At 39.3% G+C, this 104,455-nt stretch overlaps 5 protein-coding genes across 11 annotated transcripts; 3 read left to right on the forward strand and 2 right to left on the reverse strand.

The window, feature by feature from the left end:
* Positions 1-13,059: 13,059 nt before the first annotated feature.
* On the forward strand, positions 13,060-34,749 carry ubtd2 (ubiquitin domain containing 2). The gene is given in 4 exon segments (XM_079487088.1): positions 13,060-13,121; positions 13,123-13,226; positions 25,278-25,514; positions 33,011-34,749. Coding segments are annotated over 4 exon segments (810 nt in total). The 5' UTR covers positions 13,060-13,068; the 3' UTR covers positions 33,427-34,749.
* A 3,829-nt stretch (positions 34,750-38,578) lies between these two features.
* On the forward strand, positions 38,579-42,246 carry il12bb (interleukin 12B, b). 2 transcript variants are annotated; one of them, XM_079486074.1, is made up of 9 exons: positions 38,579-38,603; positions 39,245-39,326; positions 39,580-39,846; positions 39,993-40,098; positions 40,487-40,659; positions 41,339-41,499; positions 41,629-41,747; positions 41,822-41,855; positions 41,960-42,246. In XM_079486074.1, exons 2-8 carry the CDS (start codon positions 39,245-39,247, stop codon positions 41,850-41,852), a joined length of 939 nt encoding a protein of 312 aa, XP_079342200.1. In that variant the 5' UTR covers positions 38,579-38,603; the 3' UTR covers positions 41,853-41,855; positions 41,960-42,246. The 2 variants fall into 2 exon arrangements, with proteins under 2 accessions (XP_079342200.1, XP_079342201.1); XM_079486075.1 differs by having other exon boundaries at positions 41,931-42,106.
* Positions 42,247-42,572: 326 nt separating this feature from the next.
* Positions 42,573-47,542, reverse strand: ublcp1 (ubiquitin-like domain containing CTD phosphatase 1). 4 transcript variants are annotated; one of them, XM_079486543.1, is made up of 12 exons: positions 47,229-47,498; positions 46,719-46,765; positions 46,347-46,501; positions 46,094-46,185; positions 45,810-45,895; positions 45,562-45,677; positions 45,344-45,442; positions 45,219-45,256; positions 45,013-45,111; positions 44,817-44,933; positions 43,822-43,949; positions 42,573-43,579 (listed from the first exon to the last, which is right to left on the reverse strand). In XM_079486543.1, the coding sequence occupies exons 3-12, from the start codon at positions 46,498-46,500 to the stop codon at positions 43,552-43,554; spliced, it is 957 nt and encodes a 318-aa protein (XP_079342669.1). In that variant the 5' UTR covers position 46,501; positions 46,719-46,765; positions 47,229-47,498; the 3' UTR covers positions 42,573-43,551. The 4 variants fall into 4 exon arrangements, with proteins under 4 accessions (XP_079342669.1, XP_079342668.1, XP_079342671.1 ...); XM_079486542.1 differs by having other exon boundaries at positions 42,586-43,579; positions 46,719-46,797; positions 47,229-47,542; XM_079486545.1 differs by having other exon boundaries at positions 42,586-43,579; positions 45,810-45,891; positions 46,099-46,185; positions 46,719-46,797; positions 47,229-47,343.
* rars1 (arginyl-tRNA synthetase 1) lies at positions 47,520-60,745 on the forward strand. 2 transcript variants are annotated; one of them, XM_079486541.1, is made up of 15 exons: positions 47,520-47,641; positions 48,105-48,242; positions 49,423-49,611; positions 50,037-50,145; positions 50,231-50,331; positions 50,421-50,542; positions 50,850-50,970; positions 51,440-51,569; positions 53,829-53,933; positions 54,285-54,463; positions 55,099-55,208; positions 55,295-55,400; positions 56,520-56,692; positions 59,224-59,471; positions 60,246-60,745. In XM_079486541.1, the coding sequence occupies exons 1-15, from the start codon at positions 47,597-47,599 to the stop codon at positions 60,353-60,355; spliced, it is 1,986 nt and encodes a 661-aa protein (XP_079342667.1). In that variant the 5' UTR covers positions 47,520-47,596; the 3' UTR covers positions 60,356-60,745. The 2 variants fall into 2 exon arrangements, with proteins under 2 accessions (XP_079342667.1, XP_079342666.1); XM_079486540.1 differs by having other exon boundaries at positions 47,528-47,771; positions 60,246-60,744.
* Positions 60,746-62,050: 1,305 nt separating this feature from the next.
* LOC306911196 (rho GTPase-activating protein 7) lies at positions 62,051-104,072 on the reverse strand. Of its 2 annotated transcripts, none has more exons than XM_079486338.1 (14): positions 103,617-104,072; positions 73,361-73,432; positions 73,153-73,234; positions 72,945-73,008; positions 71,025-72,283; positions 70,773-70,940; positions 68,609-68,768; positions 68,045-68,243; positions 67,652-67,865; positions 66,565-66,679; positions 65,557-65,766; positions 65,055-65,272; positions 64,101-64,274; positions 62,051-62,984 (listed from the first exon to the last, which is right to left on the reverse strand). In XM_079486338.1, the coding sequence occupies exons 1-14, from the start codon at positions 103,729-103,731 to the stop codon at positions 62,873-62,875; spliced, it is 3,162 nt and encodes a 1,053-aa protein (XP_079342464.1). In that variant the 5' UTR covers positions 103,732-104,072; the 3' UTR covers positions 62,051-62,872. The 2 variants fall into 2 exon arrangements, with proteins under 2 accessions (XP_079342464.1, XP_079342465.1); XM_079486339.1 differs by lacking the exon at positions 103,617-104,072 and adding an exon at positions 76,173-76,368.
* Positions 104,073-104,455: the final 383 nt, after the last annotated feature.

A 104,455-nucleotide genomic window follows, 5' to 3' on the forward strand; every position in this document is an offset into this window, starting at 1 on the left:
CGATTTATCAGGAAGTTATATTAAACTTTTCTGAATCTCTTTTGGACTTGATGGTGGGTTGTTTTCTGGTCTAAATATAATTTTCCTTTTTATTGCTATCTTTCAGGCAGCTTGCGCCCCTCTTTTTGCCTTCTCTCTGACTCCATCTGACAAGTTTCAGTAGCTTGTCCTTATTTTCAGTACAGGAAAGGTTCATTATTTAAAGTGAATAGTTCAACCAGGAAAAATAAAATATGCATGCATTCACTTTCTCATTGGGTTCAAAACCCAGCAGCACACCTCATCTTCCAACAGCCCAAAAGGGCTCATGTGACACCCCTTTTCATCTCCCTCCACCGGCTACCGTTTGTGACTTGAATCAGATTCTCCTTCACAACTCATTCCTGGTGGAACATTGTTCCCAATGCGGTCCGGTCAACCACATCTCTCACAACCTTCAAAAAACGACTTAAAAATCCATCTCTTCTGTGAATACTTGACAAAAAAATGAAAAAAATAAAAACTAACTAAACTAACCCTCTCTCTTCTATCAACAGTTAGTGGTCTAGCTTTCATTGAAACTAGTAACTTTGTATTAGCACCGATCGTACTATTGCTCTTGTATGACATATCGCTTATTGGTCCCTGAACTCTTTGTAAGTCGCTTTGGATAAAAGCATCTGCTAAATGACGAAATGGAAATGTAAAGAAAGACCGACGGACGGAGAGATATATGGCACAGTTGCACTGTTTGCTCCAGAATTATACAGCGTTTGACCCGTTCGAACAAAGTTCATTTAAAAGATTTACGTAGAAAACTTGTACATAATTTATTAATTTTATTTCTTAAAAGAATGAGAAGATCACGTATAACGATAAATGTATAACCATCAATCCTACATGATGTCAGTCCTAAGGGATTGCTGCAAGATCCCTGCACATTGAACCAAAATCCTGCAGGTTCCTGTAAGAGTTTTTTGTAAGGGATATGTTTCTGAAAATCTATGTGCGTAAAAATCTTGTTTTTAACCATTTAGGTTTCAACGCCCCATTGTAAATACATATAACCCTAAGTGAGCCATACGATTTCAAGTCGGAAGTACGTCACAAGGTTACCTGAAAGTAGTCCTTAGTTATTTTGTGACAAACACATTTTATTCAAATATAAATAGACAGCCTGATTAGAATACATTATATTTTGCACATAATTAAATTCTAACACTAGCTGCTCAGGGAGCTTTGTAAGCTATTATTCCTGCACAGGGCATCAGTCTATCGGCTATTAGGTCATTGATAAGGATGGAAGCCAAAGGCCTTTTGCGACAACACCAGATCGATCATTTGATTACAACGACAGTGTTGTCTGAACCAATAGTGTCTGCTAGCATATGGTGTCTCCTGGCAGGACTTCACCGGTATGATCTACAGAAATTAGAAATGGGCTATTTAGAAATAAGAGGCAATATTGCACTTTTGTAAAGTTTGTAATGTTTTTTTTGTAAAGCATGTTTGTAAAAATACTTAAAAGGCCTAGCCCTGGCTTAATGCGACAGCCCCCATCCACTTGCATGGTTTTGTGTCCATATAATAGAAAAGTTGTCGGTGTTCAGCATGTCGGTCAGTAAATGATGACAGAATTTTCAATTTAATTTTATCCTTGGAAACTTCCCCTAGAAACATACTAAATAACTCATCCCTAAACTGTAGAAACACGGGCATCGACTTAGAGGTGTAATAAAGTATTCACCAGCTTTTGGGCCCATTTAATTTAAAGCATTTCAATATAGGAAAATTTTTTTGGATTAAATTGTAATCAAATTCAAGATTCATGATATTATTTGATAGTTATACACGTATAGATATATTATTCTGAATTTATTTAGCAAATAAATATAATTACTGTATATAAAAATACAGGTAAAAATAAAGAATTAAATAATTATTTCAAATTGAAATAATAGACTGAATACTAATATTGAAAAACTTTTGAATAGAGAAAACCGATACCGATAGAAAACTGATACCGATAGGAAACCGATAGTTTAATGTGTGTGGGTCCAGTAAAAGCACATTGCAAAGGAATGTTCAACCATCTGGTTCACCAAGATATGGCCATTTACCATCCGTTACTGCACATCTTAAACCAGATGTAAAACAATTTCCTTCAATCAGCTTTTTGTCCTGTAAACACTTTTATTCACACACAGTCTTACTGCCCTCTCAAGGCTGGTGGGCATTTTCAAATCCCACTGCTGAAAACATTGAGCAGACGTTGGTCATTTTGCCATAATACTTCTATAAAATAAGCTTTATCCCTTTTTAAACATTACTGCAACTCATCGAATAACTCACTGCAGATTGTAGTTGATAATATTAGCTTCATTCACAATAGTACTTCATCACACCAGTGCTTAATTTATAGTTTGTTAAACTTTTTCTCATGGACGCCTGAGGATATGCAATGGCAGAAACTATTCCCAGAACTCTTTTCAAACATCTGGACCTTCTGGGACTACTGTTTCAAATCTGACTCAACTGGTCAGAAATTCAAATCAATGACTTGATATTTGACCTGAACACAACCACTTGAAAGCACATTTGAAACGTTACCCAACAGACCATTACAGTAGATTTGGGGTAACAAAGATTGTCGCGAATCAGACCTCATTGGAGTGTCTCTTTAAAGACACATCTTCTCTATAGACAACCCCTTAGGTGACTATGCACCTTTCACAAGATATTGACTTTTCTCTGTAGCCTCCCAGTGAACTGTCTAAATCAACTTACCTGGAGGTTATACATGGCTGATTCGTTCATGAATGTCAACGATCAGTCTAGATGTTAATGCAGCTAGTTTTTGCTCGATCAGAGATTCAACATGTCTCAGTGGAATCTAGTGACTTTTGTCAATGTGACATTACTTTTAATTGACTTATGTTGGAAATAACGTACGTATGACTTGGTCGAAGGTAAAAGCAAGGATCTGAACAATATACAAAACTTACATACTTCACCGGTGTAGTAATTGATGTTGTGCCAAATGGGACAGTTCACCCAAAATAACAATTCTGTAAATTACTTACCAGTGTTTCTCAAAATATCCACATTTAAGTAAAGATTGCAGGAGCATGCTAAACATATCTGATGTGAAGAATGATCAGAAATCCTCATTAGACGCTAGACCCTTGTAGTCACGTACACCCATCAAACCTTTCAGATTAAATTATTGCTGATTCTAAGGATATTTTAGGGCACACATGTGATTGTTCTAAAGACTGATGGAGAACAAGGGAAGGACCTAAAACTCACATCATCTTACTTTAAAAAACCATTAAATTGTACTTTTTACAAAATGAGGAAAAGTGGCTTTATTTTAGTTTTCATGCAGATTGTGTTCACATAATTGTTTAAATGAGTCCCATCAGACAGTCATTATAAAAGCCTGAATTAAAGGTTGAAAACGGTCTCCAAATTCAGGACAAATATGTTTTATTCTATTCTCTTTCAATATATCAATCAGTCCGTCATTCATCTTTCTCTGCGATTTTAATGGATGTATAAAAACAGCCATTGCATTTTGAAATGAAACTGGCAGCAGACAGACAGTTGAAGGAGAGAAGTAAACGGATGCTCCGCCCAAGCGTTTAACATACGTTTACAACATTACATAGTTACGCGTAGCCAGACCTTCATACTCAAGATCTGGAACTTATCACCGTTTTCTTTGGTCAAGGCTGCCCAAGAGGCCACATAACTGACAGGTAAAGCAACCAATCATGTTTCGTGCCGCGTCATGTTTAGAGGTGTGGAAATTCATGAAATTTGTGTTGTTTCCAGGCGGCCGTTAAAGAACGCGACACGCACGTCTCCCGGAAATCCTGTAAAATTCAACCAATCAGATAAAGACTTCTGTGTATTTCCAGAAAAGGGTTCCTTATGCATCAGATGTTTAACCAATGGTCCGTGGGCTGTCGCTCCAAAGCGACTGAGAAAAACTTTCAGATTTTACCGTAAATAATGAATTTACAGCTTTACTTTAGTTCTGTTAACAAATTACAATGAGATTGTGATACAGGAAAAATAGCTAAATTACTTATTAAGTTTATGTAAACATACAATGTAAAAAAACTTCTAAGCTCTCCAACTCTTCTATTTGCCCTAAACTGTCCTACATTTTTCAATTGCCACAACTATTAAGTACTACAGTTAATTGTGGCAACAGTATGTTTGACTTGGAGCGGTTATAAAAGGTTTTTACAGTAGCAAACAAACCGTTGTACTCTATGTGCAATGCTGAATGAGGAACTTAAGTGCAATATTTTTAAATGTGTGTCAGGCCACAGATTCTCATCTACATCACAGCGGATATCTTCCCTTGCTATTCAATGTGGAAAGAATCGTTTGGCATGTCTAATCCATCCTCTGCAGTGGTCTGCTGTGATGTCATAACAACCAGCAGTGTCATTTGAGTATGATGATGGCGATCGTAGACCTTCCACCTCCGTGCCGAGAAGAACTCATCAATTGGTTTAAGGAATGGGGAGCATGGTGGGAGGATTTCCATCTGCATCCTGTTGTGGGCCGCAAACCATTGCCTGATTACGTTTGAGCCACATAAACGCACATTATCCCAATTTACACATACTTTGGTAGATGACCATGAAGCTGACCTATCTTATCATCAGGGATGAGAACTCTACAGAGGGTCTCTAAGAAGGTGAGGAGATGCTGTTTGTTACATGGCCCTACAAGGGCAATACGAGTTAGCACACCATGCTCTGAAATGGTAGCACACATGCTGATGTTCCTTCCTCGTTGGCATGGCACATCAATAGTAACCCTGTGGCCAATGATATTTCGACCACGCCTTCTGCTTCTTGGTAGGTTGAACCAGCCTCATCCAGGTTTATGAAGTTGTGTGGTCGTTCACTTGATTCTAGTTCCATCATACGCCACGCCATGCACCAAAAGATACAAAGTTAGTTTTAGAAATTATTTAGAGTAGTTGCATTGATACAAATTGAAGTAGACAAATTCTAACACTTCACACATTCCCCTTCATTAGTGAAAATCAAGATTCACTTGAGAGCAAATTATCAATTCCTTACAGGAATTAGTTTTCCTGTAGCTTAGTGGTAAGAGCATTGCGTTAACAAGGCAAGGTTGTGGGTTGGATCCCAGGGGATTGCACATACCTATGTATAAATGTATAGGATCACTTTTTATAAAAGCGTCTGCCAAATGCATAAATGTCAAATGTATTGTAAATCAATTCAGTTCACAATTAGAACAGTCTAAAATAAATCTATAGAAAACATGCTTATGAGATTATGACAAAAATGTCAACCATTTTGCATTTAATGGTTTGGCAATGAACTAATTCCTAAATATTTTGAGATGTAAGACTCTTCAACTGTAAACCAGTATAATGTATTTTGATGAAAATAACATAAGCAACTAAAATTGTAGGAAACATCGGACTATTGTACATAATCATCTGCATGATTGTCCAAAACAATGAGAATTTTCTTTTAATGTTGTGCACAACTGACTTGAAGATGTGGAGGTTGAACAATGTGTTCCTTACTCGAGCCAGCAGACGTACAAGCTCTCAGGCAGTGTGTGATCCTGATCAGTCGTGGCCTAATGGTTAGAGAGTCGGACTCGTGACCAGAAAGTTGCCAGTTCGATCCTCAGGGCTGGCAGGTAACCAGTGAGGTGCCCTTGAACAAGGCACCTTACCCCTACTTGCTCCCGAGCGCTTTAGTGATGGCTTCCCACTGCTCCGGGTGTGCGTGTGTTCACTACTCTCTAGATGTGTTAAATGCAGAGGTCTCATTTCACGTATGGTTCACCATAACAAATAGGTCACTTTCATATACACAAAATTACAGTATTTGAAATCACCTGTTTCTACAAGATTTTATGTAGACATTATCTGTTATGTCAATCAAGTTTGTCTGTGTCTTTCGGAGCAATGTGAACATGAATTCTAAACCCAACTGCAACTTGGTGTTTGTTGGTATTTACCTTTGCAGTGTGATTTGGCCTTAAATCTGTCTGTCTGTCTCTCTCTCTCTCTCTCTCTCTCTCTCTCTCTCTCTGTCTGTCTGTCTGTCTGTCTGTCTATCTCTTTTTCTCTCTGTCTGTCTTTCTCTCGGTCTGTCTGTATATCTATCTCTCACTCCGTCCGTCCATCCGTCTGTCATCTATCTATCTGTCTGTCTGTCTGTCTATTACTCGGTCTATCAGTATATCTCTCTGTATGTCTCTTTCTATCTATCTCTCTCTCTGTCTCAGTCTGTATCTGTCTGTCTGTCTGTCTGTCTGTCTCATTCTGTCTCTGCCTCTGCCTCTATCTGTCTAGCTATCTGTTCATTCGTCTCTATCTTGTTAATGCATTTTCATTCTTTCAACACCTGCAATGATTTCATTCATGACGTAATACGCTGTGAAAAACAGACCAGCTGATAGTTTTAAGAGCAGGAAACAGCTTAAGAAATACTGAGTGAAAGAGAGAATTCGTCAGGCAACCGAATGACTAAAAAATGGTAATACAGAATGGGTAAGAAACAGAAAGAAGCACACGGTTTAAGAGACCCTTTACTTTGCCCTAAAGATAAATTTGACTCATTTCCGGCAAAGAGTGTTTAAGATCGGTCTGAATGGCTCTAGAAGAAGACTGGTAAATGCCTTGCAGTTCAGCCTACACAACAAGAACAGAAGCAGGTTACAGAAGATGTGGGCACAGTGTCATTAAAGAAAATCTTAAGGGAACACGAATGCTTACCATTTGAATGCTTGAAGTCTTATTTTGTCTGTTTAACCCTGTATGGAGCACATTATGCAATTGTTTACCGGTTACTACACCCCCCAAAATCAATATTTTATTTATATGACTTTTGACCTACAGTATAACAGTCTTAACTGATAATATTTGGACTAAGGGGAAATATGGTAAACGCTCATCATGTTGACCTCCACAATGGGCTTTGAAGGCTTATTTGTTGCCTTGGTGATCAAACAGAAGTCTAGCATTGAATAAACCAGAGCAGGGGCGCAACTACTCAGTGTTAGGGGGGTATGCAGAAACAGTTTTTGCGCCCCCCCTAAATAAAAAAGTGTGCCGGACATCATCATGTATGGGCTTGAAATAATAAAGGTTTATTTTAAAAGTATATCAGACAGCTACTGTAAGCCCACCATAATTATATGGTATATGGACACAAATATATAAAAATGTATTCATAGAAATTTCTCTGCCATTTCTTTCTTTTTGCCGTATCTAACACGTACCGATTCGTACCGAAACGTGACACAAGTGTAACGTATCGAACCGAACCCTGAATTTTGTGAACCATTACACCCCTACCTTTTCCATATTAATAATATTAAGAAATTAATCTGTTGGTATCAAGTATGAAGTTGGTATCAAGCTCCCTCTACACTTCCACCTAATGTTAGACCTTCCTAACTTTGCTGTTAAATATAGCAGCCTAAATTCGATTTTTCAATCAGCCTAGGGATGGCATCAGATAAGACAACTATTATGCAGTAAGGTTGTGCTGCTGTTGAAATTACATGAACATTTGGGATTTTAAAAAGTACAAATATGACACACACACATACATATAGAAAAATAATTACAGGGTCACATCTCTCTCTGTTTAAAGATCTGTGCTGATATATATACATACATACATACACATAGCACAGATCTTTAAAGAAGGAGAAATGTGGCCCTTGCAGCTTCCATGTCACCCAGCAGATGTAAAGTAGCCTGTATGTCTGACAGCACAGCTGAGCTAACATGAAGCTAATGGTAAAATAAAATCCATGATAAACCAGGCTAATTGCATAAGGAATGTTTTCCAGCTTCTAGTAATTTATTGTGCATGCTACCTTATATTTACCAAATTGAGATATGTCATGCATGGCATTGGTACAATAGGGTTTAACCAACATATAAATGTAGATATCAGCAGCAACATTATTTTGCATTAAGTTAGCAAACACTTGCCAGTCAATATTTATATGTTCAAGCCTCCAAGTTTGGTAGCAAATCTATTCATGAATCCGACGGTCGGTTGCTCAGCAAGCTCGCTAGCTAACGTTAGTCTGTTAACATGAATTTTGTATTTGCAAGAATAGACGTCACATTTTGAATCCTACCTGTTGCCTTTCACCATCCACGTAGTTAGCTGCTGTCGCATCCCTTGACAGGCCGTCTCCTTTTTCCATCTTTCTTTTTCTATTTTTAGCCCCCGACAGCTTTTTTGGTTTATCCATCTTTTTCAAATTCAAATTTCAACGACAACTCACCAACGTTACTGCGTACTTAACGTAACTCACGGCGCCCCGCCCACTCGCGATATTACCCTTCTATGTCTAAATAAATTATATGATGGAATCTTATGAGGGCACCGGTGCCGCCTAGCCTGTTAGTCCTCTTAAATGTATATAACTTTTTATACATACAATAACTTAAATAAATTTTAGAAAAATGTATATAACTTTTATTATTTCACATTTATTAAACCATCGCGTTGGCGCCCCCCGTGGTGCGGCGCCCCTATGCGCCGCATATAGCGCATACCCACTTTTTGCGCCACTGAACCAGAGGCCACGTGACTTCATAAAATAAATAAAAAAATGTCTATGGTGCTTTAAAGAATAAAACCGCCTTTTTATGTCATTGATGACTGGCCCATAACACATGAGAAAACATTACAACCACAGACTTGGGTGATCTGAAGAAACACTTGTTTATGATTTATTGCATAAAAGTGTGTTTTTCATTTATTTTACATATGTCAAACTCCAGCACATTAGTAAATTGTTATATGATTATGATATAATGCAGTAAAGTATACTTTATTGTAATATGTTAACAGAAATTACAGCAAGTCAATTCTACAGATCTGCAAAATACAGTCACATTTAAAAATGAATATTCATGGTAGGCTAGCAGTACATTTACTGAGCTTTTCACCAAATCCCTGTGCATTTCCTGGAAAAATTGGCTTCTACAGCCGACAGATGCCTTTTTAGTAATACTGGGTTGAAGCTGATGTTAAGAGACAGATTATAACTTGGGGATTTCACGGCAAGCATTTCTGTGACACTTCAGTGCTTGTTTGAGTCAGTCTGTGAGACAGCTAAAGAATATAAGACATTTAAAAAAAGAGATACATCACACATTTTATTTTATGCTGGCAGATTTCTATCTTCAGAGTATGAAGAAAATCTGAATAGCTATAAAAACCTTAATAGCGATTCAAAAACACAGACAGTACAGACCTTTAACAGGGATATATAAAGTCTAATAAACATTTTATTTGCCACCTGAAATTATTCAGATAAGCGATTAATATCAGTGCATTATTCCTGTTAAAACTAGAGTAACCTGTATACATCCAGAAAGGGAGCCACAGCCCCGAAAGGTATTTGGACAAACATGCCATACTTAAAAATTTATGAATGTCATCGTATTAGACGTAAAACCAAGTGGCATTTATTTAACAGAAGGTTTGCCTACCAAGCAACAAATGCAGTTGTTAGAAATGTTGGAAATAAATAAAAAACGTTCTATTAATATTTTACTGGTTTCCTTTGATATTGTGATTTAACAGAATAACAACCAGACATTTTTAAAAGTGGAGAGGCTTGAAAATCTTTTTCAACGTAGTGCTGCCATCTAGTGTTAAATCTGTCTGTCTGTCTATCAGTCTGTCTATCAGTATGTCTATCAGTCTGTATATCTGTCTGTTTCTTTCTGTATATATATCTGTCTGTCTGTCTCAGTCTGTATCTGTGAAAATCTTCTTCAAAATAGTGCTGCCGTCTAGTGTTAAATCTGTCTGTCTGTCTATCAGTCTGTATATCTCTCTGTATTTCTGTCTGTTTCTTTCTGTCTGTCTGTCTCAGTCTGTATCTGTCTCTGTCTGTCTCTGTGTCTGGAAAATATTTTTCAACGTAGTGCTGCCGTCTAGTGTTAAATCTGTCTGTCTGTCTATCAATATGTCTGTCTCGGTCTGTATATGACTCAGTCTGTCTCTGTCTGTCTGTCTGTCTCTGTGTCTGGAAAACCTTTTTCAACGTAGTGCTGCCGTCTAGTGTTAAATCTGTCTGTCTGTCTATCAATATGTCTGTCTCAGTCTGTATATGACTCAGTCTGTCTCTGTCTGTCTGTCTGTCTCTGTGTCTGGAAAACCTTTTTCAACGTAGTGCTGCCGTCTAGTGTTAAATCTGTCTGTCTGTCTATCAATATGTCTGTCTCAGTCTGTATATGACTCAGTCTGTATCTGTCTGTCTGTCTCTGTGTCTGGAAAATCCTTTTCAACGTAGTGCTGCCGTCTAGTGTTAAGTCAGTCTGTCAGTCAGTCTATCAGTATGTCTGTCTCAGTCTGTACATCTCTCTGTATTTCTGTCTGTCTCAGTCTGTATCTGTCTCAGTCTGTACATCTCTCTGTATTTCTGTCTGTCTCAGTCTGTATATCTCTCTGTATTTCTGTCTGTCTCAGTCTGTATCTGTCTCAGTCTGTACATCTCTCTGTATTTCTGTCTGTCTCAGTCTGTATCTGTCTCAGTCTGTATATCTCTCTGTATTTCTGTCTGTCTCAGTCTGTATATCTCTCTGTATTTCTGTCTGTCTCAGTCTGTACATCTCTCTGTATTTCTGTCTGTCTCAGTCTGTATATCTCTCTGTATTTCTGTCTGTCTCAGTCTGTATCTGTCTCAGTCTGTACATCTCTCTGTATTTCTGTCTGTCTCAGTCTGTATCTGTCTCAGTCTGTATATCTCTCTGTATTTCTGTCTGTCTCAGTCTGTATATCTCTCTGTATTTCTGTCTGTCTCAGTCTGTATCTGTCTCAGTCTGTACATCTCTCTGTATTTCTGTCTGTCTCAGTCTGTATCTGTCTCAGTCTGTATATCTCTCTGTATTTCTGTCTGTCTCATTCTTTATCTGTCTCAGTCTGTACATCTCTCTGTATTTCTGTCAGTCTCAGTCTGTATTTCTGTCTGTCTCAGTCTGTATCTGTCTCAGTCTGTATTTCTGTCTGTCTCAGTCTGTATCTGTCTCAGTCTGTACATCTCTCTGTATTTCTGTCTGTCTCAGTCTGTATATCTCTCTGTATTTCTGTCTGTCTCAGTCTGTATCTGTCTCAGTCTGTATATCTCTCTGTATTTCTGTCTGTCTCAGTCTGTATCTGTCTCAGTCTGTATATCTCTCTGTATTTCTGTCTGTCTCAGTCTGTATCTGTCTCAGTCTGTATATCTCTCTGTATTTCTGTCAGTCTCAGTCTGTATCTATCTCAGTCTGTATTTCTGTCTGTCTCAGTCTGCATCTGTCTCAGTCTGTACATCTCTCTGTATTTCTGTCTGTCTCAGTCTGTATATCTCTCTGTATTTCTGTCTGTCTCATTCTTTATCTGTCTCAGTCTGTACATCTCTCTGTATTTCTGTCAGTCTCAGTCTGTATCTGTCTCAGTCTGTACATCTATCTGTATTTCTGTCTGTCTCCGTCTGTATCTGTCTCAGTCTGTACATCTCTCTGTATTTCTGTCTGTCTCAGTCTGTATCTGTCTCAGTCTGTACATCTCTCTGTATTTCTGTCTGTCTCAGTCTGTATATCTCTCTGTATTTCTGTCTGTCTGTCTCAGTCTGTATATCTTTCTGTATTTCTGTCTGTCTCAGTCTGTACATCTCTCTGTATTTCTGTCTGTCTCAGTCTGTATCTGTCTCAGTCTGTACATCTCTCTGTATTTCTGTCTGTCTCAGTCTGTACATCTCTCTGTATTTCTGTCTGTCTCAGTCTGTATCTGTCTCAGTCTGTACATCTCTCTGTATTTCTGTCTGTCTCAGTCTGTATATCTCTCTGTATTTCTGTCTGTCTCAGTCTGTATCTGTCTCAGTCTGTACATCTCTCTGTATTTCTGTCTGTCTCAGTCTGTACATCTCTCTGTATTTCTGTCTGTCTCAGTCTGTATCTGTCTCAGTCTGTACATCCCTCTGTATTTCTGTCTGTCTCAGTCTGTACATCTCTCTGTATTTCTGTCTGTCTCAGTCTGTATCTGTCTCAGTCTGTACATCTCTCTGTATTTCTGTCTGTCTCAGTTTGTACATCTCTCTGTATTTCTGTCTGTCTCAGTCTGTATCTGTCTCAGTCTGTACATCTCTCTGTATTTCTGTCTGTCTCAGTCTGTACATCTCTCTGTATTTCTGTCTGTCTCAGTCTGTATCTGTCTCAGTCTGTACATCTCTCTGTATTTCTGTCTGTCTCAGTCCGTATCTGTCTCAGTCTGTCTGTCTCTGTGAAAATCTTTTTCAACGTAGTGCTGCCGTCTAGTGTTAAAGTCCCCTCTGCTGAAATAAAGAAAAACTTGAATGAAAGCAATAATGTTTGTTTAGTGATGAAATCGGTTCGCGTTTATATAAAGTTTTAATAATTTATTCATACGTGATTCTGTGTTCTCTATCATATGGGACGAAAATAGTCCATACAACACATATGAATAAATAAATAGATTATAGATGCCTCTATGGCAACCTGCTGACATGCCAAAGCGCAACAAGATTAGTGTATCGCAACATGTTCACCATCAGACGAATGCGCCTCCCCAGTTTCTACAACAGACAAATTCATAAGCACTTTATTATGATTGATTTATTACATTTATTTGCTTGTTATAATGCGACGTCCGTTGGCGTGGTACCTTCACACAGTTTTCCTCACAAGGGGGCGTCGCGGGCCATATTTTGTCGAGGCTTCATCTTGTTGTCTGCTTCGTGTTTCTATTTAAAATTCACTTTGTATCGTGTTACCCTTGTTGACATGAACTATACGTAGCCTACAGGACACGTAACACAACACGTAGGCTAAGGTATTTATTCCACACTTTATATAGTGTGTACTTTTGTAAATGTGATGACAGAAACCCGTGACAGTTCCCTAACTAAACAGCTTCTGGGCCCCCGCGCGAGCGCGTTCGCGTCGTCAGGGCAGCAAACCACGACTAGGTAGGCAGCACGTTACGCTTTGAGCCCGGCCGTGGATGTGCATGTACCCACCCCGCCTCTCTCCAGCTGATGCCCGCGCCCCGTCAATCTCTATCCCAGCAGAGAGAACAGACTGGGGTAAACCGAACCAGAGCGGGTCCGCTCCGTGAAAACATCCATGGGTGGCTGTGTGGGCAGTCATCATGATTCTTCAGGCAGTCTAAACGAGAACTCGGACGGAACCGGAGGTAAGGACCCGATGCGTTTCCAGGAAACGCGCGTTGAGTGTATTTGTGCTGTTTCGGGTCTGCGTCCACACACACACACACACGCCGCTTTTCCTTGTCTGCTGTTCGGCTGCTTGGTGTGGAACATCGCGGTGGGCTTTGCGTCGCTTTCGGGGTGCACGATCGCTGCCCTCGGACCCCCGTGGAAACGATTTAATTGTGATTCTGCTAATTGTTTCACAATACCCCCTGTCAGCCTTTGTCTTTGGCTAGTGACTCGTTTTGCACGCAACACCTCCTACAAGCTGGTTAGCTTTAGCGGTGTGTGTTTAATATAAGTGTGTTAGCTGCGTGGCTAGTGTGCGTTTGTGTTTGTGCTGCCTTTAATACAATGTGGGTCATGGTTTTGGCCCTTGGATCGCAGAGACACGTCGGGTTATCTTCGTGCAGTTTATTTGACACGACAAGGCTTCGAATGGCTTCCTCTGGTTTTCTGGGTTATTGTTTTTATTTGATATGACATTCTGGATGTGGCTTGTAAACACTGTAAATAAAGATGGTTTAGTAAATAATATCTTTTTTAAGGTAAACCAAAACGGTGGCTACTCGGAGTCTGTGTAAAGGCTAAAGTTGAACCTCCAGCATCCTTATTTAAAGTTGATTCCATGTTTTCTCTTGTTTATAATCGTTGTTAAAGACCCCGTGGACTCTCAAGCACCATTTACTGTATTGAAGTATTAAGTATTTCCTATTGAAAGTTAAGGTGGGACATATGGAAAGGCTTGTCTGTCCCCTCCCTATATATATATATATATATATATATATATATATATATATATATATGCTGGGTTTATTTACATATATATATATATATATATATATATATATATAATTAAGAGATGTGAACAATGGAAGCATCTGAAAAAATGCAGACTTTTGCATTTCAAGGATGGAAGGGATCAAGGATTGTCTGAATCAAATGTTTGGGTCGCTTTTGTCTCCGGAGATACTTTCATCTTATTGATTCTTAAAGGCAGCATGATTCTATCATTCGCTGCCTTTGATATCCCACAATCCTGTACGTATCTACAGAAAAAGGGCATCCACTTATTAAGCTTGCTGTCACTCACTGTCAAACAGCAGTTTATGGGTCCAAACACAACAGCAAATAATAGTTATTTTTTCTTTATTATGTTTAAAAGTTGCAACTTAAACAACCTTCAGACAACTTTTCAGGTGATCGTAATGTCATGGCGACTGGCTAACTTGAAAGTTTACTTTTATATTCACTTTGTACTCAGAAATTAGTCTTAAAATAGTCACTTGGTCATCGCCAATGCAGCCCCTAATTTGCATAGCTAATAATTAGGGAGGGGCGTGTATTTCATTTTTCAAATAATTTAATTGGACGAAAATCGAGAGTGCAAGTTGACTCATATGTTGGGTCTTTTTTCTGTTGACCGATATCTACAAAAAGTTTGTTTCGGAAACCTTTTCGCAAACTTTAGCATGTACAGTACATGGCCTGCAAGACAGACCTTAGAGTCACAAAATTGTGATTCTGATTTCTTGTCATCTGAAAAAAGTCTCTTTGTTTAGCTCTTGTGAGACTTCCTGTTGTCTGGTTTTGTCCGTGCTCATGTCATATCAAAACCTGTGTTTTTGGCAAAGTAGACACTGGTGACCTTTGATGAGGATTTTCTACTACTTGTGCCCGACACAATACAGATCATATGTAACATGTCTGCGACTGCTGGTCCTCTGTCAAGGTCTCGCATGCCAAACGAAAATAGCTAGATAGATGCTAGACAAAGCCTATGGGACTGAATTACACCTAGTGTGTCATTATTGTAATGACGGCAGTACCCTTAGATGAAACTCAGAACAGTCTCTGCCATTGACAGTTACCTGCAGACTTAATGCCTGCTAATTTTTCACAGCCTACAAGGCTCCATTTGGATGTCAACAATGTAACTTCTCCTTAGGGAATGGTGGTAGTTATTCCAAAAGGGACTGCGTTTGTTTTGAAGTGCGAGGCAGGAAAATGGTGCTGTACTGTCTTGAAGTACCGGGTGACGTCGTTGTGATATGAATTACAGAGCTAAAGGACTTAAAGTGACAGCTCACCCAAAAAAGAAACTTCTGTTATTATTTACTCACCCTCTTGTCATTTCAAACCCGTATGACTTTCTTTCTTCTGCAGAACACAAAATAAGATTTTTTTAGAATGTTGTTCATTCGCTTGCATTGGTGAATTGAAGTAAATGGGTGCCGCTGATGTTCATTTACCAAATTTCTTTGATATGTCTTCTTTTGTGTTCTGAGGAAGAAACAAGGTCATACTCAAGGGTATAGGGAGTAAATGATGATACGATTTTCATTTTTGGGTGTACTGTCACTTGTTAAATTTGTTAAATGTTAAATTTGGCTCTGAGACAGCGTTAGGGTGAATTTACCTGTGCAAAACCAGGTTGAGATGATCTGGTGTCGCTGGGATCACTTGTTCAGCTGATGAACGACATTAACAGCCAATCAAAATCCACATTAACATAGTGCTCATTCATTTAAAATGTGAAACTTTAGCGTACATGCTGGCTGGATGCTAATTGTATATATAATTGTATATTGTTTCTTAGTTTCAACGGGTCTAAATGCTTTGATTTCTTTTAAATGGATGTTTTTTTTGTCAAAATTGAATCCTTCTATCCTTCTATGCCTCTCAGCTATTTTTGCCGTCTGAACACCGTCAGCAGTCTTCTTGCTGTACTAAGTCCTCATCTCGGTTGTTGTCTGAGCCTCTTTTGTCTCCTGCGAGGTGAAACCCGAGCACCCGGTCTGTCTTGCATTATGCAGCGTTCGAGTTCTTCAAGCCTCCAGGCAGGCGAGCACCGGTCCTCATGCCGAACTCCCTTCACTTGGATCTTTGGGTCACCATGGCGACAAACACGGAACCGATAGAGCTGATATATCTTGACCTGTTTTCTTTTGACGATAATGGGCAGGTCTCTCCTTTAGTGTGATGGAAAGCGATTAATCTTAACATTTATATCTCGAAATCGTTTTCTTTTTTATTCATTAACTGCGAAGCTATTGGCTGACAAAAGTTCGCAATGAAGTCACCCATACCTGTTTCAATAAACTGAACACTGCTTAAAATTCATTTCTCAAAATGCCTTTGATCTCAGAAGATGCGTTGTTGGCATGCTGAGGATTCAAAACAGCTGGAAGATACGTTTTCAAGGGCAGGCAACGGGCTGTTGTTCATGTAAAATGTGTGAAAGACGTTGTTAAAAGTTTTTCAATGCTCTGAGACGAACGAGGGAGAGACGGTGACTTGCAATACAGAAAGCAGAATCGGCATGCTTTGATGTCATCCATCCATTAAATGCATGTCATTCAGTGCAGGGTGATACACGACAGCACCAACAAGCAAAGAGGTTACAAATACAGCTGGTTTCCCTAAAAGTTTAAACGCCGGCGCTATCAAAACGATCTTTTAAACGTGTTGTTCGTGCACGCATGTGGATTTGATTAAAACGTCTAGATTGAGCCGTCTGATACAACTGCATGTGTTTATTAAAACGGGTACATGTATGCCATTGTCAGCAATGCGATGAAACAGACATTATATATTGTTGTAAAGCCAACAATATCATTTGTATGTTTTATGTACATGTGCCTAAGCATGTGCACATATAGGAATGAAGTATAATTCCTAAAGGTGTAGTAAAATGTTTCATCCGGATGTCCCTTCAAACCCGTATGACTTTTTTCTGTAGAAGATATTTTGAAAAATGTTGGTATCCAAACAACACCATACTCCATTGACTTGCATTGTATGGACACAAAAACACTTCTCAAAATACCTTCTTTTGTGGTTCACAGATAAGAGTCATATGCAGGTGGGTAAATAAATGATGACAGAATGTTTATTTGTGGGTGAACTATCTCTTTAAAATTTGAAGCCTGACACTTGATACATTGTCAGAGTGGCCAAAATGTCGAAAAAGAAGCGATAAGATGCTGAAGGTTCTCTGACTGTTACATTATTTCAAATTTCATTATGTCTTCAGACGTACTACTACACAAATGCAAGTTGTTAATGTGCTTAAATGAACTTAACGCATAATTTAATTCCATCAGTAATGATGTTATCTGATGGCATAAAAGCAGTCTTTGAAAGCCAGTGTTCTTCTGTGGAACACAATAAAAATGTTAAATTTAACTAGCGTGTAATGATACAGAAGACTGTGCTTATTGAGTTGTCGCCATCTTCTCATATTGTTAAGCAGCCTGCATAGAAACCAAAGACACAGCAGACTGTCTGCATTTTAATGCCCATGCTTGAAAGAATTGTACAGATTTCTCGGTACAAATTTAAAGTGGTGCTTCTTTGAAACATTTATGTTTTTATCATTGCTTTTAGTATACGTTTCTCAAAGATAATCGCATATTAAGTTAAACAAAAATCCTAGATAGTCTTGCTTCCAACAAATTACTTTTATTTATGCATAACACCCTAGGTTGCCAGGTCTGCTGTTTTCCCACAGAAGCTACTTTTAAACTGTTGCAACTGTGACTTTAATTCCGTGGGTTAAATATGGATCGATTTTGTCCATCAGCTGTCATTACTTAAATAAGATGAAGTTATTCATTAGAACATGATGTGTTTAGGTTTACTACCTCACAGTGATTTTCAATAAAAAATGTGCTTTATACAAAATGACAATAGCTGTAAAATATGCGATTTTGAGATATGCAAGTGACATTTTAAGTTTTGCATTTGGTCTGGGGTCATTGGGTTTAAGCTTGTTTTCATTGGACTGATTTTGTTATGCTGATCTGGCAACCTTGATAATGACAGAAGGCAACATTTGTTCGACCAATGACGTGGGTTTGCTTTGCCAAGGGGTGGGGGAGTAGGTGTCTCCTTGAATAAGCCCTTAAGAGGACACTTGGAACCCGAGATGAAGATGGGTATATTTGTCTCCGGAGACTCCCAGAGATCTGAGAAGGCTCTGCCCGACTGACCAGAGGTTGTGCGACCTGACCCTTCTGACATATGAGAGGCTTCTTGAACTTGGCCTTTGAAAGGAGAACCGTGCCTTCACGTTTTCTTTCCATTGCCATCTTCATATCGTCCATGGCGTATGACACAATCTCGAGAGAACCCAAATGATAGACAATTGCCTCTATGAGGCAAAAATTCTTGCCAGTCGCTATTGAATTATTGACACTATGTATGAAGTCCCGGCTGGGTCTCGACAGCCTGAGCTCCTCGGCCGGTCGATGTTGTCGTCTTAATTGCGCAGTCCAGGGCTTGTCTTTCACCTCACCTTTTTCCCTTTCGTTTTCTCTCTCTCGTTGGGTTTGTGTATGAGAGACTGGTGCGGAGGCCGGGCATGGTCGATAGTTCCCAGATGTCAGCATGTTCTCACAAAAGCTTCTCTTAGAGCCTCGCGGCCTGATGGGAAGTGCATACAGTATTAAATACCCCACGAATAAAGTGGGTTTCTGTTTTTTTTATGGGGGTGTGGTGGTGAGGTTCCCTAATGGGCTTTTGATGCTGGCTTTGAGAAAATAAGGAAATGATAAAAGGACGAAATGTCATATCGAATGTGTGAATAGCAGAGCAAAATCATGCGGCACTTGCAAAGAAAGTGATTTTAACCTCGCCTGCCATCACAAAACCTTCTCCTTTAGGAGCTTAATCCAGATGGTCCTCGTTTGGGATTCTCGTGAAAATGAATTTCCAATAACCTAATCCGAAAACGCGGTTGAATTTGAATCTGTGGACTCTGGTGTTTTGCTCTGCTGTCAGTTTCCACAACGATGTTTTCAAATGCCTTTCACATGTTTTAATTCTCGTAAATGCCTTGTTTGGTTGTGTTAACTATTCTTTTTTCTTTTAGGCCTATTTTAAGGCAGAATCACATGGACTGATGTAGAAACTTTAAGCAATCTTACTGCCGATGAGAGTGGACAAAAACGTGCAATATCTCATTCAAGGCAGTCGAAAATTAGCGCAGGGTTTAAGACATGCTTTGTTGGGGTGTTAAATAAAGCCGCAAATAACAGTACAATGAACAAGAAGCGCAAACCTTAGTAAATCATGTTGCGTCATTCATTTAAATACTCTCCTCTCATAAGTTTGCGTATGAAGGGTCAGTCACAAATACAGCTGTGTCCAGTGTTGACTCTATTGCGGTGCATAATACTATTATAAAAATGCCTTGTTTTGTCTTAAAAGTGATAGTTCACCGAAATATGGAAATTCTGTAATAATTTACTCACCCTCTTGTCATTCTAAACCTTATTGACTTTCTTCCACAGAGCTCAATAGAGATATTGGTGGTCATTTCGGTAAATGATGACCGAATTTTTTGGTAAACCATCACTTTAGGTGAAGTATAAAAGTGTAATATAACGTTAAATAAAGCCAAGGCAAAACACGTTTTTAAGTTTGTTTGGTTCAACTGATTTTACTTTTTTTACTGATGTTGAGAGACCTGGCATTCCTCAGTAAGAGTTAGAGGTACTTCTTGCCCAAAAGTTGAGTACTTTTTTTATTGTCTGCAGTGTATAGTCCAAGAAAGTTTAGGCAAAGAATCCGTCATAAGCTTTGTTATTGGAATTCGACTTCTCATGTCTGCAGTATTTGCAGTTTTACCATGAACTACATGAGCCAACAGCATATTTCTGTACGTTACTTGAGATTTACTTCAGTTTGTGATGTTTACATATTACACAGTCCTACATGTTCATATACATGGACACAAAACTGCCAGAAAGCCAGTTAAAGTGTTTGTTTGCAACACAATTGTAGGGGAATTTGGCTTTCTTTTGAATACTTTCTCTTCTTAGTCATGCTTTGGCTTCATTTTCTTGACATGTGGCACATGAATGTTTTATAAAATAGCAGATCAATTACAGTACTTTGTATCCCAGTGTCAATATCCATGTCTTGGATTTCTGACGTCCCATCTTAGCTTGGTACGATCACCAAACCCTCACTTCCAGGGAAATGTAACATCAGTCCTCTTAAATGCCACGGGGCCTCTTTAACAAATGAGATTAATGTGGTCACCCGTCCATTTTACAGTGTCGCCAGTGCATATTTACTAAACAGGAAATGGAACTGTGATGTTAATCAGGCTATAGATTTTCTGTCCATGGCATGGAGATGCGTGCGCCATGGGGGAAGTTTACACACTCGACGGCCTTATAACACACAATGGCCGTTTTCTCTTCCTTTAAAGGATCGTTGTTGTGACCCTTTGTGTATTTACACTGCAATATGTTTGTATTAAGTCAAAGCGTATTGTTGTTTCTAAGATGTTTTGTGTGAGTGTACGGCTCTGGAGAAGGGTCAATGAAGATTCTTGTTTTGTGGACAATCTCATTTTGCTAGCTGTCCCAACTCCTCGCGTAGTCTTTTGACATGATTAGCCATTCAATTACGAGAATACAACATAATGAATATGCCGTGAAAGGATTTTCTGAAGACCAGGAACTATAAGTGATGGAAATGAATTCCCATCAACCTCAAGCTGAGAAAAAACTGTACAGGAATCTAATTTTAGCAGCCGCCGTTCGGCGCTTAGCCGAGCAATGTGCTGTAAATCATCATTTAAGTGGATTTATGTCATTTTGATGCCGTTGAACCGAATCGTAACGCGGGGAATTAATTCAGGAAAACCTACACAAGAGCTAATGGAAATAATGATCCGCTCAGGGCTAGAAAACAGCACCTCAGACATGACAAAACCTTTCAACCTTTTGACTGAGAAATCGCTTCCATTGTATCAAATTCCAGCATCATCACGCTGTGGTGCCGATCTGTGATCTGTGTATACAACAGCGTACGTCTGTCTGACAGAGAAGCTTAAAAATGCTGCTTACTTGGGTTTGGAACAAGGCAGAGGCTCCTCTTTGAAATGAATGAGAAATGACCTACCATTGGCAAACCCACCTGCAAATATGCCCATTGCCCTGTTTAAGTGATTTTGTAACTCTTTGTGTCTGTTGTTGGTTCTTTAACAACAGGAAGAGGTCATCAGTGAGTTACTGTTTCACTGAGGAACAGCTGTGGGTTCAAATGCAGACAAACAGGAAGTGGGCGCTCTGAACTGCAGTCAGGACTATACGATGACAAAGGTTGATTTGTGGAAATGTTGTTTTTAGGGTGTTTCTTTGTAGCTGGTGTTTCTGGGTCATAAAAATGCTCAATCTTGATACATTGCATGGGACTTAATCAGATTTGTTTACTATTTGTCAGTTGTCTTGTTTGAACAGTTTGTTTTTGGTTCTCCCCCGATCTAAATCCAGATGATGTCCTGTGAACCTTGGTGATTCTAAACTGAATTTGAAAGAAAATGGCCATCATTCATTTAACCTCACGTCGTTCAAAACCTGTATGTGACTCTTTCTTCTGTGGAAAACAAAAGGAGATATTTTGAGAAATGTGCACGTGGTTTTGTGTCCAAACAATGGAAGTCAATGAGGGTTCAGTGTTGTTTGGCTACCAATACCAACATTCTTCAAAATGTTTTACTGGCTTTGAATGACATAAAAATCGTAAATCGTTTTTTAGTAACACTCTTTTCATGCGCAATGCGCGAAATGACCCATTATGCCTTGCGTATGCGCTTAGGGCTAATGCTTAAGACTTCCTGTTCGCCGCTTGATCCCATTACAAAGTTGGCTTCAAAGCTTTTAAACGGATGTTATAATACTTTTATTTAAAAAAACATTTAAAACGGCATATTGTCAAAGAGCAGTGTCTAAATAATTTTGCAGGGGCCGCACGGGCATACGTTTTTAACCTAGACCGTAAAAAAACACTTTGTTTCTCACCAAAAGATGTTTGACAGTGACATCTACTGGGATGATGACATTGAACTTCAGCCATCAGGCACATTTGAAATATCGTCTTATGTATGTAGACGGCCAAGAGCTTTACATTTATAAAAACACTGTATGCAATGTTAACACTGGACGAATGATTTGCCAAAACCATCAACGGTTCACATTTCTAAAGCGGAAGTTGCTGAGTCCAGTGTTCTTAACAGGGGAGTCATAATCTAACGGAAAGATTTAGATACCCACACCACATACAAAAAAACGGATCACATCGCGTTGGATCTTTTATAAAATAACGCAGTATTGGAGACATCTGGATGCTTCAGTTTGACTGGTTCTGGTCATGTAGCGATACAGCTGCTGTGTTGTTAAACGTGCCTTTATTTATAGAACTACAATGCTGACTACAATGCTGACAAACATACGCTTAAATACATACATTACATACAAAATACTTCATCCAATGTGAATACATTTGTTTAAATAATGCTCAACTGTATTGTTAAACTAAATAATGAATAAATTATTATAATGTCACTTAGCCCAGGATGTATGCTTCAACAGTGATGTACTATGCAATAACAATAGAGTAAATAAAGAAATAAACAACATGTTGTGATGTTTTTGAGAGGTGCAGAATGCAGTAGTCAGAGCTAAGACCGAGTTGTCTTTAAATGTCATTTATTTGTTGTGTCACGTGGTAACACTCGTTCATAAGGTTTTCTGAGCTTTCTGTGGCTGTAATTGGAGAAACTTCACTTTGAACCATTAACAGAAATGTCCTCTAACATGGGAACAAATACAAAATGGTAGTGCGGAGCATCAAAGAAGAAGTTACTCGCGGTAATGGCGCCATCCATGGAGACGTCAAGAAAAAGGTGGATACCATTACCTTTTTTTTACATTGATCGTTTAAAGGTCCAGTGTATAAAATGTAGCTCCATCTAGTGGTGAGGTTGCGAATTGCTACCACTGGCTCACTCCACCCCGCTCCCTTTCAAAGACCTACGTGGCTGACACGGAACTAAGATGTCATCACTTTTTCGCTTCTTTGCCGAAGGAGATAACGTATTTGCGAAAAACGCGTCTTGTAGAGCAGTTTGTCCTTTTAGGGCTACTGTAGAAACAACATAGTTAAAATACGACTTGAAACCCATCTCTTCTGGGAATACTTGACCGACAAACTCTTTCTCTCAACAGGTAGTGGTCTAGCTTTTGTTGAAACTTGTAACTTTGTATTAGCACCTATTGTATTATTGTTCCTGTATGACATATGGCTTATTGCTCCCTGAACTCTCTGTAAGTCGCTTTGGATAAAAGCCTTTGCTAGATGACTAAATGTAAATGTAATTCCATGTAAGGGGACCCACGGTGTATGTCGATAGAAATAGCTCATTCTAAAGGTCATAAAACTTAACACTTCATTATATAAGGTCTTTATACACCTCTGAAGACGTAGTTATATTGCATTTCTGTCAAAAGATCCTCCCTAAAATGACACATTGGACCTTCAGATAGCACATGCTCCACGCAGCGCTGGGTAGTATTATCTCGGGCTTGGGTTCTTGAGTTCGGCATCCTGCGTTCCAGACTGAAAGGTTGTGTATAATAGCAGCCAGATGTTTTACCCAATAAATCTTTCTTTCTCAGGCCTTCTGATGTAACTGCTTGGATTTCAGCCTTTGGTCATTCTGCCGGTGGTATTCAATGAGAGCCTGTGTGTCTACTAGCTATGTGCTGGTTTATTGAGAGCTCAATACATCTCAGACACTTCGGTTTTGTTTTCGACAAATGCCAATAATGTGGTATATGTGTATTCTCGAGGGGGACGGATTGAAGCAGACAGGAGACAGCTCAGCATTGAGCGGAATGGTAAAGTGCAGGGTTCGGCACATGCCGTGACTTCCTTTTCGTAAGGAGTCTTTCATGTCTAACGGTAACACCTATTTCCATTGACAGCAGGTTTATCACTGGAGGTCATGGATCACTGGGTTTTATTCGCTTACAGGCGTTCTTGACTTCATTGTTAGGCTGGGCAACGGAGAATAGGTTTGAAAATCAGCTTTTTGCTGGTTGAACAAGGAGTATGGTTTTTTTGTGGTGTTTGAAATGACAGGAGAGAGAGCCATAGAACATAAAATATGCAAAAAATATGTACAAATATTTCAGATTTTTTACAATGCTTTGTATTGTGGTGGGGTCAGCAGAAATATATGTCAGGCCAAGTAAAATGTAAAGCACATGCCCAACAAGACGAATAGGAAAAAAAATCTACCTACCATTTATCTACAAATTCTAAATTCACTCGATGGCACGGTTCCTGCAGCGGTCCAGGAGGTGGCATGAAGCGAGCCCTTTGAATCTCTTGAGCCGTTAACCGCACCCAGTGCTTCTAGACGTCATTATATGAACCCACCATGACAGACCAAAGCAGGCCGTCTCAAAACTGGCTCGCATCCCAGAAACTTGGCCGGTTGTGCTGTTTAAGACTTCTGACCTAAGTGTGATATTGCTTAGATTTTTAAGTTGCATTTCTAAACCGTGTTACATCGTATGTTATTCACAGCACCACTTGAGAACCTTTTATTCCCTCCACTGTCTTTCTAGATTCTCAATACATCTCCTGTGTGAGGCCTTCATCTCATATTAAAGCTATGTGTTTATTAATGTGGTACAATGTGATATGCCGTACCAGTGTATTTTTTTAACAAGGCTTTTTGACTAATCAGATTAGACAGATGAATCGCTGAACGAATCTTTTGAGAGTCAGTCAAGAAGTAAGGTAATAATAACTGCCTATTATTAGAAAATGAAAGTGTTTTTACACCGTGTATGTAAGTAAACTTGATTTTGGACACTCCATAAACCAAAGTACGACCTTATCTGCAATTTATTTACTCTTAGAAATTATTTAAACTTTCAATATTAAATATTTTTTACTCATCCTTTATTAAAGCTACAGAATGCAATGTAATACTGTGACTTTTTTACGACGGTAAAGGGGGATTGTTGAATTCCACGGGCACGCCATGGTTTATAAACCTTATATAACAAGATAAGCTTGAAGAAGTCAAAAATGCGTTTTATCTGGGAGTGTCACTGTCGGACAGTGTTACTTGAGAAAAAGAAGTGCCGTTCACCATAAGTGACCCTGTATGATCTCATATCTTATATCATCTTGGCTCACATTGATTTGTCTTTGTGTTTCAGTTGCACTGGGCCGTAACCAGCCCCTGAAGAGAGAGAAACCCAAATGGAAAAGCGACTACCCCATGACCGACGGGCAGCTACGCAGCAAGCGCGATGAATTCTGGGATACGGCACCGGCTTTTGAAGGTCGGAAGGAAATCTGGGATGCACTTAAGGCGGCTGCGCAGGCTTTTGAGAGCAACGACCACGAGCTTGCTCAAGCCATCATCGACGGCGCCAGCATCACTTTACCGCATGGTAAGAGGCCACCGACACAGATTCTGATCAGCCTGTGTGCTTTGATTCAAACCAGACGTTTGAACTGATCATATCTGTTTTCTCCTGGTTGAGTGTTCTAGACATGTTGACAAGATTTACATTACATTTCATTTATGAATTTGATCTAAGACGACTTTAAGTACAGTATACATTTATTAGTGTTTTGTGGAAATTGAATCCACAACGCAATGATCTAATAACTGAGCATTTATATTTCAATTTGGCTGGTCGTTTGCTCATCTGTTTTTGTGGTTTTTTTTAGTCCAAACAGGATCATATATTTTCAGATTTTCTAAAGTAAGACTTAATGTGAATCAGGACAGGATTTCTAGCAGAGCTCTCTTAACGTCTGGACGTCTTGATGCATCATTGCCTTGTAAAAGATCCACACGCTCGCTGCTGGTTGTTTTGTTGCCTTCATAATTAATATATGAACACAATACTGTTATGATGAGTCTTATCCTTCAGAGTATTAGATAAGCATGGCAGATCAACGCTTTTTTAATGCGAATCTGTGAGTCACTACTCCGACTACAGGCCAGGAGTGATTCATAGCGAGAGACATTATATGACATATATTATATGATCGCTGTTCTTTATGTATGTAAAATACAAATGTGTTTCCCCCCAATAAACTAAATATAAATATATATGAAACCCTGGACCACAAAACCAGTCATAAGTCGCATGGGTATGTTTGTAGCAAGAGCCAAATTACATTGTTTGGGGTAAGCATTTCTTTTATTATTTCATTATTATGGATTTTGATATCATTGAAATATATTTTTCTTTCATGGCAAAAAAATCAATACGATATTAGGTAAGATCATGTTCCATGGTTATATTTTGTACATTTCCTACCATAAATGTATCAAAACATGCCGTAAAAAGAAATGTCCGGAAACACGCCTACAAACTTTCGAAAAATGACCCTTATAACTGGTTTTGTTGTCCAGGGTCACATATATGTACTGTATGTATATAAGAGATGCGCCAATAATCGGCATTGTTCAAAAGCATCCGATGATCAGGGCCAATATATCCTGTCAATCAAAAGAGGACAAGAAAATGCAATGAATTTGTGCTCTGTGTATAGAAAATGTTAAGAAACATCAATTTTACGTTCAATATTAAAAGTTATTATATGGATTCATAACATATCGACATCGTTTGATCTTCGGAATCGGTATGGCCAGATATAACTCTGAATAATCGTCTATGGGTGGAGAAATTGAGTATTGGTGCATATTGTGTATAGATTTGATGAAAGCTTAAATTCTCAAGGTCATTTATACTTTTGGAAAATTGTAATTACATGATGTCACGAGCAGGTCTGTCACCTTTCGTAATCGATCGGCCAGGGCTCAGCCGTGTCGCCATTTGGATGTCCGTGAGAGTGTCAGCGCCTCACCCTCTGGTTCTCATTGCCTACATCTGCCTGGATGCAGCTGGAGATTCTTGAAGGCAGTTGTCAGGGTCTCCTGAGAGCCGGGCTGCCTGGCGACGCTGTGGAAATATTCTCGCTGTTACTAGGTTGTGGTCTTGCTCCACGATCGGATGCATGGAGATTGAATCAGACTGCGAATCATAACATACTTTTCTCCTCTAGTCATACCCGCTTTTATTCTTGTCATACCCGCTTATTGTTTCTTTTCTTTCCCTCATAGCTGTCGTGTTCTTAGAGGGGGTTTCATTTTTTAATCTGGAATTGTTTTTATCTGTATTTTCATAAACTTGTGTGTTTGCATGCATGGCAGACGCTTTCATCCAAGGTGACTTTTGGTGAATAATGCATTAACCGTTTAAATGCCGTTCAAACTGTTTATGGTGTTTCATACATGGCCGGTTGAGCTTCAGGGACACTTTCAACGTGTTAAATGCTGTTTAAATCATTAATGCGCTTGCAGACACCGTTTGTTTTTTCTTCCCAGTAAACGTTTTCATGATCATTACTAAAAGGTTTGCTCTTTTTTTGCGATCATATATAAGTGCTTTGCTGATTTACAGTAAACGCTACTCAGTACGGTTACGATCATAGATGCTGCAAAAGTAAATCTCCTCGCCAAACATTTCACCTCACGCTGGCCTTTCCAAACCTTAAACCCCCCAGCACGCCGGACAACTTGATGATGCTCAATAGTACATTGTAATGAGAGTTTTTCTAGAAATCTAGTCATAAAGAGAACCAGCAATTGTCCGCGACCTGAGAAAATCCCTCTTCGATGGCACCGAGAGGTTTTTAAGGGGTTCTTTGTGTCCCCGAAGGCCATGCGGTCGATGACATGAGGTAAACTCTGGAGGGTATTTATAGCTCTGAGACTCATTGAGTGAAAAGGTCAGAGGACAGCGAGTAGCCATCCTCCACTTTCTCTTAACCTGCCTAGTTTTGCTCGCTTTGAGTCTTTGTGGTCAGGTTTATGTGAAGAGCAGCATCGAGATGGAACCCTGAGGCTTCATCTCAGCGGTTGTTTTGTGTATCTTTACACAATAATGTAAAGTGGGAAGGTACATAAAAGAGGGAGATTTTTCAAAACTTGAAAGCGATAGTGTACGCAAAAATGACAGTTCTGTCATCATTCATCCTCATGTCATTCAAAACATGCATGTGACTGACTTCCGTAGAACACAATTGAAGATATTTTGAGAAATGTTTGTTTCCATACAGTGAAATGGGGTCCAATGTTGTCTGGTTATCTTCTGTTGTCTGCAGAAGAAAGTAAATCCTTAAGGTTTGAACACACACACACGCACTCTCATAAGGGCTTTTTTGAGAGATCTGCAGTTCACAAGTTAACATATTTCAGAAATTTGCAACAGAAATGTTCTGCAGGTGTTATACCATACAAAGAGACTAGACTAGAAAGAATTGTGTCTTTTAACCTATAATGTATTCATCAAACATCCGATCGCTAAATACACTGTACAGATTTCTAATATCTACAGCAGTTTTGGGGTTCGGTTGGTCTGCTAAAGAGAACTCCAAATTCCAGTAAAATCTAAAGAGTCTTCCTGTAACTGTAATGTATCTGTGGTCATTTTGCCAGCTTCTGATGCACCAACAGGAAGTTGATCAAGTACTACTTTATTATTTAACATTTCCATCAGCATAGTTGTAAGGTATAGCGGGGAACTAACATCGAGTCTATTAAACACGCATGGGGACGTTATCAATCTAGAGCCAACGTGCCACCATATTTTGTGTGCAAAAGACATGTGACTGTTTGCATTGAAACACAGCGTCATGATTGCTAAATGAGCTTTAAATATTGAACACTTCCACTCGCAAACGCATTGTTTCACATCGGAAGATATTTATTAACCGCCTGGATTGTGTTTTTAATGGATTGATGTGTTTGGAAATGCTGGCACTGATCAATGGCGTAACAACGCTAGGATGAGTCAAAAGACAAAAAGACATAGCAACATAGAGTAGTACAAAACAGACTAAAACCAAGAACCAGAAGAAAACACTAATAAACTAAATAGAAGGAAATTAATAAAATTCTTGAAGGCCAATGCGAACAGATGGGTTTTTTAAAGAGACTTAAAAATGGTCACAGTAGGGGCCCTTTGGATTTCCAAAGGACCAATTACCGAGAAGGCACGGTCACTTCTACTCTTAAGTCTGGAATGTGGAATTAAAAGAAGGTTCTGGTCACCAGAACTGGTCACTTAGACTTCTTGAGGGGATATGCCGGTGTAACAATTCAGATGATTGATTGTGCAAAGATTTGATAACAAACAATACAATTTAAAAATGTATTCTAAATTGAACAGGCAACCAATGAAGGGCCCTTAAGAGTGGAGTTGCGTGATCCCTTTTTTTAAAGAAATCCAGAAGCAGAATTTTGAACCAATTGAAGACGGGCAATTTGGGCTTTTGAGATGCCACAGTATAACGAGTTACAATACGTGACGTAATAAAAGCATGCGCCGCCATCTCCAAAGTTTTATTAGTAAGGAAATGTTTCACTTTTGCAAGTATACAGAGCTGATGGAAAATTGATCCAATTACACTAGAAATTAGTTTGTTCCATTTTAATGAGTCATCTTAAATAACACCCAAATTCCGTACCTGCGAGGACTTAAAAGCCGATAGGTATCTCAGGTCACAATGAACTACTTTTATGTTTTCCGAAGGGCCAATAACAATTGCTTCAGTCTTCCCCTCATTTAAGGATAACAACTTTTGAGATAACCATGATTTAACCTCAACTTAACAGGAAGAATCAGTCATGGGAAGCGGATCATTTTTCCTAAAAGGTAAATAGATTTGGGTGTCATTGGAGTCAGGATGATATTATATATAGCTTTGTTTTGCGCGAGTAAATTACATACAAAGTGACTGCAAAGACGCGAACTCGCAGCAGGCCATGCGAATGACGCGAATGAGGCGCCGCGTTTGACGTCAAATCAACTCGAGTGAGAAATTTGTGCGGAAAGCTCATTGACACCGAATGTTTGACGGGTGCGGATGCGTGAAGACACTCCCCGTCGCGTGATGTTTTTCGCATCACTCACTCGAAAATAACGAACTTTTCCCGCAAGTTATAAAGAGCGTGGAACGAGATTGTTCGCGTTTGGTGTGAACCCATCATAAGAATCTTTCATTATCTTTTCACCAACAGCAGCTGTTGACCATTAAAACGCATCATATGTGGAATGAGGTTTACGCATTTGGGAGTCACTTTTTTCCACGATATTTTCGAGTTATAGTTTTGTGTCTATTGCAATAGAGTATCCTCAATTAAAATGTGTGGTTTTCTGCACCTCAGGTTGTAGTTCAAAGTAAATCCCTGCAATATTTTCTTTCGAGAGATGAGGAACAGAACTGTATTTTCAGACTGAAATACGGAACAACCAGATGAACGACAACAGATGATGTTGCCTTGCTATCTCAATTCTCCAAGCCCATTTGTCCTATCTAAACAGATTTCCTATTGTCATCAGAATGACATTACAGCTGTTATCAAGTACAAACTGTTTCGGTCTCAGTGCTGCGTCTCTCTTCAGACTCTTGACGCGGGAACAATTCTTTGACTCTATTCCAAGAAATCGTTGCCAAAGCAGCTCTCCAGCATTGTATTGACTCTCACTAGCTCTACACCTGCCTCGTATACACATTTACATGATGAGAGGGGTGCTTAAGACTGTACTTGAGAAACAGAAGAGGTGCGAAGAGAGCCAGTCGTGTGTCGTCTTATCCGTTCTCATTTAGTTTTCGCTTTGAGTGACACAACTAGGACACGGAGAATTGCGTTTTTTCTTCCGTCTGCAAGGAAACAGTTCTATGTCCAAGTATATATGTCAAAACATCGACAGTTTGTATCCACTGTTACTTTGTTGCATCATGGTTATTAGCTTTGTTAGTTGTTTTGGATCTTTATAGTCCATCCTTGTTGACAGGCCTCTGATTTCTACCCATAATGTGTCACGCTCCCAAAAGTTTCGCTTGAAAGTATCAGAAGTAATTAAGCCTTATATTACTGATACAACACATAACTGAAACAATCCCTTACTGAGCGTGGACATTACACTTTCACTTTTGACTGACTTCCAGAGAGATATGGCTCACGACGATAGAATGACAAACTTCCTCTTTGGAAGAAGCCAGTGATGTAATGTCATTGTTCCTGTCCCATTGGTTTTTATCCATTGTGCTTAGTTCCTCTGTTGTTGAAAGGGTAACAGATTCCACAATGAGGCTCTGTGTCATAGGAATGCTCATCATGTGATGTGTGATGTGTGTGTGTCTATACTCTGTTCACCTATTCACACTAGTGGGAGTTCCAAAAATAATATTGTGTAACATTGTTAAAGCTGAAAGTGCAGCCTTAAATGCCAAGTCCGTATTCGGAAATGAAGGAAACGAATCAAGTGTGTGGCACTTAACAAGAACATGCATTTATAATAAAATGCATTTCTGCTTGACTTTTCACATGCTGTGTATGAGAATTCTCGTCAATTTAAAAATAAAACGTGTTAATCTTACATGAGAACAACGATTAACTTTACAGTATAACGTACAGTATGAATATACCTTATAGTTTATAATATATTAAATTAGCAGATGTCACCATACATCGGGATTGTCAAAAATGTCGATATTAATAATTAAGATTATTGATATTGTATTAAAGCTGAAAATAATAATATTGTGAATAATTCAGGTTGAACTAAGAAGTCTGTCTCTGTACAGTTTAAGTGTGACTAAATGACCTAAATGAACAATGAGAGAACACAAAAAAAATCAAATACAATGCTTGATTAAATATAAATGTATTCATTTCAGTAGGCTGGATATTGCTCTAAAAACGTAATTTTTTTTGGCAACAATACTGGTGAAGTGAATATCTGATGTTGTGACAGCCTTATATCAAATATAATAAATGTAATTATTAATTAAATGTAGTGATCATCATTATCAGCATCGTAATATCCATAATAATTATGATAATAATATGTACATAAATATAATCATAAATAATAACCAGAGTTATTCAAGTTTAGATTTTTGTTTTACTAATATGCAAAATTGCCTTTTTTATTTTTAGATTTGTTGAATTTATAGTTTTAGAAATGTTGGTAAATGCTTTTGTCTTTTTATAATTTATTAGTTTACTTTTTATGTTGTTATATAATATTATTACATTTTATTTTAGTTTGTGTTTATTATTATAATTTTAGTGCTTAAACTAAACTAAAAATAAATAAAGAAGTTTTTTATTTTAAATAAAGTTAAAGGAAATAAAGTTTTTTTCTTTAGATGAGTTTTTCACAATAGATTTTAGGTCAATATGATATTTGATTTCAATGAACCGAAACATTTCCAAAGTTTTAATTTTAGTAAACTAAAATAACCTTGATAATAACATGTAATATAACAAAACACTAAATATACAAGATTTAGTATAGTAATAAAGAAAAAATAACATAAAAGAAAAAGTGTCAAAGGGGACTTTGACCTATGTTGGGTTGTTGCAACCATACATTTTTGTTTTGAACCTACTATTGTGTCAAATATAAACAGTTTCGGGGGTTTATTTCACAAAGCAGTTGGGTTTCTCTATTTTTGACCCAACCACGGGTTGAGAAATAATCCAGAATTTTTTTATAGTGTAGTTTGTATTACATTCACGGGCCTTCCATTTGGAGCATGCACTGTGTGACCACAGTCCACTGTTTTAAAGTTTTACACAAGCCAGCAAAAATTTTATATATTGTATCTCCATATTTTGTGATTTTTATACGATAATTATTGGTCATCCTTTATGTTTCTCACTGGGCTTTGCAAATATCTAACTAATAAACATCATTTTAAAAACATCACATTTGGATATCAGTTTTGGAAAGACAGTTGCGATATACAGTATATGAATATGTGATACTCAAAACCTCATATGAGTGTAAATTCTCCATCTTTTGAGTATCAAAAACAGTGAAGTAACTCCCTTTCTCGTGTGTGTTCTCCTCAGGTTCACTGACCGAATGCTACGATGAGCTCGGGAATCGCTACCAGCTGCCCGTCTACTGCCTTTCCCCTCCAGTCAACATGATCGAGGAGAAGAGCGAGTCTGAGACCATCGAGGTCCCTGAAGCTCCAGCCAGTGAGGGCCAGGAGTGCCAGCTGCGTCTGCGTCTCTCCACCGGCCGTGATCTACGCCTCCCGGTCCGCACCAGCGACAGCGTCCAGCAGATGAAGCGCCGGCTGCAGGGCCTGGAGGGAGTGGCGACCGTCAGCCAGCGCTGGTTCTTCTCAGGCCGCCCGCTCACAGACAAGATGAAGCTGGAAGACCTGAAGATCTCCAGAGACTATGTGGTCCAGGTGATCGTTAGCCAGCCTCCGGCGACCCCACCTCTGTCGCAAAACCCCACGCCTGTGGAAAACTGATGCCTTGCCGGGAACTTTGAAGTGTGGAGGTCAAACTAAAGGGCGTGGGCAATTCGGGAATGGGCGTTTCCGAGCCTAGAGGGGTTATCTCTAGAAGGCTTTCCCTTCAAACACTCACTGCCTTTGACTTGACTAGCTTCAGCTCAGCTCTTCTTGAGACTCTGCTCAAAAGCCTCAGGGTAGAAAACTGGAGCCGATACTTGGCCACGAGAGGTCCGATATGGCAAATGAAACTATTAGCGATGGTTCTGCCTAAAAGTTGTTATTTTGACGTTTATGGAGCTGTACACTTCATATGCGTTTCTTATTTCTTAAGATGAGAGCATATGTCTGCAAGGCAGACCAAAGGTATGGGTCTACCCGTGTCTTAAATCGGAAACACTAGGGGCCAACAGGACTTTTGAAAGGGGGTTGGCTTTCAAAAGAAAGGATAGTTTTCTTAAAGTTCGTTTTTATTAGAAACTTTGTAACCAAATATAAATGAAGAATATTAAGAAACTGGGGCCTGTTGCAAAATCTTTTTTCCTCAGTTTTTCCCCGTTTTGATTCCAGCTCTTGTTGGCGTACCTTTTAATTACTTATATTCTGTAAACAACATTTCTTTAGTTTTTTCCAGTTCAAAAAAAGAGGAAGTTTCTGTCATAAAGGCTGGCAGATCAGCTGTTTGACCTTTTGCCTCATTTTGGAAAGTATGCTTTTAGTAGAGATGGCGGTCGGCATATTTTGCAGTTCGCGTTTAGTGATATTCTAAACAAAATATCCTCCACCGAAGTCCATTTTTTCTTTTCTAACGTCAAAATCTTCACGCAGATCTCTTCAGCTACGAGTGCATTCTGACTCCATATAACAGGAATACAGTCACGATGTAATAAATGTGCAAAACAAACGTAACGGACAAACCTTGAGCGAGTAAATGAATTGAAAGAGAAAACATTTCTACAGGTTGGAACAAATTTGGACATGTCAGAGGACGCAATTCTTGAATTGATGTTTCTCTGATGCCCCCCCCCCCCCCCATATGAAATGTGTTTCATCTATGAATGTAGCCGTTTATATGAAATGAGCATTCTCACAGTTTACTCCATATGTTGTTTTTTTAATAATTTTTAAGTTTGGCCTTTATAGTGAGCTGAAAGTGATGAGGAGCTGTGAATGGGATCGGGATTGATGCGAGCAAGACCTTGCATTGCCTAGCCCACAACTTCAACTTTGTGTTTTCGAATGGTTTAAAGACTTGGTCCTGTTGAAAGACAGTTTAAAAACACGTATTGCATATTTTAATGATACAGAATGCATTTTTAATTAAATTGATGAACATTTGTACGCTTAAGTATTGCAGTGTCTGATTTTGTGCTACTTTATTTATGAGTTTAGTATTACAGTAGGGTCTTTATTTTTTGTTAATGAGTGGTTCACAATACAAAATGTCCAAACCATATTCACGCACCAGTTCACTATATGTCATATTCCACGGGAAGTGGTATTGTGGCCTGTGTATGACGACGTGCTTTTTAGGTTTGAAGCCTTAGCCACGATAAGGAAAATCCCACGTACTTACACGTTTTTATTAAATGTCGATAATATTTCGCATTAAATTGTAAAGAAATTATGATGCTCACACCCATTTCTTTTAAAGGGACAGTGAACCCCAAATATAAAATTAGCCTATATTTGACATCCTCCAGCCGCCCCCAGGTGTATATTAATAGTCTTCTTTGAGCGAATTGTTGAGTTATATTGAATTATTATCTCTTCCCGGCTTGGTAATTGCAATGGATTGAGACCCAGTTTCATATTCTCTATATTCTCTAACTTTTCTGGTAGTTTTTATTTAATTGACAAATCATAGATGTTCTTCCCGAGCAACCCAGAAAAGTCTCAAGACAGAAAGCCTTCAGACAGCAGTCTGATTCAAACAATATGCTTTTGTTTTACACATTCATAAATATTTACATACTGTACCTACATCAACAATGTTTTTGTAATTAGCATTAAGTGAATGATCACGACTGAAAGACAGCACTTTACTGTATTTTAACTGGGAGCAGCGTGCAGCTAAAGTTACAATTTATCGGCTATAATGCCTGATTTAGTTATCGGACCGATAACATTAAAAATGACCATTTATTGGCCGATAATTTATAGTGCATCCCTAACAACGATACATTTGTGAACAAAAACTATTATTTGAGCCAATTTAGTCACATTTGGATGTAAACAAGATTATCGCTCAAAAGGACCGCATTCAGGTTCAATGAGTCTCATCTTTTGAATCTAATTGGTTCTAGTGGTTACAAAACCAATGAGATTCCAACTGTGATATTCGTAGCGCTGTGAAACACCGATGCACTCACAGTTTCCATCTCATTGGTCATTGGTTGATATATGCAGTTTTTTTTGGAGTGGGTCACTGGGTCTCTATTCACTTGGATTACAAAGCACGGACCAGCCAGGATTTAGGTTATTATTACTTCAAATATGTTCTCGGGAAGACAGGACAGCATGTGATGGAGTTAATAATGGCAAAAATATCACTCTTGAGTGAACTGTTCCATTAAGTTAAGCTTCATAGGTTTACATAAATGTGTGACTTGCAATTCCCAAATATGTTGAATAATTACTCCATCTTTAAAGACGGGGTAACGATCTATTTCATGCTTTCTAACTTCTTTACACTGTTGAATGTGCTGGCGTCTCAAGCTTAAATGGATACTTTACTAGCAAATCAACATTTCCCCATGTTTTACTCACCCCCTCAAAGCATCCTAACTGAATATGGTTTTCTTCTTGAAAAATAACGCAGTCGGAGTTATATTACCACGTATAAATTTACTTCCAAGCGGTAGTGAATGGGTGTTGATTTTTTGAAGCTCCAACAAGTGCATCCATTGATCAAAACAGTGCTAAGCACGGCTCCGTGGTCCTAACAAAGGTCTTCTGAAGCGAATCGATGCTTTTAAGATAATTTTATCAAGCAGTCCTTGGTCGATGGATGCACTTTTTGGAGCTTCAAATCGGCAATCGGTGCATCATGTAAACCACACGAAGGGATAACGCAATGATGTATTGTGTGCTCTTGCTGTAGTTCTGCACGCCTCCAGCAGCTCGTCTTTTTCCGGAAATAATCGCACAGCTGCATCTCTCTTTTATACATTTGATCTCTTCGAAGATACGAAGTGTGTAATACTACTCTATAGGTACTCAAGATTAATATGAGATTGGCAGAAACTGCGTGTGTTACCTCATCTTTAAATCACATAAAAGAGGAACTTTAAACCATACACGGTTGAGGATGCTGGTAATGTGCAAAATATATTACCTGATGGTTTGTTGTAAGGAAGACAATGTTTATTGTGGACAGATTTATGATGGGGAAACAGCAGATCCATTTCCTCTTCAACTTCATGAGCGTTATTGATTCACAGACAGGGTTATGATTGAAGCCTGGAGCACTGGGACTTATCTAAAGTTGAAATCTCTCCATTGGGAATTATCCGTGTTATTAAGAAGAAGAAATGATGTAAGCACTTGACTGTAACACAATATTACAACATCATATACAATAAAAGTCTAATCTCAAGTAATATTTACAAAACATTTGTGGCCAAATGGCTGGATTTGGTCTTGTATTTCCACCCCAATAATACTTCATCATCCTGATCGTATTTGATCTGTTGGTGGATTTGTAAAACCTGTGTTTACCTTCACGACTGACATTGCATTGAACTATGTATTTGTTTCTTGTATTGTCAAGTTATCAAGTCACTCAAAAATTCCTTTGATTCTGTCATTAAGTGAGAAGTTAAAGTCGAGTATGCGTTGACAAAGGTGAACACTTTCTCCTGTGGTCACATAGGAAACATCACTATGGATGGTCAACCTCAGCAAAAGTACACTGTGGTGTAGGACCTTAAAATGTTTTATATGTATTTGATATGCTCTGTGTTTGGAGTTGGCGTTGAAAACCTTCGTGGTTTTGCTCTCTGCATTCCCGATTACGTTGAGGATTTCCTTTGAAAACAAATCTTAATTCTACACAATACAATGACTTAGTAGAGCATTGTGTTGTAGATTTTGGCCACGATTCTATAATCCTTGGCCAATACCTGTAGCCTTTGATCAATAGCCGATCTTTACGGTAACCATTGCAATAAAACATTTCCTCCGATAAAATTCTTCCAGTATCCAAAACTTTTGAGACTCTTTTCGCACAAGCCATGTCGTACAACTCTGGACAGGTCGTCTTTCGGGTATCTGTCTTTACTTTCATACAGTTTGACATAAATGACAACCGAGATACTACAGAGTATGACTTTTAGAATAAAATGTAGAGAAACGTATGGAAAACAACAAGATTATTTTTGCTAACAATGGCTGATAAATCATATATCCACTTTCTGATTAAGAATATATGGTTTGGTTTCTAAGCTTTTTGATACTTACTCATCAGTTTACAGGGAATGTTCACTGAAAATTTCTGTCATGAATGACTCAACCTCAAGTTGTTCCAAGCCTTTAAACTTTATACGTTGTTCTGTTTATCACAAAGGACAATAGTTGGAAGAATGTTAGCAACTGTGATTTCTGGGGCACCATTGACTACCATTAAAATGGTTGTCAAAGTCACCCCAGAACTGTTTGTTTTCTAACATGCTTTAATATTTTTATACTTAATATTCTTAAAATATTTTACTTTGTGATGTTCAACAGAACAAAACGATCACACAATTATTATTTGTGTGAAATTTCATTTTTTGATTGAACCATCCCTTTAAGTTTTACTTAACATGCCCTTTGTATTTGATAACTTATCACACATAGAGGGAATTTACATTACATAAAACAAAAGCGAAAACATACAACCATCACATAACTACAGCAGTAAAAACACGAATCATAAAATATTCTACCACAGTACTTTTTGTGAGATCACCTGCATGAGGTATTTTAATATTTGTATATGTTTTCTGCTCCAATTAAAGCCCCCAACACAAGCCCCTATCCGCGCATTAAATTCCCATATTAAACTGGTTGTATCACTTCGATCTCCATGTGCTTTTTTTTAAGCTTGAACTTCTGCTTGTTTGGAAATTCACACTTCTGTATTGCATACACATATAAATGCAGGTCGGGTCCAAACATCTTCAGTGAAAGGGAAGAAAGTCACAGCTCAGAAGGTAAGTCTAGTAATAGGTGCCATTCACATCTGGACAAATTATATGTTTATTATCTTTATACTGAGTGAATTATTTGTACTTATATTTTAATGGAATTCAATTAATATCATATATATATATATATATATATATATATATATATATATATTGAAAAATGTTTATGTTTTATTTTAATATTTCCTGTTTTGAGTAGCTAACATAAAAAAATTTAAAATACACAAATGTTGAAATAAATTGGGCTGTCGAACAATTAATCGCATCCAGAATAAGTTTGTTTTAACATAATATATGCCTGTGTACTGTGCATATTAATTTAGTATTTATAAAAACGTACACGTACATGAATAAATGTTCAGGAAATATTTACATGTATTAATAAATATTTGCCCATAATTTAAATGATGTGTAAATGTTTATGCATTTGTATATTTTCTTACATGTATGCATGCATGTGTATGTTTACAAAATGAATATGCACACGTTTATATATAACGTGAACACAAACTTTTATTCTGTATCCGATTAATCATTTGACAGCCCTAATAAAAAAAACATATTTTATGTTTTATGAACCAACACAATGTATACTCACTATGTACATATTAAAAATCATCGTAACCTCATTTGATGTATTTCTTCAGATGAACAAGATTGTCTTTCTTATTCTTCAAACTGTCCTTCAATTGGCAAGCGGCACTTCCCTGAGGGTCATAAAGCCAAATGGTGAGTACTGTTTAAATAACTTGTAACCATTGAAAGCTGGTCTCCTCCGTAGCTTTAATCTCAAAAACAAGGAGTACAAAACTAAACACAGCTCTAGTCAAAGCCTGCACATGGTGAAGCTTGACAGGACAGCCAAAGAAAAGAATCTTGGGCATACCTGGCTTTTCATTGCAATACAATATAACTGGTTATTAATGAGAGACATATGACATGTGTCCCTGTTGAGTGACAGCTCTGTCCTCTGATACTGTAGTTCTGGCTCTGGAGGTGACGGATCCGTCCAGCTCGGAGGTTTCGCTGCATTGTGGAGAGCAGATCGAGCTGGAGGACATTCACTGGAAGAGGAATGGGGAAAGCATTCCCGAGAGAGGAAACCTGGTGTCTGTTACCATAGACGGGCTACGCGGAGGAAACTTCACGTGCCACAAACCAAACGGGGAGCTCCTGAATTACACGCTGCTGCTGGTCCATCCAGTCCAGTTTCCCAGAGGTGGAATTCTTACACAGTCAGATGATAGAGGTACACTTGAAGAAGTTTCCCAAAGTACAATGAATTTTAACATGTAAAGAAAAGAGAAAAATAAGGACAATACGTGTAAAAAATGCTTTTTATTTCTCTAATTTTGATGCTGGGATTAAATAACTCGACATTGCATTTCCGACTAGAATTTGTAACTTGCACTGCAAAGAACTACAGCGGACGTTTTCGTTGCTCTTGGAAATGGCATCAGGAACGCAACCAAAGAGCCGTTGAATATTTCTCTGCAATCCGGTAAAGATTATTATTGATTATTCTGGTCATTCTGGATTTAACAGTTAAAGGGATCATTCACCAAAAAACTTAAATTCTGTCATCATTCACTCGACGTCTTGTCATTTCCAACCGTTATTTCTTCCTCGGAACACAAAATATGATATTTTGAAGAAAGTTGGTAATGGAATGGCAATATCTTCTTTTGTGTCCTGCGGAAGAAAGACATTTAAACAGGTTTGACAAGAGGGTGAGTTTGTATTTTTAGGTGAAAGATAACTTTAATAAGTAGTTCACTTCTATTGACTTTCAATTGTCATTTTTATTCCTACTATGGAAAGTCAATGGGGTTTTATTTAAAAGTGAATTTTAATAGGCTCATGTTAGATAAACCTTTGGCTTTATGCAGAAACTCCAGTGTACTGAACTGCACTCTGGATGCTGATATCTCTGGGGCGACTTGTATTGACATGAATTACTGTCCATACTCGGAGGAGTCCAGGAGCATCAATCTCACCCTGCTGGTCAGAAATCTGTACAGATTAGAGGAGCATCACAGGAGATTTCTCATCAGAGACATTGGTAAGGGCTCGTGGCGCCGCCTGCTGGCCAACACACCAACTATAACAGCAAATGTACTAGTTTGTAAAGTTGTGTATTGTCATAAGTATTTGTGCACTTACTCCAAGCATAAAAATCTTAATATTAATCGTGGTAGATAGTTTACTCAGCGATCATGAATAAAAAATGATACGTTATTTTATTACACTTTACTAAAAACTTCTAAAGCATTTCTATTAATTGAAGTCACATAAAACCTCATGCCAAATATTATTTAAAAACAAAATAAACATTTGGCATAGAAATAATTTACAAAAAACTAATAAATGGCAAAAGTGCATGTTAAAATGTCATGAAAACGTCATTTAAAATATGAAACAAAACAAAACTACAATATCTCAACCCACGTGGCCTTCTTTCTTATTAAGGATCAAAAGAGAAGGAATCTTGAAGTATTTTAATGTTTTTCTTCATACCAAACATTATATTAAACTACATTATATAAGCTTTATTATAGTTACACGTTTTATCCAAAGCGACTTACAAGTAGGAGAGCATATAAACATTTTGTCAACTCGCTAAACATTACCGTTATCTTACAAGGCCATGCTACTCGGAGGATTAAAGCAATGGAGAGGATGAACAACAGGATTTGTATGATATGAACATCGATAACTCAATTCTAATCTCATATTTACAGTTAAACCAGATAAAGTGACCATCAGCAAGATTAAAGATGATGCCTTTGAGTGGCGTGCCCCCGAGACATGGAGTTTCCCCTGCAGTTTCTTCCCTCTCTCCTATGAGGTGAAAGTGATCCCTAACAACCACAACTGTAACTTTACTGGAAACCGTGTTGACGTAAGCCACTTTGCACACGTTACTTCACACATGTACCACACTTTTCAATGCACTCTTGTTATTTCGATTGCAAAATGATATATATACAGTAAAACAGACCAAAAATTGTTGATTCCTGACAATTCATAGCAAAGTGAAACCAATCAGACGCATCACACGGTGTACACGAGGAAGGCATATACATTTTGCGTCCGGGCTCAGGATCCGTTTACTAAAAGGGCCTGGAGTGACTGGAGTCATCACCATCAGTGAGTATGAATAAATCAATAAACTGTATAGAAATATGGAGCATTGCATTCATGTTGGTTCCTTTGTGTAACAGGAAAAAACACCGGCACAGCTCAAATCAATAAAGAGTGAGTTATTAACGCCGTTTTAATGATGACAATATTGACCGAATTCTTAGATTTTCATTCAAGTGTTTTTCATAGTTGTCTTTTTGTTTGTGTGATGAATGCAGGTTTGCTCAGGGCAACACACGTCTGCTCGATGCCGCTGGCATCTGCTTTCAATTTCAAACAATTATGTTATTTATATTTTTGAAATATTATTATTCACTATTGTATGTGTGCAATCATTTTGTGGATCAATAAACATGTTTAGTTTGGCTTTGGTCTGGAAAGCTTCTTTGTGCCATACAGTACATTTATATAATGAATGTGAAAGGTTTGTCGAATGCTTTTTGGGTCACTTTAGGCATCTGCAATGGTTGGGTAATATATAGAGTACATATCAAATGATTGTACCAAATAAAACAATATAAAATACAATTTAAAAGATGAAATGTGTGAACTTTAGCCAGTCTTTTCTGTCTCAGCGTGTTGCATCTACTGCACACAGGCTTAAAAAAAACTTATTAACAATGATAATAAATATATCATTATTTATTATGTCCTTGATATGACTTGTGTATGCATACTCGCCTTCATAGATGCCACACAGACGCAAATTAAAACAGATTTCTATTATTAAACAGAGACAACTTAAAAAAGACGTTTATAAAAGTTCTATTAACCTTTTTATGTGTACATTTTAAATGCTACACACACGGTGTAATGTGGAATTTTATCAAACGGACACGAAACTATTGTAAAACCAACTTAGTTTAATTTACATTTAGATTACATACATAAATTCAGTTTGCACATTTGAATACTGGATGAAATGTAGTTATACAAAATGCAATACCGGTCACATGACTGAGTACCTAGTTTGATAATGCAATTAAACACATCCCTCTAAATCAATGTTCTATAAGGTAAGTTAGGTGGTATATCAATGAGAACTTGTTATATACCGTTTGACAAAATCATATCGACTCATTAAATGTCAGGACAGCTTTAGCGAATGCAAGCAGTACACACTACATCCGGTACATCCTCGTATAAAAAAAACAAAACATGCATGTAAATACAACAACTGTCCATCGTTATTCACTTGGGCTATAGTTTGCTCTGATGACAAACCTGTGATTTCTAAACCTCTCTTGCTGTTTGCATGAACCGAATCTTTTGGAACTTCCATTCAGATTTATGCAGTCAGTCCTGAAATATCGCTTCTTACACGGGGACCAGCCACACAGATTCAACTTTCCCTTTGGAGTACCATTCAAACCTGTAAGGGGTATCTAAACATAAACCTATGAAAGAGTGCAACTTAGATATTTTACACTATACACTTTTCTAGATTTATATGTGCATCGTATTCTTTTTCGATCAGATATTAACAAGGTGAGGCATTTCATATTAACGTCTAAGTATGACATAAATCAGAAGACGAAATGTGCGTTTCAGGCAGGAATTGAGGTATCGAGGACCATCATGCTTGCACTCGATGCTGTTGTTGGTTGAATGCCTTTGACTGTAGATGTAAACCTTTTTGTTATTTTGAGTAGAAGTGCTAGAATCTCCAGTAGATAGCGACTATAAAGAGCGATATGATGGGCAATGCAAGATACAGAGAACAATAAGCAGATCTGTCTGTTTGGTGGGGCTTCTGGCACCAAGCCGTTTCTCAATGAATGATCATGGCTTCTCCTCAGTGTTGACGGTGTCATTGATTCTGTTTCTTTGACAGGTACCTGTTTATAAAAGACAAAAATTATCTATGTTAATACGACAACTAACGCTGTTTGAACAGATGCCACTTTCCTCCAATTTGTCAAAAGCTATTTTACGCAAATTTGGACGCTCTATGGCCGTATGCGAGTTGTATAAAGATCATCATCAGATCAATCTCTCTGCATCCTTCATTTCTTACATTCCATGTATAACTGAAAGATAATAACTCGCATAGTAAGTACAGTTGTCTTTTTAACCTCACCTTTCCCAGTGCTTGTGGTTGAGACCTGAGAAGTCGTCCATTTTAGAGATTTCCTTCAGGTAGAGTGACAGCTTATAGAGCTCTTTGTCCTTCTCACGGTTCATGTGAGCCTTCATGAAAGGTCTAATCTAAGAACAAGACGTGGGGAAGAAAAAACTCTTCAACCGTTCATGATGAGGTTTGTTACATCATGCGTCGCACATGTATTAGTCAGTCAAATGAAATGAATTCTGTTTAAAGTCAAAATGTGTTATTTTTGCACCAACAGCGTAACCGAACAGACCGTAATATTTTATTTTGTACGATCAGGTTTGTCGAAACACTTCCCGGTCTAGAGATAGTCCCACCCCAGACATGCACTAGTGGTTAACCCAATGTTAGTTTCTTGAGCTGGCTGGTATGCTTATAACTGAATCAGCATATTAAAGGTACTATATTAAATTTACTCATCCTCATGTCACCCCAGATGTATAATAAATTTCTTCTGAAGGAAATAATAGGTGTGTACGAAAATGATTAATACTTCTGATATTTGGAAGAATGCTTGAGTTCTTGGCCACCATTGACCACCATAGTGGCAAAAAAGGTCTTTGTTCTGTTGAACACAAAAGAAGATATTTTGAAGAATGTAGGGCAGCAAACAGATCTGGGGCACTTTTTCCTACTATGGATGTCAACGGTGGTCAAGAATTGTTTGGTTACAAGCATTCTTTTAAATATCAACAAAGATATGCATACCGATTTGGACTCTAAATGATAACAGATTTTTTGTTTTTGGGTTAACAATTCCTTTAAATAAAACATGAATCAATAAAGTAACAGCAATTTTATATACAAATATAATAAGTCATATACACTCGGGATAGCATATGAGTAATTCCTTTTCAATGTTGGGGTGAAATATTTCTTTAATCTACTATAGGATAAAGTCTTAAAATGTAGTTTCAGCTAAACTAAATGACACACTATTTCTACATCTGACGCCTTCGGCATACCTTCAGTCCGTTCTGTGGATTCATGAGGAAGTTTCTGCCGATATCATCAAACATGATTGTATTCTTCCTGTTGTAGAACTCGCCATATTTACCCCATATAACTCCCAAAGGCTTGACCTGAAATATAATGCGCACATTACACACTGAAGCTGAACAGAGAGAAATGTTTAATTTTGTGATTTGAACGCGTGGTCACCTCTACGACTCCTCGCTTGGGCGTGTGCACAGTGATCATGGCTGAACTGTCCAGCATGAAGGTGACCTTGTAATTTGGATTGTCCGTCACTCCAAGCTCCTATAACACCATAGATACAATATAGATATAACGTCGTGACATAACACTTATGGGAAATCAAAACAAAGTACGACTGTGAAAGGACACAAACATTATCAAGGACCTACTTTCATTTTAGCATCAATCCACTTCATACTTGTTGCAGCTAAAAAGAAAAGAACGGAAAGATGAAGGTCGCTTTGATCATGCTTAAATGAGTCTAAAATGCTTGAATGCCGAGAGGGATACTTACACCAGATAACAATATCATAGTCTTCATATGCCGACGTAAGAAACTCGTGTAAGTACGGTCTCATCAACTCTTGGCCTGTCTCTGCACATGACTTATGATCTACATGAGAAAGTTTGCAGTGAAATTGTTTAAATACTAAGCAGAACATAACACACTGAGGTTTCTTTCAGCATTAAAGGAACGCACCACCCAAAATAATGTGTTTACGGATGTCTTACCAAAAAGCGTATAGTCAACATCTAGCACAAGTAATCTTTTTTCTGGTCTTGGAGGATTCAACTCCTCAACTTTGTAATCTTTTACTCGCCGAGCTATCTTGGCCAAATTCTCCTCTCTGTATAAAAGACAAACTTAATTTTATATAGAGGTTTAAATAACTCTTTGTTTTAACATGCAAGCTGATGGAACGATAGAATATTACATCATATTGTGACAATAAATGTGATGATAATTGGTTTTCACTGGCCTGTTTTCAACCTCGGTTACTTCCTCTTCTATGTCAAAGTCATTGACCACATCATCATTTTCTGGAGGAGGGGCCAAGACATCTTCCTACAGAAAGGTGTTTCATTGAACAAACAATCAAATCTATTCAGAATTTAGGCGATCTTTACTATGTTCGCTTGTGTTGGGAATGTAGCCAAATAGTAGCGTAATTAAAGCCCAATCTACGCGATATCAGCAAAAACATAACATGATATGCATTAAATATAACAATTTGAATTCATTATAGAGTCCTCAAAAACCCACCAGACTTTCCTCTCTAGTGCCCATCATCATAATCTTGGTATTGGGCTTTAACTTCAAGTCACCCAGCTTGACATCATCATCTGCTGGTTTACCTAATGAGTGACAAAATGAGAGTCAACTAGGGGACACCTGAAAATATATAACAAATTACACTTGATCCACAAAGCAAAATCCGTATCAGAAATGTTTTAACTGGTTAAAACTTTATTTTCACTTTAAGGCGTATCGTTTGTCATCCCGCGTCTGTTCCCACCTTTCACTTTCAGCCCCAAGAGCTTCTGTCGTTCCGGGAGAACCCCTGTGAGAGATTTAATGGACTGTTTCAGATCTAACACCGTGTCCTCTTCAGACAGAGTGTTAATGGAGTACTCCTGTCCGCCCCACTTGATGATCACTGACACAGACATACTGAAGGACAGAGTGTGAAAGACGGATCTCAGTTAATCTCTGTCATCTGATTTACACCGTGAAAGCAGATTTTGAACAATAAATCCACTTTATTTGACTGTAGTGTCATAGTACAACTGCCCCTCCTAAAGTGCTGTTTTATGGTTTCCTTTATAAGTGAAAAGCACATTTTGGTGCACAACAAATTTTGGAACATGATCCTGACATCCCATATTACCTTGGCAACGCTACACCAGCAGCAGACGTATGATTTAAACGAGTCCACTGTCAATAAACAAAAGAATGAATCACGTGGCCTGCAAAAGAGAGACAAATAACATCCACAGTCTCAACCGACGTACATAGTATATATAAAAAGCACGTTCTCTTTGTAACTAGCGACTTGTCGAACGAGGTAACAGACACAAGGACGCCCCTTTGTCAATCGAACACCATTTAAATGATGTATGGTTCATTTGACTCTCTTCTAATTCTTGATGTCAAACATCTTTAACGGGAAATACATATTTTAACTGGCGTACTGCATCGGGAAAAGGCTTGAACTAGCTACTAGCTCGTGCTGTGTGTTAAACTCATTTGGTTGCATCCAATGCACTTTTGAGGTGTGATCTGATTATAACAGCAAGCGTGACATTAACGCAAACATAAACGGATTGTTCTTATTCCTACAGGCTATAAAACCCCAACGAAATAAAAAGACGCGTGTGCGTGTGTGTTTCTCACTTACATAAGATCCAGTTCATTCAAAGCTCAAGCAGGTACCACTATTTGCTGCTATTCTTCTCTCGGTTCATAACGGACTGGACGATGCACTCACCGCCACCTGCTGGTCGGGCGAAGAGACGCCAACGCACCAATTTTTCTTTCTTTCTTCGCGTTTTTTACTCGATCGCAAATGTATCACAAATGTCGCGCGTATTTACACCGTTAGATTTACATCTATTGTACGTGAGATCAAAAACGATTTCGGTCCGGACGTTTTCCGCCGAGGCTGCGAGCGGAAGTGACGTCCCGGAGCTTTTTTTCCCACGCAGAGCAAGTGAGAGATTTCAGACCGTCTCCGTGTCTGTTTTTATCTCCTTTGTCGAGGAAACTATGGAGGGTCCCGCGTCCGAGTACACGTCTCGACTCCAGCGACAGGTCAGCTAGGCGTTTACACGTTACAAAACGACGAAGCTTAAAAGTTGTGTTCACGCGTAACTGACATGTGCTGCGTCTGGTGTTCTGACGTAAGCGACCGGACGCGTCTCCTCCTGCAGGGCTGACAGTGGTCAGTTTAGTTTATATAAATCAAATTCGCTATCTGACGGGTGCGTATGTGGTGTTATCTTTAGATAGTTATGAAAGGGATACTGGGGTGGTTTCTGATAAAGTGCATCTGTCAACATGAATCACATGGCTCCTTTCAATCGTCTTAAAAGAAAGAAAATAAATCTCCTTCTCGGACAAAGTGAAACTAAAACTTTCCCTGTCAGAATGAAAGTAGTGTCACACTTGACTTTGGAGAACTTGCCGAATCAATATCTGATAACAGAGATCATGTGACACACGCAAGGTGGATATTTTATGACTCTTTGATCTTTGTCCTCTTATTGCTACGCAGGAAAAAGACATAAAGTTGCTTCAAGATGAAATAGAGAGACTGAAAAACCCGCAGGAGCTAAACTTCTCATCTTCACACCTGGAGGAGTTGACGGAGGAGAATATCCGTCTGAAGTACCGCCTCAACATCCTTAAAAAAGCAAGTGAACTTGTCATTCTGCATACTTGAGCTTTTATGAAATGCTTGCTATAATAACTTTGTGGTGTATGAAGAATTTTGACGTTTTGTGTAAAGGGTTCTGTCATAAGTCTTTATCAAAGGCATTTACCTGACGTCCACCTTTGTTAGAAATGTGTTTTTGTTCTACAAAGACTCATTTGACTATTTCTTATAGCTGTTTATCTTCCTTAATGGTTGAGAAGCATTAGAAATGAACACCTTTGAGCTTTGTGAATGCCGAACGGTCCGTCTGTGTGTTTTCAGGACATCAACCTGTAAGCATATGTATATATAAATAATAATATTGTAACTCTTCATTAAGTTACATTGGCTCGCTATAGTCGTCATCATCATCTTCGTCATCATCTTCTTCCGCTTATCCGGCGCCGGGTCGCGGGGGCAGCAGTCTAAGCAGAGATGCCCAGACATCAATCACCCTAGACACTTCCTCTAGCTCTTCCGGGGGGACACCGAGGCGTTCCCAGGCCAGCTTGTCCTTTCGGTCATGACCCAAAGCTCATGTCCATAGATGAGAGTAGGAACGTAGATTGACCGGTAAATCGAGAGCTTCTCCTTGCGGCTCAGCTCTTTCTTCACCACGACAGACCGGTGTCTCCCTATAGTCGCTCGCATTAAATAACCTACAAGACCACCACTGGTTCGGCACCCCCATATCTTCACTCGCTAATACAGACTTGTGTACCCGACAGATCCCTGCTATCCGCAACGAGCGACGTCTTGTAGTGCCATCCCAAAAATGGAAGAAATCACTCTCACACACCTTCTCTGAATCCGTTTCCCTTTTGCCAACTGCTACAAGATCAGCAGATTTAGCCGTCTTTAAGAACTGTCTGAAAACACATCTCTTCCGTCAGCACCTGATCTCTTTTCTACTCGTTCTATCCTAAAACAAATCCTTAGCTTTGCATACTATGGTAGGCTATATGAGACCAGTTTTATTGCACTTATGCTTTTTGTTGTCTTTACGTTATGCCAATTGCTTCAATGGTTTACCTCATTTGTAAGTCGCTTTGGATTAATGTAAAATTTAATTCCTCTTTTTATGGCCTCTTTAAATGCGTCTATGAAATTCTTCGCCGAATATTTTATTAAACTAAGTATTAAAGCTGTTGTTAAAGTGGTTTCCTCTGCCTCTCAGAGTTTACAGGAAGAGATGAGCCAAAACGGCAAGACTATGTTGAACATCAACCAGCGCTTGCAGCAGATCTTTGGGGAAGCCATCATCACCGCCTATCCTGACCTGGAGAACCCTCCGCTGGCGGTCACCCCCAACCAGCAGGCAAAGTTTGGGGATTACCAGTGTAACAGTGCCATGGCAATGGCTCAGGTCAGCATCAATTGATAAAAAAAAATCCTTTACTGAAATTTACACCATTTCAAACCAATGTTTTCCATTAAGTATGTAATTACATTTTGGAGAACTTTTACAATGAACATTGACCAGGATCTGTTTAACTCCATAAAGTTGACTGAAAAACAATACAAGCGCAACAAATGAGTTATATTCAATATATGATGCTCATATCCCATGAATAGCTTTGTGTAAAAAATCACATCATTGATGCTGAAGGATCTTGTGTGTCTTCAAAAAGTGACATGCCTGCTTGACATAAAAGTGTTTTTGTTATTTTTAAGGCTAAACAGACATGGTCACTATGAACTGTTGTAAGGAAAAAGCAAATGAGTTAGATATTAATATTATTTATTTACTGTCGATATAAACCGTGACCATGGTGCATTTTATACTTGAAGATGATGAAAGGGAAGGGTCAGAAGATCAGCCCCAGAGAGATAGCAGAGAAGATTGTGCATAACATTCCTCACAATGAGTTGATTGAGAAAACAGAAATATCAGGACCAGGTTTGTTTATACATTTATCTTTTGATGTATTCATTTGTCCCAATTAAACAATATCTTCATTAAACAAGCACACTTTGGATTGCAGGGTTCATTAACGTTCACATCAAGAGGATGTTCGTCTCTAAACTTCTCTCAAATCTGCTCGTGAATGGCGCCCAGCCACCTCCTCTTGCGAAGAAAAAGAAGGTCGAATTTAGTTTATTCTGACATAAGATACCAACATAGTGCTTGAAACGTTCATTCAAGGCTCAATCACTTTCCCTGGCGTTTCTCAGGTCGTTGTGGATTTCTCCTCGCCTAACATCGCCAAAGAGATGCATGTCGGCCATCTGCGGTCCACCATTATAGGAGAAAGCATGTGTCGACTCTTTGAGTTCCTGGGTTATGAAGTGCTAAGGTTGGTTTGTGGAAGCTATAGAGAGTAAAAATACATTTAATGCATAAAGCTTAAAAAAAACTATTATCAACATTTATTACCAAAACATTTTACTTCATAGTTCCTGCACAACCTTGACACCACCAACAATCCACCATTTAGAAAAGTCACTTAGTGCTTAACTAGTACTTAACTGAAAGTGCAGTGTTTATATTTCTGATAAGTAAACACAATAAAACACACAGATACCTAGACTTATTTCATCATCTACCCTCAAAACACATTAGGACGCTCTCTTGTTTTTCACTTTTGACCTTGTGTCTGTCAGGTTGAACCATGTTGGAGATTGGGGGACACAGTTCGGGATGCTCATTGCTCATTTGCAAGACAAATTCCCAAATTATCTCACTGTTTCCCCACCCATCGGCGACCTACAGGCCTTTTACAAAGTGAGTATCTGTAGCCTCTTGTTTATTTTAGGTGAATGCTCATTTTATCACGACGCAGGTTGTATTCAAGCTCGCATTGCTCCATTCCTCCTCTCTCTCCCCACTAACTTCCCATCTCTTCTTTACGGTCTTTGTCATCATAAAGCCAAACAAACTGCAAGAATCAGCTTTTTTCTTGCAGATCCGCTCAAAAACTTTGTGAACTATTTATTTGATGTGATGCATTTGACGTTTTCTTTATTGCTTGTAAAGCCGTTTTGCTTACACAACAGAATAGTTTGCCAAGCTGCTGTTTCACAATGAAATAAATGCGGTTTGAAAACTTGAACCATCACTTTTTGCATAGTTTCTTATATTGTGATGTTAACATGATAAGCAGCTGGGGAAGGCCTTCCCCTAAGGTCTCTTGTTCTGGTTTTATAAGTGCTAAGAGCCCCCTTTAATGCCTTTATTCTGTCTTTTACATCAGGAGTCCAAGAAGAGGTTCGATGAGGACGAGGAGTTCAAGAAGAGAGCGTATCAGTGTGTGGTAAAACTCCAGAGCAAAGAGCCAGATTTCCTCAAAGGCTGGAACCTCATCTGTGACGTTTCCCGTAAAGGTACATGTGTGCCATACCGAGAATGCCATTTTTACTGTCATACAGCTGTCTCTGGTAGAACAAAGCCTTGTTTGCGTTTGACACATTTACTCTAGCGCGATCTCCCGCAGATGGTGCATATGCCCTGTGGCGCTCCGCTGGCATTTATGTGTGTTAATAGTAGTGCACAGAAAATCAGCAAATGAAACCTCACGGTAGTATCTTACTGAACTTGACTCTTAACCAAGTATAATATTCATCCGTTATTTACTAGCACTTATTTATGTGGGACATGGACAAAGCAACAGAAATATCTTGCATCTGGATCTAGATGTTGTCTTATTTCTTGGACCTTTTATTAATAGTATCAAATGAAATTATGTTTATGCAATCATGAAAACAATTCAGGTTTGACACATGCGTTGCGAGTATTCAATGCAGCACACCAAACCATAAAAAATAGTTCTTGATGATCTATTACAATGTTATGAAATAAATCAATAATGCTATCAGTCAAGTTCTATTATTTATTTTCTCATTTGTTGCCTGATGAGTCCCACTTAAAATAAAAGCATATGGAGGCAATGTTTAACTAGTGTTAAATTATGTTGTATTGTCAACCCGATACTGGTGCTGAATTTTTATATGCTAGTTTTAACATGATATCAATAATTATAGTGAAATGGTTATTAATATCACGGTTATTATCAATGCCGGCATATTGTGACACCCTAAGTTATGACAAAATTATAATCATAATTATTTTGCCCATTGTTGAGATCAGGATTGTTAAAGTGGCTGTAACTCGGACATGTTAATCTCGAGTACTTACAGAACAGTATCGCACCCTTCCTTACATTTATAAAAGACAGATACAGCTGTACGTTTATTGCAAAAACAAACAACGTCCTGCATGCCTGGGGTTGGGGGTGGAACTGAAGCATGAAGCATCCATTACTAACAAATCAGACATATGACTCCGTTTGTCCAGCATCTCTTAGCGCCGGGACCGCTCCATCTATCAGTTTCAAACGATCTCCAAATCCAGCGTTATATCCACTGTTTACATAACAGTCATCACCCAAATACAGTGAACGAACAAAGCCAACTGAACTTCGCAAACACGGGGCTCTCTCTCTTGCTCCAGCTGGTTGACGTGTGCATGTGTTCCTTCTCCCGCTCTCCCTGGTTGAGGCGTGGGTTTGCTCCTTCTTCTCGCTCTAGCGGGTTGATGCGTGGACATTCTTTTCCAGGAGAAATGTCCAATAAGGGATTAAAAAAAGTTCTTTCCGAAACCCATACGAATGCTGGGGGAGTGTATCGAGCACAGGAATACTACATCATACGTCCAACTCGCTTTTTGACAAGTTGACCAGGTCAAGCATGAGAAGCCAGCACACGTTTTAACGTAAGTCAGAATGTACGAAACACGGTTGCACATCCCCTTTAAACATGATGAATTGACAAATTACTCTTGTCAATTTATCACCGAATTCAACATATTACAAATTAAAAATAAATGTAAAAATAGCTAAAACACAGTATACATACATTCAAATTAATAATAAATGCGTATAAAACGAAAGGAAACGATAATTGTTTTACCTCGATTCTGTTGTTTTCACAATTATTGAAAGCCAAAACTCAAATTGAAAATCGATTATGATTCATTTATGTAGCATCCCTACAATATCTGACTGCCACTGTAGTGTAATGTCTGTAGGGGTCAGTATATCACAGCACATTAGCAGTGAACCAACGTACCGCAACAATGGACATAACTTGAAAGCTGTTAGACACAGATAAACCAAACACGAACGAAAAAGCTGACACATTTCTCACTCATCTCTCCTCATCCATGCATTTCAGGGTCATTAAACTGCAGTCCTGTGGGATAAAGTTGGAAGAAACTCCACAGTACAGTAGTCCTCCAGGACTTTAAACTTTCAATTAGTTTTAGCATTTCAGCTCTGAAGGGCACATACGCCCCCCGGCGTCTCTCATTGATGCGTCTGTTTACCCCGACACCCCGTGTGCGCTTTGCACCAGGCCCTAATGTTATAGCATCTACCTTACAGCCCTTCATCAGAGTCGTCTTTCTCTAGCGTTGATCATCTAATGAAGGTCAATTAGCGTGTTTAGTCGGTCTTTTCTGCTGATGTCGACCAATCAGAGTCTGCTAAATCAGGAAAGCGCCTGTTTGGTTTGATTTCCCTGCGGTGCGGCTCTCGTAATTAAACAGTTTTGTCCCTTCCGCTTCTGTCCGCCTTGCTGACGCAGAGTTTCAGAAGGTCTACGACTGCCTGGGTATCCGCATCGAGGAGCGAGGAGAGTCTTATTACCAGGACTTGATGACAGCCGTGGTGAAGGAGTTTGAAGGAAAAGGTGAGTTGTTTGAGAAAAACTCTTTTGCTTTAATCAAGAACACAGGGTCAGCTGTTGCCTAATGGTTAGAGCGTTGGGCTTGTGATCAGAAGGTTGCCGGTTCTAATCTCAGTGCCAGCAGGTCAAAACTACTTGTAAGTCGCTTTGGATAAAAGCGTCTGCCAAATGAATAAATGTAAAGTAGTCATCTGAAAATCTCATCAAACATACATTTAACATACAATTCTTTATTCTGTACATACAGTATCTAAATGCACTTATCCAGCAGGGGGCAGTGTTGATTTGGGATGGATCCTATGCTTCTACTGTTCTTCTCTCACCTGCCCTATCAATCCTTCTGTCCCTCCACAGGCCTGGTGGAGATGGACGAGGGCAGGAAGATAGTGTTTGCTCCGGGCCAGTCCGTTCCGCTGACAATTGTCAAATCGGATGGAGGTTACACTTACGATACGTCTGATCTGGCAGCCATTCGGCAGCGGCTGTTTGACGAGAAAGCTGACATTATTATCTACGTGACTGACAGTGGCCAGGTGTGTATATAGAGGTCTGATGTAGTCACCAGTGTCCGCACCAAAGGGGTGACGGACGCAGGGCAAGACTTCAGACATACCCCAGAATTCAAACGTCTCAATGTATACATTTGTATAAGAGACTTCTAGTGTCTTTAAATATGAATGCGGTCGAGGTCAGGAACTCAGTATGCTCGTGGCTTTATAAACACCTGTTTAATAATATAAAGATAAATATTTCCAGGGCTAATATTGAAGAGTTATTTAGACACCATCAAGATTCCTCAATTGGGCAAAATGTAAATACTAATGGACTTGCTGTGTCGGATCAGTTTTTTATAATTTTATAATAACAAGTAAAAATTAATTTACTTTTACATTGACTACTTTGATGCTTTAGATTTTTATTCTAAGTCATAAATTGGTAATGTGTGTTTATTGCTGTAAATTATGATTTCAAGATTATTAGAGAGTTTTCTATTTAGAATATGATAATAACTTAAATCAATTATTTTCTTGGCTCTATTTTTATTATTGTCTGGTTTATTGTCGCCGTGAGGACAGTCTATAGGCTGTACATATAATGTTAACATATATATATATATTAATTTATTATATATTCATTGTAAATCTACGTATATGTTCTGTTCCGGCAGTCATCACACTTTCAGATAATCTTCGCTGCCGCTCAGATGATCGGCTGGTACCACCCTGAGGTCACACGGGTGGAACACGCAGGCTTCGGTGTTGTGCTCGGGGAGGACAAGTAAGAGCACCCTGTTGCGTACTGCATTGACTACACCTATTGTAGTAACCAGTGAGTTAAGAGTGTTTGTTTCATTTTCATCTCAGGAAAAAGTTTAAGACTCGTTCAGGAGACACGGTTCGACTAATGGATCTTCTAGAGGAGGGTCTGAAAAGGTCCATGGACAAGCTAAAAGACAAGGAGAGAGATAAGGTGAGCCCCTTTAAAACGGCACTTTTAACCCTAAAGGAATAGTACTGTCATCATTTACTCACCCTTATTGTCATTTGAAACCTTTGACTTTCTCTTCTGCTGAACACAAAAGAAGATATTTTGAAGAATGTCGGTACCCATTGACTTGCTATCTACACAATAGAAGTAATGCTTTAACCATCCAATTTCCCTCAGATCTTTCACTCAGGAATCTCGGATGATTTCTCTCACAAACAGCACAGAGCATTCTGACTAGGGCTGGCTATCGATTCTCATGTTCCGATCGATTCCGATTCACAAGCTCTCAATTCGATTCTCGATTCAAGTCGCTGATTATAGATTTAATACAAAACCTGTAGACGCCATATGACCCCTTCATGCAATGAATGAACGACATGCTCCCTGTTGTAACATCCACCCTTTGTAAAACGAACGGTGACATCTAGAGGAGAGAAGTTGCAATAACATTCACATTAATGTATGTTTAGTGCTTGCGGAAATATGAAAGAAAACAAATCCATTCACAGCTTTTGAGAATCGATGTATAATCGGCAGCATTTTAAAACTCGATTAATCGATTTTCCGATTGTTTTTGCCACCCCCGGATCTGACATTGATAAAAGTTTGAGGAAGACAGATACCATGTTTGTAGATTCAAGCAGGCGGAGTTAATGTGTTGTGATGTTCAGATGTCCACGAATGTCACTCTCTTGAAGTTAAGGAGCATTTCAGAGATATTATTATTTGATGGAGTTAGCAAATATAAAATGGGTCCATTTCCCTTAAGTGATGCTGACTTGGATGTTTTGCTAAGCGCCTTGTTTGTCAGGCACGGCGATGGTTACATATGCTGCTTCAAATTAGGCAGAAAAGTTGGCAGGCGCTTTAATCGCGTAATGCTTCTTCGGGCGTGAGCAGTTCTGCAAGAGATGTAGGACAAATCCAACACTGAGATGTTCGTTTCAAAGTACACTGCGTTTTGGTTATCTCTCAATTCTTCTTTAAATGGAGGCAAACCGAGGACTTCATGTAACCGAATTGAACCACAAAAAATCATCTTTTAATTGTAGAGTAATGGTTGCCATGGAAACCTAAAGGCTTATTGTATGTGTGTTGCAGGTGTTGACCACGGAAGAGCTGGTGAAGGCTCAGCGTGCCGTAGCGTTTGGTTGCATCAAGTACGCGGACCTTTCGCACAACCGCATCAACGATTACGTCTTTTCATTTGACAAGATGCTGGACGACAGGGGAAACACTGCGGCCTATCTCCTCTACGCCTTCACACGCATCAGGTGAGTCCTCGGAGGATCGAGAGCGGCATTCATGTCAGTTAAGCCCTGCTAGATGTTCACCCGGATCAAGTAAGTCCAATAAGGGTAGATATCTGAAACCGCTTCGGATGAAACCTTCAGGGGATTGAGATCTTCAGCCTCATCAAATGAGCTGTGTAGGGTTTGATATCCGGGCAATGATTCGGGCAAAACTTTCTGAGGTTTGATATTTTCACTCGTTTCAGGTGAAGCATACACAGCAAACATGGAACGTTCCTAAAAGTGATCAAAATCAGCAGTGCCATTTCTTTAAATAACTTTTTCAGTTAAACAGTTTAAAAGCCAAGTTTTTTTTATTTTCTATGTTGTTTTAAAGGTTAATGAGTAATCGTGTTATCTCAAAATTGGTCAAAATAATCGCGATTATGATTTGTGTCATAATCGAGCAGCCCCAGTTTGACATCCTCACCCATTCTAGTCTTCCTAGCCAACATGTAACGTTCTCTTAAAGATAAATCATTTGCTTAAGTCATTCCTGCAACAATGTACTAAAATCATAATAAACACATTGTTAATAAACATTCTAACAACATTAGTTAAACGTTTAAAACTTTCAGAAATAACATTTTCTTGTCATGAGAATGTTAGAACATTTTTCTTAGAAGAACATAAAAGAGCATTTTATATATGTTATGTCATTGCTAAATGTTCTAAAAACATTAAATGTTACTTAATCGTTTAAAACTTTCAGGTATAACATTTTCAAAGCGTTATGGGAATGTTTTTTGGGTACTGAGGTTGTTCAAACCTCAACAGACTTCACCTGAACCAGATGATGTCTTTAACTGTTTCCGGTGAAGTCTGTTGAGGTTTGATGTCTTTACCCGTTTCAAATGAAGCACACTGAGGGTTTGATATGGGGTTTCCTCTTCTGGGTAATAATATCTTCGAATGGATGCTGTGCTGGAAATGGAGGCGCAATTGATTTCCACTTGGGTGGGAAACGGCTCACCAACACTGCTGAATGGCCTCGGTCCAGTTGATCGCTCTCACGGGCTGTTGATCTTTTGTTCCTTCGGCAGTATGCGTGTGCGCTGCTGTGTGGATTTTGAATGTGCGCTTGGACTTTGCGCGTTTGAGTGCACATGAATGAATGCGCGCATCGGCTGTGCAGACAGTCTGTGTCTTTCTGTCTGAAATGCATGTGTTGTGCTTGTGTGTTTGAGAGATATCGCTCAATCCTAGCCGGAGTGGATGCTCGGCACGAGTGGTCCGCTTTACTGACTCTTTATCACCTTGTGTTCTGTCAGTGTTTGGTCTTTTACTTCAGTAGAGCTGTTGACCCGATGTCAGGAGCTCTGGGTATCGACGTCCTCTCCAGTTTCACGGCTCTCGTGCTTATGGAGAGCCTGTTCCTGTCTTTTAATGGGCTGTTCAAAACAATTGGTAACAGAATATCCTATTTAGAGGGAAGCAAATGTGGAGCCAGTAAGAGGAGCAGTAGCCAAAAATGTTAATTGTCCATGGCAACAGTTGGTGGGGATTTCAGCTTTTAATTTCTCAGAATGCATCCAATCCAATCTGATCCTCACATTTCCAGAAAGGATTTCATCTATTTTTGTTACATGTTGTTCTTGAGTGTTTTGACCGCTTGCGTAAATGCAACTTCTCTGTTTCTTCTGTCTTCGGTTCAAATGGTTAGTGCGCTGCATTTTGAAGTCTTCAAATACTAAACAATGTTCGGCTGCACGATTAAAAGTAATACTTACCGAGAACAGTTGTGAATCAAAAGTCTTCAAACTAATTCTTTCCTTCCGCTTGGCACATCAAGCAAGCATCGTGGTTTTCATATCACGGTAGTCTCTGTACCTTATATCACGATTCCTTTTATCACGATGTTGGATTTAGTTACAAAACAGTTTAAAAAACTTCAGTTCGTCCTCTTAATAATATGCTTTTTTTCTAAAAACTGCTTATTCAAAAAGCCAAAACACCTTCAATATTTAAAGAAAATAATCTATATTTATTATTTTATATGTATATAATTATGAATAAAGAACAATGTGCAAAGTTACTAACTATTTCAAACAGACTTCAATGCAACCGGACACTGTAAAGAACAAAATTAAAGAATCATTACATTTTCAACTAATTATTTCTGGGTTGGCATGTTTCAGGCTGGATAAAAATGTGAAATATTTGACCTCAGTTTTCCTCAAACATGAAAGTAAAGCAAAATAAAAGCATTGATTTTCTTTGCTTCTGGCTGTAAGTATAAATGAAACTTTTTCAGCACATTCATCCTACACTCAATATGAACCAGTTGATGGAAAAGAAAGCAAATGTGCATTCTTGAGATCATAACAATTCTGATAATAAACTACTTCTACTTATTTACGGTATTCTGAACCAAGCACGATAACAATATTATTTGTGTTCATTATCAAAATATACCGTTCGTTGTTGAGTGCCGGCACATGCATACCCTGTTGTTTTTCACATGTCTCGTTGACGGGCAATATCTCTCGTAAAGCATCTCTATGCACCTCCAGGTCTATAGCCAGACTGGCAAACATCCAGGAGGACGCCCTGCGTAGAGCAGCCGAGACCACAGAGGTCTTGTTGGATCACGAGAAGGAATGGAAGCTTGGTAAATGCATCCTGCGCTTCCCCGAGATCCTGCAAAAGATCACAGACGACCTTCTGCTTCACACACTGTGCGACTACCTCTACGAGCTGGCCACCACCTTCACAGAGTTCTACGACAACTGCTACTGTGTGGAGAAAGACCGGCAGACAGGTGAGTTCCACATCACATAACTGACCAGAGATGAACCGTTCCAGCACAGTGAAAAGCCGACTGAGGAATTTCACCTTAATACCAGAGAAGGAAAACATGGCAGAGTGCCTGAAACCTTAAATAGTCATGAGGTTCTTGTGGTTTTATTCAGAGAATGTGGTTTTTGCTTCATACCAGATGGAGCAGAATGAGTCCAAAACGGTATTTAGTTTGTTCCCGCAAGATGCTCAAAATGACTGAAAAGTTGCTAAATTCAAGTGTTATCATTTAGATGCATGTCGGCTTTGTTTGGGGTTGTTTTTACGACGTGTATTAGCCAATAACAGTGGTTTATTTGAACAGGGAGAGCTAATCTAGGACGATATTAGATGGAAAATCCCTCAGCTGTTTTTCCTCATTTGATTCCCTTTATTAGGAACTGGTTAGGGTGAAGCGACTGTCCCTTGAATTATGCAGCTTCTTTAGACTATTTAATGTAGGCTAATGAAATTGAGTTTTACTGAAGAAATCGAAAACACTCGTCTTTGGGGGTTTGGTTTTCATGTTGGCACATAAATAAACAGTGATTTTGTGAAATTATGTGTGGAATACTTTTCAAACAATACTAGTCTACCATTGTTCGAGCAAACACGTAGCCCTGACCCACGCTCAGTTTTTGGGGAAGTTAAATCTGACACACAGCAACTTTTTTTGAATGATGTTAAAGACATTTTAAGAAAAGTCATTGGATTACACGAAAGAGCCGCTTTCACCCCTCTGCATCTTTCTTCTCAGGGGAAGTTGTCAAAGTCAACATGTGGCGGATGCTCCTCTGTGAAGCCACAGCAGCTGTGATGGCCAAAGGCTTTGACATTCTGGGTATCAATCCAGTTGAGAGGATGTAAACTGGTCAGCCTTTTCCTCCCCTGAACAGAAGACCTTTTTCCAAAACATCATGTCCCAATGGATTTTTATGGTATATCAAATAAAACTCATGTGACTGACCATAAACATTTTGGTTTTGTGTTCATTTTCCCCCTCACATACATGTCTGTTCATCCATCTGGACCTTGAAGAATCACCAGAAAGTCAAAACTACTGTACTGTAGTTTCCATCGGGCCCTTTTTCTTTCTAAAATTAGCCTGAATATAGGTTTACTTCTTCTCAGACGATAAGCTTTAGGTCACCTGAAGCTTTTACAATGCTAACCTATTTGACGTTTGGTTGTTTGATTTTCCAATATGCATAATATATTGTTCTCTCTTGAATTGAAGTGCAATAAATCAATTTCCTAATATGTTTTCTATTCACTGGGTATTTTGGAATCTGGTTCTCATTTAGCTAGAGGCTTTCAGTGAATTATTCAGAGATAGTAACTTGTTTCATTTAGGGGTTTTAATAGAGTTCAGTGTTTGTCTTGCTCTTGCCAACAGGATTAAATGAATTGGGGTTGATAAATGCAGCATCCACGCCTGATAATCTGTATGAAGATTAAGTTAAATTATCTAGTTCACTCACTGGGTCACTGCTTATTTACTCATTGCATGCTGGGTAACTGGGTATTCTGCTATAATTTTAGGTCTGGGATATATATGGCCACTTAATTACTTGCCTGAGTCCAGGTACATCCATTAGCACATTCTAACCTGTTCAAGGCGAAGCATTCTTACTTAATGTACTTTTTTCATTAAGACTTTATGGACCAAACCGAGATCCTAAAACATTGTTCGTTCTTATATCTGCAATTCATAACGTTTGCCTCTCTATCGCCACCTCTGTTGGAATTCTAAAATTGCAGGGTTGAAGTGAAATGACGCCATGATGTTTATGTTAAGACATAAACTGCATCCAGCATTGTCTTTTCCAGTTGTTCTCAAGCGTTTTAATTGCGAGGCCCTCCCTCTGTGGGGTGCATCCCTTTGTGTCCCCCCCATATAAGGATAATCTTAAACGTAGAATTTAGATTTCGTAAGCATTTGTTCAAAAACATACAATTATACAGTGCTTGAACATCCGTTCTTTTGGTCGGTGGCCTTACTTTTCTGATGTTTGATGACGAATAATAAATTCAAATTTTAATAAAATGCCACAAAACTGTTTCACCCCGGTGCCATCTTAGGGGCCCCCTAGTTTGAGAACGGATGCTATGGATGTGACTTTTTCAATCAAAACTTGAAATAAAAAATTCTCAGAGAATATATTTATTACCAATATACTGAACCATCTGATCAGATTCGACTATCCCCTAAAGATAGAGTCCAGACATCAGAAAACTATCAGTCAATGCTTGAGTTTTCTTTTTCAAGAGGAAAAACCTTGTGTTATGGATGTGACAAAATATAACGCATGTTTTTGAGAGACAACATACTTTGTAGGATTTCTCCGAATTAAAATCTGCAAACCAGAAGCAGTAAAACTGAACAAATAGAGAAGGGATGGCTCTTTATAGAACATAGAAGTTCATTTAAATGTTCATGTGGCCATTCCAGGAATATGGACTGTGATGGATTTAACAATTCACTTACCCGACTATCAAAAACTTATTAAACTTATGACACTTATTGAAGCATTGAGGAAAAAATCACGTCAAGCCAAATGGTGTTGTTGCCTTGAACATATATTTAAATAAAATCTGTTATGTATCAACAAACCATCACAACAATTTAAGTTATATTAAAGCTTTCCATAATTCAGTTGGCCTTTATAATATTTTATATAAGCTGTCTTGTTAAATGAAATAAAATGTCGCTTTTCGATCACGAAGACCAAAACTCTGTTCTGGCACAATGCAAAATAATTAGAAATTACAGTGGTAGCATTTGAGTCTGACAGGCTAATGCGCCAGATCACACAGCACCTCGGATGGAGTAGTTCGGCTCCATCTGACAGTATTTCTAGCGCTCCTGAATAAATAAACGAACGTGGCAGCTTCCAGCCGAAAAACACGCCTCAATCAATGTCACAGCCGTTACTGTACGGCAGAATTTCAAACTGTGTCTTTGAGTGAGTCAAAGGAGTACATTTGAAATAAAACAATCTCTGAAGACCTTTCCAAATCGCATCAGCCAGTCCTTCCTTTAATGCTTAAAAACAGCGCGAGTCGAGAGTGTCGACGCCGACCAGTAGCCCGTGGAATAGTCCTTTAAATCGGATGAGACATTTCATTACTCTGACACTCTCTCTTGTCAGTCTTGATAATGGCTACCGCAGCGGCTCTCGTGGTGCACCTCATCACACTGTTGTTGTTCCTTCTCTGCAGGCCGAATGGTCCGCATTAAAACGCATTTGCAACTCTCTGCCGTTCTCCGGGATTCAGGACAGATGTAGATTTCACTTCATCTTCTCTGAGCTCAGTTTTGGTGTTTTCGAGCTGACGGATTGTAAAGCTGTCCAGGGCTTAACAAATGACCCTTCAGAGGCCTTATTGTGCTTTTGAGTCTTTTGTTTTGGGTCTGAAGGAATCCCTCACGGCCATCAACGCTGATGAAACCAGGTGTCCTCCTACTTTATGGTCCCATTCTGGAGATCGGCCTCTGATAAGAGAGAAGAAGAGCGATGAGTTACTGTTCATGATGGTGTGTCATAAATACACATACAGGTGTCAAGGGTTCCAAGTAAAACTGATTTAGTCTTAGTTTCTGAAGGGATATCAGGAAACAGGAGGGATAGTTCAACTAAAAATAGAATTATTTCGACATTTATTCACTCTCTGCAGAACACAAAAGATGATATTTTGAAGAATGCTAGTAACCGAACGACACCAAACCACAGAGACCTCTCTCAAAATATCATCTCTTGTGTTCCACAGTCACTATGAATTTTTGTCTTCAGCAAAACACAAAGAAGATATTTTGAAGAATGTTGGTAACCGAACGACATTGACCCCCATAGATTTCCACTGTATGGGCACAAATCAATGGAATTTAATGGGTACTGCCGGTTACCCCCATTCTTCAAAATATATTATTTTATGTCTGCAGATGATTTTTGGGTGAACTGTCCCTTTAAGCAAATCGCCACTGGCTTCCATTTAATGTCGCAGTTATGAAATCTAACCAGAAACCTAAAGTCTAAAGTAGGCGATTCTCTGTGTAATACGTTGCTAAAAAAACCCCAAAAAAACAAGTAGGTTCATAATTTAAAGTTAATATATACTCTCTTTGGTTGTGATCTGAAAAGTTATAAAATGGTCAATACATGTTAAGTCTAGAAAATGAAACCTTCTCTCAAAATGAAATCTCTGATTAAAAAGCCAGATTCATGCCCACACCAATCGATATTTAACAAACAGTCTGTTTACTTTATTTAGACACAGCAAATACACAATGCAGTCAGAAAAATACATAACGTTTCTCCGCCTCCACTTTCAAATGTGCCAGCTAGACAAGTTCTAGCCGGTTGAGGTAATATAACAGCACGTCTCAGTGATTGTGTCGCATGTACGCACCGTCACAACACATCCCCAGGAATGCATCTCAATTTCCAGTGACAACTTTTTTTTGTATTACAGCCCTGTGTTTTATTGATTCGGCACTATAAGAATCTACAGGGGCTCTAGCGGCACAACAGAGACTTGCATGGGAACAAATTGATTATTACAAAAACTACAAATCTTTGATCCCCATGCTATTTCTCCAATGTATACACACCTCGTGTCTGTCCTGCATAGGTGCGTGACTCGTGACTTTTTTGACCCCAGCGGCTCAATTAGGAACAAGCAGCAGAGAACTTTAGCCCGCACTCCTCGGACGGCCACAGCGGCGTGTTCGACAGACGTAGAGGACACGAACAGGGAACCTGCCGTAGAATCCGACTGCCAAGTCCTACAGGAAGAGAAGATTGAGTTCAGGCTTTAATTGAAAGATCACCAGGCAACAGAACGACAGCTTAAGCTGGTTCATTTGTAAGGTAGCTCGATTACGGCGTTAAACTGGATTATGCCCTCAATGCCACGCATGTAATGCGATGTCATTGTTAAGGGATTTACACTTCACTTTGCTAATTTGTCGCAAAATGCGCGATGAAATCCTGTACAGAACCGATTTCTGCTGAAAGGTTCCCCTGTTTTCTTTCGAGAAAGCTAATTAAAGGAATAGTTCACACGAAAAAGACTATCATTTATTTTTCCTCATGTGGTTCAAAAAAGATATTTTGAGAAATGTGCAAACGATGGAAGTCGATGTGCTCCAATGTTGTCTTTTTACTGACATTCTTCAAAATATCTTCTTTCGTTTTTCGCCGAAGACAGAATCATACAGGTTTAGAATAACATGAACGTATTTTTAATTGGGTGAGCTACACCTTTAAGACCTCATTGATGCAGTTGTCCCAGATGCTAATGCGGGAATTATGCAAAGACGCAGCACCTTTGAATTGGATGCATAAAAGCTCTCGCTCCCGATGCGTTATGCAAGCGTCATCTCATTTCATGGCCTCGATGTACTTTGTTGCTGTGTAATGATCCTTAGAGACCACAAGCTTTCAAGCCTCAGGAAATGAATACCTGACGCAACCTGACCTTGATTTCTCCAATCGTTGCTTGCTCTTCAACTTTTAAACAAAGTTACGGAAACGTCAGTTACTTGAGACCTGTAGATCATTACCGTAGAAGAACGTGTTGCAGGGGTGGCCTGGCTCCGGCGGCTTGCAGGATGTAATGACACACCTCGGCATCCTTATCTAGATTCTCCACCACCTCGCTGTGTTGAAGATCTTTCTGCCAATGATCTTGTTCTCTTAACACACGCTGGAGAACGTCCTGCTGAGGAGCATCGACTTCCGTTGTCGCTCGCCACAGCCGCAGAGGGTAACCGTCTTCCACCTTTAACAGAGCAATGACATTTTTAAAACATCATCACTTGGCCAAAGATAGAATAAACTACATTGATGCTCACGACGCCAAGGTTGCGGGTCAATTCTGAGGGAACGTGCACACTTCTACAATATATACATTGAATGCACTTTGGTTTTGCAAGCAAGGGATTCTTATTGAAATTCTGTCTCATACCATGCATAATATATACCTCTTGTCCCAAGAGGTGGGAGTCTATTGGCAAATTCTTTGGATCTTTGAATCTTTGATGTGTTGGAAGATTGAGTACAAACCTTTTTAGCTGTTACGTCCACATGATCAGAGCTCGAGAAGGATACCCAGCCTTTAGATTTCTCTCTCGCCTCCCGCAGGAGTTTTTGCGTAAGCAGGGAAAGCCTGGCACGCTCAGTAATTCCGTCTTCTCCACGGTGAGGAAAACAGCTTATGCCTGCATCTTCTTCAGTAAAGCTGCCAGCTCTCTGGGCTTCCCAGTATTTTGGGATCTATGTTGAAGACACACAAATATTTGTCTAGGTGTATAATTTATCTGTCATATCAGACTCGACTAACGACACTAGACTGACTAGACTAGACTCTGATGCAAATTTCACAAGAGGTTCGTATATGACTCAAAGTCATACAAAGTGATACAATCCAATACAAACAGGCACAAGACAGCAAACTGGAGGAGATAAATAGGGGGCAATATCAGCCGGGGAACAGGTGAAGGGCATAAAACCATTACATTATCAATAATGAAGAAAAGAAAGGTCGGTGAAAAGAACAAGACCGGAGAGAGCGCATGGCATGCCAAAACAAACAATCCCATGTCTCTCTCCACACTTGAGAAGTGGGTTCTGTCATGATCCTGACACAAGACTGTAACAAGAGTGCAGGAATGTGACATTATCAAGGTGGTGAAAGTAAGTAGTAATCTTAAGTTTGAAGGAAAGTTACTTTAAAGAAAATGTAAACTTGCATAATAAAAAGACTAAACTAGTAGTTTACTGAGTAGTTTACTGAGAGTGTACTTCAAAGTGTACTTTCATAATCTAAAAATGTTAAACATGTAGAAATTAAACTATTACTAATATGAAAAGATGCAAAATGACACACAGCCTTATATAATAACGCTTGTCATTACAGATAACTTCTAGGGACTTGGCACGCTTTGGTACCGTTTTTTGTGCAACACAACACGTGGGATGAAAAAGCTTTTGTGCATCAGAGCTGCGAGCGAGGAAGTTCAGATTGAACGCAGATGGGATGCTGACAGTCATTACGCTAACTAACTACTGTACCTGGAAAAGGCGAGAACATTCGGTAACCATATGTGACAGTCCCTGTGTCGCTGCCAGGTTCTCGCTCAGATCCCTCTGGTCCGGTCTTCCCAAGCTGTATTTCCGGTGTCTGGACCTATTTCCAAATGTAGAAAATAGCACAAATTTGTACACAAATTGGTCACACGGAGATGAATAAAGTAGCTTTGCAGACATCAAAACATGTAGAACTCTTCTGTAGGTGTTATTGGGGACCCCGAGGAAGATATAAGAAACAGAAGTTCTTAAGGTAAGTGGATTTGAGAAATGCAATTCCGACACAGAGCCTGCATGTCATTTCATAACCCCTTTACTCGATTTGTTTGTTTTCTAGTGTTTCTACTTATAGCGTCCCGCTGAGCTACAGTAAGCATGGAGAAGATATCTGCCAACGCACAGCACTTCATCCAGAGCTCAGCGGGAGGGTGAAAAGAGCTGGTTGGCTTGCAAAAGGGGAGTTTCTTAAACTTCGCTGGATGCATGAACCTAGTCGGCCTTGTGAAATCACCGCGTCTTTTTAAAACCGGTACGACTTAAATCGCTCTGATAAAAAAAAACAGGATTCCTTAACTGTGTCTATAGCATCTCTACATTTTACAGCCAACAGTTTGAGATTGCAGGTTCTGTGACATGAGGATGCCAAACATTTGAACATATAAAAAAAGTTTGAATATAACACCCTCACACTCCATTCCCCTGCCGTTCTGCCCGGGTTTCATTAACCAGCTGAACCGCATTACAGATACAATATGGCCCTTATCTGTTTAAAATTAAAGCCAGATGTGGAGCCATGCTGCGTTACATAAGATGCTCTCCCACAGCACTGATCCAACAATCACGCAATACAAAACAAAAGAGAATGAGCTTCTCTGCCTTTCAGCCAAAATGGATGTAATCTTTATTGTGACTACCCGAAACACTGCCTGAACTGTTCAGAAAGCGTGAAACTGGTTTAAATGAGCTCGAGTTTGCTCATTGGACGCACATCACAGAGGTATGAAGACCAATGCGATGTTAACTTTATAAACTGTTACAATACAAGGGATTTTATTTGGCTGTTTAGACTAACCTCATGCTGGTTCTGTCTCTTTTGAAGGAGTTGAGGTGGAAGAGGGAGGGCGCCAGGCACACGGCAATGTTAGTTGGGGTCATCTGGTTCTCCTCCACGCAGGCGACCACCTCTTGGAGGAAGAGGAGGAGGCTCTGGAGGGCTTCCCTGTTCTCGTCAGGCAGGAGGAAGATGGCCGCTTGAACCCCGGCGAACTGTTGATCTTTGGGAAAGTCTGGAGGGAAATCAAAGATGGTAAATACATCAATAGCGGGTGTTTAAACAAACTCAACACATTTTCGTACGCACGTGATCTATTTCTCATGTCATTTCTCAACTCTCTGTGTTACTGTGAGTGTAGGTTTGCATGAAAAATATTTTATCGATCTTCGTTTTGACACGGGTTTGGCTTACATTGGTAGATGTGCAGGAAGCTTTCACACAGTTTGCTGGAGAAGATGGGCTCGGGCAGGTCTCTGAAGTATTGCTTCACCATGTCGGCCACATCAAAGGCTGATTGATTTTCAAAGGACACGCCATCAGGATCAGCCTCAACCATTTCCCTTAAATTCTGGATTCGGGATTTGACCCCAGACTTTCGGAAAAGCCCAACCTGTGAGGTAAGATTAAGAATGTGTTGGGAAAAGTATGTTTATTATGACATTATCATATGCATGGATAGATTCTTTTTCAAAATGACCAAATGTGTTTAATCGGAGTGGGAAATGAAATATATTGCCACAGGTACAAAACGCGAGGTAATGGGTTCGATCCCAGGGATTGCACATACTCAGAAACAAATGTATACGTTGTAAAACCTGCTGTAGTTTTGCAGCAGTTTTCCCAGAAACTTACTGTAGATTTAATAACTACTTAACACCACTTTAATATCATAAAGAAAAATGCCTGTACAGTATATGCCTAATTAATAAAAAAAAACTTCGTTTTTGTTTTCCTGGCATTGACAGGGTGACATACCTGATCCAAACATTCTGTCCGTAAGTACTCCATTGCTCTCAAGATGCTCGGTGGCAAAGGTTTTCCCGATTGCTGGACGCTCTGGAGCAGAGGAACTCCAAACACCTTCCTGCTCTTGTGCTCTAAAACTTTATCTTTACGGTAGACTTTCGGTACTGTCCTAAAATAGCAGAAGAACACAATCATTATTAGTTTTAGATCGTCGATGTGATCTGCAAAATGAAGAGAAGAAAAACTAGTGTATATATTTAGGAGCTGGCATTAATGACTGCTATTGTATTGACAGCGTGTGAAGCCCTTGTGCGCATTAACATATAAATCTTTGAGCGAGCTGACATTTCATTTGTTTGTTGTAATAAGCTTCTTGTTATTTTATCTGGTCGAGCTGGAAAAAAATCCAGTGGTAAAGCAATTAGATGGGGTGTAGTGGTTTTAATCTTTCAGTACGCACTGGCCTGCTGGCAAGAGGCACGTGATGAATATCAAACTATTTCGGACGGCAAAGCCTATATTGATTTACATTCAGCAAGTCTTTATTTCATTAGGCGGTGGACTTGGTGCCATGGTGATGAGCTATGTAGTCGAGCAGATAACCTGACCGAAATTTGAGGCTTGCTAGTCATTATTTCTATATAAATCAGGGACTTTGAGATAAAACTTCAAGGCAATTATATGTGGCTTTGCGGGAGACGACTAATTCAACAAAATGGGATTTTTTTTACTTTTATCCAATTAGTTTTCCTCGATAGCGTTAGTCCCAATTACAGTACCTCTCTGCTTAACAGCGAGCCAAGATGTTCAATTAAAGACAATTTCAGTCTTGTTCCATTAGCTTAATTGTGTTCCCTTAGTGATAAAGTGGAATTGTTTACATTTGACACATGTATGCGGTGAGCGGTCCACATGCTGTTTATTGCAGAAGAGGAAAGATTCTGGGCTTCAGAGAACGGCAGGTGCTACTTGAAATCAAGTGACTCGCTGTACACGCGGAGTGCTGAATACTCAAGCGAGGGATCAATGTGAACGCAGGGGTTGACTTGAGAGGGTAGTTTCTTTGTAGTTTGCTCGATGGTTGTTAAAACAAATAGCCTAATTACTCTCCTCCCAAAAAGTCAATTATGCTCTTCTCTTTGCCTAAAGCAAATGGTTTTTAGTCCAGTTAATCCATGTTAAACGTGTTATTAATTGCCCAATGGGGAGTGTAGTTCTCTGATTTGGGTTAAATGATTTTTAAGGAAAAGGACAACAGACCGAAGGAGATAAAAAGATTATAATAAAAATGAAAAGACAAGTCATTTCCATAAACGTAAAATGCACCGTTGGGACAGGGCTGTCAATCAGTACCAGATAAGAGTTTTTCTTCTGTTCTTATCATCCCTAAAGCCCAGGTCGAGAAACAATTATGTTTACAGTCTTGGGTACATCATTTCTCAAGATAAACTAAGTCAACCTTTCAAGGTGAAGTGTGTAATTTCCGTGCCATAAATGTCATCAAATGGATTTAAAAAAAAAAGTATTTTCATCAACAATTGGTTCAACCAATGCTCATATGGTGTGCTCGACGGCATGCTAAACATAATAAAACGTATAATAAAAAAGTTTTTTTTTAAATAATTAATATTAATAAAAAAATTGCCACAGTTTTTACCCTTTTTAAGGGATTCTTACTAGAAATTGGTTTAGAGTTGTCTATGCATATCGTGATGGGACAAAAACATTTTACTATTAAAAATAAAAATGTACACACATCCCCTTTAACCATGAAAACAAGACTAAGAAGACTCTGAAATCTATCTTACAACAGCAGTTACTCGTGAATTGCACCTTAACGGCCATTTTCACAAAGAATGAAAAAGAAAGAAATCTATGAAATCACAGCGTGCGAATCTCCTTCAGTCTTCAGGAAAAAACAAGTCTGTGTTTGTCATGCAGCTTATGGCAGCAGGGTTCACTCTCCTTTTTCAACTCTCTACTCTTGAAACCTCGTCTGTTTTGTCTGCTGAGAGATATGCCAAGGTTGCAACTCGGCATAAATAATGAACGGTTCCCTAAACAGCAGGTCTCCTGCTCTTTCTCCTGCACTGTCTCCCCAACACAAGCTACTTTCATCAGATTATAAATCTATCCTTCTTTTTCCTCCTTGGCATTTTTTCATCAGCCTTACCAGTTCCAGCCTTGTTTGCTGAAGGGCGAGTGCTTGTCCATCAGAGCCGTGAGTCTGAGAAGGTTCAGTCTTTGTAGCATGGAGACATGTGGTGCTAATTTGGCCTCAATGCCTGCGCAGGAGTTCTGTGAAAGCATCTGTGCACTGGACCAGTGGGGCCTTTGAATGCTGCAATGTAAAAAATCAACCAGCTTTTGTAAATTTGTGTAAATTTCAAAAGCTTTCTTTTGATGGGATGATCTAATCTCTTACCCATCAGTATTCTCTGTGGGTTTAGAAGAAAGTCCAAACGCTTCCGGGCTCTTGTCGCTAGTCTCCTCCAGGGCAGATTCATCCGGATCTTTGATCTCAAGGTGGATGTTAGTCAGAGAGGAGGGCGAGGGAGAACCAGAGTGAGAGAAATCAGAATCCCCGTCCTCGGACAGCTTGTCCGTCCACGAGGTGACCAGCTGCTGCAGGTCACAAATGCGCTCCATCACGCTGTCCAACGCAGAAAACACATCATCGTCCATGATCTGCATATCGTCTGGGACGTTGTCATAAATGCTGACGCGGTGATCGCAGGTAACCAACGGGCTGCAGGCTTGTTCCTGGTCTTTGGAGCTACTGCTTTTAGACTGTCTACCACGGTAACCGTGAAAGCTTCCAGTCCTCCAGTTGACCGAAGTGTTGTCGAGGGGTGAGAAGGCGCTGTTGTGGGTAAGCACTGTTGGGAACGTCCCAGGCTTGTGTCCCTGTGGAATTTTAAACACGGTGTTGACTTTGCGATTTCGTTGGTTGTTGAGCTCCCCCTCCGTGATTTGTTTCTCCTCGTCTTCTTGTTTGGGCAAGCTGGGGCGTTTGCTGTTGCTTCGTACTCTGGTGACGGGGCTTGGTGTGCTGACTGCGCTGCTGGATTCGGAAGGACTGCCGCTTGAACCAGAAGGTGGCGAGCAGGATGCAGGGCTGCCTGATTTATCGTGGAGTCTTGCTATGTCTAGACACTGAAGAAGCTTGAGCCTCTCCTCACAAAGGCCTTCTTGCAAAATTGGCCCGCTTATGGCAAGTCTGGCTTTACCACTTTGAACATGTTGGGTGTTTCCTCTTAATCTAAGTTTCTCCATTTTCCTAAGAAGGCCTTTTTTTAGACGGGGCTTATCAGGAAAGCACTCCTCTCCGGTTAAAGCGTGCTGTTCACCCGGGGACGGTGGCCTGCTGGAAGAGGTGTCAGGGGATTGGGGCTTGTAGTTCGAGGAACATCTGGAGGAGCTACGACTCGTCTCTGGCTCCTCTGCGGTTTTGTTAGGAACGCATCCTTCATCGCTGTCTGCGTTGCTGGAGCTGTGAGAGGAACACAGCTCATGGCACTCGCCGCTGTCAGAAAGAGACAACTCGCAGCTTCCTGTTCTCCTCATGCACTGGATGGGACTGTTAATCCCCCCATCATCCGCACGGATCCAGCGCCTGCTCTTTCTGTCAAATGACCACTTTGGACTGATGGCATAAGGGTCGTCGTCGTCTTCGCCATCTCCCTACATTAACACATTTTTTTATTATATACAGTAAAGAAACTTTCTTATAACACAGTGTAACAAATGTTTGTTTCCCCCGAATCTTTTATAGTTCTTGTACAATTCTGTGGTGCTAATGATATGATATTTATTTTCATGTTGCATCAATGTTTATATTTAGCTCAAGTCAATTTGGAGCTTAGATCATTAATTACGGTATATAGTTATAACTTTATAGAGTTGTAACACCGAAATGTATAAAATTTGTGAAAATCTTTTAGATGTTTTGTGAGTACCGTCAATGATTTTCATATTCAGCATGTTAAACTTAATAAAGAAAAAAATGTTTATGCCATAGACTAGAGAAACCGTTTTTGGTTGTTTGGTTCCATAAAGATCCTTTAACATCCAAAGAGTGGTTCTTTGCAGTTGCAAAAGGTTCCTAAGATTATAAGAAAGTAAGAAAGAAATGGTTCTTCCGAGAACCTTTGAGTAAATTAATATTTAAGGGAAACAATAATGGTTTCTTCCATGGCATTGCTGTGAAGAACCTTTTTGTTTGACCTTTTTTCAAGAGTGAAGCAAGAGGAACGAAAAATATCTTTGCAATAAGCCTTTTCTCTAGTATTTGTTTTGTTTATATGTACTGTTTATCTCCTCCAGATTTTTCTCTTATACTCACCCTTCTTTTAGACCGGCTCAACTCGAGCTTCATCTCCACACACTTGTTTAAAGTGTTTAATCTCCTGGAAGCAAAAGAAAACATGGATGTCAAACAGGAAAAGCAGCATGACGCCCTTCTCAAATTCCCCACGTTGCGATCAGCAAGAAGCGCTTGTGCTCCGTCAGCAGAGCACGTAGCCGTGCTGCGGCGGGGCGCGTCGCATTACCTGCAGAGAGATTCTGTGGCGTCCCTATCCAGAAATTCATGATCACTCTTTACCCAGTCTATGTCAATGGGGAAACAGCAATCTGGAAGGCAAACAAAGCGAATTGAATTGCAATATAACAATATTTGCAGCTTATTAGGACCCACGGTTAGAGCCGCTATCGCTTTCTCATGAAATACAATGAGGAATGTAAAAAATAAATGTTTACCTGAGAATAACTGCGCATACTGAGGGAAGCCAGCTGCGTGGAGCCAATCGCAAGCCTCTTTGGCTTCAATCTCTACAGAAATAGAAACAATGCATATTAAGTATGTCATTTCTTGGTTGTTTGGCCTTTATGGAGCAAACACAAGGGGAGGGGGGAGTGAGGGATTCAGCAAACAATCACCACTTAATTTAATTTATTTTTTAATTAACATTAAAAAGGGAGCATTTTTTTTCACAAAGCCATTCAATTCCACCCCAAGTTTATCAACCACCCTCATTTCATTAATTTCCTGTGGATTAAAGGCGGAGGCGGACTAATTCGTCGCTAATTGAATGTCTTTTACATGGCCAGCCGAAAGACGGCAAGCATCAGCTACGAGTCTCACTTGGTTTCTCTATTGCTCCTCCACTCATTTACTTTCACCTTTCACATTCTTTCCTAACATAACACTGCCAGGAACATATGGTGGAAACAAATCCATTCTTCTCTCCGACTGGCCATCCATAAAACCTTGATGCCTAAGATCCCGTCTTTCCCATAGGTGGCGACGGGGTCAGGGGAAGACAGATGCAACTGCGCTGCAGAGACCAGATGGCTCAGATGTGTAAACATGGGGACGCTGACGCTCCTCGCTCTGACGCAAGAGCGGCCTGCTAAAGACGGAGATGGGTATGAATAGCCTAGCATGGTAGTGAGCCTGACCATGTCTTGAATTCTGACCCACCTAGAACTGAACTGAGAGGATTGTGGGAAATGTCTGGTTTTGCAATGTCATAACAGCAGAATATCCCGTCTGGTAGCTGACGCAATAACCATCACTTTTAACCTTCGATCTCTTTGGGAATTACATAAGGGTGATCCTATCACGTGGCCTTCAGCGAGCAGGGAAAGGCACTTCCTTTACCAAATACCTCAGGCGGCCCTAAAGGAAGTTGTGCTTTTAGGGCTTGGATGCTGATAACAGATGTGGCCTGCGATTGTCCTCCGCCTACCCTGGCGGTCTTTCAAAGCCTACAAGCGTCTAAATGTTCTGGGAGTACCTTGGCTGGTGTCGCTACGTGCCGCACAGGCTGTAAGCCAGAATGATACGAAACGCATTTCGATTGGTTGGACGATATCCCCCTAGCAGGAAGCAAATAGACACTCCACGTTGAAGCCACCTAATAAAGTGCCACAGCGGGCCCCCGGGGCTTCGGTAACTGCCATAAACACCCACCTTCAGAGGTGCTCGCAGAGAGACGATTGACATGAGAAAAGCATCTTTGGAAACCCCGAGGGGTGGAGAACATCTTGTTTGGCTGACAGCTTGAACAATTTTAACCATGAGTGTTTAGGCGGTGTTCGTGCAGAGCAACCTTTACTTTTTGAACATGTTAAGAACTTAGGGGTTTTAAGAGAAAGAACAAGGTTTAGGGGAAGAACATTTGTGTAAAACATCAGAAATTGTCCACTTATACTTGCTTACGTTCGATTTTAGGAGAATTTTTACTGTAAGAACAGATGTAGTACAACGGGCTGAAAAATATATGTTGCATTCATTTAAATTTTCAAAGTCAAATGAGTACAAAAGCTTCTCAAGCTTTTAAGATGGATAAATTATGTATTAACAATTGTTTTGTAATGACTATTTTGCTGTCAAAGGGATAGTTAACTCATAAATCGAAATTCTTTCATTTACTGTTTGACTTTCTTTCTTTTGCAGAACACAAAAGAAGATATTTTGAAAAATGTGATTACTTGGTAACCAACCAACACTGGCCCCATTGACTTCCATTGAATAAACACGAAACCACTGAGACATTTCTCTGAATATCAATTTCATACAAGGTTTAAATTGCATGCGAATGAATAAATAATGATAGAATTGGTATTTTGGGGTAAACTTTCCTTTTAAGCGTGTGTGAATCAACTCCTGCTGTGGATTCAAACAATACAATACTGAACCCAGGCTTTTTGTGCTCATGCATCAAGAATAATCACATTTTTGTAGTTAATCAGCGGTAACAAAGTCACCGGCTTCATCGCCTTCATATTCTCCATATGTGGCCCAAATATTTTTCAACCAACCAATTTTCCATAACTTTGAACCAGCACAGCTGGGTTTTCCTCTGGCTGACAATATGCTCTATTTCATAAGTGACAGTCTGATTTCAGCGAGAAGCTTGGCTCGTACGCAAGCATGAGGTCACTGGAATAAATGCTCAGATACTCTGTTGATAGTCCTGGTTGTTAACAACAGGCCTTTTATATCATGTGCCAGTTTTTGGATGTAATCAGAGCTCTAGTTACCATTCTCAAGTAATCACAGATCAATTATACTTTGCACCAATCTGTACTAATTGGTATAAATATCGCCTGTCTCTTAAGATGTCACATTTGACATCCCAGTTTATTTAAAAAAATGAATTTGACGAATGTCCAAAAAACTGCTTTCGTTTCAGTTTAGACAAGCAGCCCTAAAGACAGACGGGTCTGTCATGATGCTCACAAAGATAACCTGCAAGTATTCAGATCAGTAATGACACGCAGCATCCTCTCATGCTATGATATGTATCGTTGGATCCGCGAAATTTGCATGTTCTTCTAAATTACCAAGAGCCCCTTGATGTCATTAGGATGGTACACCTGCTTTACTGGTAACATCTTACGCACATTTGCTTCACAAGCTCAACCTCAAACAACTGTACTCATGCTGGTTTTTCATAGAATAGCCACGTAAGTCTGGAACAGTTCAAATGTAAAAACGAAAGCTAATTTCTCAACAAATATCATTAAGCTTTCAAAACAAGCGTACATAAAGATTTTGACTTACTTTTAATCAGCATTGCTGTTGCTTTGGTTCTTACACAGACCGTCAAATAAAACGTTAAAACGGCAACTTAAATTCTATAATATCTCTAAAACGCATTACCGCAGGAAGATATGAAGCAAAAGCTTAAACTCTGCTATGTATGAAAGAGGCTTTGTTTCTCATTCACACTGGTCACCATAATGAAATCACAGGAAAGGCATTCCCTCTTTTCTTACTGGACCATACCGACATTGACCGGGTGGGCGGTTCCCAAAGCAAGCAAAGTAAACAATGACTCCTGTCAAGTTTATTTACACTGAGCGCTTAAAATATTTTGTGGCATTTCGAACAACTGCCGAGAGTTATGTCTGGTCATTCACATCTTGTCACGTTGCTTCCGCATTGCGTGTGTTGATAGGGAAAAGACCTAAAGACTAAAAAGGCCAACAATGTCTTCTAAAATGTTATTTTTTGTAGAAGTAAACCAAGATTTCCCTAAAAAAGCAAACATTGAATGTCATTGCTTGTTTTAACTGAATAAACCCACCGATATGCATAATACACCGTACAGTAGGGCAAATGAGAAAATGTGTGAGGATTAAAAATATCTCTGTATTTAGGTAAAAAAGCCTATTTAGTTTTTATTGTAACTATGCATGCTTTTACAATTAGTTGCCATTTATTATTTGCATCTAACATAGTTCTTACCTGATGTTCTTCAGAACAGACCCATCATTTGGGCTGCCAGCCACGACCGGTCTAAACTCCAGAAGTTTAGTGAAAGGGTTTTTAGATCTGAACATCTGCTCATTCACTGCATTTCTTAGAAGGACGACACAGAGCTATGATGCTAATGAGCGCCCTAAATCCCATAAAGATATCGACACAGCCCATCACAGCTAATAGTTTTTGACTCTGAGGCTTCATTAGGACTTATTCCATAGTAACCCATTAGTGCTAATGGCTCTCATTAAAAGCATTGGTGTTTGATTACATCCTCTAAAGTGTGAAAGCTTGAAATTCCCTGTCAAACATTCTTTCCAAAGTGAACATGCATGAGAAGACACAGATGAGGACGAGATGCGGTTTTAGTTCACTTTGTGTCTCCAAACTTCTGTGGGCTACAGAAGACCTTTCGAAAAACACATTTTTAAAGTTGCCAACCGAACTGTTTGTAGTTCAACCTGTATTGAATGCATTATCCAATATACATGAATGAGTCCAGCCTAATTTCATTAATAACAAGTCCTTTAGGCTTGGCCCCAACTATATAACTGAAATTATTTGGATATTTTACCATCATTCAAAGCTGCAGATCTATACTGTATCCCGCAAGAAAGAAAAATCACAACAACATCAAAATTATTACTCCTAGACATCAGTGAAATTAAAGAGAAAGAAAACAAAAACTTTTGCTTAAGTCTCCAGCGTCTCAGATATTTCTCCTGTGAAAAAGATGCATAATCTCCACATTGTCTCTAAGAGATAAATATTATTGAAGATCATAATATGAATTTAAACACTTCTCATCAACTTTACCCAAATCCAGAATAGCCTATTGTACCAATGCAATCTTTATTCATTATACTACTCCGTACTCTTAATGCATTTTCATATGTTCATTATTTTGGAGTGTATTGCAAATTAAAATAAAGCTGTTATGTTGTTGATGTTATGTCAAAATATCTATGACCAGTGGAAACAGAATCACAAAACAGACGTGATAACACAAACTTAACGGAAGACATGACCGCAGTCCTGGCTCCATACTGTCCCCAGCCTGTCCTCGCTAAAGGGTGGGATAGAGACATTCAGAGGAAAAACATGCGACGTTGTGGAAGTACAGTTTCCTCTGCGTGTTATGTTAAAACACTCCACTGAGACATTCCAGACGCACCGTTTTTAAACCTGTTCAAGCGAAAGGTTCAAGAAGGTTTGGCGACTGTCATTTGACAACTTTATAAAAACATTAAATCTGCAATCTGTAACTTTTTGAGGCGAAGAATAAAGTGTAGCATATGAAACATAACTGTTACCACAGTTTGCATTGGTAAGCTTATAATGATGTTTTTTGACGGTTTGAGAGATGTGTCTATTTGGCATTATTAGACTATAAAGGAAAGTATATGTAGTGAGCTGCAATTGTATGTTTCAAACAGAGATGGCGATATAGAGGAAAAAGTTACGTATTGCAGCTTTAACTTTGAAGCCGTTTCAGAGGATGAGATATTTTTAATAGGCTCTCCTCAACCAAGAGCGATTCCTGAGCGAGTGGTCTTGGCGGTGTTTATTTGATAAGGAAAAGTACATCACAAGCTGACATTTTACAAACCTTGTAATAAGCAGATAAACCATACGCCGCCTGGTTTCCATGGCAATTATTGAATATAGAAGAGCCAGTTCCACTATTGCTAATATGAGATCTACAAATAACAAGGATCTCTGACAAGTATCTTAACTGAACCATGAGTAAGAATAATTTACTTTTGTTACCCAACCATTAAAAGTCAAAAGATCAAAATCTTGACAGACAGTATATATAATTTTTTTTCCCAATTGATGGACATTTTTAAGTCCAGGCTGCGTTTGGCCTTCTCTGATGTTTCTGCAAACGTTGCACATGATGCGCTCAATCCCCGGAATGAAAGTTTGGGTTTTTCTTAAAACGTTTGTTCTTGTTCTGTATGAACTTGGCACCTGGTGATAATTACAGCTCTATTTTATTTTGTATACCTCCTGGCATTTGGACTGTCACCCAAGTCTGTCAGCTCCCTTCACGAAGCGCAGATAGAAATACATTTTTTTGCACGCAGTTGGCACAGATGCTGCATCCAACCTGAATACCCCTGCAAAAAAAGGAATTCCGGCTCGGCTCACATAATTGTGTGTTTTCGTACGGGCTGACGTGAACTGGAGCCTTCCGCATTCATTAAAGGACCTGACATCTGTTTGATCGAACGCCGCTGAGCTGTTTATCAAGAGCTCCCTTTTTTAAAAAGCGCAGATAGAGATTTACGTGTTTTACGGCGCTAACAAAAGAGTTGAGAAGCGAATAGAGATGAATGGCATTGTTTCTGGCTCCTTAAAACGCTTTCGTGATTTAGTTGTATACAAAAGGACAGATGGCTAATGACTGTCTTCCACGAACACCACAGAAACTGCAATATTTTCTCCATTGTGTGAAAGTGAGCCTTTTAGGATTGAGTTGTCGTAAAGTTGCCCGGGGACCTTCTGTTTTGACTGGCAAACGGTACAATGACCCCACGACAAAGTTTACACAAGCACACGTTTCTATTTTCAGATGCGTGGGGTTGAGAAGACATATGTACAGAGTATTATTAAAGGGTGAGTCTCTCGTGTTTTGGTTATATTTATAGATCACCTCTTTGGTAAATGCAAGGAAGAGCTTTAAGAACCGTCCAAATTTAATCCACAGCTGCCTCCGAGTCTCTCCAATGGCATTTCCCGTATTTCCGTAAACGTGCTGCTCTAAGAACTGGCTGCCCTTCCTGTACACGCTCTGTCGACGCCAGCGGACCAGCAGCCACTATCTGCTCCATTTCCATAAGGCCCGATGCCAGATCTTGCTTTCTGCTAATAATCTTCTCCGCCGACTCTCTGACCTTCTCATAGGGCGACAGAGATACGAAATTAAGAGTGTGACATAAATTATGGAGATAATCCAGACTGCCGAGATGACTGCTGTTTCGGAGTGTTTCTGCTTGGTAAGTAATGGTCTTGCAGGACGGAGAGAGCCGGCTAATCAATCCAGTGTCGGGGGCGAGAAGGGATGCAGTGGGCTTGGATCCAGATGCTTTCAAATGAGATTCAATTAGGAGTGAATATGATTACAGATTACATTAACAACCGCTCACGGCTGATCTGTGGCACTTAGTGTTCCGTGGCCTTGGAAGACCTGGGAAAATAAGTGTTAAACTCAAGAACTTTGTCATTTCAAGTGCAGTGTTCTAAGAAATTGTCACATCACTCATATTATATCTACGAAAGATGACAAGTTCTCTTTGTTCCTGTTTTTTCCTGTATAGTCCTATACATTCGTTTTTTGAGTACGTGCAATCCCCTGGGATCGAACCCTCGACCTTGGCATTGCTAGTGCCATGCTCTAACCACTGAGCTACAGGAACCAAAAAAAGTATAACACATTTTAACCCATTTGTTGTCTCTTTTATTTGTTTTACACAAATTGACACAAAATTTGTCGTCATGTGTTCAAATTCTAAAGCACAAAAAAGGTGTTTAACACAGATTCAATAAAGTTGAATCTAATCTAATCTAATTTTCTATATTTAACCGAACACATCCTTTTTAAAGTGTATTGAAAGGGTTTATGTCTCTTCTTATTCACAGTATTGATAACAAAATAGATAAAGTGGTTAGACAGCACAAGCATAATTGATAAATATATGTGTGGCTGCATATGTGTGAAACCAACGGTTCTGGGGTACCATCGAGTAAAATAGTAAGTACTATTTTCTATTGGTAGTCAGTTGTGCCCCAGAACATATCAGACTATTAACAGACTATAAACTCCTATATGCGGTGTTAATTAAATAAAACTTTAAAATACTAGCAGCCCCCGTGTCTTTTATCATGTATCATCTGAATCACCTGATACACATTTTCATAACTTGTTTTACTTTTATTGACTGACATGTTTACAGTATGTGTTTGTTCCTGGGAACTGTGATGTTTACCCAGTATGGTGTTAAAGTGCTTTTTGGTCCTATTTTGTAAATTTTTTCCTCGACGCGCTCATTCTTACTGACGGCTGGAGCTGATGGTCTGACCGAGCGTGAACCATGGGCGGTTCTTTGTGTCCTCTGTCAATATCGCTGATACTATTTTGCCCCATTTGATGGCCGTCCGAAGTCAGAAAACACAGCACGATCAGGCATGAAGGTGGTATAGCGTAGAAAAGTTGTTGTTGTTTTGATACCCAGGGTTTAACAACTTATCCAGTTGTTCTTGTGAAGTGAAAAAGGCTTGGACGTAGATGCATGAAGGTCATTCTGCTACCTCAGTAAGGGATAGACTGTTCCGATCAGGATATCCCCATGCTCGACATGTTGTTGGTAACGGTGGCAAAATAGTGCTTATAATCCTTTTATTCTCTTGTCCAGGGCTGGAAAAGATCCTGCGTCGAGGCTGCCAGGATCATTTGGTTCTTTTACTGTTCTTTGAACAGATTGCATATCATGCCTTTGTGTGGTTTTATAATATGTTTGAATGATGATGCAAATCGGGGTTTAGGTGTAGGAGTGTGCCAGACCGTTTGCTTCCAGAGCTGAATGTTTTTACATTTGTAATTCGTGAAAATACTTTTCAACACCCACCACCTGTGCCCGAAGACGCCTTTTACTGCTGTATAGAAATCAGACAAATGTAATTTACAAAACATTGCAGCCACAAAAATGTCGTTTTCTCTGGTTTCAAGAAAGAAAATGACCCGAAGACAAGGAGACATTCAGCTCAACGGACAGTTTTAAATGGATGGGGGAGAAAGGAAGGTGTCGACTGGCAGAATCATAGCAATTCAGAAGATGACTGCATCTAATAACACCGTTTGAACCGGGTGGAGGAGAGGAGAGAGAGAATGTTTGTTTCTTCTCGTGAGTTGTAATGCCAGCTGCCGGGATCTCAGGGGTTTGGAGCCAGTATGCACAGTATGAGCTTGGTGTAAGCAAACTGTTTAGATTCGGGCTTGCACAATATCTTGCTGGCTTCAATCAGCAGAGATAAACATATACACGATCATTATCTCTCTATAATAAAGTACTTTAAATGCTGAAATACAATGACCTTTACGTATTCAAGTAGATAAAGCCTTTATCCAAAGCAACGTACAGCAAGATTATTTCAGAGACTGCACTGCTGAAACATGCTTAATAATACAATAAGGATTGGTTCGACACTGCATGCTTTAATTCTTAATGCCTAGATCTTCTTCTTTGTGGATAGTAATAGAGTGCAGCAGGAATGACATATTTTTTATTCGAGACCCAGAAGCTAGTTAGCATATTAGCTTCTGGGGTAGCAGAATATGCTAAAGTAATTTGAATGGATTTTTGGGTAAAAGATGGATCTGGTTATCAGAAGCTCTAAATACTTTGTTTTGGTTCTACAACAAAACACACTAGTTATTACAGTACATTGCTTGTGAGTTTTTAAAGCTTTTACGTCACAAAACTGGCGTTGTTAGCAAGTTGCTAAATGCGACTACAGATGTTGTCAGGGACATCAAATGCCGTCACATATAGACAGACTCTTTCACAGAGTAAATACGCTATTTATCAGGGAACATGCTTTAATGTTAACAAAGTGTGTTCATTTAGTGTGAAAGAGACGCTAATGTTGAGCGATAGTGGAGTAGTTTTTTTATAGCTTCATGTTAGCTTATTTTTTGCTGCTTGTTTTTACATCTTTCAACGTTTATAAATGTTGTGGTCATTTGTGAAGAGAAAACGTGTAAGTATAATAAAATTTCGTTGAGCTTTTGTATTGCAACTATCCCAAACCTATGGAAAAATCCTATTGACTTTTTGTTGAGGGAATCAGTGCGGTTGGCATATAAAATGCATGATGCATGTGCATAAAGTGCCCCAAAATGTTTTAGGAGACGTAAATACACGTTTCTATTCCCACCTGTGTTTAAAAAATAATCTAGCTTTTACTTTACGTACTTATGTTTACGTGAAAAACAAGTTGACATTTCCCACAAAATCTGACTTGACAGGTCAACCATTGTAAATCAGGGTAAGAAAAAACTCTGATCTTAAACTCTGATTGTTAATATACTCATAAATAATGTTCAATAGAAGTTTCACTTGCATTAGGTACAAAAAAGCAAATACAGCGTCAACAAATACACATCTTTCCAAAATCTCAAAAAACTATTTTCCCCCACACGTTCATTCCCAGCCACACTGAACGCATCCTACAAATTTACTTGCCGGCCGACAATATACCGCTCGAGGTAATCTTATACAGTTTGGAAGATCTCTCATTTTATGGTTATTTTAAACATGGCACTTAAATGTAACGTGTGTAATCTGTAATTTTATAAACCGTAAGCGATGCTAGACAAATCCTGTCCATCTGCTTCGCTTTGAAATCCCCTCTGGTAGCGCATCAACACCTTAACTAAGGACAAACATCTGTTAAATGACTCAGCAATCGACTGTTGAGAATATTGCTGTAGCTTAATTAGAAGGAATCCAAACTTGGAAGCGTTCTTGGGAATGTTAAATGAATGAGTCCTGCCAATGTCTAGACCTTCATACTGAACTGAAATTACAGTACAAAGGCACGGCTATACTGTAGATAACAACCATGTTGTCATGGTGACACGGTAATGGAGACAACGCCAAGATGTTGATTTATGAGCACAGATCAGTCATTGACACTCGGGATGCTCAATGGCAGCTGAACTTTGTGATCCTGAGCGGTGATATTGCTGTTTATAGAAGTTTGTCTCCAGAGGAAATCCTTGCCTGATTAACTAAGTCTTGCCCTCAGGCCCGGGCCCAACCTTTTCCTGTTTAGTCCCAAGGTGAGAGAGAGAGAGAGAGAGAGAGAGAGATAAGAAGACCGATGAATTGGGAACTTTGTGAAAGGAAAAATGAATGTACACAAATAGAGAGTAAGATGGAGGGGGGGGTTCACAAAAAATTAACTCACATTTTGCACACGCATTTCCTGATCTCGATGGTTGGGTTCTAAGTTATAGGTTGTGGACGCATCACCCGATCTGGCACACTTGCTCTCCCTAAGATGTCGGATCATCTCTTTAAAAGTTAAAGCACGCTTAGACTCCTAAAGCTTTAAATAAATGTCTTTAATATCCACCGTCAGCTTTCCATGGGCGGTAATAGCGCTCAGTTTTATGAATGAGGCACAATCCATAAGGACAATTTACACTGGCATGTTTACACTGAAAGGAATGACACTGACCTCATTCAAATGCACGGCACATTTCTGGTTAAATTAAATCTTGTGTTTAAGGAAAAAGATGCTGGTTTCTGTCTTTAAATGTGGCGCCACCTAGAGCTTGAGGCAGGTTTATACGATGAAAAAGTGAGAGACCGTGATAAAGAGACTATGAGCAGATATAGTGCATTGCACTTTTATTGTGGCCTTGCATCCGATTATCCCCGGCCATAATAAAACCGAAACGAAGTGAATCACCACTTTCTCAACTTGTCTAAAGTCCAGTCTCTCACTAATTGTGTGTCTGACAGGACCAGTGCTGCATTTCAAAATAATATCCCTGAAACCTCATGTGCGCAATAAACCTTTGGTAGCAAGATGAGTGATGTTTCGGAGGAAAGACGACTTCTCGTAGTTAGTGGTCATTCATAATCCTGTTTTGAAGTGTTAATGGAGAACATATTTAAACTGCCAAATTGAATACACGCATCAACCAGATGTATTAAATCTTAAATACTTATTTTAGGAACGTACATGGCCAACATCCAAGGACAGCGAACGTCTAAGGCTTGGAAATAAAAATGTTAAGATGATGTGCAGTGACCTTTTTGGAGAAAGCAGAAAGTGAGATTAAAAGCACTAGAGTTTGGCACTTGTTTAAGTAGCGTTAGGTGATAAAACTTGTGGAAACGGCGTACTTGATATTTTTGAGGGCTTGTGTGATTTGAACGAGAGCTGAAATGTGCACGTTTACTTTGTCATGTTTAGTTAAGGTTGTTTAAGTTAACCTGTGCGAATGCTGGGGGAGTGTATCGAGCACACAAATACTACGTCCAACGCGCAACGTTTTTTGACAAGTTGACCATGTCAAGCACGAGAAGACGTTTAACATTGTAAATAAGTCAGAATGCATGAAACACTGTTGCAGGGTTGCTTTAAAACATATTGGAGTATGTTCCAAAAATAATGTACTTATTAAAGGTGCAATGTGTGAGATTAAGGATGATCTATTGACAGTAACACAATATAATGTACATAACTATGTCTTCAGAGGTGTATAATGACATTACATAATGAAGCGTTATGTTTTTATTACCTTAGAATGAGATATTTCTATCTACATGCACCGCGGGGCCTTTCCATGTTGTTTCTACAGTAGCCCTGGACGGGCAAACTACTCTTCAGAGCGCATTTCGAAAATATGTTTTCCCACGAAAACGTGGAAACATCTTAGTCCTGTGTCACCCAACATAGTGCTTCGAACGGGGTGGAGGAGAGGTGAAGTGAGCCCTCGGTTGCTCCACTAGATGCTGCTAAAATTCACACATAGACCTTTAAGAGAATCCTGAATACTTTGTTATTGGATCCTAAATGCCATTTGAGGTAAATCAGGGATTAATTTGTCATTATGTTACTACATAGAACATGTAAGCAGCATGGGTAAAATACGTGAGCTCATAAATATTCCAGTTAATGGTTTCACACCTTTACAGTTATCACTTGCATTGACCATCATCTGAAAGCTGTGAGCAAAAGGCGATGATGTCAGAATAAATACGATGAAGGAGTAACATGCCAATACTCATCACCCTTCTCCCAAACTGTTTGATGAGCGAGGCTTTGATGAAAATGTCACACCATCTTTTCTTATTGAAAATCATTACCTGCTAAAGATCATGACATTAAGGAACCAGTCGGATACACAAACAACGTACAAGTAAGCAAAACTGCCCGCTGGCGAATGCGGTCGTCCCATTGGCGCTTGAGAAAAATGTCATGGACGGAAGTCAATTCATCAGCTGACGAGACATTTCTCAAGAGCCGTCTGATGTTGCCGTACCTTCCTATTGACGTTCTGTTTTTATCAGTCGATCAGGATGAGTCCACTTAGCGTCCTAAGGACACTTTTCAGTTCATTAAACAGCTTCAGATGTTTCAAAACATGAATTTCACAGTCTGAGGGAGAATTAACACAAATTTACCTGATTTTTTTACATTCTTTATTCTGTATCTACTTAAAAAAGTACCAAAATATTAAATAAAAATACTTAAAAAAACAAGCCTTGACAGACAACAAACGTAAAGTAACCTTTAGAAGCATTGTGTTCAGACTTAAACTAAGACAGTTTAATATCATACCACCATCATTGTTTTATGGACTGGGCCTCTGTTTCCAGTATTGCTGTAGTGCGTTGATGTTTGGGGGTATGTATTTATTTATTTACCTACAGTTTACTTAAGGCTAGTTCATACTGCACCAACAAAAAACGACTTCTATCAGTGTTAAGCCTGTTGTTTTTGGTGTTTGTTTTCACCCACTAAACATCAGCGTGGGTCTTGGAATACATGAATCTGACAGGTAAGAACCCAGATGCTGATAGCAAATGAAACAAAATTCTTCATTTAAACAACATAAATATCCCACGATGGGGCAAACAGGAAAACAAGAACCAAGGGTAGAACAAAACAAAACACTTTCCCAAGTGGTGGAAAAAGAACTAAACCAAAAATAAAGAGACTTTGTAGGGAACAGGGCAGGAATTAGACGGACAATGATTCTGCAAGACGAGGGACAGCTGTGAACAATAGACTTGATAAATGTGAAATATAAAGCGTTTGTTGAAACTCGAAACATGAACGTCCATTGTTAAACACCCAAAAAATATAATAAAAGCTTCAAAAACAGCCAAAGAATGGTACCTTTAATGTAGAGTAACGCTTCTGAAAGTGGTAAACCATAGTCACAGGTGTCAATAATGTTGCAGTAACCACTACTTTGCTAACAAGTTGTCTACTCGATACCCGTATTACTCTCAACAGAAGTGCCCTATGTGTCCTGAATATTCTACTGATACCTCTGTTCGTGGATGAGCTTCTACATAAAGCATTCAGTTGGCATGTACCCAGGTCTTTTAATAATGGAAAACATGTAGCAAATGTTTAAACACAATAGTGCATGGTTTGGTTCTTCTATTTCTCCTTTGTATATCCTTTGTACGGTGTATCCATCAACTAACCATACAATGCCCATCCCAAAAGGCTTTGGCAGTCAACAGCAGCAGCCGGCAAAAGACCCAGATTGACATGACTGGGATTTGATTGGCATCCATTTAATCCTCTATTTTCCATGTATTAAGTGGAAAGCCCCAGATGTATACTTTGTGTAAAACCTGCACTTAGACAGGATTTTGGACCACAGAGGTCCAGAGCTATTTAAGTCTCCCAGATGTTTAACCAGCTCTTTCAAAAACTTGATTTGGAGCTGTCACAAGAGCTTTTGGGAATCGTTTGTGTCTGTGGGTGGTGCAAATTCGAATAACTTAAGACATTTAACGCCTTGGCCGCGTTTGACCCACTTGTTAATGATTAGATTTTGGACCCTTTGGCCGGTCAATTGGTTTAATGGATTGCTTTTTCATTGAGGAAGTTCCTAAAATATCCTTTACTTTTTACACGTTCGGGAGGGTCGGGGTACAGTGCATGTTATGCATATTGCGTCATCGGAATACTCTGTGAATAGTTTGTTTGAAAGCACTCCTTCTCTGTCTATTTTGACCTTCTGACTACACTAAGATGGTTTTTTCAACGAAAACTAAGCTTTTTGAAATGCTCTCCACAGTGGATAAATGTGAAAACATATGCAAATGTGGTGTGGCAGAGGCTTTCGAAAGCAACGATGCGTTTTTTGGTCATGTGACGCAGTTGTCTGGTCTGCTCTCATTTTTGTATTGTTGTGAAAGATTCATGTCGGTTTGTACATTCTTCCGATTGCATTTTTTTCAAAAGAGACTGAATGCGTACTCACAGTTGGTGCAATGCGAGGAAATTTTCACTCGCTTTTGCAACACAAGTCTTGTGTTACCCGCAGCAACAAATCCACCTTATTGTTCGTCTATGTTCAAAAGTATGTGGCTTTCCTCTATGCTGCTATTTCAAAAAGGCGGAAAGTAAATAGAAATGACAGAAATGTGTTTTACCCATGCACAGTACATGGATGTTAGCGTGTTCAAATGTTTTATTGTGGATGATGATCAACTTTTGGAAAACACTTGGAAAAGATCATGTGGATGAAACCTCTTTTCTTAAATGTATCTGTTTAATTGTACTGTAGATGTAGACTCAGTCACTACAGTCACTAACCATCAAACTGCAACAAAAATGTATTTGTTACTACGCATTTCTGTCGTTTGTTTATAAAAACTACTACATCAAGGTACATTTACTTGACAAGGAAAGTTTTAGTTTTATTGGGTCTCATTTTGAATGGTATTTGTACCATGGGCAGAACTGTAAAACGCCAAGGGCTTAATAAAATATTATTTATAACAATTAACTAAGTTTATGTTTAAGACAAGCAAGTTTTACCTAAACTCATCACTAAAACACATTTTTAAGAAGGCATCTTATTTTTTTGCAGTGTACGTAACAAGTCGTTGCGTTATACAGAAAAATGAAAGTCATATGAGTTTGTAACATCATCACGCTTAATAACATAATTTACATTCGCGGGTGAAATATGCACATTTCGAGTCTACGCAGCACATAATTGAAATACAGTTTAGCATTGTCGATATTGACTTACTAACCGGGTATGATCCCCCTACAATATAGAAAATGACTCTTGCCGTTACGATATGCATAACACATAACGCTACAATATATTAACACAACAGCTATGACTCCTAACTCATCATCAGCTCATTGGTGTATGACACCTTCGCTAATCATTGTAGACATGATGGATGTCATCTTTAAATTGTACTACAGTAGAAATCCACAGTGTTGAATATTTGAACAACTGCTTAATATTCGTCAGGTCAGTTGCTGGAGTTGGAAGTCTGGTTTTATTGTGATTTATTTGTCACACCTGAAAGGGCAGAAGAGATGTCTTTTGCCTCGGTTCAATGAGGTTTTATCCCACGCTTGAGATCAATTCTTGACAATGTCCCCAATATGCTTTGAAACGCATTTCACCTCAAAATAATTTGAGATTTTTGTGTAGGTTTGGGTCAACCTTGTTTTTGACGTTAAAGAGCAACAAACAAATGCACGTTTCTGAAGCGTTGTCACTGTTTGATCAGCGAGTGGACCGGTTGCTTCATTTACTAATTGATCTGTCAATTGTTGGTCTGATTGCAGCGCGACGCTTTAGTCGCTTTGAGATCGAAGGCAATGTTCTCTAGAAACTGATTTGTTACGGACCTCCAAAACTTTGTACTCCCAGTCAATAAGGATCTCAGGCGTGACAAGGAGAGTTCAGGACAGACTTAAATTTAGAAGCGTTACAAACTAAGATTGGGTCTGTTCTCTTAGCCATAGTCATTTAGCTTGATGAATAGGTTCTGTCTTGATTCCCACCTTTTACTGACTTGACATTACTGTCTTGTGAATGTTATCCATGCACCTTTTGTTTTGTTGTCAGTTTTCTTTGAAATAAGTGACGTATTCAGTCCTCCAGTGAATCAGTTTTGCGAATCATTTTAACTTCCAATCAGCATGAATCGATCTCTTTCTATCGCTCATTGATATGGAGACACAGAGAACGGAGACACAGAGATCACGTTGAATGTGAGGAATCAAGCTTTCCTGTCCTCTTTTCAGGTCTGCATATACAAGCAGTGTGGGACTCCAGGACACCGAAGCGCAGTGTGATAGATTCAAGAACTAAACAAAGCTGACTGAAGTTTCAAGGTTACGGGGCTTTTTATGGACTCTGGGATGGGAACGGCAAGCTCGGTCGTGATCATGGTTTCCATTATGGCTAACATGGCCCTGCAGACTACTCATTCGTCATGGTGATGCAGAATGAGCCGAGCGTTACCGACATCAGGCTTGAGCAGGTGGTGGCTAGAACTCTTCTCCCCAGGCTCAGGAAGTAAGACAAGGCAGTCAGAAAAGGTAAGACAAAGTGCCATGCGGCGATGTATGTTACGCATGCATAACTCTATGACTGAAGAATGAAATTCTGCTATAATAAGAAACACAGGCATATTATTGCTCAGAAAAGAATAACTTGATTGGAGACCAATTACTTTTTGTACATAATTGATATTGTAATAAAATATGTAAAACATGTGTATTCTAGAGGTTTAGACCTTTCCGGTAAGACATGTAATTTGTCACAGATTAGAACATGAAATTGTCAAGTAAACAAAGGTGATCCACTGATGCAAACTTTGAACATATCTAGATTTTGATTTATTTGAGCTCATTTCAATCCTTGCCTAGTATTAAAACAGCACATTGGAGGTTTCTTGAAGCCCCCTAAGGGGCCGTTACATATTGCGTCTAAAATTTGCAAAAGAAACACGAGCTGCGCCACACCGCTTTCTCCATTTGCCAGAGAGGTTGCGAGCTTGCTTGTGTCGCCATCGTCGTTTAACTATTCTATGTTGTTTCAGAAAGGTGAAGCTGATTGGATAATTCTTGTCACGTGACCCTTTAAAAAATGACTCTCCCTATTTGAGTGCGTGTCAAATAACCAACTTGCGCACTTAGTGGGTCCCGGCCCCTGGTTGAGCAGAAATGCTCTATACAGTATTTTGGTTATCAACACAAAACTGAATAGAATAGGGATTCAGGTATATATGTTCAAAGACATCTTTCTACATTACCTCCTCACCTCCAACACATAGAAATAAAGTTCTTTGTTATTTTACTTCCCGTAGGTTCACACTGTGAAACTCTACTAGCTTTTCAGCTTCATCAGAGGCTCCGGAGACCGGCTGATAGGTAGAAGACACACCGGCGGCTCCTGGCAGGTCACGGTTTGTACATGGATGATACTCAAGCTGTGCTGACTCCAGAAGAGTCTGATTCCCATGGTGGCATGACCTCCAGGTTAACTCTCCCCTTTGAGTCCTGCAGAGTGCTGGACACTTTGTTTCCTCAGGAGTTTATGCACCTGGTAGCAAGTGGCCCAAATAACGATGCTCTCCGTCATTGCTTTGAGCAGTGAAACAGACTCCGGCTGTAATTGAGTCTGAGGAGGGGAAGAGCATCTTCTTGAGCTGAATTTAAACAAGGTGCCTTATGCTGGGGCAACACCGAAAGATTTTTTTAAATCTTATAAGAGTTTTAAACGGTGAGAGACCACAAACATGAGGAGAAAAAATCTATTTGCTCCTATAATGTGTGTTGTTCGCCTTGATGTGACGAAGACAGTACACCACACACCGGCAGATTTTCAAACAAGAGTCCTGACTATGAACACAGGAAATCTCGAAAATTCTCTCGAGACTTCAGAATGAGTTATATATTATTGCACTGTACGCTTTGTTTATTATATAATGTATGTGTTCAATATAAACAAATGTGTAGATATAACCTTTTATGTCATTCTAAAAAATAGTATTCATCGTTGAGAAATCGCTTAGGCAGCGTCGTCTAAAGCATTTAAGGCGGCACAGCACTAGATATAATTTTATTGCAACTCAAATATTGTAGTATTTATGTCTTCACAGAATTACAAAAATAATATTAATACAGTAAAAATATAATAAAAATAGCTGCTGACATTGTTTCCCCACACATCAGGATTTCTGATCTTAAATATTTACATTTTGCGATCGGGGCGAAGTTATTCCCACCAGGTTCATTCACTCTTAACACACATCACACCACAGGACAATCTGATAAAATTTAGGACTGTCGGAAGGGGAGAAATCGGCCCGATTATCTTTTGGTGTGGCCCCAGCATTAGACAGAAACTAAAGTGGAAGTACGAGTTTTGAAAGACACCAAACAACCGAGAACTTTGGCAAGATTAAAACTGCAACAGATTAGTGGCCATGTTGCGATTGCTGAGACATTTATTATTTCTTTACCTGCCATTGACGTGATTTAACATCATTTTAAACCAACACATCCTTGCCATTGATGAATATGAAGTGTTTGCATATTTATTCAACAAAAAATCCGATCTGCCATGAAAGTTTTGCAAATATGATTCAAAATGCTGTCCCTTTAACAATATATTAATATCTATAACAATATATTAGAGATTTGAGTAGTTTAAAGGCATCAAAATGGCACCTATTTCTCCATTTAAATTTCAACCTTCTGCTCCACATTCGCTTGCGCTTATCCCATGTCAATATTATGAATAGGTTCAGATTTGTAAAATGACCTTTTTCTGCCAGTTTACCAGGAGCTTATATCGTCTCTCGTCAGGTAGATTTACAGCCAACCGGCTGTATTGTGATTTAGTCAGCTGTATTCTCTAGACGCACCCTGCTCTTTTTGACCTGCTTATCCAGCATTATTCGGCTCTCATCTCGGCCCAAAATGAGAGTGTCTCGTGTCGACCTGAATCCATCAAGCCGGGGCCTCTTATTGCGCAGTGTAGGAGAATCAGGCATTTCATAAAGAAAACAGGGTGAGGAAAGAAGGAACGATAAAGCGTGAGGGAGGGTCCGAGACGGTAGGTGCGATGCCAAGGATAAGAGAAAAATGACGCAGTACCGGCGAGAGATAGAGAGAGACAGAATTTTCTGATAAGAGTGTAATAAATGGGGTGCGCTGAAAGGTTGGACAGTGAGTGTGGAAATGTAAAATCGAAGGGGAAAACTTCTTCAAACCGGGGAAATGAAAGCAGAGGGGTGGCAAGATACAAATGTTTGTTCTCGGGAGGTGGACGGACGCCGCGTCAGGTTTAAATTTGTCATGTTGCATGAAACCCCAGGGAGCTTTAGATGTGCGAGTGGGAGGAGATTTGCTCTGTTTTGTGAACTGACAGTGTGAGTTTGTATGACACCAATAAGCAGTCACACACCGGGTGTACAAGGGTCCAATTCCATAAATCGTTCCTCACTGTTCCATCCTCATTCATGCCGACTGAAGGAACAATGGGGTTTTTATTGTTTGTCCAACATGGGTGTCTAGACGCCGCTGACAGAGACATCTACCCCGGGACACATGAAGGGCAAATAGAGCCCACAATGAAACGAACAAACAAGTACACACACCTGCACCCACAAACAAAGGTTTGAAGGACAGAGGTTTGATGGCGGTTTGACAGCATGGCTGGTGTGCTCTGGTCATTACTGACCCGTACGATAAATCTGTAGGTGCACTCAGCCTTACAAACACTGCTGATGTGATCTAACACAAACACCCGTAGACATTACAGATGTGGGAGGACACATATCGACACTGTAATAGAGCCTTTGAGAGGACAAAATGAAACTTTCTTGTTTGTCATGCTCACTGCCCTAGACCTTTCATGAATAGGGTGTATAATTCAAGTATTAGAGGCACAAACGTTATTTTTGTTGTGACATCGCATTCTCTAGCGGACCAAAACAGTTCTTCTCTTTTTAGCACCCCAGTAGACATTCATTTCTCAAAACTGTAGCAAAAAAAGTGCACTGAGGTACAGTACGTATTTCCTATGAGCCCAGTGTATGTTATCATAAAATGAAAGTAGTATGAAAGGTAACTTGATGTAAACACATCAGAGGTATTTATCAAAAACTACAAATTTGCATGTTAACCAGCATTTGGCCCACATCAAGCCCTCCACTACTATATAGTGTGACTGATTTACATTATCTGCAAATCAATGATAAACAGAAGCATATTTATTTAATGCATTTACTTATTATTCAAATCAGATGGCACCAATAATCCACTTGATGGATTACGGATTCAAACTTTCCAAGATAACAGACACGCCATAATATAGAAACTCTCAAATGTGGAAGCATGTATTAGCTTCAAAGCTCAGCACTCAACTGTCTCTTCCTGTTTACGTGTTCATTCTGCGCTCACAATGATTCTTAAGGGTTTAAACAAAGCCCAGCATTAGAACAAAACCAACGGATCCTATCTCCTGCTTATCACGGGACTATAGAAAATAATCTGCGAACTTTCACCAGCCGTGCGCAAAACTGGATTAAGATAAAAATCATATGAGGATCTCCAGTGTTTCAGATACATCAGCTCCTTTTTTATCAGAGTCCGACACATGGAGACGTGGAGATGCATTGGTTTCGGAGTCCTTTGCTCTCCAAGAAACTGTGTAAGAGCGGATGTCACAAGACTCCGTAACATTCTGATATCAGCAATCAGAAATGTGTTTTGTTGGTAAAAGAAAGCATTGCGAAACTTGCTCTACTGGAAACATTGAAGGCACTATAAAAGTTGTTTCAGTTAACTTCCTGTGGGAAAGTTTTGTGTCATGTAGCAGAAGCATTGAAGACAACATATAAATATCAAGTTAAAGTATGCGGGGAACTGTTTTAGAGGTCAAGACACAAGTTACTCATAATCTGAAGTATTCAATCTACACTTAGCTACACCAGAACTAGTCTCAACCCCCCCCCACCCCGGTCTGACCATCTGATAAATATGGCACACAAACTAGAATGTAATTTCACGATCTAGCAAGCTTGAATCTGACGTTACACAATTTTTTGGGACAGCATACAGGGATTTTTATCTGTTTAACTGGAAGTTGTGTAAAAGGTACAGAAGTGATTCAAGAAGTGCTTTGGACTATGAGATAACCACTGGATTTGTTAAATTTTCAAGGCACTTAAGGACCCTATTCTAGCGAAGTGCACTTAGGGCGTGTCTGAATACACTTTTGCTAGGTTAAGGATGGGAAAACCTGTCGGCCTATAGAAACATAGGAAAACTATAGGAAAACTGGCCGCCTATAGGAACATATTACAAAAAATTATATTGCGGCGTTTTGAATTTAGACCAGGTTTCAAACGATCAATGGCGCATTCTATTTCAGTTGCCTCAAAATAGCAAAGCGCCAACAATGAGCCTAAACACCTCGTCTCTGGGCGCACAAATGGGTGCAAATGCATTTGCTACTAAAACAACATGGACGTGAAAATGAAAACTGCGTAGAGCCCTAAGACACAAAGAGACAACTAAGAAAGTAGAGTTAATATCTAAAAGAAGAATCGTGTACTCCCATTTGTGAGTTACGTGAAACAATCTTTCACTTCTGGATGGTAACAAAATAATCCAAGAACACACGTTCATTAAAAAAAATTCCCTCTAGAATCCCTTACAAAAAATTTGTTACTTTTATTAAGGATACTTAAGTAAAGTTTAAGTATATTTTGTGTAGTAAGTATATCAATATACTAGTAGTATACTTTTTATACTTGAAACTAAATTGACCCACATTTTCAGTGTAGTTAGGCGTAACAGTAATATACTTTGAGAACACAACTAGTGTAGTTTACATCTACGTTTTTTGTTTGCACTGCAACTATACTACAAAGGAATTTACAGGTATTCTGATAGTTTACTACTTTAATACTAGTGGTTACACTTTATTTAAAAGTACACAACTTCACTCTTTGCTTATTAACATGCATATTGGTTGTATTTTAGGACACGTATGAATGCTTGATTCTGCATGGCCTATGATTCTATATCACTTAAGTTAACCCTACCCAAAACCTAAACCTAAAAACGACCTTATAAGCAGTTATTAGGAGTTTATTGAGGTGATAGTCGTAGTTAATAGTTTGAAATGGATCCTAATCCAAAGTGTGACCATACTCGTATCACATTTATAGTTCTTATCAACTATTGAAAGTATTAAAAAGGTATTTAATAGTCTACTCAGTGAAAATAGTACGCACAAAGTAATGAGCACGGCGGGGCGAGAAGCATGAGGGAACGGTGCGAAGCCGGTGACGCGAGTGATAATGAGTGTCAGCTGCACGTTGCAACGGTCTCGCATCTCTCACGCAGGAGCTCCGGGACCATACAAGGTTGAGCGACAGGAGATGCATGTTATGTTTTATTATGTTTGTGTGGCCTGTAGTCGACCGTGAGTCGACAAACTTTCGGTTTGTTGTTTATTTGTTTTCTTAAAAGTTGGTGTTCAGTTCATCCGGTTCCCGCCTCCTTCCTTCATTACATGGAAATGTGTTACACACAACTAAAAGCAATGTTTACCAAGAATAGGTCATTTTGCTTTTAGGTACAAATCCATCAAAAGATTTAGTACAAGTAAAGGCCTAACATGAAGTATATTTTTAATGTTTTGTTTAAAAAATGCTTAGAACTTATTAGATGTTGTGCAGTGTTGGAAATATTTGCTCAGGTAAGGTAATATTTGGAAAGCTTTATGCACTATGCACATTGTTAGATCTATAGACAAAATGTTAACTGCTCTCACATGAGTAAGTCACTTTGGATATACAGGAAGTGTCTGCTAGATGCAAAAATATGTTTCTGCATGAAAAGAAAACTGGTGAACAATTGACCAACATCAATGACTGGAACCATTCACTTAACACAGATGAGTTTAACCCGTGCATCTGTACACTTGATACTCTGAGCAGCGAAATCTGATTTCTAGCTCTTCTGATGTGCTACCGAAGATAATATTTTCTTGAAAGATTTTATTTTATCACATTTGTAAAGAAGTGAAGAGATCAAGTGTTTCTTAATCTAAGAAGGTAGAGCTTCATGTTTTCTATCATTTTAAAAGCTTCAAGAGGTAAAAACTGTTGAACCGGAATAGTTTGTAGAAAGACTACATCCAACTCTTGGATGTTTCACCATTTAGGGATATGAAGCTGTCTATGTTCAAGTGTAAGACACTTAAGCACAGGCCTTCACTAACAGATATGCTTGCCAAGTGACACTATAGACGACATTGTGCAGACCGCAGTGTGAAAAACTATTAGGCAACCTGCACTTTTGGAAATGATGCCGATGACCCAAACTGCCTTGTGAGACCGCCACTTATCAGGCTTTGGAAACGGAATAGAAAAGTAGTCAGATAAAAAGAGACTACATTTGCGATCCCAATAATAACCGAATGGAACAGTGATAAAGCTCTCTGATTTCCAAACCTGAAAGACTATCTCGTTTGGATCTGCTCTGAATGTTTCTGACTATTGCCTGTTTATGTCTGGAGGAAATAGTCATGTCAGAGGTTAAAATGTTGATGGTGCTATTGTTTTTGAAGTGAAAAGAGGAAACGATTCTCAAGTTCTCTTCTGTTTTTATGACTGTACCAAACTTTTATTATTTTGCAATGAACCGGTAATCCATGTCAGTGCACTAATAACATTGTTGGTCACCAGCCTGCAAATAATGTCATTACTAGTTTGTCTGACTGACCCCTATAGCGGCTAATGCAAGATGAAACACTGTTTCTCTGGTTCGCTCATTGTTTACCTTAACGGGAAGTTGTTGTCATGGTCAAATAATCTCATAAAGTCCTGGGTGTGTACCCAAGTTTGTTTAATCCTCCACATTCATCAAAACAGCTTTACAAATCGATGTTGCGATGCAACCTATTGAAATGTATCTCATCAAGTGGAAAAATTCCTCTGCGCATATACAGAACAATATTTACCGTTGTTAAGACATCATGAGGAGCATTTGCACGTCCCCAATGGAATAAAGCGGAGCTGGAAAGTGTTAATTTAATAGCTCGCAGGACTATTGTGACAGTAGGTTTGGTTGTGCCAGGCACTGAGAGATGACAATTTTATGCATCATCAAAGGTAATGAAGGATCTGGATCCTTCCTTCGGGGAAAAAGACGTTTGATTAGGCCATAATGCCAGATTATCCTTTTGAACTGAGAGAAAATGAGCGAAACTTGAATCTTTTTGAGGGAAAGGAAATGAGGGCATTAGGGAGAAAAGTCGTAAAAAGCGCTCCAAGAGTCATTTGGCGTACATTTTTGCCGCTCAAGAGGTCAATCCTCCAAGCAGACATTTTAGCATGTAAACTATCATCAATGATATGTGGTCGTGCACAGCAGGGGAGCATTTCCAGCAAACTTATTAGCGTATTGAAAACATTGTATTAGCCAAATTGAAAACTGAACCCCTGCGTTAGTCTTGTTTTTCAAACAGAAATGTGAAAAAACATACATTTCTTGTCAAGGAGTTCAATGTGACCGAATGAAAGTTCAGAAACAGGAAATGTCCTTCTGAAAGACCCCTAATTGCCCGCCCTCTCAGATTTGTAACCCGAGTGATTTTTAATTTCACGTTTAGTTTGTAGCTTGTAAATGTTAATTGCCTATAAATCTAACTTTTTTGCTTGCATAAAAAGGCTTTTGCAAAATGAGTTGAGAACATTTAGGTGAAAAGAGCAGTTGTACAGACTCACATTGACCGGAGCGGCACAGATTACAACAAAATATCTGCATGTCACCTCTGGTCACATGGGATAATGGAGGGAGACTGAGCAGTAAATCTGAGATGAAGCTGTTTAATGAGCCCTGGCATTGAGAACCCTGATTATATACGGTTATGGGAGTGTGTGAACGCCCACCTCATGCCCACCTAACCCCTGAGCCCCGTTTATGGAGAGGTCCATGTGTAAATCTGTTACTCTAATCAGCTATTTGCATTTTTTATGTGAACTTGCTGACAGATGTAATCAATCGTTCAGCTTTTGGTTTAATAGAGACCAGTTGTAAGTAGCCAGAATGCTAATTCTGCTATTCCAGATCTCAGGCTGGTTTTAGACCTAAAAGGTCGACTTAAAGGGATAGTTCACCCAAAAAGGTAATTCTGTCATCACTTACTCACCCTCAGTTTGTTCCAAACCTTTACACATTTATTTTTTCTTCTAAAACCAAACTAAGATATTTGTAAGTATCCTTGTAATCGATCTACACAACATCCTTAGGACCCATCATACAGGCACACGGCTTCTCATCTCACTGTTATGCTGACGACATCCAGATCTAAATCTCATTTCACAGTACCACTGTATCAACTTGCATAACAGCCTGCCTAGATGACAACTCAACTTGGATGAAAGAGCACCACCTCCAGCTGAACCTGGCCAAGACAGAACTACTCGTGTTTCTGGCACATCCCACGTGCAACACGATCTCACCATCCAACTCTGCAATACCCCAATCACTCCCTTCGAATCAGCCAGGAGCCTCGGAGTCGTATTTGATGAACAGCTGTCCTTTAATGATGACATTGCAAAGACAACACGATCCTGCCGATATACCTTATTCAACATTCAAATGGTTAGACCCTACCTCACTGAGCATGCGGCACAACTCCTTGTACAGGCCCTGTTAGGCTCAAGGTTGGACTACTGCTATGCTCTCCTTGCTGGTCCTCCTGCAAAGGTTTTCAAAACACTTCAGCTGGTTCAAAATGCAGCATCACGCCTCGTCTTTCAACAGCCCAAAAGGGCTCATGTGACACCCCTTTTCATCTCTCTCCACTGGCTACTGGTTGAAGCCAGTATCAGATTCAAGTCACTGATGCTTGCCTACAGGACTATCACTGGATCTGCACCGGCATACTTTCACACCCTCCTACACTCCTACACCCCATCAAGAACCCTGCGTTCAGCAAACCAGCGGCGCCTTGTAATGCCTTCTCATAAGGGCACTAAATCCCTTTCCCGCTCATTCTCCTTCACAACTTCTTCCTGGTGGCACATTCTTCTTAACTCGGTCCGGTCAACCACATCTCTCACAACCTTCAAAAAAACTACTTAAAACTCATCTCTTCTGTGAATACTTGACAGACAAATGAGAAAATTTTTTTATCTACACTAACCCTCTCTCTTCTCTCAACAGGTAGTGGTCTAGTTTTTGTTGAAACCAGTAACTTTGTATTAGCACCTATTGTACTATTGCTCTTGTATGACATATAGCTTAGTGCTCAATGAACTCTTTGTAAGTCGCTTTGGATAAAAATGTCTGCTAAATGACTTAATGTAAATTTAACCAAAAATATCTCATCCCCATTGATTGGTCTAGTAAAAATAAATACTATTTGGAAGTATCCAAATCAATGGGGGACGAGATATGTTTGGTTACTTACATCATTCCAAATTTCTTCAAGCAAATGTGTACAGGTTTTGAACAATCTTAAGGTGAGTAAATGATGACAGAAATTTAGTTTTTGGGTGAACTATCCCTTTAAACTCTTAAGATTCAAATCTGTAGTTGGCGTCAGAAGCTCTTCTGTGTTCCTTGATTTTCAGTTTCTAGATGCATAAAGGTATTATTCTTTCTTAATTTGGTTCATATGTATTTGATTACAAGGGAGAGAATCCTATTTTTGAACGTCTGGATAGCAGGTAAACCAATGAAACCTTTGAAACCAAGCACTACAAAAGGTCTGAAAAACAGGTCAGTAGAATTTATTGTCTTTCTGATGATCTGCAGGCATTCCAGCAAACCCACTTGTGAAAAACATTAACAGACACAAGAAACCACTGGTTTGAAAATCATATACAAAATCAAATCCAGACCTAACTGTAGGCTGCTTTCTGGCATTTAATTTTTGAGCCGATCAAATTTTTCTGCTCAGTTGCACAAGTACTAAAGTATAAAGACTAAAAATGCGATTTTATTGTACTGCAAACCATAACACTTTTTGGTTTAACATAAAAAAATCAGTTATTGAGCAGATACATAAAAAATAAGTGGTATACTTTACCCTGATTCGCAACAGTAAGATTAAAATAATGCTCTACTTTACATTTGCAATTTTATGTTTCAAACAGAGATGGCGCTGCAGGGATAAAACCATGTTTGAAGGAGGTTTAAAGGAGGTTTAAAACCCGACTTTTCCATGTTAAAGAACTATAATCGTGTCCCCGGCGCATCTGCCAACTTGGAAAAGGTGAAAAAGTAGAACCCATTAACTTTGTTTCGGTGCTTTTCCCTGCAAGCATGTGAGAAATTGAGACAATCAGATTTCTCTACGCTTGTGACACAGGGAGGTGTTCTCATTATCTTATTACCGCCCATTAATCTGCATGTTTACACCCACGGCATGGCCATGGCATGCACTACACCAGTGTTTCCTAACCCTGGTCCTCTCCCTAATTAACACAACAACAAGCTGATGAGTTGAATCAGGTTGAATCTAAAACATTCTGGGAGGTGCGCCCCGAGGACCAGCATTGGGAAACACTGCACTACATGTGCGTTGTGTTAACACCCCGGACGGAATGGGGATGGGGCGCAGTAACTCATTAGCATTTAAAGAGACATTGACTAAAACAGGTTGCTGCAAACATTGGTGCGTTTGTCAAGGCAAAAGGGGTGTTGTTAACTCAGCCATTGAGTGATTTGAGCAAAATATGTTACAGGCATTTTATAAAGACCCTAATAAATCATGCCAACTTGTGGAAAAGGTTAAGCCGATGAAGAAGCTGTACTCATTTAATAGAACCAGACGTCAAGGAAACTTTACTTTGATAATTGTTTTATAAGGTGAAGCTTTAAATGGAAGACATATATATTCTTGGTGTAACAGAGAAAGTTCATATCAGGCACAGAACATTTTATACATTTTTTAAAAATAAATGTTGAAATGAGATGCAAATTATATGACAGAATTTCCCACGTGCAATTGTTTCAAACCGCTGCTTATTACAAATTTCTCCAATATTCTATTATATTCATGTCTACAGACCAAGATATAAACTCTGGCCTAGAAGCACTTCTGGTTTCACTTTGTTTTTATTATATTCATATTTTTTATAGTACAAATATTTGTTTAACATTTTGATTCAGTTGTAAATGTTCTGTTGCATTTTCTTCAAACGTTTGTGTGGTGTGAAGAAAATGAATCAGGAAGTTCTTCTGGACCGTTGTTTACATCTTCCAAAGTGGTCCATAGTAAATAAACTTTCGCTCTGCTGTTGTTGTTCTCCATAGAAAAATTGAGAATCTGACCCCATTTCCTCCCATTTTTTGTTCAGCTGTGTATGTTTCTTTTCTGCTTCGTTTTTCCCTCATTCCCCTTCCATTTTTTTGAGATTGCAACATCTGGTGAGGCTTTTCTCACAGTAATCTCTGGAGCGAACGGCCTGTTCTGCATCATAATGGAACTCTTTATACACAGTTCCTCTCCTGCCCGCTGTTGATACATACATACAAACACTGCACTGACAGGCACACCAGGAACACGTGGGTCTGGTTCCTGCGATGAGGTAATGCCTCTTGGCAAGGGTGAAATATAATCTGACTGTAGTGAATGCAGGACAATCTTTTCTGTGTAAACCGATGTAAAAAACGAGTGATGTAGTACAATAGAAAAGAAGGAAAAGTGATTAAGTATCTGTGTTTTTGTTGCGAAGGCGCTGGCATGTATTTCTTCACGATACTTTCTGTCGTCGTTGACGTAAAGCAGATATTGCGATACCTCACAGATCAGCTCCGCAGCTCCAATCTCTCTTTTGGCCAGATGTTTACTCCAGACGTGGCCAGACCATGGTTTCGCTAGCGTTGCGTCGTAATTCACTTGGCCGCTAGGTGCTGCGGCGATTGCGAGTCCTTGGCGTCCTACCGAGTTTAATAAGGGATAGTTCGTGTTTGGCAACATTCCGTTTTTATTGGCTATGAGAAAGCTTAACGTCGCATTTATGGCCCGCATCTGGTGGACGCGGATCTTCGGACATCGTGATAAGCACACAACCATATTTGGACTGAGTTATGACAAGCTGGGTCAGGAAGTAAATATTAGGACAGGGTTGTGATGTATGAGACAAAAATCCCCACCCTGCACGAGCATGGAAAAGAAAAGAAGAGAGCAATGAGAGAGACACTGTAAGAAGAGAAGGTGAGAGAGACAGGAAGGCTATTAAAGAAGATTTGGTCTTCTGACAAGGTCTCATTTCGACCAAAGGCCATTTCCTGCAGTCTCTTTGAAGCCTGTGAGGTGGATATCCTAGCAATTAACTGGCTCCTGTTAGTTGGCCCCTGTTAACATAGACCCTCTTATCATTTTTGGTTAAGCTTACATATTCAAGAGCCACATTATCACTTATAAAGCAAGTAATAAGTTTCAAAATGAAAACCAAAAACCTGAAAGATGCTGCATCCAAGCAAAATATGTCAGCATGAAATCCAAGACCAGCCAGCAAAGTATGACCCAAAACAAATTATTAGCAATCATTCAACAGCAGGTATTCTGTACTTATCTAATAGAATAAATGTCAAGAGAGCCGTTATGTTTTCTGGTTTATCAATTGCAAGATCTTAATCAACAGTGGTTGTACGTCTTGCCCAAACGATAGAAAATCTCTTCTTTTGAGGTGATGGGAAGTTCTTCTTAACCTGGGTAAGCTCAGAAAATTCCACACACTCCACTCGGAGTTAATAGAATCATTGTGGCTGTCACTTTGATGCCTCACTGTAATTTTACGCTTACATATCATCTGAAAGCACGTAGCATATTTGAAAGCTCAATTATTGCTGAAAGCACTTCAACACTTCGATGTTGGCACTGTTTAGGGAGTAAAAAAGGAAATGCACGACAAAGATGATTTGTGCAAAGTATTTCGGCAGACTGTACCTGTAGGCACCGTTTATATAACAGCCTCTAAAAATTCTTAAAATATGTATCTGGCTGCAGTTAAAATAGATACCGTGAAACCGTAAGTGCTAACCTGGCATGATTCTCCTTTAACTTTTGGCTTGTGCTATTTCACCGACAATCATTTATGAAATTTCATAAAGCAAGAACATGAAAGGATGGACTAAGCTACACGCTCGCATGACAATAAGGGACGTGATCCTTACCTGACAGGCGTTTCTCACGTGCGCTCTTCCAGAATATATCCCAAGCTTTGTTAGTAGAATCCTTCACATGCTCGCTAAAAGACCTCCTGAGTGGAGTTTTCACGGTATGTGCCATATCCACGTGCCTTCCAACCGTCAGCTCCGTTCATTCCATACGTGCCGGGCGCAGAGAGAAGCTGCTTTCTTACTAGTTGGACACTTGATGCTGAAAGTCTGCATAGGGTTTGAAGACACCCTCTAATGTGCTTGAGATTGTGTAAGCGAGAGGGAAAGTAGGGTAGTGAGAAGGATGGGGGGAGAAAACCTTTTTCCTCCCGAGCTAGGGGTCAGAGGAGCCTGAAAAGGAAATAGCATCGACTTTGGGTTAAGCGTCACCACCCCTCCTCGGCCCCCTTGCCTTCACTTCTGCATCTGGACAGCCACCAGTTATGCACGCTTGTTTCTATGCAGGACACTAAGATAAATATTGAGTTTGGATGTCTTTTTTGTTAAAGGGTGGGGAAATAGTTAAGGACTGTCCCTCTTTTTGCTTCATATTTTCTTTTTGTACAGTCCCTCCAGCTTGCCCGAACTTCCCATTTCGAAGGAGAACTTCTTTATTTGCTGTAATTTCACACTTTAAGCCCTTCCCTGTTTAAAAAACTGCTTAAGCCAGCCTAAGCTAAGGTTTGTCAGCCGAGGCTTGCCCCCAGCCTGGCCAAGCCAGATTTACGTAACTGGTTTAACTGGTTGATCAGATGGGAGTCCCCTAAACCGATATGATCTCAGAGGAGTTCGTAACTATTTTACGAGGTGGCTAATTCACATGAATTAAAACGATGTGAATCGTACAAAAATAT

Source organism: Barbatula barbatula (assembly GCF_947034865.1).
Source record: "Barbatula barbatula genome assembly, chromosome: 22".
NCBI lineage: Eukaryota > Metazoa > Chordata > Actinopteri > Cypriniformes > Nemacheilidae > Barbatula > Barbatula barbatula.

Bases quoted from the DNA above. Each gene is read 5' to 3' on its own strand.
- il12bb (XM_079486074.1), top strand. From the start codon at position 39,245: ATGAACAAGATTGTCTTTCTTATTCTTCAAACTGTCCTTCAATTGGCA. The intron at 39,847-39,992 runs GTACACTTGAAG...ATTTCCGACTAG, and splicing joins TACACAGTCAGATGATAGAG to AATTTGTAACTTGCACTGCA. The intron at 40,660-41,338 runs GTAAGGGCTCGT...TCATATTTACAG, and splicing joins ATTTCTCATCAGAGACATTG to TTAAACCAGATAAAGTGACC.
- ublcp1 (XM_079486543.1), bottom strand. From the start codon at position 46,500: ATGTCTGTGTCAGTGATCATCAAGTGGGGCGGACAGGAGTACTCCATT. The intron at 45,443-45,561 runs GTAAGACATCCG...TTTCTCATGTAG, and splicing joins TGTTGACTATACGCTTTTTG to ATCATAAGTCATGTGCAGAG. The intron at 43,580-43,821 runs GTGAGGTTAAAA...TTTTATAAACAG, and splicing joins AACCACAAGCACTGGGAAAG to GTACCTGTCAAAGAAACAGA.
- rars1 (XM_079486541.1), top strand. From the start codon at position 47,597: ATGGAGGGTCCCGCGTCCGAGTACACGTCTCGACTCCAGCGACAG. The intron at 47,642-48,104 runs GTCAGCTAGGCG...ATTGCTACGCAG, and splicing joins CGTCTCGACTCCAGCGACAG to GAAAAAGACATAAAGTTGCT. The intron at 59,472-60,245 runs GTGAGTTCCACA...CTTTCTTCTCAG, and splicing joins GGAGAAAGACCGGCAGACAG to GGGAAGTTGTCAAAGTCAAC.
- LOC306911196 (XM_079486338.1), bottom strand. From the start codon at position 103,731: ATGGCACATACCGTGAAAACTCCACTCAGGAGGTCTTTTAGCGAGCAT. The intron at 68,769-70,772 runs GTAAGGCTGATG...CTGCTATTTTAG, and splicing joins AGCAAACAAGGCTGGAACTG to GACAGTACCGAAAGTCTACC. The intron at 68,244-68,608 runs GTATGTCACCCT...CTTACCTCACAG, and splicing joins GGACAGAATGTTTGGATCAG to GTTGGGCTTTTCCGAAAGTC.